Below are 144,179 nucleotides of genomic sequence, written 5' to 3' on the forward strand. Positions count from 1 at the left end.
GGAATGGAAGGAGAGAAATGTTTTGTCTTCAACATATCCACAGTAGGTCCAACATCCATTGTGGACCTTGTGAACTAAATGAGACAAGGTATGGACGGCAATATTCAATGCACGTGGATTCAATTCAATCACACCATACGCGTTAACGATTGGGTCACCATGGCTTGTCATGTCTATGATCCAAGGTATGTGGGTAGCCTTGGCAACAATTTAGGTCACACATGACACATCATCTAACTATTTGTTTGTAGCATGTAGGACCTTCTCACTATTGCAACTTGTGAAATGAAGGAGGAAGATGTGGAGTCTCAAAGTTTGTTTTTGGAGTGCCTCAATGAGGTAATGATATCACATGGGTGTGAAAGAGCTAACTTCTTTGGATTCATGGCAGACAAATCTCAAGAAAATTGGAATGCAATCTGAATTGTCTTCAATGGGGGTGATAAGAATAATGTGATGACCAAACGAGAGTGTTCTTGCCTTTTCCATTGGAAGCAAAGCTTGAATCAACATACAAGAAAGTATGTGGTGCAAGTCTCTCAACACGTACACAAAGAAATGTGTGAAAAGTGGAGATAGGCGCGTGCTATAGTAAAGGCTTGTATATGCCAATGGTGGCAGAATGGTCACTATGTAGACTGCAACATACATGGATTCTGTTGGAATTAGGGTTGCAGAGAAACACACACAGCTTGGAGAAGACGAAGGAAGCTCAAGGCACACAATAGAGAGTGTATTCCTTAGTGTGCAATGGAAAGATAGATAGCCCTAGAGTGATGGGCGTATATACAATGCACGGGGGAAAAAACCTCCTAAAGAGGGAAAAATGCCCCGGCGGTCCTAGTGTGTTCACACACATCACTACCACATGTATATGGTAACAAATCCCCCCTGGAGTGATGCGGTGAACGAGAGCTGGCACATGAGTAAAGGGAAGTGCCATGCCCTGAGGACAGGATCAGTCCACAAAGGGAAGTAAGCCCAAAGCTTTGCGGAAAGCTTCAAGCTTCTCACGAGACAATGCCTTTGTGAAAAGATCTGCAAGGTTGTCCTGTGTTGGCACATAAGCCAAGCTGATCTCTCCTGCTGAGAGCCTCTCCCTGACATAGTGGTAATGCACCTCAATGTGCTTTGTGCGAGCATGAAAAACTGGGTTCCTCGCAACTGCCAATGCGCTCTGACTGTCAGTGTAGATAGTGTTGGCAGTGTCTGTCCAACACCCAAGTCAGCCATAAGGCGTCTGAATCCATACACACTCAACCGTAGCTGTGAAGACTGCCCTGTACTCAGCCTCACAACTCAGTGGCCACAGTAGGTTGCTTCTTGCTCAACCATGATATACATGAACTGCCAAGCATGAAACAAAAACCACTTGTGGACACTCGCGTGTCAAAACAACCAGCCCAATCTGAGTCCGAAAAAGCATGTAAGTCTGGCGGCAATGATCCCCCCTTGGGATAAAACAAGCCAAGATGTAAAGTGCCACTAAGGTAGCAGCAGAAAATCCTCTTGACAGCCTGCCAATGCTTAGACCCTGGGCTATGCATAAATCTGTGACCTGCGAGACTGCAAACTGAATATCTGGCCTCGTGTTGCATACATAAATGAGGCAGCCAACAGCAGTTTGGTAAAGAGTGACATCAGCAGGATCGCCAGCATCATGTAGACTCAACTTCAAACTGTTTCCATGGGAGTGGCAATAGGTTTGCAATCCTCAAGTCCAAACTTACATAGCAATGTCTCTATGTAACTTTTCTGACACAAGGCAATACCACCATCACACTGCTTATTAAACTGTATACCCAAGTAATGATGCAACAGCCCCAAATCTTTCATCTTGAAAGTAGCATTCAAATCAGCCTTAAATTCAGCAATATGTCTCTCATTTGGTCCAGTGATCAGCAAATCATCAACATAAAGAACCACAATGAGAAATACATCATCCTCACGCTTTACATACAATGTGCTTTCTGTTGGACTGTTACGAAAGCCTCGTTTAACCAAATGAGTGTCAGCTTTCTCATACCAAGCACGAGGAGATTGCTTCAACCCATACAAAGCCTTCTTACATTTGCACACTTTGTCCTCTTGTCCTTTTATGACAAAACCGCGAGGCTGCGTTACATAAACTTCCTCAAATATGTCACCATTCAAGAAAGCAGTAACAATGTCTGATTGATGTACATCCCAACCAAAATGAGCTGCCAATGCACATAGAAAAACGCACAGTAGTCATACGACAAGTGGGAGCAAAAGTCTCTTCATAATCTATGCCTTTTTGTTGTGCATAACCCTTTGCAACAAGTCGAGCCTTATGGCGATCGATCTCACCATCCGGCTTGCGTTTCAACTTGTAAACCCACTTCGTACCAATGGCCTTTTTGCCAGGAGGCAAATCACATAAAGTCCATGTGTCATTCTCTATAAGTGCATCATATTCTGATTTCATGGCAGCAATCCAATTTTCTGAATTCTGTGCTTCATCAAAAGACAGAGGCTCTCAACATCATGTAAACTAGACACAGCCAAAGCATAACAATCTGATGCATAAGATGCATGGCGAGAGCCTGAACGAGTACGACTAGATAAAGGTGCATCCAATTTACTGTCACGCAAAGTGTGCACCAGCCATTTTGGCATACCTCTAGCCTGCTCATTTTCAGCCCTTTCCTCATCAAGTACATCATGTACATCTGCATCAGTAATAGGCTGTTCTAAAACATTTTCAGAAACCCCCATAGGCTGTACATTTGCCTCATTGGAACTTACATTCGTATTTCCACCACTGAAAAGAGGCAACAAAGTGTCATAAATGTCCTGTGAGCTTACATTACTGTCTCTAGTACATGACAGCAAGGGTTGAACAGAATCTTCCACAAACACTACATCCCGTGAAACCAAAATACGTTTTGTTTGCGGATGATACAACCTGTAACCTTTGCTTTCAACACTATAACCAACAAAAATACATTTGACAGCCTTATCATCCAATTTTCTGCGCTGCACTTGTGGCACCAAAGCATATGCCAAACAGCCAAAAACACGCATGTGCTCAATAGAAGGTTTTCTATCATGCCATGCTTCATATGGAGTAATAGACTGCAAAGCTTTCGTAGGACACCTGTTAAGTACATAAGTGGCACACATGATGGCCTCAAGCCAAAAAGAATGCGGCAAAGCTTGACTTTTGACCATACATCGTGCCATTTCCGTTAGTGACCTGTTTTTCCTCTCAGCAACACCATTTTGCTGAGGTGTATAAGGCACTGTACATTGGTGTTTTATCCCACGACTAGCCAGAAATGCATTAAATTCATGAGACATATACTCCCCCCCTCGATCGGAACGGAGGGTGCCCATAGTACATTTTGAGACATTGCCAGCAAAAAATTCTAAAAAAACTTACAAACTTTTGACTTCTCTTATAAAACCCACTACCTCTAACTTCAATCTCACGAAATCACAGTAATTGCCAGTAATCATCATTTGCATCCCACAAACGTCACTATGCACAACCCACAACCATGTGGCACTATGAACCATCAATATGAAACCTGCAACCTTACCTCCTTTACCCAGAAACCAGCTTTTCACAGCCTTGATAACTTGTTTGATAGGTGGAGGCGGCAAAGAAGCAACCATATCAGATTTCTGCAAACGCAGCAAACTGGCAAAATTCAGATGACCAAAACGTGCATGCCAAAGTTTTGCATCTGAAATAGCCCTTGAATCTGCAACAGCATTTGCAAAATTTTGTCCACACTTGTCATACAAAGTGAGCTTATACAGCCCACGGCACAAAAGCCCAGATGCAACAATTTCATCACCAAAACTGAGATCATGAACTGTACATCTGTCATCCACAAATTTGACTACAAGTCCAAGTCTAGCAAGTGCGGATACAGACAAGAGATTCTTCTTGATCCCAGGTACATAAAGTGCATCAACAAGTGTGAAGGAACTGCCATTAGCAGCAGTGAGCACAATCTTTCCAACTCCCTGAACTGGATAAGAGGCGTTGTTGGCACAAGTGACTGAATTCCCATGAGGGACAGACTCGAGAGAGGTAAACAATTCACGATGTGAGGTAATGTGCTTTGTAGCACCACTGTCGAAATACCACACATGTGAATCTGCAGCAACTGACAAGCATGCATCATGGACAGCAGGATTGTAAGTGCACTCTGCGCTAAAAGCCCATTCTGCATCAACATCAGCATCACAATCTCCTTTCACAGAAGACTCAACAATGGCTGCATTTGTAGTGGAACCAGCATTTGCAGTGGAACCACCCTCTTTCTTCTTAGCCTCTTTGGCCTTCAACTTAGGACACGACTTGATCAAGTGATCATTGGCTTTACAATAATGGCAACGCATCTTCTTTTTGCCCTTATCACCAGAATTGCCAGACGAAGTGCTGCCAGCAGAAGCATTAGGAACAGAATTTTTGCCACTTGCAGCAGAACCATAAGAAGTGGCTGCATTACTGTTACCACCCTTTCTTTGAGAAGCAATAAAAGCCTGTTCAACTGCACGCTGCCTAGTCCTGTTTTTTCTAGAAAGTGACTCTTGCAACAGCAATGTGCATAATGCATCAAACTTGACAACTTCAGGATTTCCTTGGGTCATCAGTCTCCAAGTACTAGCAAAAGTCTGGTAGGAATCTGGTAAGGCATCAAGAACAGTCTGCACAAGGGAACTGTCAGAAATGACTTCACCTGCAGAAATGAGTTGCTCATTGATATCCTTGACACTAGCAAGGAAAGTGTCCATATCATCTTCCTCATGCATAATCTTCGACTCTAGCTCTTTACGCAGCAAAGCAATTTTAGCCTCATTGCGGCTTGCATAAAGACCTGCTAGAATATCCCAAGCCTGTTTTGCAGATTTTGCTGAACGGATGTGAGGAATAATGGTGCGCTTCACAGACAACGCAATCAATGCATGAGCCTGCGCATCCTTAACATCCCAACGAGCTTGTTCTGCTGTAGGCAAAACAACTCTAACAGCTGCAATCCTTGCAGCAAGACCTGCAACATCCTCAATATCGCCTACATCTTCAGAACCAGGACGTACATCAATGCCCTGCACAATGTTCCAGACACCTTTTGACACAAGAACGTGTTGCATCATATAAGCCCACATAGGGTAGTTGTCCCCATCCAACCTGTCCTCAGCAGCAAACATCTTGAACACATCTGTGTTGTTGTTGTCAGCCATGGTAAATGCTGCACCTGATGTGAAAACTGCCCGAAAATAGGAGAAATGGAGCGGGAACAACTTGTGCTATATAGCACAAACCGTAGAAGACTATAAGGCACCTGTTATGCAGAAAACGGCACTGACAAAAAATCTGCACAAAATGACGAAATAACCTGTGCAGTACTGCCCGTAGTGGAAACGGAGGCCGAAATGAGCCCAAATCAAAATTCTGAGCAGACCAAGCTCTTCGAGCTCACCAAAATATTTGTCGACCTGTGAACGCTTGCCAAAGCTCACTGAAATCGGAGAAAGTGAGCAGGCGTGTGCTGGAGCAGCTGGCGACTAAGCCCGGGAGGACGTGACCTGCTCTGATACCAATTGTTGGAATTAGGGTTGCAGAGAAACACACACAGCTTGGAGAAGACGAAGGAAGCTCAAGGCACACAATAGAGAGTGTATTCCTTAGTGTGCAATGGAAAGATAGATAGCCCTAGAGTGATGGGCGTATATACAATGCACGGGGGAAAAAACCTCCTAAAGAGGGAAAAAATGCCCCGGCGGTCCTAGTGTGTTCACACACATCACTACCACATGTATATGGTAACAGATTCATGGCTCAGCTGGTGGAAAATTCTTATTGCAAATTGGGGTGGCATTATGACAAGTGTAGAGAGAAGCTCTGATGGACCAAACACTCCATGCACAAACCTCGTGGTGGAGAGCAAGCATGGTAGCTGGCTTGCAGAGGAGGATTTTTAAAGACCCATCTCCTTGTGTAATGCATGTACAACCAACTAGAAAATTCTATTCTATAGAGCACGAAGGCCATTTTGTACAGCCATGGAAAAACATTGGGAAGGGTCCATCGATACAAAAGCTCACCAAACTCCATGGAAGTCATCCCAATCAAGTAAGAAGGATAGTGAACAAAGCTACTTCAGGCACTCCAATGTACAAAGCAAGCACTCCACTGACAAGGGATAAGGAGATATCACGGCGAAAGCGAAGACCCAATAAAGTTATTAATGTGGAGGATGAATCATCACACAAGCCAGAGTACAATTTTGTTAGCAAAGATAGTAAGAAGTGTGGGAGGGCGTGTAAGATTGACTTTGTGTAGGAAAGCATGTCACAAACCCCAAAATGTATGACAGATTTAGGTGGAAAGTCTATAATGGAACACAAGGTAAATGAGGCTATTGGGAAAAGTCTGAGGTCTCTTTTTGGCCTTCTAACGTTTAGAGAGAGAGTGCTGTAAGCCAATGAGGGGAGGGCTTCTGTTACGGAATCTTCTTTTTGAATTGCATTTGCTTTCTTAAAATGAATTTTCTTTGAGGCTAAATATGAGGTAACTTTTAAATACATGTTCCTTTTACCTCAAAAAGGTCTCTTTCACGGGCCCAAAAGATTTTAAATCTTCTTGAAGTCTTCTTTTCCCTCCTTTTCCCACCCCTCTTTGTCTCACTTACCTCTCCCTCCTCTTCTTCCTGTCCTCAATTCACCTTCATCTGCTCTCCATCTTATTCTCCTCTAGCAATGGATTCCACCCAATCCAAACACCCTAGCACATCCATTGAATCCATCACAACTTATGCCACATTAGATGAGCACAATCATTGGATTCCAATATCTATATCCAAAGGTAGTTGGATTATGATGCAGCAGAGGAGAAGAAAAGTCTCATCCAAAAACCCATTTTAGCCATGCTAGAAAGGGAGAGTGAAGGACTTTCGACTAGTTGGAGCCAAGAAAACAGTGAAAGAGATTTTGGTGCAGCACGTTTACATGCACAAGGAGCTTCCTCTACAACCCGAAAGCTCAAATCTTCCTCTACAAAGAGCTAACTCTAAGTATTTCACACTTCACTTCTTGTTTGTTGTTCTCTACATGATTGTGGTTTGTGGCTCTACACTATGCTTGTCTTATGTACTTACTTTGTGGTTTGTGTTTCTCTACTATGCTGTTACAGACCTATATCCCTCAAGCTTAGAGGAATGGCAACCAGTGGAGTGTGTCATAGATATTTTAGATTTCTAGCATGCGTCCATTAGTGAAGAGCTTTACAGAGGTTGAACACATGATGGCTCTCTGACAGAAAGAGGGATATCCTTTTATGATCATTTTTATGTCCCCTCAAAATCTATGAGGGGGATTGGGGCACTGTTACCAAGGTTTCACTACCTAGTTTCAGAAGTGGAGAATGGCCATTGCAAAGCTCTATAACAAGTGAAAGCTATAGGTGCAAGATCTGAGATCCAAAAATGTCTGAAGGCCAACATTGCAAGCAAGCTAATCAGAGTTTCAATGTTTATGCCCATCATTGTCTTTGCAAAGCTTGATGTGAAAGTCTCTAGAACAATGACATGAGTCAAGTGCTTAGAAAAAGTGAAGATATGTTAGAATTTGTGGATGAGGGTTGGAGTCAAAAAACAGTGGATGGGGTTCTTTTCAAAGTGCAATCTGGATCCATTACCTGTAAATACATGATCCATACCCAAAACTTTATTATTTCTCCCTTTTATAGTTGATGGCATCATGTGGGGGGGGCTTGGTTCCTTTAGATCAAAACATGATTGATTTCAATGAGAATCCCATTCAGGACATTGATGTGTGGATGCACAATGAACACTTGGCAACATTGAAGATTAGGACCAAGTGCTCATTGCACCAAGTGAGGTAGGACTTACACAATGAGGAGATAGATTTACCCTCAACTTTTTCTTTTCAGACAGCAGGAAGGAAGGTATGTAAATAATAGTGTCCTTTTTTATGGAGAAATTTTTGTGTGACTTATTCTTACTTTTTCTATGTGATTGCAGGTCTTGAGGAGAATTGAGAAGAATATTTTATGCCAGGATGTGCTAGAAGGGATAGTACATCTTCTTCCAAGCTAAAGCCTATGCAAATTGTATCAAACTTGCATTTTTCACAGATGCTAGTTGTCACTTCTTGTAGCAGACTGACATTTTGTACATTTCCATATCAAAATGACAAATGACATTTTGGTTCAAAAGCCTTGTTTAATGTTAATGTCTTGTTTAATTTATTTATTTTTATTGTTCAGATGTCTAGTTTGATGTAATCAGTATTGTTTTTAGTTCTTCAATAAAGAGGAGAGCCCGGTTTAGATTTATCACCTTTTCTTTCTGTGAGCAATAGGTGAAGAGATATGGGTAGGGATTCTTCCTCCTCCTCCTCCTCATTTCCTGTGGGCAAGAAGAAGAGAAAAGTCCATGGACAGAAGGAATAGAGGGAATAGGTGGAAGAAATGGAAGACCCTAAGCCACTCTTCATTATCTTCACATACTTGAAAGGGATCCCACCATAATTGGCAGATTTCTTAGGCCCCTCTGGGGTAGGGTTGGAGGATGGCATGGATTATGGATTGAGCCTTGACATGTTGTTGTCAGCACAGTTGGACTATGAAAAACATGCACAGACAAATGCAAGGGCTGCCACAGTTGCAACAAAAACGGAAAGACTGTATTGGGAGCTTCATGAGAAATGGAGCAAGTGAAAATTGAAAACTCTCAAGGAGAGAATTTGTATACTTTTCTCATTGCAAGAAAATGTGAGTATGTAATATGTCTCTTTACAAAGGTTCTCTCAAGTAGAGAGTATGTAATTTTCTCAAGTAGATGTTCTCAATTATGTAATCTATGTATTTACAAAATTTGCTTTGTAGAACACTTTTGGGGGTTCTAGGACTCTTTCTTGCGCTAGCTTCCTCTATTTTTCTCTATTTTGGGGGTGTTTTGGGCTCTACCTCTTCAAATGTCTACTTCTTTTGCTCCTCTTTGGCATGTGTTTGTCTTAATATGGTGGTCTTTCTGGGTGCACCATGCTTCTTTGGAACCTCCTTCTTTGGCCTCTCTTCCTTTGGAACCTCCTTGGGCTTCTCTGCCTTGGGCCTCTCTTCCTTTGTCTTCTCTTCCTTTAAAACCTCCTTTGGATTCTTTGTCGTGGGCTTCTTTTCCTTTGCTTCTCCTACTTGGGCCTCGTCTCCTTTGGCTTATCTTCCTTTGCTCTTTTTTGTGTATCCTACTTTCCTTGTGTGGTGCTTGGCCTCTTCCTTTGGCTTCTCTGGCCCATTGGAGGTTTGGGTGCTTCTTTGACTAGTGGTATCTGGACACTAACTATATATTTAATTAGATTTTCCCTTACCCACCAAACATGGTTGTCAATGTAGCAATTCCTATTGATCTAGCAAAGAAAAATTAGTGTGTTATCTTACCCTAATAGCAATAGCTATTTATATGGTCAAATTCTTACCCTAATAGTCGGTTGTGGATTGCAATAGGTGTAGTCAATCACTATCACTCTCCATCCACATGAGAAAGACTCCTCCTGCAAAAGTGGCTACACAAACAAAATAGGAAAAATAAATACACAATCTAAAGCTCAATCTACTTACAATTTGAAGATCAATCTACCTTCAGATTTAAGATTTGCATGTCATCCAATAGCTTTGTAATAGGAGGACATTGCTCAATTGCCTCTACCAACCTTGAGGCATCCCTATTTAGAAATATCCAAATCATTGTTACAAAATAACTAAAAATGGGAGCACTGGCTAAAGTATTGGATAGTTACACTTACAGCCTAACCATTCCATGATGGCCCAGATGAGAGTTCAATATGAAACATGTTTTATCACTAATATCAGTTGCTATAAGACTTCAGTGGGAGCTGTGGCAAGACAACTCCAGTGATGACTGTGTTAAGGTCTCAAAGGAGAAAATGAGACAATAACATAGGATTACAATAGAACATACCTCTCATGGTAGGAGCAGAGAAGCAATTCACAAGTCTCAAAATCTATGTTGGTGAGCCATATCCTTATGTCAGAATCAAATCTCAAATAGTGAGAGATGGTTGGGTCAACCATGTCCACTTTTTTATGGGCATTTAGCTTGAATTCATGCATCATTACTCTACAAAGAAATTCAAAGAACACTTATTAGTTATAACCAATCTTAAAAAGCCATATAGAATGTTGATGATTAGGTTAACCTCAAGGATGCAATAATAATACAATCATTGATCTCTCTCTACCAGTCTTTAAGGATATTAACAGACGCAGCATCTAGGGTAATATAATTTGTTCTTTGAAGAAGTCACCCTCTAAGAAAGCGGCCACCAAGAAGCCTGTGGGATTGACAGCTCTCAGCATTCAAGGAAGTTGAGCTTCAATCTCCCTAAGGTCCTTTGTTTCTATCTCCTCTTTGTCAACTTTGGGATCCTGAACATCCTCCTCTGTGATCTCCTCAATCACCATTTTAGGCTCTTTTTCTTTTCTTGATGGAGGTATGTTGAGAATATTGAAGGTCTTTTCATCTTGTAGAGGTATTGGGTCAAGAATTTTGTTGAATTTGTATCTTAATCTCCTGAAGATAATCATATCTTTGTCCATAAGTGTTACCTTGTGAGAGTGGGTTGCACATATGTATGCATCTTGGAAGAGCTCAATTAAAAAGTCTTCAACAGCTTCCTCTATGCATGCCAAAGCATCCCTTGTCCATCTCATTTCAATCTTAAATTTATCTGTTACTTGCCTACAGAGCCTTTGAAAAGGAAGCCTTGGCACTGCAAGTTTAAGATCCTTCTGTGCTTTCCTTATCTCTCTTAAGCATCTAACTTTCTAAGAGAATCTCCTTGTCTTTTCAGGTGGGAGTTTCATATCAATGGCATGTTGCTTGGGAGATGCAGCTCCCTTATCTCCTTGTGAGCTTTCACATGTGTCTGCTAGTTTACTATCAGCTAGTGTTCTATTCACATCTCTTGGCTTGACTTTTCTCTGGGAACTTTCCTTGTAGTTTTCTTCATCCTTGCCATATCTATAGACCTTGAAGGAGAATATAAAAACACATTCAAAAAAAGTTATCAAAGTGTTCCTAACAAAAAATACAAAGAAATACCTCTATTTCATCCAACAATATATCACTTATCTTTATTACTCAAAAGCAGACACTCTCCATACACATTAATGACTGTGTTGTCCCTGTGCAAAAACAGTGTAGCCAGACATCTGTCCGGCTACATTGTTTTTGCACAGCGACGACACCATCAAAAGACACTAACTAAAACTTCTTTGTTGGTTCAATAAATTAAGGTAGGTCTACTAAATTAAATAGAGTAACCTTGTTTCATTCCACTATATCACATCCTTCGCTATATAAAGCTTAAAGGAGTCACTCTATATTAAGCTCAAAGGAGTCACTCTAAGAGTTGTGTCATCCCTGTGCAAAAACAATGTAGCCGAATAGATGTCCGGCTACACTATTTTTGCACAAGGACGACATCATCAAAAAAGGCAAACTAAAACTAGTTGTGTCATTCCTGTGCAAAAATAGGTAGCCAGATAGGAGTCCGACTACACTGTTTTCACACAAGGATGACACATTTAAGAAAAATTTACCGAAAGTAATTTGTTGGTTCAAATAATTAAGGTACACACTCAAATATTACGGTTCTGTCGTCTCTATGCGAAAACTGTGTAGCCGGACCTCTATCCAGGTATACTGTTTCTGCAAAGGGACAACACACCATGGTAGACCAATAAGTAGCACAAGGTAGACAACACAACACATAGAAAACCATTTGACAAAATAAGGAAAAACCAATGACATTACGCAAGGTGACCTCAGTATTAGGAGAGTTAAGAGTTTTGGATAAAAAGAAGGGGTTTGGTTGAAATTCACTTCCTTTAGAGTCCCAATACCTTGAATCGCCTTCGTGAATGAATGGGTGGAGCTAATGAAAAAAAATTTGCAAAAAAACTAGTTTGAGTGTAAGTGCCTCTATGTATAGTGGTGCACAAATATCTAGGTTTAATTTGAATTTACACGCTTTTTGGTGCTTAGATATGATCGTTTTGCATGCAATTACACGTTTTTCGATGCTTAGATATGACTGTTGGACACATGTATTGAGAGTTGGGCATGTATGTGACCATTGGGCACGTGTCTCGAGATTGGCATACTATTTATAGCTCTTTGATCGTATATAAATGCTTTTGATCAACCCTTGGCATTTTAAGAGTTATTTTGACTTCATATTAAAGCCAAAGAGTTGGATTTTTACGCTTAAGATCTCAATATGCTCCTAAGGAAGCACAATGGTATGTATCTTAGATAGGAATTTTATAAAAAAATATTTTTTCATCTTCATGTCATTCCTATGCAAAAATAGAGTAGTCGACTATCCGAGTACTCTGTTTTCACATAGTGGCAACACGACAAGATATATCAATGTCTTCATGTCGTTCCTATGCAAAATTCGAGCACTCAAACGTTTTTACAAGTGCTTTTTTTCATAGAAGTGACACTACAAGATATAAGAAATGTGTTTAATTGAAGACATTATATATGAAATGTCCAGGTGTTGTGTCGCCTCTATGCAAAAATAGAGCACATGGGCATACATCCGAGTGCTCTATTTTTCCATAGAGAGGACAAGATATGTTGTATATAAATAATATATCGATGAAGCATGTTGTGTCGCCTCTATGCAAAAACAGTGCAAGCAGATAGATTTTCAAATACTCTATTTTCTCATAGATGATACATATCATCATATTAATATAAAGCGACTCAATATTATCAACCTGTTTTCCAAGTATGCTATGTTTTATTTTATTTTATTTTGTCCCTATTGCAAAAAAGGCTTCAAGGAAAAGTTTGGAGGGTCTTGATATTGAAGAAGTTGAAGAAACATATGACGATAGGTTGATGGACTTTCTATACTAGGTGAAGCAATTGTCCAAGTTTTCCTATGTGAAAGAAATGTTCAATGTGCCTTTTGATCTGGAAGGTTTTTTGCAAGGCTTCAACAATGACATTATTGACTATCAATAGATTTTTGTTGACCTTACCAGTGAGCACAAGATTGACAATTTTGTGCACTTCAAATGATATTTTTAAAGCAGGCAACTTAACACCAAGCACATGCTCAAAAAATCTGGCATTACTCGATTGGAAGAAGGTCCTAAACCCCTGTCAGTGGCATGGAATTATGGATGCAAGCTTGTGGTTGAACATAGTTCCTTTTTGCTCTTTTTACTCTTATTCCATCATAGGAAGGAGAGTCTAAATCTCTGCAAAATACAACAACTGTGAATGTTCAAGATGTAGAGGAGACACCTAAAGATTTTAGAGAGGAAATGGAGAGGCTTGAAAGCAAAGAGATGGATGTTTTCAGGTTCAAGGCAAGGAACCTCCCTGGGGAGTCCACTATGTAAAAATTGAATATAGCACAGACGTGCTTCATATCATCAAGTTGCATGAATACGTGCGAACAAGAGGTATTTAAATAATCTCTTACCTGTATATTTTCAAGTATTATATGTACCCCTTGTGTATGTTCTTTGTTAAAAAAACTAGCCCTTAAGTATGAAATTTTTCACTTTCTCAATTAAAAGACCCTTTATGTAAGTATATTTTTTTGAAAATGTACCTAAATATATATCCCTTATTTTGTTCGCACGTACTATCTTACATAATTTCTAGTGGACACCCCGGGGGAACCTCTCCAAGGTGGAGGAACCCATCCACATTCCAGAGGAAGAGCTTGATCCCTTGCTCTGCACAGCAACCATGCCCACCTACAAGATAAACAATAAGGAGTATTTGCTATTATAGGATATACAAAACCTCTTTGATCTAAGAGAGGACTATTGCCTTGCTATTTTGGCAGAGTGGGCATAGCATGATAAAGGCTTTGTGACCATAGTACACCATGCCCATTATCATTACTTGATACAGAATCTGAGAATTTTATTGATCAATCCCATGCTAGGGAGCATGCACTAGGTAATGTTCAAAGCTGTGAAGAGCAAGGGCTTCCCACACATGAGGAGTTCCAACAAATTCAGAAAAGATTGAGGATTGAACACATGGGCAAAGAAGTTGCAAGGGAGAACACAAAAAATAAATCAAGCTTTTCCATTGACCTTTGGAAAGAGAACATTTTTGAAGATGATGAAAACCCTAAGGTAAAATGGTACATTAGTTAGGATATTGATACTTCATTGAAACTTCATTTCTACTAACTGATTTGATATGTTTTTTTTGCACAAATTGATATTGTAGATCGTGACAAGTTTATGGGGAGAGGGAAGAGCTCCAGGCTGTTGGATCTAAAGAGGGATCAGAGTTTGGGCCATTACATTGGGAAGCTCAACAAGGAGACAATACCTATCTACCACAAGAAGCTTTCCCAATTTCCCACTCTCCCCATACTTGCACTAGTGGCTCTATCAAGGGTGGTAGGTTCACATCCAATAAGAGTTGGAGTGGAAAAGATCATACTTCTTGAGAATCAATAAGCCATTAGAGTTTTTGGACTTGCTCCAGGATTTATGGGCTCAAGAAGTGCATACTTTGGCACAATGGCTAGTTATATCCTTGCCTCTTCTGGTGACTTGAAGCAGTTGTAGGGTTAAAAGAAGGAGGAGTACTTGAAGTGGAGGGGAAAAATGAAAAGCTTGATGTTGGATCAAACAACAAAAACTGATCCTTGTATTATTCCCCATTTGCTTCCTTGCCTCTCTCTAGTAGAAAGCCATTGTAAAAACCTTTCACTTGTAGATGATCTACTGTATGCATCCTTCTTTATTTGTATACTCCTATGTATAGCTGCAACAATATCAAAATTGTCTAATAACTTTTTGGTATCTTGTAATCTTATTCCATGCCACACTTGTCTGGAAAAACAATCGAATACTTCAAGCAAGTTATTAGCCTCTTCCACCATGTCTAGTGTGCTTGAAAAACTTGGTTCTTGCCTGATAGTAGAACTTCGCCATACTTGAGTAGAGCAAATTGACAGGCTTTCATATTTCTTTACAAACCATGGAGTTGATTGTAGATAATGTGCTGCACACAAAAAAGAACCTATTTAGCAATTTATACAAGTATTGCAGCAAATTAGAAGAATCAAAATTCATAATTATTACCATGTAGTGTGTGAAGTGTTATGAGCTTCAAACACTTGTCATAGCTTTTTTGAATATGTTCAACTCTTTCTTAAAGTTGGAGAGTTCATTCTTTCCCCAATGCCTTTTATCACAGTAAGAAAAGATTGCATCCAGGGCTTCCCACACTTCTGCCTTCTCATTTCTTGCTCTGCCATCAACTCCAAGGTCCTTCACAGCATTGTAATGAGCCTTCCATTGGTTGAACTGGACTTTAGATGCACCCCTACCAAACTTTTCATGAAATCCCAAGAATGTTCTAGCCTTCATCCCACCAATAGAAGCTTTTCTAGGGACATTATTTCCACCAGATGACCTTTTGGGGTCTGATTGAATCACAACATTCTCCCCATGAACAATATTAGACAATACCCTCTCAATGCTTTTTATGGCAGTTTCTCTGGCTGATAAATGTTGTAGTTTCCTATGTACAGGTGCACAATCTTCTCAATGATTCTACAAAGTGCATGCAGTGTGCAGAGGTGGACATTTGAAAGGGGAATATCTAAAACAGCTTGAAAGTTTGGATCTTTAGAGTGCCTATCTGTTGCTTTGTTCCACTTAGCAGGATTCAGCTCCTTTGTTGCACCCATGCAATAGATACAGGGGATTTTGGCATTGGCACCCCTTGACACATTGTACATACACTTTAGTGTCTTTAGTGCCCCCCCCCCCCCCCCCCCCCCCCCCCCAAATGTGCCATTACACCTTCTACCTACCAAAGCCCTCAACATCCAACTCTTCCCCACCCTGTTGAGCTTTGTTTATAGCAGGGATACTAGTGTGCTAGAGTACCCAATTCAACACATTGAAATCTTCACTATCAACCTCAAAAGCACCCAACCACCAAATGTTCTTCTCTGACTACACACTAAAATTTTTAGGGTATTTTTTCACCTATGTGGTATGAAGAGATAAAAATGGCTTACCCATTCACCCCAGTATGTTGAAGATCATAGAATTTTATCATAGCCCTTTGCAAAGTTCTCAAGTCAAAGAAAAGATTGTTGAAAAAGTTAAACTTGAGGTCTTTCCTCTTACCAGGATATATGTCATTGATGTGGAATGGATCCCCAAGCATCTCCATGACCTTGGAATTAACTCTCAGCATGACCTCTTGAATAATTGATGCCTTTGGAAGCAAGGACCCCCTTACTCTTGATTGCTTCAGGTTTTTATTGATGAGTTTGAATAGATTTGGATAACCTACCCTACTGATTCCGACTTTGTCCAACGTAGAGCTTTGCAAAAAACCATTGATGCATTTCTTCCTAGAAACCCTAAATCTTCTTTATGTGGGATACAATCTACCATCTGTCCATAGATCAATGTGCTTGTTTTGTTCTAAACTTGAACTTCATCTTTGTCCAAAAGTAGAGCTTTGCACAAAAACCATTGATGCATTTCTTCCTAGAAACCCTAAATCTTCTTTCTATGGGATACAAACTACCATATGTCCATAGATCAATGTGCCTCTTTTATTCTAAACTCAATGCTTCTGTGGAAGAAGAAGGAGTTTCACAAAGCCTATTTCTTTTTTGCAGAGAGCAATATTCATCTTCCAACTCGACATGGAGATGATAGATACCTCTTTTAGCAGGATTCATGGAAATGTGGGAAAGATGATGATTTGGATATGGTGCAAGGAAAGATGCAAAGAAAAGTGTAGAGAAAGGACAGAATGAATAGATGGAAATTTGAAATTTGGACCAAAAGAGAAAAATGATGCATTGGGAGGGAGAATTTTGGGGAAGGCACACATTCCCAAGAGATTTGAAAATGACACTACATTGGGGCCCCAAAAAGTACATCACGTGCATCCACTAAAATTATAAAAGTTTCCCCCAAATTTTGAGATTTAAAATTCCTTGCTCAATTTTTCAAAAATGAAAAGTATTCTCTCTCTACCATTTCTTACAAGGCAAATTCAAGCCCTCAAACTTTCCCTAATGAATGTGCCCTATACGTCAAACGCCACAAGGTAGCAGTCACATGTAATGGCACACCAAGAGGAGGACGTAGGTGTGGGCAGAATATTGTAGGTTCAAATCTTGCTATACCGGCCCCATCTTTTGAGGGATACCAAAAGCATCCCCAAGGTGTGGTGCACCAGTGGTTTTGGTTTTGTCCAGATCATGTGTTACATTGCTACATAGTGGATCAAAACACAGAGCCACAATCTCAACGGCCACCACAAATTTGGCACGTGCATGTTGGAACCAACCTAATCAATGCAGAGGTTCAAGAGAGGTTCAACTATTGTTTGAAGGGGGGTGTCAAGTGGAGTTTAGCAATGAAGGAAACTATACCCATACGCCAGTTGCTGCTGCTCAAAACCAGAGGAACACACCTATCAGGTCACATGTTACAGCCACTCCTCAAGGTAGTGCATGAGACACAATGTGGGATGGTGTGCACGTATGGTATTGGTCAAACATTTCTAGAGATGATGCTTGCAAGATCAGTCGTGCGCTAGCGATGAAGGCAAAGGTGGTAGAGGAGATGTGTGGGGTAGATGGTTTTCATGAGGTCTTCAAAGTAGAGTCCCACGACGAAGATGGTCATGTTGGATTGTACAGTGTTTGCAAGGAGCCATCGTGCACATGCCCGGACTCATGGATCGGGTGAGAAACCACAAATCATATCTTGCATGCAAACACGTCTTTTTTTTGTACTAGGGCTTAGTCAAAATGAGAACATGTTTATCCATCAGCTTTTTCTATCTGATGCTAATATATTTAATGCACTTAGCCGGGGCAGAACCTATCCAGCCATAGATATGTAGCATTTTTCGTTTCTAATTTTTGGCAAGCAAGATTAGGAAGGCGACCCTACTACTAGTTTTAGATATGCCCATTCAATTAACACATCATGGTGCACACTTTTGCAATTGTTTTGTTGATGTGACAAAGGGTAACTTGTTGTTTAGGTGTCACTTCAATAATAATTTATTGAATATTAAATTAATGGTCTCCCAAATGCTATAAAATTGGTATTCGCTTCAGGTTTTTTGTGCAATCTCCCAAAAGCTATCATAGAGCTTGTCTACTAGTCCCACAATGTCTGACGATCTTGAGAACAACATCAAGTCATCTTGGGATGCAAAGGAGTCCATTCCCAATGGAGGGGCCACATATGGAAAAGAATGGTTTCTAGCGACTCTCAAGGCAACGACATATCTATATTGCCTTTATCGATGCCACAATAAAATCAACATGCGCTTGTTGCTAAACTTGAACAAGAGGGGGCAATTTGCTATCAACTGTTGGAAGAAAGTTGGAATTATCATAGAAGAAGATGAGGGGAGACTCAAGGAGAAGCTAGGATGCCTGGTGAACTCTCTCTTGCCTATAGAGGGCAGTATACTACAAACACTGGGCCTTGCAGAAGATGAATGCGGCTGCACCATATAAAGTGTTTCCTTATGTACTTCAAGTAATAGCCTATGCAATGTTGTATCTTCACCATATAAAGTAATGCCTTATGTACTGCAAGTACTATGGAATGAAATGTAGCAGCGCACCATATAAAGTGATGCTTTATGTAGTGCAAGTAATATGGAATGTAATGGTTTCTATTATAAATGGATGTTCATCTTGTAAGTAGCCTAGTTGTTGCTGTCTTTGAAACATTTTGTGCTTAAAAATTTCCCCCAATTGGCATGGTAAAGTAATCCTAAAAGAGTTAAAACTTAAGTTTAACATACTTACCATTTTTTTGTAATCTCTATCGTTGGCACCATTGGAGTTCGTATTCCCCATGGTATGGTTGGCTTATGGTTGCCATACGTGGCTTCTTGAAGTACAAAGAGACGGCCATGCCAAACACCTTTGTACCTAGCAAAAGGTCTAGTAACATGCCTTGCCATATTGACAATTGCCTTGTCATATTGAATCGGGAGGGGTCATTATGTATAAATTCTGTATATGATGTGCGTTCGAGGACTATTTATAAAACTCCTAATCTGTGAATTTTTTGACAAATAAAATACACCCTTTTCCTATTCAATTTGTAATTTTTTTCCCCAATTCCATTTTATAGCACCCTTTTGTATGTGAAAATGTGAGAAAAAATGAAAAAAGAACTCATGCAAGGCTACTCCCTATTAAATTTCCCCCTCCTCCATAGCTCCCCTTTCCCCGGAGCTCTGATACCAGTGTGAGAACCCAGGGAACTACCATCAAGATTCTCCACCCTATCACCCTTTTTTATAGGCCCTTGGCCATCAGATTTAGAATCCCCTTCACACCTAGCAGTCGCCCCTTGGTCTGGGTCCGTGACCCCCTGTGTTTTCCCTTGGCATTACAAACAAAGAATCACATGATCTGGATAACACCAGATTATTTGTCATTGGACACCATTAAGATTCTTATGGTTACTCTTCAAAACTTTGTGCATGAACTCCTAGGAGCACCCAACTATGATTTTCATGTCAACAAGCTGAATTTTTGAAGCGTCCTATAGATTTTTAGGTCCTTAGAGCGAGAGGATACAAGCTATGAGTATTCAAGCTCAATTCAAGGAGCTTCCCAAAGGAGGGGTCAACATCCCAAGTGCTTTTTCGTAGAGAGGAGTAGAGGTGGTGAATAGGTCTTTTGGGGAGCATCACAAGACCATTGGATTGTAATCATGTTTTGCATGCACAAGCATATAGTCTTTTTGATTGTACTCTCTCTCTCTCTCTCTCTCTCTCTCTCTCTCTCTCTCTCTCTCTCTCTCTCTCTCTCTCTCTCTCCGTGAAGCATGTAGGTAGTTTTTTTTTTTTAAAGCTCGCCTCAAAGCAATACTCCAAAAAATGTCATTCATCTCTGGAGAAGTATTGCTTAAATCACACCTCAAAATCTACAAGTTTTTGGTTGGATGTAGCTAGAAGTTAAAATTTGATGCTATTAAGTTTCAACAAAAATTCATTGCAAGTATAGCTGCACGTGAACATGGGCAACATTGAATAGAGGTTAGAGACTATTGAGAAAATTGTTGGTTTGTAGATTTTTCCACCAATAGGAAGGAGAAAATTGAAAGCTAGGAGAGGAATAGCTGGAACACCAAAGAAGAATTGGATTTCATTTCTGGTCCAAGGAGAACATCAAGGCCTAAACTAATTGCAAACCAAGTTAAACACAAACATCAAGTTAGGAATAAATCCATTCTATTTTGTTACATTGATGAACCTTAGATTTAGTAAGTATTGGGTCATTGAGCTTCAAATAAGGATTTGGAAAGTACCGCATCCAAGGAAGAGTATATCACCCGAGAAGTCAGACTTTACCCTATTCCTAAAGAGGTATCTCGACTCTATTTTGGAGATGGCCTCTACATCTTCTCAATCCCAGCACCACGGGAGCATTAGTATGAGCTTTATACTCGCCCACTATATGAAAAATGAGCATGGAGCTCAAATCTATCTAGATCTAATTGGAGAATATTGTGCTAGAATCGATGATCATGACATAGTGTTTGTTGGTGGTCATGGATAATAAGGCAGTTTCCTTGGAGAAAATACTAGAGAAGACATCTTAGTTGGAGCTTGAAAGTTGAGAGTTGGTCTTAACCAAATCTAGAATCATGGTAAGGCTTAAGACTAATAACCAAAACATTTAGTTTTATTATTGGGATTGGGAGCAGGCTAAAACAATTGATATTTATGGACCACACATCCCAAATTAGGGTCACTTCAAGATATCAAGTGTTTATGTCTTTAAACAAAAGGAGATACATATGTTATTGTAGTTCCTGATAAGTTTTACAACAACTTCATCAAGATGGTAGAGGATGAGGTTAAACATACTAAATATAAGGTCTACTCTATTAAGCACTAGATGTCAAACAAGAAAAAGGAAGTGGATTCAAAACAAACTCATCGTTTGGGAGCATGAACAATGAAAGGGGATCACCCAAAATTTTATGAAAATAGATGAAAGTGGGGATTTTATCCCAAAATACTAAATTGATGGAGGAAAAAATAACTTCAATAAGAAAAAACAAGGTGACAATCAAACCAACCAAGGGTCACACAAATCTCACAACTCAATACCACCTTATTCAAAGATATGGGGATGTGAACTTTAAACCATTAGAGAATCAAACTAGACCATGCAAGAAGAGTTAAACTTGCAAATATTTAAAATGGTGAAAGCCTAGGGGATTCACCATGGAAAACTTACCACACCACGTAAGTGCAGGGGAGGTTTTTTTTTTTAATACAAGTTACATAAGCGTATAAGTTAGGGGCAGGTCCCAATACTTTATCTCCCAAGCTTAAAAATAAGGGAGGGGGGACCTGACCCGGGTTAATGACTAGTAACGATTGGTCACCGTTGTGCACTAGAACTCAGATGAATTTAAGGGAAGTTTTTTTTTCAAGTCACACATCAATTTTGCATCAAGCCGGTCTAGATAAGGGCTAATTTGTAGTAGGTCAAGGGTTGATCTTCACCAGCTTTGGATGGGTCATAATTGGAGGAGTAGCCAGAATGCATGCTGATCGGGCACATAGATTGAAAGTCAAACTAAGACATGTTGAGGGTACATCTAGTTATCAACAGAAGTGGTTTCTTAGTACGTTGCCAGTCACTATGCTACACACTCTTTGACTAATTTTACTTAGTTAGATCATGCGAGACCTAAATTTTATATGTAAGATAGAGGTATGATAATGTATTCATTGATTGTCGTATAAGCATAAAAAGGGGGGTCATATTCCCTAATATGAGTCATATATAGGGGTTTTATCAAAGTTGTCCGCTCGCAGGTGGCACCCGTTTTTGTATATAGAGTGAATCCCCTGAGGGTTAAAGAAATACAATGGGACTTGGGATCTTTACGATCATCTAAATGGTTTTAACCAAGTATTAATAGCAAAAAGAGTGTATGACTTTTATGCACACAAAAAAAAATGCCGTCTAAACAAGAAGCTTTACACAAGTTTTTGTATCATGAAACACAGTGCATTAGAAGCATGTATGCTTGACGTGGTGGATTTGGGAGACAATTGTGAGATTTATGGAGAGGATGACCAAGAAATAGAGATGAGAATGAATAGAATGATAATTTCCATACCTACCCAAAAGGGGCCGACAATAACCCCTCCCATGGCTAACTACAAGGAGATGATCAAGAAGAGAAATCAGATGATAGAAAGTCTTTAGAGACAATAAGGGGAAAATGGACTAGTCATGATATGCATGAGAGCTAATATAGGCCTAAATATGATAGGAATGTGCAATATTTTCCATGAGACCACAAGGACAATTGGCATATAGGTATCCACCTACTATTTTATCAAATGCCAAAGCCTATTGCAGGGATAAAGAGACCTCAAGCTATTTTAGGACATCAACCTCCTTCTTTGAGTGGAAATTTTATGCCTATAAAGTTGACGCAACCCAAAGAGCAAGGAGAGGAGCAAGAAATAGTTCCAATTACTCCCTACAATGATGGTAGCTCTTCAATGCCTATGGAGGAAGGATGGTACATACTAGTACCTACTAAGGACCAACCTTGCTATGTAAGGCTAAGTGGTAAGTCCAATCCATTTCATAGCAAATGGTGGAGCGAGAGCTCTAGTTGCAAAACCACAGCCTAAATAGAAGGCTAGTGGGTTTTCATACCTATCAAGCTCACAACCATTGAAAGAACAAATGCTCCTATGATTTACTATCAAGATTGTGGTAGAAGGCATGTCATTTTCAAAGTATTACCCCCAAAAACCTATAAAAACTTGAAAGAAAAAGGCTTTAAGCTTGGTAGAAATGGTTCCATCTAGTTCAATAAAAACCCTAAGGGAAGGGTTGTTGGGGGTGTGGGGTTTGTCCTATACACTGACATCTACATGAAAACACTACCTTCGTGTGCTCTATATTGTATCTTGGTGTGTGTACCATCCCTTAGTCAATCATAGTAATATGCATGAACACACTTAGGATCAACAAGGCATTTTTTTCCCTCATTAGGAGGTCTCATTCCCATCTTCTATTATATGCCCATCATTCTAGGGTAAGCTTTATCTTTGTATTAGCACACTCAATAATACTACTTATTGTGACGTGTGCTCTTGAACTTCTACTTCATCTTGTCCATCTTTGCATGCATTTGTGCAACCATATTAACAAAGATTGGTATCAAAATGGGCTTCAACATTCAAGGGAGGATTTTCAACACCCTTTCCATTGATGTTCTCCAATTGGTGATTTTGAGTGAGTGTTTACAGGGTGACATAATCTTTGGGACAATTCTTTGATCTTGTCACAATTTTGATTTGAGGTCATTTCGGCCTTCATTTCCACTATTGAAAATATTGTGCATGCAATTTCATTCTTTTGTGAAGGTTTTAACAATTCACATTCCTCCAAAACTAGAACTTTATAGTCTTCAGCGGGTTGTGCTATATAGCACATTCTTTTGTGAAGGTTTTAACAATTCACATTCCTCCAAAAATAGAAATTTATAGTCTTCGGTGGGTTGTGCTATATAGCACATGTTATTTTTGTGTAGTTTTTCCTCTACACGCAACACACTAGCCATGTTTAACAAGGGGGCTAACAACAATGATGTTTTTCGCATGCTTTTTGCTGAGGAAAAATCAAATGGAGACAACTACCCACTTTTGGCATGCATGATGAAACGTGTTCTTATTGCAAAGGGTGTTTGGAACATTGTGCAAGGTTATGATGTAAGACCAGGTTCTATGGATACACATTCTACAAATGATCGTGCGGGTTCTAGAAGTTCTTTTACTTAGTTGTGTTGTTTAATGCTAAAAAGGAACATTGAGATGATAAGGATGTGCAAATTCTTGTGCATTTATTGCATGTTCTCTTCAACATTCCATTACTCTATACATTTTTTCATCATAAACAACAAAGCAAGCATGGGATAGACTAGCTTTTCTATATGCAGGGTCAAATTTGACCAAAATGGCTTACCTACATAAAGACATGTAGTCCAAGGTTATGTATGAGGAGGATGACATGGATGTATTTCTTGTAGAGACTAAAGCTCCCAATGAAACTTAATTTCCATTGGTGACATGTTCCTGATAGTTCTCTTGTGCATACAATTCTTGATGCTTTGTCAGATTCTTATCAGACTTTTGCCTTCACCTTTAGGCTTGTGATAGAGAGGAAACTTGATGATGTGAATTTCGATGTCCTTGTCTCTATGTTGATGCAAGGGGCCCAATTAAATTAAAATATGACTAAGCAACGTATTATTTAATAGTCATTTGTGTCTGCACACCATAAGAAAATGTTGTTGTTTCCACTTCCAAAGCTTCTACTGGTAATAGCCTGCCCCCACATATGTTGTTTCTTCAAACAGAAATAGGTATGAGAAGTTTGGCAATAGAGGCAAGAAGAAGTTGAAACATTACCGTAGGATAAATGATCATTTCATCAAGCAATGTTTTAAAGCATAAGGCTACAAAGGTTTGAAAGAAAAAGGCAAGCGCTTCTTCCAATGCAGATTTAGAAAATCTTTTACAAGATGTAAAACGGGCTTTTTTGTGTGCAATGTTAATATGACCTATGTGTTTATGATGCATGTATCGCAAAATTATGGATTATATACTCTACTCTGCAATGGTGTAAGTAAGCACATTAAACCTCATTGTGATTTGTTCACTTCTCTTGAGACAGTTTTCGGTGAAAAATATTGTCATGTGTGCAATAATGCCTCTTATCCCATCAAGGGAGTTGGGAATATTGTGCTTACTAATGCAGGTGGTAGCTCTTGGATGCTTTGTATGCATCTGGGATAAAAAAGACCCTTTTGTCTGAATCTACACTTGGAAAACTTGGTCTTGTTGTCAATTTTGTGAATGACCAATGTAATGTGCATGATCCCAATTTTGGTGATACTATTGTGTATCTAGTACTTTATTTTCTATGTTCTACAAGCTCAATGCTTACATCTGAAAGTTGGAAGTTTACCGCGTTTGCAAAAATCTGAGATGGTTGCTTTGCTGCCCCCTCTTGAGCCACCATTGAAACATGTATGAGCAATCCTTCCTAAGGATAGTTTTGTACTGGCTACTCACAAATTTTAGCTTGCCCATAATGACATTTTTGGCCCGATGCATAGTTCGTCTTTTACAAATCATTTTTATTTCATGAGTTTTATTGATGATTACTCCATACATGCATGGATGTATTTGCTTAAGGAAAAGGCAAAAGTGTTTGCATGCTTAAATAAATTTTTGTTTATGGCTGTAAATGTATTTTATTGTAGTGTGGGCATCCTTCGTCTTGATCGAGGGGAGAATATATGCTAAATAATTCAATGCATTTCTTGCAAGTCATGGGATAAACGCCTATGTACAAAGCATTATGCTCCTCAACAAAATGGTGTTGATAAGAGGGAAAACATTTCATTTATAGAGATGACATGATGCATAATCAAGAGCCAAGCTTTGCCACATCTATTTTGGCTTGAGGCTATCATGTGCACTATTTATGTACTACACAAGAGTCCCACTAAAGCATTGCCATCGATCACTCCATGCCTGGCATGGCAAGAAATCATCTATTGGACACTTGTGTGTCTTTGTTTACTTGGCTTATGCTTTGGTGACTCAGGAACAATGCTAAAAATTGGATGATAAGGCTTCGAAATGTATTTTTGTTGGTTATAGTTCAGAAAGCAAAAGTTACAGGTTATATCATTCACAAACAAAGCATAACGTGATTAGTTGAAATCTATTTTTTGTGGACAATGCAGTTCAATCGTTGTTAGCATGTACCAAGGAGACATATATGAGCTCACAAAATGCATACCATACGTTGTTGCATCTATTCAATGGTGGGAGTATGAATATAAGTCCTAATGAAGCACTTGTAGAGCCTATGTAGGTTTTAAATGATGTTACAAATCAGCTAGTTTTCAATGTAGATTTACAAGATGTAATTGATGATGATAGGGATAAAAATGAGTAGGCTAGAGGGAGGAAGAACCTGTCATTTGACGAAGCACAAAAAATGGAAAATTGGTTGGATGCAATGCAATTTGAGTATGATGCTATTGTGAAGAATGGCACATGGTCTTTGTGTGACTTACCCCTAGCAAAAAAGCCATTGCTATAAGTGGATCTTTAAGTAAAAAAGTAAGCATGATGGTAGTGTTGATCACTATAAGGCTAAATCATGACAAAAGGGTGTGCTCAAGGGAGCATTGATTTTGATGAGACTTTTGCTCCCACTTGTCGTATGACAACCATTAGTAGCATTTGAGCATTGGCGGCTCATAATGGTTGGAATGTACATCAAATAGACATAAAGACTACATTTTTGAATGATGATTTGCATGAGGAAGTGCAAGTAGCATAGCCTCGAGGTTTTGTTCAAAAGGAACAAAACAAGGTGTGCATGCTTAAGAAGATTTTGTATGGCTCAAAGCAAGCTCCACATGCTTGGTATAAAAAGAGTCATTCTTACTTGGCTATACATGGTTTTTAGAATAGTCCAACTCAAAAAACTTTGGGTCTCAAGTGTTCCGCGGTGATGCATTTCTAATCATTGTGCTGCTCTCACTAATCCATCCTAAATCTATCAATAATAACTTGTAAGTTTACTCAATTTTTTATAACTTGTCTTTGCAATAAGTTTACTCAATTTTCATAACTATGATTTTCAAGAAACACATCAATACCTTGATTTTGAAATTAAATTGCTCATTTACACACCATCACTTTGGTTGTCTATTCTAAAAATTAGATTCACTTTTCCAAAAGCTTAGTGAGCATTATTATGTGCATGTTGAATTCTTCTCCGCTATAAATTGTTTTGCGGTGCTCCAAAGTCGATGAGACGTTAGCTTGGCCTAGGGACCAAAGTCAAAAAAGTATATTTTTCTTGGTTCTGGCGAATCATCAACCAAGATTGTCCACAGACGAGAGTGCCAATCAAAGCTTATGATTAGAGGCTATTCTAGAAGATGCCTTTGACACTCAAGCTCTACTAGACTACTGGGGCTTTTGAAAAGACTCAGACTCAATGTTGGGTAATTTCAAAGCTAAACTTTAATATTTTTAGCTTAATTTTTCACTGAGCACTCCGAGCACGGAGCTCAATTTTTTGTCCACCATACTGACATAAGATCCACTCTGCAAAGTTTTCTTGCTAAAGAATATGAACCAATTACACTCTGCCTTTCCTTGTACAACGTTTTGGTGATCCAGATACTTTTGAAGCTTGCATGGAGGCAATGGCGTCCTCGTTAAAGCCGCCTGCCTGCTCGTTTGTGAAGGTTACTCGAAGATTAGAAAGCAGACAGAGCAAGCTCTATGCAAAATCATTATGGCATCAGCCTTTTGGTCTTCAGTCAAGGCCAAGCAGGATATGTTTACAGGTCGATTGCTCCGCAAGGGGCCTCGAAGAGGTGAAGCCACTTCAAGCTCCAAAGTTGCAGGACAAATTTGGCTCAGAGAATCTGCAATTTTTCGGATGTTGCTGGTAGGACTGTGGCAGAGCTCAAACTGGCATCAGGTACCTCAGTACGCCTACTATTGGCAGAGGCACGGATCACATCTTACAGCTGCCGCCTTTGGCATGGTAGCTGCGAAGAAATGTTGTATACTGATGTGTCAGAAAGCTCCGTCAACGGCATTGATAGAAGTGTACATGGGGCTACTCCTCAGCAGTTTTTTGTAACTGGTGGCATGGCTCCCTCTTTAGCTCACTCTCTTGATCCTCACATTAGCCTTTGCAATAACAATTGGTCAGTACAGTCGGTGGCAGTCGATCCAAAGGAGCACGTTCAGGTGTACATTGTGTATGAGAGAGAGAGAGAGAGAGAGAGAGAGAGAGAGAGAGAGAGAGAGAGAGATTTTTATCGTCTATATGAGGCCAAAGTCGGCCTATTAGTCAAATCAAGTATATATGTGTGTGTCCTCCATCTATCGGGAAAGACAAAACAGTCCAAACTGGTCCCTGGTGTATGATGGGATCTATGTGGAGGGGGATGGAGCTCTAGTACTAGGGATATGTGCATGTCTATATGCTGAGGGTAGTGCATTCATGTAGATGCATCAAGCTGGCTAGCTCCATCCTGTGCTAATAGGGGATATAAAATGTGGTAGATGTCAGCCATCATCTGGGCTCGTCTCTCCGTAGCAGCTGGACGAGAGAGAGAGAGAGAGAGAGAGAGAGAGAGAGAGAGAGAGAGAGAGAGAGAGAGAGAGAATGAATATTCTATTGATATACCAAAAGGCCAATGGCACCAAAACTTACTACCATCATTTGAATGGTACAACCGTGTATAGTAAATAACCGATAAATACATTCTGTATTATACTTGAACTATTTGCCTGTCCCCGAAAATACATATTAAACACTTTTTATTGTTCCTGTCACAAAGTGATGATGTGGCATATCCAACTAGAAAGGAATGGCCAAGGGGACAAGAGAAATTGAACCTAGAAGATGGCCGATGGAGCCTAAGGGGTTAGAGTTTTAAAAGAAAAAAACCTCTTGCAACTTAAATGTCAGGTGCAGCGGAATTGAAATGATGAAGATCTAGGTTTTACACTTCCACCTATCTTTTACTTCTTTTGCTTGCGTTAGTGATTGCTTTTAGCTAGAATGATGTTTCCTTCCTCTTTCCCTGAAGAGAGGGAATGAGAGAGAGAGAGAGAGAGAGAGAGAGAGAGAGAGAGAGAGAGAGAGAGAGAGAGAGAGAGAGAGACCCACTTGGGTCCCAACCAACCCTCTTAAGGGCCCCCCACACGGCTGTCAATGTGGTATTTGCTTTAGATTGCGTAAATGGAATGTACACACATGCATACCTCAAGTGCAAACTCTACTGACTCGAATGGAGAATGTCGCCTCAGTAACTCTTCAAGATGAAGCACCTCCGGGGTTGATTTGGTGCACCTTTCGATCCGTCTCGATGTAGAATTGCTGATGGCCACCAAGGGGTAGATCTGGGGCTGATTTGTGCTCCCGATGTGAGAGAAATGAAGGGCTGAAAACGCAGATCTTGACGATGCCGATGATGGACAGCAATGGAAGCACTCAATGCCGGCGAGGAAATGGCCGAGGAGAGGCTCGATGGGTTGCCGAAGTACCGGACTGCAACGAAGAGGCTAGCGAATGTAGATCCGAGCCGGTTCCGGCGAGGGAAAGGGTTGAAATCTGAAAACGCTGAGGCTGATCTGTTGTAGACTATCACAAATTGTTGGCGTGTCAAGCCACTGAAGAACAGAGCCAACCTACGGACCCCGGCCGAGGGGCTTAAACCCTAAGAAGAAGCAACAGAGGAAGTTTTCACCAACTTACAGGCCCTCGCTAAGTGGGGGCCAAATTAATGAAAGTCTTACCAAATTTGGGACCCCCGTCCGATGGGGCCCAAGTGACCCAAAGACAATCATAATAAAGTCGGACCCACCCACACACGCACAAATAGTCAATTGCATATGAAGCTGATGACGTGGCATGCCTGTACGGATGACTGCAATTTGCGCTGACGTGCTGACGTGGTACTGTATGATTGCCGCAATTCACGTTGACATATTGATGTGGTTCTGCACGGATTGCCGCAATTTATACTGATAGGCTGCCGACGTGGCAGTACGGATTTCTGTGAAACACGCTGATAGCTTTTTGGACTCCATACTTTTGGGACCAGATGCTTTTAGAACTTAAATTCTTTTCATGTAAACTGCTTTTGGGCCTAGTGTCTTTAAATAAGACCCATGGGCTCTCACCCTAACAGTCTACTCGCAGGAGATGTAGAGCAGAGCAAAGCAATGGGAGTTGTACCATGTTGAAGAAATATAAAGAAATACTGAAAGGGGCGCCAGGGTTTGGGACCAGTGCTCTTTTGGGGTGGAACTCCGCTACTCCTCATTGTGCATCTCTTTCAGTTTAGTGTAGTTTGAAGTGCTTAAAGTTGTTTAGTTTGTTCTTTTCCGTTGGCACGTGCTGCCCGTCCAGTTACAGTGGTATCAGAGCTTCAGGCGTGTGCTTTTTTCAAAGCATATCGGTCGTACCAAAGAGCAGACAGAGCAAGATGGCACTTTCTTTTTTTTTGAGAATTTTTTATGAAAAATCTTCGTTGTTGCCCCAGAGTTACTAGCCACCCCCACCCTTAGTCCATCGTGCATCAGGCGCAGTTCCGTCTTCATGGCTCTGGCTTATGGGGCATAAGCCATGAAGAACCCAAGATCACTTGCAAGAGAAGGATCAAAGATTTTTGTTTTGAGCCACTGTTTTTCTTAGAGGCAGTGCCATGAAGTGGTGGATATCTATAGCTACCAAGCCGCACACTTCAAGGACTTGGCAAGCTTCAAGAAAACTTTTGGCCGAAGTTACATGCCTTCAAACATTTTCCTTCGGAGTGCAGCTTCTAGCAGAGTGGGGTAGCCTGAAATGCTTGCCACGAAAACCCTAGCAGATTACAACTTGAAATTTCTTGACATCTCTCAGCAGGTGCTCTTCTCAAGCCGATAACCTTGGAGGCCCAGTGTGATTGCTATATCTTGGGACTATCATCACCGCTACAAGAACACTGTCTGATCAAGCTAGTTTCGATCATTCAAGAGCTTTTGGACCATGCTGCGGTTGGTGTCACAAGACGGGCACCACGTGCCAATAGAAAAGAGCAGACTGAACAAACTTTTAGCACTTCAATAACAACTGAACTGAAAGAGAGAGTCGACACGCGACACGGAGTGGCGAAATTCCACCCCAGAGAGTATTGGCCCCAAACCTTGGCGCCCCTTTCGGTATTTCTTTATATTGCATCATCAAAGTACAAGCCGGTACTCCAGACTCTGCACCTTCTCCAGGAAGCATGCAAGAGAATGAGCCCTAACCTCATATTTAAAGGCCCTAGGCCCAAAAGCAGTTTATAGTAAAAAGCCTTCAAACTCAAAAGCATCTGGTCCAAAAGCAAAGCCAAAAAGAGCGTAAATCACGGAAATCCGTACAGCCTGGCACGTCATCAGCTAGCGCAAAACGCGGAAATCCGTACAGCTTGCCACGTCATCATGCCAACGCAATCTTCAAAAATATGCCACGTCATCAATTTTTGCGTGTATGTGTGCAGGTCCTGCTTTATTTTAATCCTGTCACTTGGGGCTCCATCGAATGGCGTCCCCATAAGTCGGTAGGACTTCTTCTGTTACTTGTTCTTCTTAGGGTTTAGGCCCCTCGGCCGGTAGCTCCGTTCTTCAGTAGGTCGACACCTCAGCAGTTTGTTACAGTTGGCTATAAATTTAGGAAGAAACCTTGTCACGTGACACATCCAACCCTATGTGTCCGTGGACAAGCTACAACATAGCAAGGTTCAGTTCAGTCCAGTCAGAAGTGATCTGGCACTTTTGTGTCTTTGACTTTTGTTCGCAGACCGTGCATGTCAGTCACTTAGTGTAGATGCATATCCTCTGGTTGCACACAGCATGATCATAAGCATTCCCATCAGAATCTGTTAGAATCCTTCAGGGGAATTTTCCAGTGATTTTAGCCTACTTTACCTATTTTTGATATTTTTCACTTATTATTTTTAAGTGACTTTTGTTGGAAAGTAGGTAGGGCAAATCGAGTAAGTTTGTATATAAGCAAACCTAGACTAGCACTTTCTGGCAAAAGAGGCAGCAGGAGCACACGCTCAACAGGCAACTTCTCAGCAGAACCCCAAGCCTAGCGTTTTTGCTCCACAACAACCACCTAGTGTTTTGGACCAGATCAGCCAGCGTTTTTGCACTTCCAGATCCCTGGCGATAGAAGACTCAACAAGAGACCTAGCGTTTTGCAGTTGCAGGCCATCCGGTGACAGCAGAGCCATTTTCAGCCCTAGCGTTTTTTATTTGTAGATCAGCCCCAGCGTTTTGCAGATTTACTACGACGGAACATCAAGAACCATAAGCGTTTTCAGTTTTTAGCCCTTAGACACCGCAGATCAAGTCCCGAACCTCGCTGATCTTGTTAGGAAATAAGACGTAGCTAAATAGATAATTGAGTAGATTACTTAATGGAGAGAGACAGATTTACATACACGAGATTATAGAGTAGAGAGAGAGAGAGAGAGAGAGAGAGAGAGAGAGAGAGTACACACGATATACGTGGTTCACCCAATGTGGGCTACGTCCACGGGAAAGCAGCCACTCAATGGCTTTAGTACTTCAAAACAAGAAGTAATTTACAAAGGGATTATACCCCTAATGGAGCTCTCGCCTTGCTTCACTCTCACCACCTCACACTCACCTTGTTGCATCAACTTCACACTATGAAATGTGTGTAGAAATGGCCTTCTTTTATAGGCCAAAAGGGCTGCTCTCTCTTATGAGAGACAGCCATGTGTAGCCGCCCTTGTGCGAATAAGTCCAAATCGGACCCTCCAATCCGCCCATGTGTGGCCGTCCTTGAGAAGACAAGTCCGCTTTTGAATTCGGCCACTGGCCATTGAATTCGGCCATCGGCCACCGGCCATCGGCCATTGACTACCGGCCACCGGCCAACCGACCGGTTGTTTTCCGACCACTTTCCGGCCGCCGTCCGGCCATAATATTCCGGCGAAGAATATTCCTTTAAAGTTGCCCCCGATTCTTGTTCGTGAAAATTTTGGTTTCCGGTGAGTGATTTTCCTTCACGCACGATGGCTTCTCCTCATAATGGGGGCCTTACAAATGTGCACTTTTACCACAGAAAATTACAAAGGGTAAATCAGGCTCCATACTTAACAATCTCCCACTTGGAGACTGATCTCCAAACCAAACCTGTGACTGCTTTCCATTTTGGCTTCTTATCCTTGAATGCCGATTGAAGATGAGCAAAAGCTCAACTTCTCCTTGTTGACCACCTTTGTAAACATGTCTGCAGGATTTTCACTTGTATGCACCTTTCCTAGCTTTAGTTGTCCCTCTTCCAAAAGAGTGCGTATGGAGTGATATCTCACCTCAATGTGCTTTGTCCTTGAATGAAAGGCTGAGTTCTTCGCAAGATGGATAGCGCTTTGGCTATCACTGTACAAGACACAATTGTCTTGTTTGAATCCAAGCTCTTCTAAGAATCTGTGAAGCCACAGAATTTCTTTGCTTGCCTCCGTCATTGCTACATACTCTGCTTCCGTGGTAGAAAGTGAAACCACTTTCTGCAGCTTTGAAGCCCAGCTTACTGCTGTGCCTCCAACCGTGAACACATAGCCAGTAGTGCTCCTTCGAGTATCTTTGTCACCTGCCATATCTGCATCAGCATACCCTTCTAGAAAAATATCAGTTCCTCCAAAATACAAAGCATTTGTTGTTGTCCCTTTAGATACCTAAGTATCCACTTCACAGCTTGCCAATGCTCTTTACCTGGGTTGTCCATGAACCTACTCACAACTCCCACTGCATGTGCAATGTCTGGCCTTGTCCAGACCATAGCATACATTAGAGAACCTACCGCTGCAGCATATGGAACTTTAGACATATAGGCTATCTCCTCTTGTGTCTTTGGACACATATCCTTCGTTAGTTTAAAATGACCAGCCAAAGGTGTAGAAACTGGTTTTGCATTTTGCATTGCAAACCTTTCTAGTACCTTCTTGATGTAATCTTCTTGAGATAGCTTTATTGTTTTCTTCGTCCTGTCCCTTGATATTTTCATACCAAGTATCCTCTTTGCAGCACCTAAATCTTTCATTGAAAAAGATTTGGACAGCTCCTCTTTTAGGTCTTTGATGTCCTGCATGTTAGCACTTGCAATCAACATGTCATCAACATACAACATTAGGATGATGAATTTCCCATCTCCCAAATTCTTCGTGTAGACGCAGTGATCCGAGTTGCATCTTGTGAATCCATGATCCAAATCAAACGTCAAGTACCATTGTCTTGATGCTTGCTTTAAACCATACAAGCTCTTCTTTAATCTGCAAACTATTTTCTCCTTACCTTTTACTTCATACCCCTTTGGTTGAAGCATGTAGATTTCCTCCTCTAAGTCACCGTGAGGGAATGCCGTATTTACATCCATTTGCTCGAGATTTAGATCATGAGCAGCCACAAGGCTTAAGACAAGCCTAATTGAGTTCATTTTTACAACAGGAGAAAATATTTCATTGAAGTCAATACCTTTCTTTTGAGAAAAACCTTTTACCACAAGCCTAGACTTGTACCTTTTCTTCCCACCTTCTTCTTCCTTTATCTTGTACACCCATTTGTTTTGAAGTGCCCGCTTACCTTTAGGCAACTCAACTAACTCTCATGTTTGGTTGTGATGTAGTGAGTCCATCTCCACTTGCATGCTCTTCGTCCATTCTTCTTTGGATTCATGTTGCATAGCTTCTTCATATGATTCCGGCTCTCCAGAATCTGAGATCAAGAGATGGTTGAAGGAAGGAACAAACCTTTCTGGAGGTCTACTTGCTTTTGTAGATCTTCGGGGAATAGGTTGAGGCTCCTCATTTGGTTGACGTTGTTGCACATTATCACCGTTTGCAGTCCTTGAGTCTTCACCGTCCTCAAGCTCCATGTACTCATCACCTGTTTCTTTTGTTTGTTTTCTTTCCAAGTAATCTTTGTACATATTTTGTTCGTTAAAAATTACATCCCTACTCCTTAAGATTTTACCATCTTCAGGATTCCATAGGCGATACCCAAAGTCTCCTTCTCCATAGCCAATGAAGAAACACTTTTTGGACTTTGCATCTAACTTTGATCTTAGGCTTCTATTTATGTGCATGAAAGCCTCACACCCAAACACTTTGAGAAATGCATAATTCACCGATTTACCTGTCCATGCCTCTTCTGGAACTCCCCCATCCAATGCCGTTGAGGGTGACCGATTGATTAAGTACACAGACGTACTTACAGCTTCTACCCAAAGCTCAAGCGGTAGGCCTGCATGTAGCCGCATGCTTCGTGCTCGTTCCATGATTGTCCTGTTCATCCTTTCCGAAATCCCATTTTGTTGAGGTGTCCTTGGGGTTGTCCTTTGCCTCCGAATGCCATTGCTAGCACAAAAGCTTTCAAAAGCTTGGCTGCAATATTCGCCTCCATTGTCGGATCTGAGGCATTTAACCTTGGTACTTGTTTCATTCTCCACAAAGGCTTTCCACCTTTGAAATATGGAAAATACATCGGATTTATTCTTCATGACATAAACCCATGTTTTTCTAGTCGCATCGTCTATGAATGTTACATAGTACAATGAGCCACCAAGTGATGGTGTACTTGCAGGACCCCAAACATCAGAATGAACCAACTCAAGTTTTTTATTTTTTCTTTCATTTCCTGATTTTTGAAATTTTACCCTCTTTTGTTTACCATAAACACAATCTTCACAGAACTCTAAGTCCACTTCTTTCAAACCTGGTAGAAGCTTCTTTGTTTGAAGGATTTGCATTCCTTTGGCACTCATATGCCCAAGTCGGTAGTGCCACACCGCACTGTCAACTTCTGTAGTTGCTACACAAGCTGAAGGTTGCGTGCTAACAGTACACAAGTAAAGTGTACCGACTTTTTCACCCTTGGCAACCACCAAAGATCCCTTTGAGATCTTCCACCGTTTGTTTCCGAATGCAATGTTGTGACCTTCATCGTCCAATTGTCCTGTAGAGATCAAATTTTTGCGAAGAGAAGGAACATGCCTAACATCTTTAAGCTTCCATTCATTTCCATTAGCAGTTTTGACAGAAACTGTACCTTTGCCGACAATCTCACAAGCTTCATCATCTCCCAAGTATACATACCCAAAATTACCTTTAGTGTAGTCTTGGAAATGTTGCTTGTGTGGTGTCGCATGGAATGAAGCCCCGGAATCTACTATCCAGGAATTAGACACATTGTCTAATGAGAGAATTAGAGCATCTTGCTCTACTTTACCTGCCACATTGGCCTCCGATGTTGGCTTGTTGTCTTGAGACTCTGTCTCCTTCTTCTTCTTGGACCAGCAATCCTTCTTGACGTGGCCTTTCTTGCCGCAGTTCCAACATTCAAGAATTGACTTTGTGCGTGACTTGCTCCGCCTTGAGCGATCACGACCCTTTTGGTTTTTGAACCTCTCCTTAAGCCTTCCTCTTGTTTCCACTGATAGTGCAGCACTTGATGATTCTCCTGTGCTTCTCCTTCGCATTTCCTCGCTTAGGAGAACACCCACAACATCATCAAACTTAAGAGTACTTGTGCCAGAGATAGAATTACTTACAGCCATCACAAGGCTGTCCCAACTATCTGGTAGAGATGATAGTATAAGGAGAGCTCGCACTTCGTCATCGAAATTGATTTTCACTGATCGAAGTTGACTTATGTTTGTGTTAAAGTCATTTAGGTGTTCTGCAACTGAACCATTCTTTGCCATCTTTAGATTGAACAAGCGCTTCATAAGAAATACCTTATTGGATGCCGATGGTTTCTCGTAGAAGTCGTCAAGTGACTTCATCAAGTCCTCCGTGGTCTTCATCTCCGAAACATTGAAGGCCACCGTTGACGCCAAGCTTAACCGGATTGTTCCTAGTGCCTTTCGATCAAGGACAATCCATGCTTCATCTGTCATTGTTGCGGGCTTCTTCGCAAGACCACTTAGTGGCAAATAGAGGTCCTTCTGGTAGAGATAGTCTTCAATCTGCATCTTCCAATGTTGGTAGTTTTTGTCGTTGAACTTCTCAATCTTGAGCTTCCCTTTCTCCGCCATAACTCCCACTCAATTCAAGGAAATCTTTCCTTGAGATAATTTAGCTACGAGCAAACCTTGCTCTGATACCAGTTGTTAGGAAATAAGACGTAGCTAAATAGATAATTGAGTAGATTACTTAATGGAGAGAGACAGATTTACATACACGAGATTATAGAGTAGAGAGAGAGAGAGAGAGAGAGAGAGAGAGAGAGAGTACACACGATATACGTGGTTCACCCAATGTGGGCTACGTCCACGGGAAAGCAGCCACTCAATGGCTTTAGTACTTCAAAACAAGAAGTAATTTACAAAGGGATTATACCCTTAATGGAGCTCCCGCCTTGCTTCACTCTCACCACCTCACACTCACCTTGTTGCATCAACTTCACACTATGAAATGTGTGTAGAAATGGCCTCCTTTTATAGACCAAAAGGGTTGCCCTCTCTTATGAGAGACAGCCATGTGTAGCTGCCCTTGTGCGAATAAGTCCAAATCGGACCCTCCAATCCGCCCATGTGTGGCCGCCCTTGAGAAGACAAGTCCGCTCTTGAATTCGGCCACCGGCCACCGGCCATTGACTTCCGACCACCGGCCATCGGCCATTGACTACCGGCCACTGGCCAACCGACCGATTGTTTTCCGACCACTTTCCGGCCGCCGTCCGGCCATAATATTCCGGCGAAGAATATTCCTTTAAAGTTGCCCCTGATTCTTGTTCGTGAAAATTTTGGTTTCCGGTGAGTGATTTTCCTTCACTCACGATGGCTTCTCCTCATAATGGGGGCCTTACAAATGTGCACTTTTACCACAGAAAATTACAAAGGGTAAATCAGGCTCCATACTTAACAGATCTCACCTTCCCGCATCAATTCCTTGCCGCACGGTCAGTTTCCGCAAGGTTTACAGTGTCAGCCCGGAAAATGCAGATTTCAGCATCTGCGTTTTCACAACGTCGTTGTTGCATCGTCGCCATCGACATCATCACCAACATAGAGTCAGAATTCAACAGATAGAAGATTTGTAGATTTCAGCCCTTAGCGTTTTCAGATTTCAGCCCGTCTCGTCGTCGTCCTCATCGTCGGCAAGTCCAAGCATTGTAGAGATTTGTGCAATCATAAGTAGACCGCTCTCGCCATAGAGAGTGGAGCCTTCGGAGGAGGGTTTTACAACGTCCCTAGTGTCGTATTTCTCTTCGCTCTCTATCTCTGAGTCTCATACACTTTCACGCACAGTGTCCATTCACTTTGTTTGTGATCATTGCACTCTCTCACTAAAGGAACGGAAGGCTCTCCCTTCCGTAAGTAAAAGGAATCTATAAGCACAGTTCGGAGCACTCATATTGAGCAAAGTTCAAACATTCATTCCGCTATACCTAACATTGGTATCAGAGCTTTGACAGTGTTATGTATCACTCAAGGAAAGAACCACAAGAATCACAAGAATTTTTTTTTTGCTTGTTGCGGTCGCATGAACCCAAGTTTGCTTGGGCGTGTCGATTCCTAATCGTGTTTTTGAAGAGTGACAAGAATCCCAAGAAAGAAGGGCTTGTCCAGCCTCCCCTTGTGCCTCTTTTCACTCATCGAGAGCGGACCGTGCACTTAGCGGCCGGCCAATCGATATAAGGTTGGAAAAAGCAACCTTGGTGTGAGCGCAAGGCCGCCAAGGGGTGCGCCCGCGGAAAAGAGCAGAACTCGGGTGAAGAGAAGATCCTTCTCTAACACAGATTGCATGCGAAAGAAGCACCCAAGAACCTCAAGAACCGCAAGAACCTCAAGACACTCAAGCACCCAAGCACCCAAGACTCCCAAGAACCCAAGTTCCCCGTGAACTTAAGAACCCAAGACCACAAGAACCCACAAGAACCCAAGACTTCAGTGGATGGTCATCACTCGAAGCGGAATGGATACTTCGCTGGGAGGTGATGAGCATGAGAGAGGCGAAGAAGAATTTTTTCCCTCTAGGAGGTTTTTCCGACCCTCCCTCTTCCCCATCCACACCAAGGATTGCACTAACTCCTATGGAGGAGTTGGAGCAGATGTTTATGGACAGGAAGTTAGAACGCGAAGCAAGAAGAGCAGAAAGAAAAGCAGAAATGAAGCGTGAACACGAAGAAAGAATGGCAGCCATAGCGCGTGAGCGCGAGCAAGCACGCTTGGAAGCCAAAGTAAGCAAACCAAATTGGATCGTGAGTGCGACGGAAGACAAGCAGAAAACAAAGAAAGACAAGCCGAATTTGATCGCGAGAAGAAAGCAAGAAAGGCAATGAACGACCGACACATGGAAGAGATGTTGCGACTATTTTCTCAAGTGCAGGCGCACTTTGCACAGAATCAGGAGAAGGAGACTCTCTCAGTCTCTTCTTCTCCAAACCATGACACACATGATTTGCATGATGATGATTTGAATGACAATGATAAGCATGATGATTTGGATGACAATGACAAGCATGATGATTTGCATGAAGATGATGTGATTGTTCACAAGGATGATGTGTTAGTTGATACTGTTTCTAGCGAAGCTAACCTCGTTGCAGATTCAATCAGTCACGAAGAACCGATCGTGGCTCTCGAGCCTAGGTCCCAAGAACCTCTTCAAGAAGAACCGATCTTGGCTCTCGAGCCTAGGTCCAAAGAACCCTCACAGGAAGTACTATGTGTTCGCATGATTGGTCAACATGCATTGTTCGAGTGTTTCATTCGCGATCGTTTCCTGTATTTTCGTCAGCATCTTTATGTGATCCCTTTTCCTAGGCATGACATATTGTATGTTGAGCACGTTTCACTCATGGATGAGCAAGGATGTATGCAGATTTTTCATGAAAAGCTGAAACGTATGTATGTAAGGAAGTCACATTCCATGTCTCTTCCTTGGCATGACACATTCATAGAAAGAGCACATGAAAGTATGAGCACCAAGCATGGGCATTTCCGTTGTGAATTGCCACAGTTGATTTCTTTAGATCAAAAGAGACAGATTCGATCTCATTGTTTGCGTGTGTGTGGTGAACGGTTTGGCACTCCGTCTATTTGTTCATCTACATTGCATGCACAGTCTTTGAGGAAGACAAGATTTTTTCCACTCACTGTACATGGAATAGGTATGTTCATGGTTTTGTGTTGGAAATGGGTTCAAGAATTTTCAGCCATGGAGATTCTTGAAGAAGAAAGAAGCATGACACTCGACGAAGTTGAAGCATCGAAGGAGCCACAAAAGACTGTCGCTTTCGGCGCGGCCCAAAGAAGCAAGCGTTGCAGACCTTTATGAAGTTCAAGTACCGCATGACCCACACATCAGAGTGGGCCTGCGAAGAGTCTCTTCCAGGATTCCGGATACTATTGGCAATCTCCCTCGACGCCATACAGTTCGGTACCAGTACCTCACTTTGAAAAGGAGGGGATGTCACGTGACACATCCAACCCTATGTGTCCGTGGACAAGCTACAACATAGCAAGAGTTCAGTTCAGTCCAGTCAGTCGAGATTAGCAAGTGATCTGACACTTTTGTGAGTTTGTTCGCAGACCGTGCATGTCCAGTCACTTAGTGTAGATGCATATCCTCTGGTTGCACACAGCATGATCACAAGCATTCCCATCAGAATCCATCAGGGGAAGTGATTTTAGCCTATTTTACCTATTTTTGACATTTTTCACTTATTATTTTTAAGTGACTTTTGTTGGAAAGTAGGTAGGGAAAATCGAGTAAGTTTGTATATAAGCAAACCTAGACTAGCACTTTTTGGCAGAAGAGGCAGCATGAGCACACGCTCAATAGGCAGCTTCTCAGCAGAACCCCAAGCCTAGCGTTTTTGCTCCACAGCAACCACCTAGCGTTTTGGACCAGATCAGCCAGCGTTTTTGCACTTGCAGATCCCTGGCGACAGAAGACTCAACAAAAGACCTAGCGTTTTGCAGTTGCAGGCCATCCGGCGACAACAGAGCCATTTTCAGCCCTAGCGTTTTTTATTTGCAGATCAGTCCTAGCGTTTTGCAGATTTACCGCGACGGAACATCAAGAACCATAAGCATTTTCAGTTTTTAGCCCTTAGACACCGCCGATCAAGTCCCGAACCTCGTAGACCTCACCTTCCCGCAGTAGTTCCTCGCTGTAAGGTGCAGCGGAATGAATGTTGTATTTTCTCAAGATTAGTGATCTTTATTGCTCAAGGTTCCTTTTAGTTCTTAGGGAAAGAGAGAGCTTTCTGGCTTATGGAGAGTGCTATGATCACGAACAAAGTGAGTGGATATTGTGCGTGCAAGTGAATGAGACTGAGAGAAGGAGAGAGAAGAGATACGACACAGAGAGGTTGTAAAACCCTCCTCCGAAGGCCCCACTCTCGTCGGCGAGAGTGGTCTACTTGATTGCACAAAAATGTACAATGCGAATGCAATGGACTGATGCAATGGGACTATGCCGATGACGACGACGGTGATGACGACGGCGACTTAGGCTGAAATGTGTGACTTTCTTGGTGGCTAAAAATGACTGTTTCTCGCTGTTTTAATGGCTGAAAAAATGACTGTTTTGTCGGGGTCGAAAAGATGATGAAAAACGTTGCTGTCATCTGCTCTTTGGCTGCGTTTTTGGGGAAAAATTCCTTGCTGAAAAACGCTGGGACAGCAGAGTTTTTCTTGCTGAAATTTGCAGGTTTTCAAGTGCTTAATAACTCCTTACCCGGCTATGGTGATCTGCTGCAAATTGCTTGATGAAAACGCTGAATTGGCTGAGGTTTGTATGGCGTTAGTAGTTGCTAAAAACGTTGATTTGACCAAGGCGAAAACGCTAGCTCTCACTGCTTGCTGGCGATCTCTGCATGGGAGGAAAAACGCTAAGGCAACCAGAGAAATGGGCAATCGATGATGCGGGGGAAATGGGCCTCACCAAGATGCTTGGAGAGGGTCTTGCTGAGAGAGGGAGGGAACACATGTTGCTTGGTAGCCTGCTGTGCTCCTTGGCTCATCTGCCAATTTGTGCTAACTTGGGTTTGCTTATAAATTAACTTACCCAATTTGCCCTACTGAGTACCCAACAAAAGTCACTTAATAAATAAGTGAAAAATGTTAAATATAGGGAAAAAAAAGGCTAAAGTCATCTGAAAAATCCCCAAACCGACTCTGATGGAAATGCTTATGCTTATGCTTATGCAACGAGAGGATATGCATCTACTCTAAGTGACTGGGCATGCACGGTCTACGAATAGACTCACAAAAGTGCCAGATCACTTCTATCTAACTTGACTGGACTTTGACGGAAACCCTGTTATGGTGTAGCTTGTCCACGGACACATAGGGTTGGGATGTGTCACGTGAAATCCCCTCCTTTTTAAAGTGAGGTACTGGTACCGAGCTGCATGGCTTCCTTGTAGTCTGCCAACAACTCTGGATAATCCTTGAAGAACTCTTCGTCTACCCACACCGCTTCATGGGTTCCTCGATCTTTGAACTTCAAAAAATATTGTCGTACTTGTTTCTTCGAACCATGAAGAAACCGATGCAACAAGACTTGCTCCGGCTCCATGACTTCTACTTCATCGATGATCTCCGGTTCTTCTTCTTCCGAAACGTCCTTTGGAGGTGTTCCGTGAAACACTTTCAACCAAGAAACATGAAAAACGTTGTGCATTGACCATGAGTTAGGCAACTTCAATTTCATTGAACCTCATTAATCTTTTTGATGACTGGAAATGGACTATACATACGAAAAGATAACTTAGGACATTTCTTTCCAACTTGCTTGAGACGCTGTTTCATAATTCGTAGATACATCCAATCTCCTTCCTTGATCGAGACCTCCTGAGGATGCTTGTTAGCCTATCGAGAATAAGATTCTTGAGCCTTGCTTAGCCGAAGCTTCACTCTCTCAGAAATCTCATCCAATGACTGACTCTCAGCATTGGCATCAGGCATTTGACTGACCGATCGAGTCAACAATGACTGGAATCGGCGGCCAAAAGCTGCCTCATACGGAGTTCGACCAATAGCAGAAGAGAATGAATCATTGAGAATAGCCTGTACCAATGGGAGAAAGAGCTCCCATTGAGACTGCTGATCATGAACATAAGACTTCAACACATCAAAAGCCAAATGATTATAAATTTTCGTTTGACCATCTGACTGTGGATGAAAAGCGGATGAAAAATTTAACTCTGTGCCAAAATTTTCAAAGAGTGCACGCCAAAAGTTGGACGTAAACTTAACATCCCTATCTGAAACAATGGACTTTGGCAAACCCCAGAGGGGGTACCAATGCTTTATGAACAATCGTGCAACATCTTGTGCAGTAACTGTGGCCTTACAAGGAATCAACATGCAGAATTTGCTGAAACGATCAACAATAGTTAAACATTGAGTGTTCCTTGAATGCTGACTTGGTGGTAAGTTAGTCACAAAATCCATAGAGATATCTTGAAAAGGTCACTTGGGAATAAGCAGCGGAAGCAAGAGGCCTTGCTGCTTACCCCGAGGAGCTTTTACTTTTTGACATATAGTGCAATGTGTGACATAACTAAACACATCTTTTCGCATTTTAGGCCAATAGAAAAATCGTTCAATCTTTTCCAATGTGTTCATACCCCTGTGCCCACCCGTGAGAGAGTCATGTGCATCATGCAATATGACTGGCCTGAGAGAGGGCAACACAGATAGATGCTGACGAAAAAATAACAATCCATCACGAATGAGATTGTTGCTGGGCCCTTAGGAAGCAAGAGCTTGCAACCAATACTTATCAAACTCCGAATCTGCATACTGATTCTTCATGCTGTCAAAAGACTCACCCTGTATACAAAATATGGTTCTTGACTCAAGAGACAAAATCTGTCCTTTGCGACTCAACGCATCTGCAACAGGGTTAGCTTTTCCAGGCACATACTAAATCAAACCGCCAAATTGCTCAAAAAATTGTGTGACCACCACGCTTGGCGATCACTCCAATGTGCACTAGGCATAGACTGTAGCCACTTGAGGGCTTGATGATCTGTGCGCACTGTAAACTCTCTACCATACAAAAAATGCTTCCAATGCTTAAGAGAGTGAATGACAGACAAAAGTTCTTTATCATAAACTGAATAATTCTTTTCCGCACTATTGAGCTTCCCGCTAAGGAAAGCTACAGGACGACCATGCTGCTGGAGCACAGCGCCTATGGCGACATTGCTCGCATCCGTCCATACCTCAAAGGGATCATCCCAAGAGGCTAAGATAAGACACGGTGCTTCTGTCACCATAACCTTGAGAGTTGCGAAAGCCTCAATGGCTGCCTCGGGCAAGTCGACGCGCTGACGACGAGTCTTTACCCCTTTCAAAACATCAGTCGTAGGTGCAGCAATGCGTGCAAAATTCTCTATGTGCGAACTATATGCTTGACATAAACCATGAAAAGAACGCACATCATATGCAGTTTTGGGCAAATCCCAATTACGAACCTGTTCCACCTTCGCGGGGTCTAGCTTGACGCCTTCTGTAGAAATGATATAACCCAGATAAGTGACTTCAGTAAGAAAAAATTCAGACTTCTTAGCTACAATGTACAACTGACACTCATCCAAACGAGTTAATACCCTTTCAACATCCATTTCATGTTGTTCCCACGATGCAGAAAAAATGAGAATATCATCTAAAAAGATGAACACACATACACCTACCATGTCGCCGAAACGACCTACCATGAGACGATTGAATGTACCCACGGCTCTTGTCAATCAAAAAGGCATAACAATATACTCCCATTGCCCTCGCTCGGTGCGAAAGGCAGTCTTGAAAATGTCGCCTTTGAATACCCGTACCTGATGGTACCCACTTTTGAGATCGACCTTGCTGAAAACCTTTGCCCCATTGAGCCTATCCAAGATATACTCAATGCGAGGCATCGGAAACTTGTTCTTGACGGTCATCTTGTTTAATGCGCTGTAATCAACACACAAACGAGACGAACCTTCCTTCTTGCGAACGAACAAAATAGGGGCAGCAAAAGGACTTACACTAGGACGTATGAATCCTCTAGCCACCAACTCTGTGAGTTGTCGCTCTAACTCTTCCTCCTGTGACTTGTTCAAACGGTAGGGAGTCTTACTGACCGGCTACGCTCCCTCCATAAGCTCGATGCGGTGGTCCTCCGGCCGCTTCGGTGGGAGACGAGGTGGAAGATCATCTTGCAAAAAGAGATGTTTAAATTTCGTAAACAACTCCGAATACTTACCTGGAGCTTGAATGCTCTGGGAAACTGGGGCGGCATATATGAATGCCGCTTGTGCTCCTCGTCGTAATTCACGCTTTACCTGCACATGCGAGATGAGAGGCAAAGAATGCAAGCCCTCCTCAGCACGAATGATGAGGGGGGAATCTGTTTTGGCATGCAAAGTGAGAGTTAGAGCCTCCCAATCAACGAGAGGGTTCAGTTCACGAAACCATTTCATGCCTAAAATCATATCACATCCTGAGAGAGGAGACACAAGAAATTTCCTACGAAAAGAAGCTTGTTGAACGGTAAACATCACATCAAGGCACTCCTTCGTGATGAGAGAGTCCATACCAGGAGCGAAGCCAGAAACCTCGATAGGAGATTTCTGACTAACCTCTAGGCGGGCTCTCTCAACAAGAGGGGGACATCATGCATACTGCCTGGATCAAACAATATGGTAAAACGCTGTCCTTTTACATGACCATAACACTTCATGAGAGATTCATCAATGTGTGTGTCAGAGTCATGAGAAGATGCAGGTTGTGTTGTGATAGAGTTTGTGGTAGTTGCGGGTGCCTTTGGTTCTTTAGGTGGGACTGTCTTAGGATAGTTTTTCTTAATGTGACCCTTAATGTGACATTGAAAACATCTACCTTCTTTAGCATAAATCACTTGTTCTTCAGCTGTGATGTATCCTCCTATAATTCCTTGTGAAGCTTTTTCATCATGGGTTAGCTTAGGTTTTGCAGGTGCTTTAGCTTTACCCTTAGATTCATTGTTAAAGTTCTTTTCCGAGGAATTAGAGGAAGAAGGGCTAGAAGAATTACCATTCTTACCGTTCTTTCCGTTCTTACCATTCTATGTGTTCTGAGACTTCTGCGGGGTTCCTTGAGAAGTCTTGTTTTCCTTAGGCTTTCCTTTGTTGTGCTTCATCTCGTGGGCGAGAGCAATTGCTACCGCTTTGTTGAGATCGATGGGATCGAGTACCTCGACATCATACTTGATACTTGTCCAATCCGTAAAGAAATGCCTCCTTGCGTTTCGCATCCGATTTGCATAATTGAGTGCCAAGCTGCAAAACACGATTAGAGAAAGACATAACCGGCATACCATTTTGCTTGAGAGCTCGCCAATCGTCCTTCAATCGTGCAAGATACTGAGGTGGCATAAACCGCGCTTTGAGCTTGTCTTGGAAATCAGCCCAACTAAAAGAGAGGGGCGTGAGATCGTCGGCTGCCTCTAGGTGCGCGGCTAGCTGTGCCTCTTGCCATGCCTGGTACCAATTTATGGCATCACCGGCAAGGTACATAGCTGCCGTCAAAACTTTGCTATTGCCTGTTTTCTTAGTTGTCGCAAAATAAGCATTAAATTGATGCAACCAAGAATGAATAACAGTAGCATCCATCTTACCGTCATACTTACTGAAAGTCAACTTCTCTGTGACTGGATTGTGTGAATCCGCATCGTGGCTTGCGCCACTTGACGAACTCCCACGATCTTTGGGTGGTTCGGTCTTCGAGGCGAGGAGTTGGGCAATAAATTCTTGATTGCGAAGCTCCCTTTGAGCTTTACGCTCGGCCTCCTTTTCTGCTTTTCGTTCATTTCGTTCAGCGCGCTCTCGTTTGAGAGCAAGCCGATTTTCTTCTTGTTGTGCGGAAAATCTTGCGTTTCTTTCGTCGCGCTCGCGGTCCTTGGCTGCTTGATCTGTGGTCATTCTTGCAATTTTGTCATCGCGCTCACGGTCCTGAGCAAGGCGCTCGCGTTCTAAGGCAAGGCGCTTGTCTTCCTGTCTATCCATCATGGCCAGCATCTGCTTGACCATTGCCTCCATAGGGTCTGGTGTAGATGGCGAAGGGGGAGGGTTGGAAAAATCTCCTGGTGGGGAGAATCCTTCGTCGCCTCTCTCGTACTCATCACCTGAATGCGAAGTATCCATGCCGCTTCGGGTGATGACCATGCACTATGATCTTGGGGTCTTAAGCTCTCGAGGAACTTGGTTCTTGAGGGTCTTGAGGTTCTTGAGGTCCTTGATTCGGGAGAATCTTGGGTTCTTGAGGATCTTGAGGTTCTTGAGCTTGCAAATCGTGTTGAGAAGGATCTTCTCTTCACCCAAGTTCTACCCTTTTCTGCGGGCGCACCCCTTGGCGGCCTTGCGCTCACGCCAAGGTTGATTTTTCCCACCTCACGTCGATTGGCCGGCCGCTAAGTGCACGGTCCGCTCTCAATGAGTGAAAAGAGACACAAGGGGAGGTTGGACAAGCCCTTCTTTCTTGGGATTCCTGTCACTCTTCAACAAAACACGATTAGGAATCGCCATGCCCAAGTAAACTTGGGTTCGTGCGATCGCAACAAGCAAAAAAATTATTGTGGTTCTTTTCCTTGAGTAATGCAGAACACTTCCAAAGCTCTCATACCAATGTAAGGTGCAGCGGAATGAATGTTGTATTTTCTCAAGATTAGTGATCTTTATTGCTCAAGGTTCCTTTTAGTTCTTAGGGAAAGAGAGAGCTTTCTGTCTTATGGAGAGTGCTATGATCACGAACAAAGTGAGTGGATATTGTGCATGCAAGTGAATGAGACTGAGAGAAGGAGAGAGAAGAGATACGACACGGAGAGGTTGTAAAACCCTCCTCCGAAGGCCCCACTCTCGTCGGCGAGAGTGGTCTACTTGATTGCACAAAAACGTACAATGCGAATGCAATGGATTGATGCAATGGGACTATGTCGATGACGACGACGGCGACTTAGGCTGAAATCTGTGACTTTCTTGGTGGCTGAAAATGACTGTTTCTCGCTGTTTTAATGGCTGAAAAAATGACTGTTTTGTCGGGGTTGAAAAGATGATGAAAAACGCTGCTGTCATCTGCTCTTTAGCTGCGTTTTTGGGGGAAAGTTCCTTGCTGAAAAACGCTGGGACAGCAGAGTTTTTCTTGCTGAAATTTGCAGGTTTTCAAGTGCTTAATAACTCCTTACCCGGCTATGGTGATCTGCTGCAAATTGCTTGATGAAAACGCTGAATTGGCTGAGGTTTGTATGGCGTTAGTAGTTGCTAAAAACGCTGATCTGACCAAGGCGAAAACGCTAGCTCTCACTGCTTGCTGGCGATCTCTGCATGGGAGGAAAAACGCTAAGGCAACCAGAGAAATGGGCGATCCCAAGTTGAGGATGATGCGGGGGAAATGGGCCTCACCAAGATGCTTGGAGAGGGTCTTGCTGAGAGAGGGAGTGAACACGTGTTGCTTGGTAGCATGCTGTGCTCCTTGGCTCATCTGTCGATTTGTGCTAACTTGGGTTTGCTTATAAATTAACTTACCCAATTTGCCCTACTGAGTACCCAACAAAAGTCACTTAATAAATAAGTGAAAAATGTTAAATATAGGGAAAAAATAAGCTAAAGTCATCTGAAAAATCCCCAAACTGACTTTGATGGAATCTGATGGAAATGCTTATGCTTATGCTTATGCAACCAGAGGATATGTATCTACTCTAAGTGACTCGGCATGCACCGTCTACGAATAGACTCACAAAAGTGCCAGATCACTTCTAATCTAACTTGACTGGACTTTGACGGAAACCCTGTTATGGTGTAGCTTGTCCACGGACACATAGGGTTGGGATGTGTCACGTGACACTCGCTGCACGGTCAGTTTCAGCCCGGAAATGCAGATTTTAGCATCTTCGTTTTCAGGGCTTGGTCGTTGCATCGTCGCCCATCGACATCGTCACCAACACAGAGTCAGAATTCAGCAGATAGAAGATTTGCAGATTTCAGCCCTTAGCGTTTTCAGATTTCAGCCTGTCTCGTCGTCGTCGTCATCGTCGTCGACATCATCAGCAAGTCAAAGCATTGTAGAGATTTGTGCAATCATAAGTAGACCGCTCTCGCCATAGAGAGTGGGGCCTTTGGAGGAGGGTTTTACAACGTCCCTGGTGTCGTATTTCTCTTCTCTCTCTATCTCTCAGTCTCATACACTTTCATGCACAGTGTCCATTCACTTTGTTTGTGATCATTGCACTCTCTCACTAAAGGAACGGAAGGCTCTCCCTTCCGTAAGTAAAAGGAATCCTTGAGCACAGTTCGGAGCACTCATCTTGAGCAAAGTTCAAACATTCATTCTGCTGCACCTAACAAACCTAGCTCTAATTTTTGGTGCAAGTCTCAAAATGGAAAGCCAGTCGTCTTTTCGAGTTCGACTGGCATTGAGAATGCGTTTTCATTTTGATTTAGTAGTTTTTTGAATTTTGTTTGAGAACTTATTTGGTGATTTTGTTTGGAATTTGTTTGAAATAAATGGTATCTATTTTAAACGTGTCTTGGTGATGATTTCAATTGTTCAGTGCTTGGTGATTTACTCCCAATTGGAGTAGTGAAAAATGTTGTTTTGGTATTGTCTAAACCTTGGAACGACGCAAAGGGGATGTTTGGGGAGCGTTTCGTTGTATGCTTGATAACCTCGAAATGACGAAGACGGGATGTCTGGGGAGCTTTTGGTTGTATGCTGAAACCTCCAAGCGACACAGGCTGTCAACAGGAGGTGTATTTTTCCTATTTCCTTCTTTAAATATGTGCTACTTATTTTTTATTTATTTATATTTTTACCTGTTTTTCCCGAAACCCTTGAAAAGGTGCAAGTGGACATTGCATGGCCAGTGTGAAACGATTGCGGCCGAACAGGTTTCTCACATCGGGAGTCTAGGTCGGTTAGTCTGGGACTGGTCGGATCTGTTAGCACTGAATTCTGATGAGTATGGAACTCTGTGTGCCCCAAATGAAATCTGGGCCACTCGGAAAGTCACCTACAACTTTATAAGTGAGTGGGAACTAAGGAATTAACTCAAAGGGGCAAATTGGACACTTGGCAGTTGTAGAGCAACCTGCAGGGCACCTCAGCTGGAGGGGGCGCCCAAGAGAGAGAGGGGGCTGATTTTTGTTCATTCAGTGACCTAAAGTGTGTGTGTGAGTAGTGGGTGCAGGTTGACAGCTTTAATGGAAAGCTTGCCTTCTCCTCTGTCTCATGTAGCGCGATGATTTGCTCTCGTGCATCTCTCTCCCCCCTTTGGCACATATGGTAATGCCTCACTAGTTGGGCTACTCAGATGAATATGTGTAGTTCTGGGGGTTTATGCGCGTTTGCCAAGGCAAGAGCCTTTTGAACAGGAACCGGATTAGCTAACTAGTAATCCCCCACAGGTATGCACAGTTCCATCGCGAAGATTGCGAGTTTGGAGAGTTCTCTCGCGTGAAAACTCGTCCAATTCACAGGGGAATTGTCCCATTGTGTGCGGGAGCCCTTGGGATACGTGTAGGCCGCTCCGCTAAAAATGATCCAAAATAGAGAATTACAGCCTGCTTGTTTTTCTGCAGGTTTAGGGTTTCGCACCTACATTGCAAGGGAACACCAGGGGAGCTTTGTGAGAGCCTTGGGATGCGTATACAGGGTTTTGGGCACCCGACAGCAGAAAAGGAGAGAATTACAGCACACTGAATTTTTGTGAGCTCACAAAAAAGCTCCTAAATTGCGAGGGAATCCGTCCTAGACAGGTGTTTTTTGACCTACAAGGGTTTTTGGGCCGTTGTGTTGCGAAAATCAAGTCAAAAACCTATGTTTTCAGCCCTTGCCAGGTTTGGACAGCTTTGTGAGAGTTTGGCCTAAGTGTACGGATTGTCAACTGTTGATTAATAAAGAAGGGGCACCAATTTTGGGGCCTAAAAGGTGTTGGTCTCGTGTGCACAGTGACATTCTAGTTGCTGGACGCAATTGTGTTCTATGTTAACAGGTATTTGAAATAGTACCGTCCTCTACGTTGTACAGGTCGATTATACAAGCTACGTTCTGGGGAGCGTTTGGTTGTATCAATCCTTTGAGCTCATGGCCCGGACCTTTTTATGTTATTTGGGGGGGGATTGATGAGGTAGTCATTGAGTAGCTTCATATCGTAGACCGTTTGTCTCGGGGGGTGTTATTCAAAATCTTGTAACATGCATATGTGAGCATTTGTGTTGCATTGTGATTTACCAACCATTGAATATTCCTAATTGGGTGAGATTGCCTAGCTATGTAATTTTAGTGCATCGACACACCTGTTTGAGATTGGGTGTGATGGCTAATTTTGCTATGCGAGAATATCAAGAGCTCCAATCTGGAATGAGAACATACTCCTTATTGGATGAGATTTTTCAGGGAAGCCAATGACCCAGGATATCAAGTGCTCTGTTCTGGAATGAGAAAATTGATCGTCTCTCGGAAATTTTTGAGCTAACTTGAGTTGTTTTGCAGATATATTGTAACTGCGAACGATGACTCTTCTTTCAAGAAGGGGGGATGTTACAAACTGTTGATGTGTCAAGCCACTGAAGAACGGAGCCAACTTGCAGATCTAAGTGGAGGGGCCTAAACCCTAAGAAGAAGCAGAAGAAGTTTTCACCAACTGAAACCGGCCCGTAGGGCGGTAGACTTTGGCTTTCACCCGTAACTTTACTTTAGACTTTACGACACAAAGGAACTTCACGAATAAGCTTCTCACTGGAATTCAACACTTCAAGACAAACCACGGCTTGGTAGCTAGAGCTCTACCAAGTAGACAACGACACCCTGTTTGCCCCAAATATTGGTGCCCCTTTCGGTATTTCTTTATTCTTATTATACTTGAGAAAAACCTGTAAACTTCTACAAGCTGTCCCACTTTTATCGGGCTGAAATTGCTCTACTCTAACCCGATTTCGGCAGCATAACCACAATAGAAGTCTCCACGGACAAAATCCCAAGTCCACTGTGACTTTCCACACACTTTAGAGCACTTTACAAAACCTGTCGAGAAATTACAGCTCTCTGAATTCTCTGTTTTGCGCTCCGATCTGCATGCCGATCACTTCTGTGGATAGCCCTCGAGCTCTCGCACTTGTAGGGTCACTTGCCCCTTGAATTAAACGAATTCCTTGCGCGAAATCTCTCTAAATTTTCTTGTACAGGCACCCAATGCTTTCCAGAGGCTCTCCTGGCAAATAAACGATCCAAACGCATTTATCTAACCCTCACCAAGCTGTCCAAACCTGTCCATGGTTATAATTGCAGGTTTTTGATCCGATTTCGCCAGCATAACGGCGCAAAAATCCGTGTAGGTCAAAAGTACACGTCAAGGACACTTTCCCCTATGGGAAGCTTTCTAGTGAGCTGCAGGTCAATTTCAGCATCTTGTGATTTTCTGTTTTGCCATTGTTAGGTGCCTACTGCCTTATACACGCATCCCAAGGCCTTTCCGAGGCTCCCCAGGCGATTCCCTGCAGTTTAGGTGTGAAACCCTACACCTGTAGAAAAACATAGCAGGCTGTAATTCTCTGTTTTGGACCGTTTCGAGCGGAGTGAGCACGCTTACACGTGTCTCAGTTGCTCGCGCACGCAATGGGACAGTTCCCCTGTAAATCGGACAAGTTTTCACGTGAGAAAATTCTCTGTTTTCTCATTCCTTGGCAATGGAAATGTGCGTACCTGAAGGGGATTAGCAATTAGCTCATCCGGTTCTTGTACAGAAGGCTCTTGCCTTGGCAAACACGCACAAAACCCCCATAATTGTACATGTTCATCTGAGAAGCCCAACTAGAGGGGCATTACCATATGTGCAAAGTGGAGAGAGAGAGATGCGCAAGAGCAAATTGTCGCGCTACATAGAGAAAGGGAGAAGCCAAGCTTTTCATTAAAGCTGTGAGCACCTGCACCCACTACTCACGCACACTGTAGCACAAAAATCAAGTCAAATAAGCCCCCTCTCTTGAAATGGGCACCCCCTCTTGTTGATACTTTTGGCAGATGCATCTGGAGCCCCATGTGTCCCTTATGCTTCTTTTGAGTTAGTTTCCTAGTACCCATTGACAAGTGTAGCGGGGGCCTAAATAACTTTGAACTGAGCCTGGACACCCTTTTACTGCTTGGATTTTCAGCGTCAAAGACCCACAGAAAACAGCCCCAAAAACAACGTTTTTGGCTCAGTCGCAGATTTCAGCCCATAGCGTTTTTGGATAGTAGTAAGAAGATTGCAGATTTCAGCCATTAGGTCGACTTTGTCATCCCCGTTGTCATCGTCGATATAGCCTAAACTTGCATCGGTTCCATGCATTCCATTTGTTCCAGGTTGTGCAATCATAAGTAGACCACTCTCGCCGACGAGAGTGGGGCCTTCGGAGGAGGGTTTTACGTCTCTGGTGTCGTATCTCTCAATCTCATACACTTGCACGCACAGTGTCCATTGACTTTGTTTGTGATCATAGCATTCTCTCATTAAGAACGGAAGGCTCTCTCTTCCATAAGAACAAAAGGAACCTTGAGCACAGTTCGGAGTACTCATCTTGAGCAAAGCGCAAACATTCATTCCGCTGCACCTAACATTGGTATCAGAGCTTTGGTAGTGTTCTGAATAACTCAAGGAAAGAACCACAAGAATCACAAGAATTTTTTTTGCTTGTTGCGATCGCACGAACCCAAGTTCGCTTGGACGTGTCGATTCCTAATCGTGTTTTTTAAGGGTGACAGGAATCCAGGAAAGAAGGGCTTGTCCAGCCTCCCCTTGTGCCTCTTTTCACTCATTGAGAGCGGACCGTGCACTTAGCGGCCGGCCAATCGACGTGAGGTGGGAAAAAGCAACCTTGGTGTGAGCGCAAGGCCGCAAAGGGGTGCGCCCACAGAAAGGAGTAGAACTCGGGTGAAGAGAAGATCCTTCTCAAACGCGGTTTGCAAGCGAAAGAAAACCTCAAGAACCCAAGACCCTCAAGAACCCAAGAACCCAAGTTCCTCGTGAACTTAAGAACCCAAGATCCCCAAGAACCCAAGTTCCTCGTGAACTTAAGAACCCAAGACCACAAGAACCCACAAGAACCGACGACTTCAGAATGGTCATCACTCGAAGCGGAATAGATACTTTGCTTGAAGGTGATGAGCATGAGAGAGGCAAAGAAGAATTTTCCCCACCAGGAGGTTTTTCTGACCTTCCCCATCTATGTCAAGGATTGCACTAACTCCTATGGAGGCTTTCCACAAGATGTTTATGGAAAGGAAGTTAGAACGTGAAGCAAGAAATGCAGAAAGAATGGCAGAAATGGAACGCAGACATGCAGAAAGAAGAGCAGAAATAGAGCGCAGACACCAAGAAAGAATTGCAGCCGCCGTCAAAGGAAAGAGCAACCAATACAGGGAAGAGTTCTTGCGACTCGTTTCTCAAGCTCAGGCACAGATGCAAGAGATTCAAGAAAAGGAGACTCTCTCAGTCTCTTCTTCTCCAAAGCATGACACACAGGATTTGCATGATTGTGAGAAGCATGATGATTTGAATGACAATGATTTGCATGATGATGATTTGATTGACAATGATAAGCATGATGATTTGCATGATCAAGTTGTGATTTCTCACAAGCATGATGATTTGCATGATCAAGATGTGATTTCTCACAAGCATGATGAGTTGCATGAAGCTGATGTGATTGTTCACAAGGATGATGTGTTAGTGGATGCTTTTTCTAGCGAAGCTAACCTCGTTGTAGATTCGATCAATCACGAAGAACCGATCTTGGCTTTCGAGTCGAGGTCCAAAGAACCCCCACAGGACTATTCAATCATTCAGGAAGAACCGATCTTGGCTCTCGAGCTTAGGTCCAAAGAACCCTCACAGGAAGTATTATGTATTCGCATGATTGATACGCACGCATTGTTCGAGTGTTTCATTCGTGATCGTTTCCTATATTTTAGTCAGCGTCTTTATGTGATCCCTTTTCCTAGGCATGACATATTGTACGTTGAGCACGTTGACTCATGAATGAGCACGAATGTATGCGGATTGTTCATGAAAAGCTGAAAAGTATGCATTCAAGGAAGTCACATTCCATGTCTCTTCCTTGGCATGACACATTCGTAGAACGAGCACATGAAAGTATGAGCACGAAGCATGGGCATTTCCGTTGTGAATTGGCACCGTTGATTGCTCTAGATCAAAAGAGAAAGATTCGATCTCATTGTTTGCATGTGTTTGATGAACGGTTTGTCACTCCATCTATTTGTTTATCTACATTGCATGCACAGTCTTTGAGGAAGACACGATTTTTTCCACTCACTTTACATGGAATAGATATGTTCATGGTTGTGTGTTGGAAATGGTTTCAGGGATTTTCAGCCACGGAGATTCTTGAAGAAGAAAGAAGCATGACTCTCGACGAAGTTGAAGCATCGAAGGAAACTCAAAAAACTTTGTGTCGCTTTCGGCGCGGCCCAAAGAAGCAAGCGTTGCAGACCTTTATGAAGTTCAAGTACCGCACGACCCACACATCAGAGTGGGCCGGTGAAGAGTCCCTTCCAGGATTCCGGATGTTGTTGGCGATCTCCCTCGACGACATACAGTTCGGTACCAGTACCTCACTTTGAAAAGGAGGGGATGTCATGTGACACATCCAGCCCTATGTGTCCGTGGACAAGCTACAGCATGATCAGGGTTCAATCAGTCTAGATTAGAAGTGATCTGGTACTTTTGTGAGTCTATTCGTAGACCGTGCATGCCCCGTCACTTAGTATAGATGCATATCCGTTGGTTGCACACAGCATGATCATCAGTATTCCCATTAGAATCCATCAGATTCCATCAGGGAAATTTTCCAGTGCATTTACCCTATTTTATCTATTTTTTGCATTTTTCGCTTATTAATTTAAGTGACTTTCCAACAAAAGTAGGTAGGGCAAATTGGGTAAGAAAATATATAAGCAAACCAAAGTTGACACTAAATGGTAGAAGAGGTAGCAGGAGCTCCACCGCTCAACAGGCAACTTCTCAAGCAAGAACCCTTGGGGGCGACTCCCTCAAGCAAGATCCCCCGGGCTCCATTGTCCTAGCGTTTTTCAACAAGGAACATCGCCATCCTCAGTCACTAGTGCTTGCATCAGCATCGTCTTTCATTGCCGGAGGTCACAGAGAAGCTAGTGTTTTTGGAAAAACCAGCATCACTAGCGTTTTTGGTTTACAACAGCCCAACGTTTTTGGTTTCAGCCTCAGCCTTGCAGATCCGGCACATGCAGTGATTGCAGCCCTAAAAGACCATCAAGATCAGCCCCGAAAGGTAGCAGATTCAGCCCATGAAGAAGTAGCAGATTCAGCCCAAGAAAGACCTCAATTTTCAGCCTTGAAGATCATCAGTTTTCAACCCTAAACCTGCAGATTTTCAGCGTCAAAGACCCACAGAAAACAGCCCCAAAAACAGCGTTTTTGCCTCAGTCGCAGATTTCAGCCCATAGCGTTTTTGGACAGCAGACAGTAGGAAGATTACAGAATTCAGCCATTAGGTTGACTTCGTCATCCCCATCGTCATCGTCGACATAGCCTAAACTTGCATCAGTCCCATGCATTCCATTTGTACCAGATTGTGGAATCATAAGTAGACCACTCTCGCCGACGAGAGTGGAGCCTTCGGAGGAGGGTTTTACAAGGTCTCTGGTGTTGTATCTCTCTTCTCTCTCTATCTCTCAGTCTCATACACTTGCACGCACAGTGCCCATTCACTTTGTTTATGATCATAGCATTTTCTCATTAAGAATGGAAGGCTCTCCCTTCCATAAGAACAAAAGGAACCTTGAGCACAGTTCGGAGCACTCATCTTGAGCAAAGCGCAAACATTCATTCCGCTGCACCTAACAACGGGTCAAATAAATAAAAGTCAACCAACTTATGGGAACCCCGTCTGATGGGGCCCAATCGACCCAAAGACAGTTAAAATTAAGCCAGACCCACCCACACACACACAAAGTCAATTGCGTATGAAGCCAATGATGTGGCAGACTTGTACGGATAGCCCGCAATTTGCGTTGACATGCTGACTAACACTGTACGGATTGTTGCAATTCGTGCTAACATGGTGACGCAGCACTGTATGGACTGCCACAATTCTCGCTGACAGGCTACTGACGTGGCGGTATGGATTTATGTGAAACGTGCTGACAGTTTTTTGGACTCCACCCTTTTGAGACCAGATGCATTTAGAATTTGAATGCTTTTCGCTTTTGGGCTAGGGCCTTTAAATAAGACCCATGGGTTCTCACTCTAGCAGTCTACCCGCGGGAGATGCAGAGCAGAGCCATGGGAGTTGTACCATGTTGAAGAAATATAAAGAAACACTTGTAATGTGCAGTGGAAATGTTAAGGATATAGCTCGGATCTAGTACTCCACACAAACACAAGGTTACTTTACTTCACTTGGAAAGAGAAACTGAACCGAACACAATGAAGGAGAGAGAGAGAGAGAGAGAGAGAGAGAGAGAGAGAGAGAGAGAGAGAGAGAGAGAGAGAGAGAGAGGGACGGCACCGGATGTCGGGTCCCAACCATCCTCAAGGGCCCCCTTGCTCTGTTGCCAGAGTGTGAGGATTAGTGGTGCTAATCCTATATTTAAGACTAAAACTTCATACTTAAGATCGAACTGAGACTCAAGAGACTGAATGTGTATTGATTGATTGATTGAATGCTTGAATGAATGAATAAAAACTGAGCACAATAGGCTCCTTATATAGGAGACGAAGAGACACAAATGAAAAGACAGGTCTCATGGTGAAGAGACATGACTTTAGACGTAAAGACACATCCTTTCGGCAAAGAGCTGCAATCATTGGACGAAGAGTCGCAACAGTAGAGCGAAGGGTTGTGACAAGTCGTCGAAGGAGTGTGGCTTTTGGCGAAGGAGTGTGGCTTTTGGCGAAGAGGCATGTCTCTTGAGCGAAGGGTCGTGACCATCCAAGCGTAGGGGTTCTCCTTGGCATAGCACTTTGTGTATCTGCAACTAGGAGTAGATGTAATACTGTAACATAGTCACAATCATGACATTCCCTCTCATTTAAAATGAGAGCCTCGGTTAAAGGAATGACTTTTGATGTTGATAGAACTCTGGAAAAGCATTGAATCTTCGAAAATCTTCAGTCTTTGACTGCTAGTGCAATTCAAACCCGCATGCAGTTTTAGGAGTTGGGGGGCTCAATGGCCGCTATAGTTCTTAAACGAAGCGTTTTCTGAGCCCTTGATGGGCTAGCCCACCCAATGATGGAGCATCAATAGAGCTAGTCGGCTGCAATTCCAAATTCCTCTTCGGGGTGACCTGTGGTCTTGTATGATAGAGCTGATCCAAGCCTGTGTTATCATTGTCTGCTTCACAAATGACCTCCTCCATCGTTGAGGATCACAAGCCAAAGACTTCTGATACCATGTCAGAATAGCGTGCGGAAGCATAGATGTGACACACATTCGGCACCGGACATGCACGAGAGAGAGAGAGAGAGAGAGAGAGAGAGAGAGAGAGAGAGAGAGAGAGAGAGAGAGAGAGAGAGAGAGAGAGAGCTCCAATCAACTCTGATCAGTTAGATACAAAGTAAGAGGCCCAAGGCCCTTATATATTTCCCACAGAAAGTTGCCCTATGCAACTCAAATAAATTATGTCAAATACATTGAGGCTCCCTTTAACAAGATTCTCCCCTTTTTTTCTTTTGTACTGTTTACCTTCTTGCTAGGGGAGATGTAGCACATTAGACAATTTCAAAACTCATAGAAGGATCTTTTCAACACAAAAAAATAAAAATAAAATAATATGAATTATTGCTGATGACTTTATATTGTTATTAAGTGGCAAAGACTATCATGTGAATCTCAAAGCTGCTCATAGGATGCAAATACTAGAGTTGTTCTATGTCTCAACTTAAAATTGTTTCATTGCGTGTGTGTTGCCATTATTCTTGCAGTCTGAGGGTTTCTACTGTGTTCTCTTCCTCTCTGGGTTAGTGATTTACAAAAGGTACATGGTTGAACCCATGCAGGTGACTCTAAGGTGTGCCAATGAAAATCGAGATGACTGTCACTTCAAGCTACATAACATTATTACCCTTACTAATCAAGGACTTGCATCTGCTCTTACGCTCACTAATAAGGACAGAAGACCTTTGAGGTTTACTGCTTCTGTCTCAACAGCATTCGCAATCAGGTCTTCGCAAGCAGTTTGTTGTGTCGGATTGGATGGTTGCGAGTATTTTAGTCCAAGTGAAGCTGCTCTAAAGGCTGCTCAAGGCAATCAAAATGGGTCTTTCTTTGAGAAGCTGAAAAGGTTTGTGGTCCCATTTCAGCAGGATAAATCTAAACAGTCCGAGACACCGAACGGCATAAGTGAGGTGCAAAAACACAGTGAAGGCAACTCAAATGAAGATCAGATGCACTGGTTTACGGAGAAACCTGGGGAAATTATTTCTGTCACCAATGGAGTACATAAAGTCTACTCCAATCCTCCAAATAAGATGCGAATAAGAGATGAGGTAAGAGTTTGATGTTTGTGGTACTGTCAAGGCTTCAGTACGGATTGACTCATGTACCTTTTGTTGGATGTATTGCAAATTCTTATGCTTTGTCTTTAGATTGGGCAAAGCAAAAGAGTTGCTTATTAGATAGTGTATCCATGTTACATATGAAAATCCTGAACAGATATATTATTGCATTGTTTTATTGAATCAAAGCATTGAAAAATTTGTTTTCACTCAACGTAGATAACTCTCGTCAATATCAGTGATCTCCATTTGCTTGAAGTGTATGTTTAATTATCAAAGCTTGTGTGTTTCTGTTTATGATGGTCAGAAATAGAGCTCAAGCTTTCATAAGCTATGATATGTACAAAGTTTAGGCTTTTTAGACCAGTGTGAGTTTGTGCAAGGTACACAATGCAGATCAGGCAGCTATTATACCGATATCTGTTTAGTGTATCAGTTATGCCATTTGGGGCATACCATTGGATGTAAGAACACCTTGAAGAGACAGAATTGTTGTATAAGTGATTTTACTCATGGCAATGTGGTGTGCTAGTGTTCTAGGGTCCTGTTTCTTGTGGGTGTATCGCCCATCCCCTAGAAATGGAGTTAGAATAGTAGTGTAATTCATTGCTAGCCACCTTATCTGTGTTTCCATCACCCCTATTGGGGCATTTTCTCTTGGACTTCATTGCTCTTTGACATCTTGGCTCGGCTTTATAGGCAAAATAGTATTTTAAAGATGCTTAGTCTGCCTTTTGCTGAATTGTGGGGCACAAGTAAGGCTCTAGGGATGGAACTCCGATGTTCCATGTGGACTCTCCTCTTCTGTCTCTCTCTATCCAAGTTCTGTTATTTGCAATTTTTATTTGTGTGTTGCGATTGATTTCTCGCTTGGAGTGTCCAAGCCTGTAACAGTGATATCAAAGCTCAGACGATTCTTCTTCTCTGAAGGATCCGATCCTTTTCTGCAGCACATGGGTTCTTGCAATGAATCCGATAGAGACAACACTCCTCTAACTCTTAGTCTACAGGGAGATGAAGAAAAGCAAAGTCCCAGCACGGGATTTCACGAGATTGTGACAAACACTAACCTTATATGTTGGTTTCCTTCCTTTGATTTTTATTTAATTTTTGGGACTCTTTTTGAAATCACTATACCCGAACATTGCATGGCCAGTGTGAAACGATTGATGGCCGAGAGTTTCACCCGCAAGAGTCAAGGCTAGGCAGCCACGAGACGACTGAGCCGATCAACACTGAAATCTGACTAGTAAAAGGGAGGCTAGGCTCAGTTAGTCATTTGGGGCCCTTGGCGAGACTTCGTAAGTTGGTGGGTACTAGGAATTTAAACCAAATGGACAAAATGGACACTTGGCAGTCTGTGAGCCATTTTCACGGACACCTCAGCAAGGGGAGCGGCCAAAATCGATTTCAACAAGAGAAGAGGTTGATTTAAGTTCATTGTGAGCTATTGTGTATGTGTGAGTAGAGTGTGCAGGTGATCACAACTTTAATGGAAAGCTTGGCTTCTCCTCTGTCTTATGTAGCACAACGATTCCGCTCTCGTGCACCTCTCTCCCGTTTTGAATACAGAATCGTGATGCCGAGCTCAAGGGCTATTCATCTGGCGAAATTTATGCTTGATTACCGAGGCAAGAGCCTCTTGCACAGGTATCGGATTAGCTAACTGCTAATCTAGAGCAAGTACAGGTTGATTTAGAGAGATTTCTCGCAAGAAATCTCATTTAAATCAAAGAGCAAGTATCCCTACACCTGCAGGATCTCAATGGCTACCTACAGGTGCGTTCGGCACGCAAAACGTAGCTCAAAACAGAGAATTATAGGTTGCTGTAATTTTTGCAGGCTTAGGGTTTTGACCCTTTTTTATGCCTAAAAGTCCAAGGAGCTTCGGGGAAGCTAGGGAACTGCTAAATAGGTGTTCTAGTGCATTTCAAAGGCTAAAAACAGAGAATTTAGCGTGCTGTATTTTCTCGCCAGGTTTGTAAAAGCGCTCTAATGTGCGTAGAAAGGCATTTGCTACATGGCGATTTTGTCTCTGAAGCCTTCTATTGTCGTTATGCTGCCGAAATTTGACTAGAGTAGGAAATTTGCAGCCCAATAAAAGTGGGACAGCTTGTAGAAGATTACAGGTTTTCCTCCAAGTTCAATTGGAATAAAGAAATACCAAAAGGGGCGCCAAGCTTTGGGGCCAACAAGGTGTCATTGTCTACTTAGGAGCACTATAGCTACCAAGTTGTGGATTCCAGTCACGCTATTCGTGAAATTACTTTGTGTCATAAAGTACAGGTAAAGTTAAACACGTATAGATTGGGTGAAAGCCTAATTTTACCGCCCTTTAGTAAGGTTACAGGCCGGTTTCATGGTTCCCATCACGTTCCCCAGGCACCAACCTGCGTGGTTCGAAGGTTTTCTAGCATACAACGGAACGCTGCCCCAGACAACGGCCTACGTTGTTCCGAGGTTTTCAAACATAGAACGAAACGCTCCCCAAGCATCGGCCTACGTCGTTCCGAGGTTCAAACAATACCAAAACAGTATTTTCACTTCTCCACCCGGGAGTAAAATCATGAATCAATGGTAGTAAAACCAAAGTCAAACATTTCAAATTGGTACCAAAACATGTTCAAAACCGATACCATCCATTTCAAACAAATTCCAACAAGATCACCAAACAAGTTCTCAAACATTTTTCAAACTTAAAAAGCATTCTCAACATCAATCGAGCTCAAAAAGTCGAATGACTTTCCATCCTAAAACCTGCACCAAAAATTAGGGTTAGGTTCATTCCATAAGGTCGTAGCCGAGCACAGCATGGTCCATCAGCTCTTGGACAGACAGTGTTTTCTTTGGCGGCGATGGTAGTCCCAAGATAGCAATCACACTGGACCTCCAAGGTCATCTGCTCGTGAAGAGACATCTACAAAGAGATGTGGAGGAATTTTAAGTTATAATCTGCTAGGGTTTCCATGGCAAGCATTTCAGGATATCCCACTCTGCCAGAAGTTGCACTCCAAAGGAAGATGTCAGAAACCATATAACTTTGGGCAAAGTTTTTCTTGAAAGCTTGCCAAGTCCTTGGAAGTGTGCATCTTGGTAGCCATAGACATCAACATCTGCTTGGCACTGCTTTTGAGAAAAATAGTGACTCGAAACAAATCTTAAGTCCTCTTGCAAGTGATGTTTTTGGCTTATGCCCTGTAAGACATGAGCGGTGAAGACGGAAGCGCGCCTGATGTGCGATTTATGAAGGGTGGGAGTGGCGAATAAGTGCGGGGTCGAGGGCCGAAGATACTTCAAATAAATATAAGCCCGGGGTCGGGGGCCGAAGATACTTAAAATAAAATTCCATCAGTCTTTGGTTTTCTTTGTCTCCTCTTTGGTAGGACCGGGATGCTTTCAGAGAAGCACATGACTGATGCTCTAATACCGTTGTCACAAGACGGGCACCGTGTGCCAATAGAAAAGAACAGATTGAACAACTTTAAGCACTACAAATAACAACTGAACTGAAAAAGAGAGACGACACGCGACATGGAGTGGCGGAATTCCACCCCAGAGAGTATTGGCCCCAAACCTTGGCGCCCCTTTCAGTATTTCTTTATATCGCATCAACTCAGTACAAGCCGGTACTCCAGACTTTGCACCTTCTCTAGGAGGCATGCCAAAGAATGAGCCCTTAGCACATATTTAAAGGCCTTTGGCCTATGAAAAGCAGTTTACATGAAAAGCCTTCAAACTCAAAAAGCTTCTGGTTCAAAAGCAATGCCAAAAGGCTGCCATCGTAAATCACGGAAATCCGTACATTTGCCACGTCAAGAGTCAGCGCAAAACGTGGAGATCCGTACAGTCTGCCACGTCATCAACCATCAAAAAATCTGCAGTGTTCGTACAACTGCCACGTCATCAGCTCATGCGCAAGCCTTTGTGTTAGGTCCTGCTTTATTTTAATCCGTTATGTCACTTGGGGCCCCCTCGGACGGGGTCCCCATAAGTTGGTAGGACTTCTTCTTCTGTTACTTGTTTTTCTTAGGGTATAGGCCCCTTGGCCGGCATCTGCAAGTTGGCTCCATTCTTCAAGGCTTTGACACGTCAGCAGTTCGGGACAGCTTCTTGATCTTTCACTTTGCCCCAAGCTCGGCAAAGTTCTTTACTTTCATCAATCGTGCTTGGGTGAGTATCCATGCAATTTGGAACCAGTCCTGCTTTCATCTTGCCTTTTCTACCATGTTCCTCAGTTGCTCTTGAACTCTCTGACCTGTCTTCATTCTGTTCTTGCTGTGCCTTTTTAGGGCACTTCGTGGAGACGTGCCCATGTTCCCCGCATCCAAAACACTTCCCCTCTTTGATGTAGTTGGCCCTCTCTCAAAGAGTGAGTCGGGGTCGTGAATCCTTGTCTTTCTTTTCTTGGGAACTCTTCCTCTTTCTACTTACATTATTAGAAGTCTGTTGGGTTCTCCGATCTCATCAGTGGGGTAAGTCAGATTGCTCGAATGTGTGGCAAAACCCCGTTTCGGATGACCCATCAATTCTTGAATAGAATTTGACTTTTGTTCCAAGCAGTAGTCTCGGATCTGTGTAGGAAGTTCGCAGCAAAACCGCTCAATCTGTTCTTTGAACGAGACCTTCTTAAATGAAGAGGCTGGTAGAAAAGAGCTCCGAAATCTATCGCAATAAGCGTCCAAAGAATCTCCCTTGGTCATTCGAAGATGATTTCAAGCAGTTCGTATATCTCGTTCATACTCCCGAGTCAGCCAAGAAGAAATTAAAAGCCTCTTAAACTTCAACCATTTAACTGGAGCTTCCTTTCTCAATAGAAGGGTGGACCACCATGTTCGAGCATTTCCCTTGAAGAAAGATGTAGCCCTCCGAATCTTGGAGTGCTTTGAGTAATGCCCTCTAGAGAAAGCTATATCAAACTGCTGTATGAAGGCCAAAGCCCTTGGGAGCATCTCGAAATCCAGAAAAAGAGTCAAACTTAATTGATTGTCCACCTTCTTTGAATTCTCTTACTTTCTTGCTTTTATCTTCGAGGAAGTCATATTGGTTGGCTTTATGGAAATGCTTCTTCTTTGCATAAAACATGTGATCGTCGGAGTCCAAACTGTCTGAGGAGGAGTCCCCTATAGGACTGTCAAAAACTGGGCGAAATTTACGCTTCTTCGCCTTTTTCTTGCCCTTTTCAAAGCTTTGCTTTTTGCTTCGCTTTTTGCCTTTTCTGTCTTCTTCGCTCAAGTCAGGAGAGCTAGGACTGTCAGAAGAAGAAGAACCTGGGTAGTCCTTCAAATCGTACATGCTTCTTCTGCTTTCTCGCCGATGCAAAAGAAGATTGATGACCCAAACAACCCGGAAGTCCATTCCTTTCTTATGCTTTTTATCGTGCTTTTTGGATTTTTTGTTTGCGTCCAAAAGTCGGTAATCTGTGTGTGAACCACCTCTTCTAATTCTTGCTTTGTAAACATCCTTGGAGAAGGAGGTTTCTTGAGTGCCTGTTTGATGGGTGGCTTTGTGGCCTTCTGCCACCACTGGGTGTGTACTTCTGCGAGGGATTGTTGGGGCAAAATTTTGCAAATTTTGGATCCTTCGCAATTTTAATCATCTGCTTTGTTGCCTCGTCAACCAATTGTCGATGTCCCATCTTTTCAATCTCGAACTGAGTAGGCCGTACTCTTCCTCTGATTGCTCATAGAATCTTCTCCGTGATCTTCTCCCGCATTCGCAGATGCAGAAGAAGTCGATTGATTTCTGTTGGAATCCACAAGTGCCGCAAGTAAAGGATCGGATTTTCCGGTAGAAGAGAAATTGGCCGCGCTTTGATACCACTGTAACAAACTTGGACACATCAAGTCAAGATTCTACCGCGACATAACAGAGATCACTTCGAGACAATTTACAATCCACAATTAGGTCGACACGGCCAGGCGTAGTTCCGTGCCAAGAGGTATTGGTCCCAAAGACCCCCTTTCCATATTTCTTTTTGTATTAATCTGTGTTCAAAGTACAAGAGAGTGGGTAGGTGCTCACTCTCAGACTCTGCGTCCAAATGCTCTGAGAAGTGAGGCCTTGCCCACTTATTTGAAGGTAAGGGATGCCCAAAAGCAAAGCCCCAAAAGCACTAACTCAAAAGGAGTTAGTGTTCAAAAGCAACTTGGCGTCAAAGTCTGCAAAAAGCTGTCAGTGCAATTTCCGGCAGGCCGTACGAACAGTCAGCGCGAATTGCGGAGATCCATACAGTCAGCGCTATATGTGGGATTCTGTACGCCAGCCATTTGCTTTAAGTTCCTTGTGTCCTTAGGGGTCCCCTCGTCACTTAGCCATAAGTTAGGACAACTTAGGGAGGTACCACGTCACCAGTTTGTGACAACTCGCCTGCTTGATCACTTAGAATACCTTTCCTAGTGATATGACTTCAAATTTGGCCATGACTTGATCGCTTCAACTTTTGCAAGATCCATTCTGACACCATCCTTTGAGACAATGTGTCCCAGAAAGTGAATCTCTTCCAGAAAAAACTCACTTTTCTTTGCATTGATGAACAACCTATGACTACGTAGCTCTTTGAACACAATGGCCAAGTGATGCCTATGCTCCTCTTCATTCTTTGAGTAGACTATCATGTCATCAAAGAATGTACCAACAAACTGCTGGTGTGGACGGAAAATTCTGTCCATCATCCTATTGAACGTAGCAGGAGCATTTGTGAGACCAAAGGGCATCACTAAAAATTTGTAAAGGCCAAACGTTGTTCTAAAAGCAGTCTTGTGCACATCCTCTGATCTAATGCGGATCTGATGGTACCCACTCTTTAGATCTATCCTGCTAAACATAGCTGCTCCTTCTAATTTGTCCATAATATCATCAATTCTAGGTATAGGGAACCTATTCTTGATGGTATTCTTGTTCAGTGCACGGTAGTCGATGCACATACGCCATGAGCCATCCTTTTTCTGCACCAACAACACTGGAGAACAGAATGGAGATGAACTGGGCTGAATCAGCCCCTTTTCTAACAACTCCTGTACTTGGCCCATTATCTCTTTCTGCTGAGCTGCACTAACCCTGTACGGAGGCTTATTTGGTGGGCTACTGCCTGGCACCAAATCTATCGCATGGTCCTCGGGTCTCTCTGGCGGTAATTGAGACGGTAATGAATCGGAAAAAACAGTCACTATACTGTTGTAAAAACATTGACCTTTCTTTATCTAGCACAGATAAATTTGATTCATCACAATCTGACACTTCACGTGCAAAAACCAAGTACGCAGAAAGATGCTTTTTCATTACAGAAGTAATAGCAGAAGCTGATACAGTAGGAATAGACTCCCCTTTAAGCTTTATATCCAGAATGTGAGTCTTTCCCCTGCTCTGTACAGTGATCTTTTTGTTGTAGGCATCCATGATTCTCTGTACACGAAACAACCAAGGAATACCTAACAACACATCACATCCGTCCAGTGGCATGATGTAAAATTCTTCAGCATCTACATAGGACTGGATATGTAGACGCAACTTTCCAATGATGGGTGTCACACAGCCTCTGTATGGCCAGGACATGCCAAACTTGCCTCTGCTGTATACCCCATCTCTTCAGGTCTGATTCCCAACTTTGAAGCCAATTCTGGGAAATAAAGTTGGCTTTGGCACCTGGATCAAAGAAGATAAGCACTGTTTGATCCCTGACCTTTCCCCATGCTCTGCAAAGCTCACTTGCATCTGAATTTGGCTTGTCGCCCACCATATCTGGCACTAGACCGGCCATGGGCTTCTTTCCTTTCCTGTCTTCCTTGTCATCAGAATCAGCTGGCCTTTTCTTTGTAGGACAATAGTAAGCAATGTGGCCAGGCTGCTCACATATAAAGCATTTGTTCTCTGTCCTCAGGACCTTCTTTTGCTCTTCAGACTTGCGAGGAAAACGTCTTTTCCATTTCTTCGCTGGTCCCTTTTCTGATTCAGCCGAAGCTTTATCTTTCCCTGCGTTGGCTGACTCCTGAGTCCCTTTAGGAGCCTCATTGGGAACGTGCTTCTTGGCTGAAATTTTTCTTGCCTGATCCTGCCTTGACGCCAGTGTTAAATTCACAATCTTCTCCCTTGAGCAAACCATTGCCAGTGTTTGCTTTCATGACATCTGCTTCGAAATCATCAGATAACCATGCTGCTGCAAAAATCTGCTTGAAGTAAATCCATGTGGACGGAGCTTGCCCTTGAAGCAATAAAGTTGTCCACCATTGTCCCGCATTCCCTGTCAAGAAAGTGGCTGCCTTGCGGACCTTTGAAGCCTCTGTAAAGTTTCCCCCTGCATAGGCCTTGTCAAACTGCTGGAGGAATGAAAGAGCCTTCTTCCTGTCATCAAACCCTGTAAAGGTCGTGAATGTCACACCTTTGCCACCTTCTTTGTACGGAGTTGGCCTCTCCAGCGGCGTTAAATTGTCATATGGAAGTGACTGAAACATGGGAACACTATTAGGGTTCATCTGTGTTCCTTGGCCGCTATTAACTTGACCTGGAAATGCCATATTTGGCTGCTGATTTGTAATTCCAGCCATACCAAAATTTGCTTGTGGCATCCCAAATTGGCCTTGAGTGCTCTCAAAACCCTGGTTGCATACCCATGACACTGTACATGGGGTTAGGCATCATCATTTGAGCACCCCCAAACACTGTTCCTGGCGTGTAAAATTGATTTCCAGGTGCATGACCAGCCATGCTCTGGAATACCGATCCACCTCCAAAATAGCCAGGGTGTACTGAAGGTGGTGGGAAGACCTGTTGCATAGCCTGTAGGTTGCTTCCCTGCCCATTAGAACCAGCTATAGGCTGCTGAAAAGTGGCGGGCTGAACTGGTACAGCTTGAAAGACTGGCATCTCAGCCACCTGTTCTTGCACCTTAGGCATAGGTTGTGGAGACTGCATGTTCTCAGTCAAGTGTACAGGTGTTTCCATTGACTCTGCGGTATGAATCACCTGTGCTCGAGCCTTAACAGGCTTTTGAATATGATCCAGTGACCCAACTTGCTGAGACGGAACAGGAGGTTGTAGAAAGGCTAAAAACCTCGGATTCTGCATTACTTGTGTGAACATAGCCACAGCAGTAGCCAACTGGGTCCTGAATATATCGTCATCTGTCTGTGGTGGTCTTGAGGACTCACCCACTTCATGTGTCTGTTGACCCTGTGAAGAGGAAACCTCTTCACTCACATCATCTGGTCTGTCAGCCATAATTGCAATTCCCTGTGTCTGGTCTATGATCCCCTGTGTCTTGAGGCCCAAAACTGACCAAGGCTCACTTCTATGGGAAAAAGTGATTGCTTCACCTTTACATGCTCTTCAAAAGAAGGCAGTCACCTTTAGATGGACACAAAAAGAGATTTCAGCTTTTAATCTCTTAAAGGAAAAGATGCCTTCGGATCTAGTCATTGTGTTGCCAGATCTTAGGAAGTCATTTGTGGTCCAGTGTGATGCCTGCGGTAGTAGCATTGGTGCAGTGCTAATGCAAGATGGCAGGGTAGATGGCAGGGTAGTAGCCTAGGAGAGCAGTCATTTTGCATGGGCCAGAGTGACCATGCAGGTTCTATGAGAAAGAGTTACTGGCTGTGATTCATGCGCTCTTAAGTTGGAAACACTACCTGCTAGGTGCAGATTTCGTTGTCCAAACGGATCATCAGACCTTGCGATACTTCTTGACACAGACAAAGTTATCTGAGAAGCATATGTGATGGGCAAATATTTTGTCCATGTTCCATTTTCAGATTGTGCATGTGGAAGGCAAGAAGAACGTTGTGGCTGATGCCTTGTCAAGGAAGCCACAAATTTCAGCTGTGTCGATTCCTTATCATCATGAACTTGATGATATGAGAGAACAGTATGCAAATGATGAAGATTTTGCAAGGGTCTTCGAGCAACTAATGGATGGACAACGTCATGAACACTATCTTCTCAAAGATGGGTTCATGATGATGCATGGCAGATTGTGTGTCACAAAGCCATTGCGACGCAAAGTTATGGAAGAGAGTCATGTCCCACCGTATGCAGGGCATCGTGGTATTGATGCTACAGTTAAAGCGGTTGAGACATTCTTCTACTGGCCTACATTGAGAAGAGATGTGGATGCCTTTGTGCGAGAATGCCTAATATGCCAAAAGGTCAAGTTTGACAGGCAAAAGGCACCAGGGTTATTGCAACCACTACCTATTCCAGATAAACCATGGGAAAGTATTGCTATGGATTTTATCTTTGATCTTCCGAGAACGCAGACAGGAAACGATGGTATTTGGACCATTATTTGCAGATTCAGCAAACAGGCTCATTTTATTCCTGTCAGGAAGAAGATAAAGCCAGATCAGATGGCACGCTTGTTTATGAGCAATATTTTCAAGTATCATGGCATGCCACAGTCGATTGTTAGCGACCGTGATCCACGCATGACAAGTTTGTTCTGGAGAGGCTTGTTTGAGAATATGGGCACCACGCTCAAATTCTCTTCGTCATTTCATCCTCAAACAGATGGGCAGTCAAAAGAGGCAAATTCTACTGTCCTAGATCTGCTGAAGTGTTATGTGTCAGAGCATAAAGGAAAGTGGGAGCAGTATTTGCCATTGGTGGAGTATGCATACAATAATACAGTGCATTCATCAACTGGCAAGGCACCCTTTGAGATAGTTGAAGGTGGCAAGAAAGTTCCTCCCATACTGCATACAAAGGACAAGATATTTGAAGCAGATAAGTATGTTCAAGACATGGATGAAATGTACAAGAAGGTCAAAGTGGCCTTAGAAAGGACTCAGGCAAAGCAAAAGAAAGCAGCTGATCGTCACCGTCGTGAAGTGGTATATTCACTTGGTGATTGGGTGCTTTTACGCTTTGAAAAGGCAAGGTTAAAGAAGATGAAGGGCAAGGAAAGACTGTTTCCAAAGCTCAGCATGCGTTACTATGGGCCTTTTCAAGTGTGCGACATAATCAGTGATGTTGCATATAGGCTGAAATTGCCTGACAGTTGGAAGATTCACAATGCGTTTCATGTGAGTCTTCTCAGACCCTATGTGGGTGATGTGCCAGAAGATATACCAGCTGAAGATCAGCCGGAAGTCAAGGAACTTGACGAGATCTTGGTCCCTGAACAGATTTTGGCACACAAAGAAAGGAAAGTGAAAGGCAAGGTTGCTAGGCGTTACTTGGTAAAGTTCAGAAACTATCCACCAATGGATGCTAAGTGGATGGAAGAAGGTGAACTTGCAGAGTCACCAACTGTGTTATCACTTTACCTTGAAGCCTTCGATTTGCAACCTACCTTGATCCCATGAGTTTCAAGGCTAAATGGATTGTCAGTGTGACAATGGCTTCTGAAACAAATGATGTACATGGTATTTAAAGTGAGCTCAAATGAAATACCTGTTACATGAATGTTAGAGCTGTACAGATTGTCAGTTTGGCAATTGCTCTTATGGAATGTCCAAAAGTTTGGTTAGTGCTATAGAAGTGAGTATTTCTTGTCAGTTTGTCAAGGATACAGTGATTGCTTCTATTGAAGAGTACATGTGTAACTGCATTCTTAAACTGTCGGTTTGGGTATGCTCAAAAGTGTTACGGGATCCAACGTGTACTATAAGACAGTGGCAAAATGTGCAGCTACCATTTTGTCATTGGAAAGTTAGTGACTCAAAGCAATGGCAGAGTGCGAAGCTACCACTATGTCATTGGGACAGGGTTCACACGCAGGCAATACATGAGTCGACAAGGTGTTGAATACACTAGGGTTGACAGTAAGCATGTATGTGTCGTATATGTGTCGATAGGTGTTGAATACATCAGTGTTGACAATAAGCATGTACGACATAGATGCAAACGAGGACGTTTGAGATTTCAAGAGGGGTATGTCACCAGCGTGTGACTACTATCTATCCTTTTTGTTGATTTCTTTCTTATTATCTATTTACTTTCACTTTTTGGAAACACCCCTCGAGAAATCTAACTGCCCTGCATTGCATAGCTAGTGTGGAACTGTCCAGAGGGAGTCCAGGCCTAAGGGCAAGAGAGCACTAAGGTTGGACAAGGACTATGGTTAGCCAAAGTGGGGTCATTGACTAGCCAAAGTGGAATCCTTTGCTACAGAGGCTACATTTCAGTTCTGGATGTGGCCGCAGTGTACAAAGAGGGTCGGATGACCGAGAAAGATACAATGGAAGCATCTCCTAAAATTTAGGGAACTGCTATTTTGGGACATGAAAATGTGTTGACGTCATTACCTCCGGAATGACAAGGGGAACATTTTCTTACTCTGCCGTGAAGTCAACTGGGCAACCGGTTGGGATATTTTTAGACGGCAACCCCGAAACGGGAAAATGCTTATAAATGTGCCAAGTGGCACCTTCTGGTGCACTTTCCTCATGCAAGAGAAGGGGGCGCTGAATTTGAAGAGAAAAGAGCCTCATTTTCAGTTTTGTCACAGGTTAAGAGCTATGGAGTGCTTGCTTTCCCTCTTATGCACAGTGCGGTGCCAGGAGTGATGCCCTGCACGCCACGCACTGCCCTCTCTCTCCCTTTGGCAGTATGTTATGCCCCTCTAGTGGGCTCTTCATTTGACCAATGTACAGTTGTGTGGGTTCATGCGCGATTGCCGAGGCAAGAGCCTCTTGCACAGGTACTGGATTAGCTAGCGGCTAATCCCCCCGCAGGTACAGGTGAATTCGGAGAGGTTTCATGCCAGAAATCTCGTCCGATTCAAAGGGCAAGTAGCCCTACAGGTGCGGGAGCTCGAGGACTTGCTATGGATGCGACCGGCACGCGAAACGGAGCCCAAAACAGTAAATTACAGCCTGCTGTGTATTTTTGCAGGTTTAGGGTTTTGGCCCTAAACGGACCCTAATACCCCCAGGAGGTTCGGGGATGCAAGGGGACCGTTGTACAGGTGATCTGGCGCATTTTCAGGGCTGAAAACAGAGAATTCAGCGTGCTGCAGATTCTCGCCAGGTTTTGCAAAGTGCCCGTATGCGTCGGGAAAGTCAGTCAATGCGTGGGAATACTGACTGTGAAGGGTTCTAGTACAGTTATGCTGCCGAAATCAGGCTGGAACAGTGGAAATTCAGCCGAGTTTGTGCGGGGCAGCTTGTAGGGAACCACAACGTTTATTCCCTCTTTTGAACAATAAAGAAATATCGAAAGGGGCACCTAAGTTAGGGGCCAATCTGGTGTCCGTCTACTCATACAGGTGCAATCTAGCAGCCTGTATCCCTCTCCCCTTTGTTGTGTCTTGAAAAAGTACAGGTAAAATAGACGACTAATAATGGGTGAAAGCTAAATCAAGGTTTAAAGTAAAGTCTACCGCCCTTTTTGTCACCAGCGTGTGACTACTATCTATCTTTTTTGTTGATTTCTTTCTTATTATCTATTTACTTTCACTTTTTGGAAACACCCCTCGGGAAATCTAACTGCCCTGCATTGCATAGCTAGTGTGGAACTGTCCAGAGGGAGTCCAGGCCTAAGGGCAAGAGAGCACTAAGGTTGGACAAGGACTATGGTTAGCCAAAGTGGGGTCATTGACTAGCCAAAGTGGAATCCTTTGCTACAGAGGCTACATTTCAGTTCTGGATGTGGCCGCAGTGTACAAAGAGGGTCGGATGACCTAGAAACATACAATGGCAGCATCTCCTAAAATTTAGGGAACTGCTATTTTGGGACCTGAAAATGTGTTGACGTCATTACCTCCGGAATGACAAGGGGAACATTTTCTTACTCTGCCGAGAAGTCAATTGGGCAACCGGTTGGGATATTTTTAGACGGCAACCCCGAAACGGGAAAATGCTTATAAATGTGCCAAGTGGCACCTTCTGGTGCACTTTCCTCATGCAAGAGAAGGGGGCGCTGAATTTGAAGAGAAAAGAGCCTCATTTTCAGTTTTGTCACAGGTTAAGAGCTATGGAGTGCTTGCTTTCCCTCTTATGCACAGTGCGGTGCTAGGAGTGATGCCCTGCACGCTACGCACTGCCCTCTCTCTCCCCTTTGGCAGTATGTTATGCCCCTCTAGTGGGCTCTTCATTTGACCAATGTACAGTTGTGTGGGTTCATGCGCGATTGCCGAGGCAAGAGCCTCTTGCACAGGTACTGTATTAGCTAGCGGCTAATCCCCCCAGGAGGTTCGGGGATGCAAGGGGACAGCTGTACAGGTGATCTGGCGCATTTTCAGGGCTGAAACCAGAGAATTCAGCATGCTGCAGATTCTCGCCAGGTTTTGCAAAGTGTCCGTATGCGTCGGGAAAGTCAGTCAATGCGTGGGAATACTGACTGTGAAGGGTTCTAGTACAGTTATGCTGCCGAAATCAGGCTGGAACAGTGGAAATTCAGCCGAGTTTGTGCGGGGCAGCTTGTAGGGAACCACAACGTTTATTCCCTCTTTTGAACAATAAAGAAATACCGAAAGGGGCGCCTAAGTTAGGGGCCAATCTGGTGTCCGTCTACTCATACAGGTGCAATCTAGCAGCCTGTATCCCTCTCCCCTTTGTTTTGTCTTGAAAAAGTACAGGTAAAATAGACGACTAATAATGGGTGAAAGCTAAATCAAGGTTTAGAGTAAAGTCTACCGCCCTTTTTGGATTGAATAGGCCGGTTTCATGGTTCCATCGACGGGATTAAATCATTTTTTCCCATAGAAGTGAGCCTTGGTCAGTTTTGGGCTTCAAGACACAGGGGATCATAGACCAGACACAGGGAATTGCAATTATGGCTGACAGACCAGATGATGTGAGTGAAGAGGTTTCCTCTTCACATGGTCAACAGACACATGAAGTGGGTGAGTCCTCAAGACCACCACAGACAGATGACGATATATTCAGGACCCAGTTGGCTACTGCTGTGGCTATGTTCACACAAGTAATGCAGAATCCGAGGTTTTTAGCCTTTCTGCAACCTCCTGTTCCGTCTCAGCAAGTTGGGTCACTGGATCATATTCAAAAGCCTGTTAAGGCTCGAGCACAGGTGATTCATACCGCAGAGTCAATGGAAACACCTGTACACTTGACGGAGAACATGCAGTCTCCACAACCTATGCCTAAGGTGCAAGAATAGGTGGCTGAGATGCCAATCTTTCAAGCTGTACCAATTCAGCCCGCCACTTTTCAGCAGCCTATAGCTGGTTCTAATGGGCAGGGAAGCAACCTACAGGCTATGCAACAGGTCTTCCCACCACCTTCAGTACACCCTGGCTATTTTGGAGGTGGATCGGTATTCCAGAGCATGGCTGGTCATGCACCTGGAAATCAATTTTACACGCCAGGAACAGTGTTTGGGGGTGCTCAAACGATGATGCCTAACCCCATGTACAGTGTCATGGGTATGCAACCAGGGTTTTGAGAGCACTCAAGGCCAATTTGGGATGCCACAAGCAAATTTTGGTATGGCTGGAATTACAAATCAGCAGCCAAATATGGCATTTCCAGGTCAAGTTAATAGCGGCCAAGGAACACAGATGAACCCTAATAGTGTTCCCATGTTTCAGTCACTTCCATATGACAATTTAACGCCGCTGGAGAGGCCAACTCCGTACAAAGAAGGTGGCAAAGGTGTGACATTCACGACCTTTACAGGGTTTGATGACAGGAAGAAGGCTCTTTCATTCCTCCAGCAATTTGACAAGGCCTATGCAGGGGGAAACTTTACAGAGGCTTCAAAGGTCCACAAGGCAGCCACTTTCTTGACAGGGAATGCGGGACAATGGTGGACAACTTTATTGCTTCAAGGGCAAGCTCCGTCCACATGGATTTACTTCAAGCAGATTTTTGCAGCAGCATGGTTATCTGATGATTTCGAAGCAGATGTCATGACAGAATGGCACCAGCTAAATGCTGCCACTTGCAGAAATCTGGATGATTACAATCGGAAGTTTTGGAAAGCTCTACTTCCAGTAACTTCCTATAGGTTTGTGCCATTGACAGAACAGATTGAAAAATACTGTTGTGGCCTACCCAAAGGATGAGAAAATACTGCACGAAGACAAAAGTCACTACTTTGACGCAGCTCATCGAGGTAGCAAACACTGGCAATGGTTTGCTCAAGGGAGAAGATTGTGAATTTAACACTGGCGTCAAGGCAGGATCAGGCAAGAAAAATTCAGCCAAGAAGCACGTTCCCAATGAGGCTCCTAAAGGGACTCAGGAGTCAGCCAACGCAGGGAAAGATAAAGCTTCGGCTGAATCAGAAAAGGGACCATCGAAGAAATGGAAAAGACGTTTTCCTCGCAAGTCTGAAGAGCAAAAGAAGGTCCTGAGGACAGAGAACAAATGCTTTATATGTGAGCAGCCTGGCCACATTGCTTACTATTGTCCTACAAAGAAAAGGCCAGCTGATTCTGATGACAAGGAAGACAGGAAAGGAAAGAAGCCCATGGCCGGTCTAGTGCCAGATATGGTGGGCGACAAGCCAAATTCAGATGCAAGTGAGCTTTGCAGAGCATGGGGAAAGGTCAGGGATCAAACAGTGCTTATCTTCTTTGATCCAGGTGCCAAAGCCAACTTTATTTCCCCAGAATTGGCTTCAAAGTTGGGAATCAGACCTGAAGAGATGGGGTATACAGCAGAGGCAGGTTTGGCATGTCCTGGCCATACAGAGGCTGTGACACCCATCATTGGAAAGTTGCGTCTACATATGTAAAATTCTTCAGCATCTACATAGGACTGGATATGTAGACGCAACTTTCCAATGATGGGTGTCACAGCCTCTGTATGGCCAAGACATGCCAAACCTGCCTCTGCTGTATACCCCATCTCTTCAGGTCTGATTCCCAACTTTGAAGCCAATTCTGGGGAAATAAAGTTGGCTTTGGCACCTGGATCAAAGAAGATAAGCACTGTTTGATCCCTGACCTTTCCCCATGCTCTGCAAAGCTCACTTGCATCTGAATTTGGCTTGTCGCCCACCATATCTGGCACTAGACCGGCCATGGGCTTCTTTCCTTTCCTGTCTTCCTTGTCATCAGAATCAGCTGGCCTTTTCTTTGTAGGACAATTGTAAGCAATGTGGCCAGGCTGCTCACATATAAAGCATCTGTTCTCTGTTCTCAGGACCTTCTTTTGCTCTTCAGACTTGCGAGGAAAACGTCTTTTCCATTTCTTTGCTGGTCCCCCTGCGTTGGCTGACTCCTGAGTCCCTTTAGGAGCCTCATTGGGAACGTGCTTCTTGGCTGAATTTTTCTTGTCTGATCCTGCCTTGACGCCAGTGTTAAATTCACAATCTTCTCCCTTGAGCAAACCATTGCCAGTGTTTGCTACCTCGATGAGCTGCGTCAAAGTAGTGACTTTTGTCTGCGTGCAGTATTTTCTAAATCCTTTGGGTAGGCCACAACAGTATTTTTCAATCTGTTCTGTCAATGGCACAAACCTATAGGAAGTTACTGGAAGTAGAGCTTTCCAAAACTTCCGATTGTAATCATCTAGATTTCTGCAAGTGGCAGCATTTAGCTGGTGCCATTCTGTCATGACATCTGCTTCGAAATCATCAGATAACCATGCTGCTGCAAAAATCTGCTTGAAGTAAATCCATGTGGACGGAGCTTGCCCTTGAAGCAATAAAGTTGTCCACCATTGTCCCGCATTCCCTGTCAAGAAAGTGGCTGCCTTGCGGACCTTTGAAGCCTCTGTAAAGTTTCCCCCTGCATAGGCCTTGTCAAATTGCTGGAGGAATGAAAGAGCCTTCTTCCTGTCATCAAACCCTGTAAAGGTCGTGAATGTCACACCTTTGCCACCTTCTTTGTACGGAGTTGGCCTCTCCAGCGGGGTTAAATTGTCATATGGAAGTGACTGAAACATGGGAACACTATTAGGGTTCATCTGTGTTCCTTGGCCGCTATTAACTTGACCTGGAAATGCCATATTTGGCTGCTGATTTGTAATTCCAGCCATACCAAAATTTGCTTGTGGCATCCCAAATTGGCCTTGAGTGCTCTCAAAACCCTGGTTGCATACCCATGACACTGTACATGGGGTTAGGCATCATCGTTTGAGCACCCCCAAACACTGTTCCTGGCGTGTAAAATTGATTTCCAGGTGCATGACCAGCCATGCTCTGGAATACCGATCCACCTCCAAAATAGCCAGGGTGTACTGAAGGTGGTGGGAAGACCTGTTGCATAGCCTGTAGGTTGCTTCCCTGCCCATTAGAACCAGCTATAGGCTGCTGAAAAGTGGCGGGCTGAACTGGTACAGCTTGAAAGATTGGCATCTCAGCCACCTATTCTTGCACCTTAGGCATAGGTTGTGGAGACTGCATGTTCTCCGTCAAGTGTACAGGTGTTTCCATTGACTCTGCGGTATGAATCACCTGTGCTCGAGCCTTAACAGGCTTTTGAATATGATCCAGTGACCCAACTTGCTGAGACGGAACAGGAGGTTGCAGAAAGGCTAAAAACCTCGGATTCTGCATTACTTGTGTGAACATAGCCACAGCAGTAGCCAACTGGGTCCTGAATATATCGTCATCTGTCTGTGGTGGTCTTGAGGACTCACCCACTTCATGTGTCTGTTGACCCTGTGAAGAGGAAACCTCTTCACTCACATCATCTGGTCTGTCAGCCATAATTGCAATTCCCTGTGTCTGGTCTATGATCCCCTGTGTCTTGAAGCCCAAAACTGACCAAGGCTCACTTCTATGGGAAAAAGTGATTTAATCCCGTCGATGGAACCATGAAACTGGCCTATTCAATCCAAAAAGGGCGGTAGACTTTACTCTAAACCTTGATTTAGCTTTCACCCATTATTAGTCGTCTATTTTACCTGTATTTTTTCAAGACACAACAAAGGGGAGAGGGATACAGGCTGCTAGATTGCACCTGTATGAGTAGACGGACACCAGATTGGCCCCTAACTTAGGCGCCCCTTTCGGTATTTCTTTATTGTTCAAAAGAGGGAATAAACGTTGTGGTTCCCTACAAGCTGCCCCGCACAAACTCGGCTGAATTTCCACTGTTCCAGCCTGATTTCGGCAGCATAACTGTACTAGAACCCTTCACAGTCAGTATTCCCACGCATTGACTGACTTTCCCGAAGCATACGGGCACTTTGCAAAACCTGGCGAGAATCTGCAGCCGCTGAATTCTCTGGTTTCAGCCCTGAAAATGCGCCAGATCACCTGTACAGCGGTCCCCTTGCATCCCCGAACCTCCTGGGGGTATTAGGGTCAGTTTAGGGCCAAAACCCTAAACCTGCAAAAATACACAGCAGGCTGTAATTTACTGTTTCGGGCTCCGTTTCGCGTGCCGGTCGCATCCGTAGCAAGTCCTCGAGCTCCCGCACCTGTAGGGCTACTTGCCCTTTGAATCGGACGAGATTTCTGGCGTGAAACCTCTCCGAATTCACCTGTACCTGCGGGGGGATTAGCCGCTAGCTAATCCAGTACCTGTGCAAGAGGCTCTTGCCTCGGCAATCGCGCATGAACCCACACAACTGTACATTGGTCAAATGAAGAGCCCACTAGAGGGGCATAACATACTGCCAAAGGGGAGAGAGAGGGCAGTGCGTAGCGTGCAGGGCATCACTCCTGGCACCGCACTGTGCATAATAGGGAAAGCAAGCACTCCATAGCTCTTAACCTGTGACAAAACTGAAAATGAGGCTCTTTTCTCTTCAAATTCAGCGCCCCCTTCTCTTGCATGAGGAAAGTGCACCAGAAGGTGCCACTTGGCACATTTATAAGCATTTTCCCGTTTCGGGGTTGCCGTCTAAAAATATCCCAACCGGTTGCCCAGTTGACTTCACGGCAGAGTAAGAAAATGTTCCCCTTGTCATTCCGGAGGTAATGACGTCAACACATTTTCAGGTCCCAAAATAGCAGTTCCCTAAATTTTAGGAGATGCTTCCATTGTATCTTTCTCGGTCATCCGACCCTCTTTGTACACTGCGGCCACATCCAGAACTGAAATGTAGCCTCTGTAGCAAAGGATTCCACTTTGGCTAGTCAATGACCCCACTTTGGCTAACCATAGTCCTTGTCCAACCTTAGTGCTCTCTTGCCCTTAGGCCTGGACTCCCTCTGGACAGTTCCACACTAGCTATGCAATGCAGGGCAGTTAGATTTCCCGAGGGGTGTTTCCAAAAAGTGAAAGTAAATAGATAATAAGAAAGAAATCAACAAAAAGGATAGATAGTAGTCACACGCTGGTGACATATGCCTTGTATCCCTCCTCTCTAGCTGCTCTGATCTTTGCTCATTCTCTGGGTGAAAGAAGATTGAGATCTGTCTGTGGATGTGTCTCCTGGTGTGTAGGCCCTCTCTCTCTCTCTAGTAACCGTGCTCGATGCCACTAAATCTCTAGTACATAGAGTCATATACATCTCTGATCAGCTACTTTTTCGTGTTGCACGAGAGAGAGAGAGAGAGAGAGAGAGAGAGAGAGAGAGAGAGAGAGAGAGAGAGAGAGAGAGAGAGAGTGTGAAGTCGGCAACTCGATAACTCAAGAGACAGATTGATACAATATGTCCAAATAGTGGAACCTCTTTAGATTACCTAACAGAGAAAATCCACAAAACAGTGAAAAAGGTATTAAATGGGCAAAATGCTTGATGCAGACCCTAAATGTGCATAGAATCCCTACCAAGAGAGTGAAAGGGTGGCCAAGCCACAACCTAGCGATCATTGCATGACTCGAGGTAAAGACCCATGAACCAACTATAGTTGAGCTTCAGTGCCGTATCCCCTTGAGGAGCTTTGCCTAGTAGAAAAACTTTGTAATGTGCCGCTACATGGAACAAGAACGTAAATGAACCAAGGGATTGAGGGCACATAAGAAAAGCCCCAAGCAAGAGTGAGAGCATCTGGAAGGTGAACATAAAATTCTAACACCCCTCTTCAACAACATGCTGAGAGAAGTTACTGAAAAAGGTATTAGAGTCCTAACAAAAAAAATACCCCGGTATTTGGGTGCTCTGCATAGGTGGATGGGGAGATAATGCTCCCCTTTCTATGCTGTTATTTTGAATCCGATCCCTTTCGGGGGAAATGACGTAATTCTCCCCAAGCGAAGCCAAATGAGTTACAAGAGCGCCGAAGTGCCATTCCCCCCCGGGGGGGTCAACTTCACCTAAAAAGGGTTGGGAGGTGCAAAAGAAAGACACCACCAACCTCAGCGGACGCCACCTGTGAGCCGACGCCCTTCCAAGCGGGTGTCACGTGACACATCCAACCCTATGTGTCCGTGGACAAGCTATAGCATGATCAGGGTTCAGTCAGTCCAGTCAGTCTAGATTAGAAGTGATCTGGTATTTTTGTGAGTCTATTCGTAGACCGTGCATGCCCAGTCACTTAGTATAGATGTATATCCTCTGGTTGCACACAGCATGATCATCATTATTCCCTTCAGAATCCATCAGATTCAATCAGGGGAATTTTCCAGTGCATTTAGCCTATTTTCCCTATTTTTGGTATTTTTCACTTTTTATTTTTAAGTGACTTTCCAACAAAAGTAGGTAGGGCAATTTTGCTAAGTTAATATATAAGCAAACCCAAGTTAGCACTAAATGGCAGAAGAGGCAGCAGGAGCACCGCTCAACAGGCACGTTCTCAGCAGGACCCCAAAGGCTTCTAGCATTTTTGCTCCACAGCATCTTGGCTAGCGTTTTTGGACAAGACACCGCAGATCAGCCAGCGTTTTGCATTTGCAGAGCCACGGCGACAAGACCACAGCAGATCATCCTAGCGTTTTTGCATCTGCAGAATCCCTGCGACAGAAACTCCATTTTCAGCCCTAGCGTTTTTGCATCTACCAGCAACCTTAGCGTTTTGCAGATCTATCGCGACATAGAGTCAGAATTCAGCAGATAGAAGATTTGCAGATTTCAGCCCATAGCGTTTTTGGACAGCAGTAGAAAGATTGCAGATTTCAGCCCTTAGGTCGACTTTGTCATCACCGTCGTCATCGTCGACATAGCCTAGACTTGCATCAGTCACATGCATACCATTTGTACCAGATTGTGCAATCAATAAGTAGACCAGACCACTCTCGCCGATGAGAGTGGGGCCTTCGGAGGAGGGTTTTACAACGTCTCTTGTGTCGTATCTCTTTTCTCTCTCTATCTCTCAGTCTCATACACTTGCACGCACAGTGTCCATTCACTTTGTTGTGATCATAGCATTCTCTCACTAAGAACGGAAAGCTCTACCTTCCATAAGAACAAAAGGAATCTTGAGCACAGTTCGGAGCACTCATCTTGAGCAAAGCGCAAACAATCATTCCGCTGCACCTAACATTGGTATCAGAGCTTTGGCAGTGTTCTGTATCACTCAAGGAAAGAACCACAAGAACCACATAATTTATTTTTATTTTTTTGCTTGTTGAGGTCGCACGAACCCAGGTTCGCTTGGGCGTGTCGATTCCTAATCGTGTTTTGTTGAAGAGTGACAGGAATCCCAAGAAAGAAGGGCTTGTCCAGCCTCCCCTTGTGTTTCTTTTCACTCATTGAGAGCGGACCGTGCACTTAGCGGCCGGCCAATCGACGTGAGGTGGGAAAAAGCAACCTTGGTGTGAGCGCAAGGCCGCCAAGGGGTGCGCCCGCAGAAAGGAGTAGAACTCGGGTGAAGAGAAGATCCTTCTCAAACGTGATTTTCAAGCGAAAGAAAACCTCAAGAATCCCAAGAACCCAAGTTCCTCGTGAACTTAAGAACCTCAAGACCCCAAGAACCCACGACTTCAGAATGATTGTCACTCGAAGCGGAATGGATACTTCGCTTGGAGGTGATGAGCATGAGAGAGGCGAAGAAGAATTTTCCCCACCAAGAGGTTTTTTTGACCCTTCCCCATCTACGACACCGATTGCACTAACTCCAATGGAGGAGTTGGAGCTGTTGTTTATGGAACGGAATTTACAATGCAAAGCAAGAAATGCCGCAAGAATGGCAGCCATAGAGCGTGAGCGCGAGCAAGCACGCTTGGAAGCCAAAGAACGACAAGCCAAATTTGATCATGAAGGCAAAGAAAGAAAAGCAGAAATGGAACGCAGACACGCAGAAAGAAAAGCAGAAATGGAACGTAGACACGCAGAAGACGAAGCAGAAAGACAAGCAGCGAACAAAGCAAAACAAGCAGAATTTGATCGCGTGATCAAAGCAAGGAGGGAAGAGTTCTTGCGACTCTTTTCTCAAGTTTAGGCACAGATGCAAGAGAATCAGGAAAAGGAGACTCTCTCAGTCTCTTCTTCTCCAAAGCATGATAGACATGATTTGCATGATGATTTGAATGCCCATGATTTGCATGATGATTTGAATGATAAAGATGTGATTTCTCACAAGCATGATGAGTTGCATGAAGATGATGTGATTGTTCACAAGGATGATGTGTTTGTGGATGCTTTTTCTAGCGAAGCTAACCTCGTTGTAGATTTGATCAATCACGAAGAACCGATCTTGGCTTTCGAGTCGAGGTGCAAAGAACCCCCACAGGAGGATTCGATCATTCAGGAAGAACTGATCTTGGCTCCCGAGCCTAGGTCCAAAGAACCATCATAGGAAGTATTTTGTGTTCGCATGATTGATACGCACGCATTGTTCGAATGTTTCATTCATGATCGTTTCCTGTATTTTAGTCAACGTCCTTATGTGATCCCTTTTCCTAGGCATGACATATTGTATGTTGAGCACGTTTCGCTCATGAATGAGCACGAATGTATGCGGATTTTTCATGAAAAGCTGACTTCATTTTAAGCCCTAGCGTTTTTGCATCTGCCAGCAACCTCAGCGTTTTGCAGATCTATCGCGACAGAATCAGCCCTAGGATCAGCGTTTTCATTTTTCAGCGCGTCGTCGTCGCATCGTCGCCATCAACATTGTCACCGACATAGAGTCAGAATTCAGCAAATAGAAGATTTGCAGATTTCAGCCCATAGCGTTTTTGGACAGTAGTAGAAAGATTGCAGATTTCAGCCCTTAGGTCGATTTTGTCATCACCGTCGTCATCGTCGACATAGCCTAGACTTGCATCAGTCACATGCATACCATTTGTACCAGATTGTGCAATCAATAAGTAGACCACTCGCCGACGAGAGTGGGGCCTTTGGAGGAGGGTTTTATGTCTTTGGTGTCATATCTCTCTTCTCTCTCTATCTCTCAGTCTCATACATTTGTATGCACAGTGTCCATTCACTTTGTTGTGATCATAGCATTCTCTCACTAAGAACGGAAGGCTCTACCTTCCATAAGAACAAAAGGAACCTTGAGCACAATTCGGAGCACTCATCTTGAGCAAAGCGCAAACAATCATTCCGCTGCACCTAACAACGGGTATGGCATTTCCTAGGGGAAAACCGTCGGGTTTCAAAAGCAGTTTAGTGAGGTGAGCGATAAGTTACCTGGAGGAGGCAACTCCAAAGGGAAGACCAAAGCAAGTCTCGCAGTACCTGGGCCTCTGAACAGAGGTACTTGGTTGTTGTCACGCCCAAATCAAGTTGGCGAAATGGGTCTCTCAAGGGATTAGTCATGGCCCTAAGAGTGTAGATAATTCTGGCCTCTCGTAGTCCAGAGGAAACTAGTGACAAAAGTGTCTACCTTTGGTTTCCGGGTGCATAGTCCTGGTCGTTCTTCTTCTATATTTTTTTGGTGTATGAGGGGAGCGGTCGGGCATGCCCTACCCGACTCCGAAAACAAAACAAAAAAGTCCTAACAAATCTAGAGAACCAAAATGAGCGCCAAGCTAGAAAGGACCCGGTGCTCAAAAACGACCGACCGTCCAACACCAAGTGAAGATGACCGTAGTGGAGGTTGAAGCTGAAAATAACGGCCAAATAGCAAAATAAATTGCGGAAGTAGATAATGGAAGTGCAAAAGATGAGCGTATCATACCCATTGGCTACTTATGAAGCCGGCGGAGAGAGGTGGAGAAGAGCTACCACCCTTTGAAGCATAACACTCCAACCAAATGAGAAAGGTTGCCTAGGTTGAGAAGAAACCGGCAACACTCCAAGTCAAAAGGAACTGACATAGGAGGTGCTAAAGGGGCAAATGAAGAGGCTAAAGGGCAGTGCTAGCGCTAAGATCTCGGCCTAGGCATTGGGAGCGGCAAGGTTAGAAGTTATCCTAGTTCGAGGTGAGCCATCACAATCTGCTTCTTTTGACGACCATGCCATCTCCAATAACATCTACCACTTTATGTCCATGTCTTCTACAATAGCTAAATGTACCATTAGGTCGATTTTCATGGGTAGTAGTTTGGGGTGTCGTTTTTATTGGCAATGGAGAGGATTCGTAAACCCCAAGTCATAGACCAAGATGAAGGTAAAAGCATCCAAGTATTCCAGCAATAAGAAGGGATCCAACTCAATTGTTAGTTAGAGGAAGATACATGAGGAGATTCAGCAACAAATGCAACAGCAGATGATGCATATGTGCACATGCAAACATGCAGGCTTTGTGGACAGGAATACAACGTTTTTTGATATGGCGATCAAGAGTTACCTTGCGACATCTCCCTGTGCTTCTGGGCCTTACGGTGCAGGTAGAGGTGCATATGGACCATATGACACTGGTGTTGGTGCTCTTTGGACCATATGGCATGGGTAGAGTGGTTCTGGGCCTTACAACACAGGGATGTTTGGTGCCGATGGAGCAGGGATGCCAAGACCCATGGGAGGGATGTATGGAGGTATGTCAAGATGCATGGATACCCTTATGGATATCCCACATGAGGGATTAGGGAGTACTAGGATGCATAAGGAGTTATGTCTCCAACCTTTGGGGCTACTTTTGCCACTGAACCTTGAAGTCGACCTTCTTTTGAGACCGAACATGTACAATTAGTTGACGGTTTGGGGGACAGAAAGATTTCAAGGAAGGAGGCCAGAACGTAAAGTTGGATACTTTTTTAGGACTTTTGAGATGAAACGAAAGCTTTGGCACAGCTTTCTCAGGAGGCAACTTCAGGGAAGCTTCCAAAATCAGAAACGCTACCTCTTTCCGAAGGGGAATGGGCGGCAGTGGTGGCTGACTTTATTGCTTCATGGACATGCACCAGGTACTTGGGTGGGATTCAAACAGTTGTTTGCGTCAGCCTGCCCTATGGTTGGCACCTGCTTATGAGGCACATACTCTCACAGTTTGGAAGCGCCCAGGGATGAAGAAGACCGACGCTCTTTTATTGTACAACCAGAGGTTTTGGAGTTCTTTTCTTCCCCTCGCTTCATTTTAGATGGTCTCTCTCGAGATGGAGCTATACTGTTGCGGTCTGCTTCTGGAGTCGGAAAGGTATTGCTTGAAGTAGAAGGTCGCGAGCATACAAGGGATGATGGCCCATGCACAGGACGGCTATGCTTTGCTCATGGGATCATTGGCTTTTGTAGATGAGGAGTAAGGAGAAGCCGTTGGATAGAGTTGAGGAAGTGTAGGAAGAAGGTGAAGAAGTTCCTTGTTTGACATCAGAAGAGAAGGCAGAGTGGGATCAGTAAGTGGTGAAAGTGCTACACTTGTAGAGAGACCAATCATATTGCAGCGAAGTGCTTGATAAAGGAAGAAAGTCCAGTGGACAAGGTGGAGACAGCGAAGGCAGTAGAGGAGAGACAAGAAGAGAAGGGTTAGACTAAAGGAGGATTGATCTCAGATTTTAAGGGGATACCACAGGATAAAGAGGACGAGAGTACTGAGCTCTTCCAAGCGTAGGGCAAAGTACGAGATCAAGAGGCTCTGATTTTCTTTGACAACAGGGCCAAGGCTTCATCAGAAACGGGACAGAGGCTAACTTCATTTCATCAGTGATAATAATGTATGTGTTTGTGGGCGTTTGCATGCTCCTTTATATAATATATACATCTGAGGCTTACATGGCAGAAACCTTAGTAAAAGTCTGTGTCATGATGATGGCATATAAAAACCCCTTTTATGCTGTGGTTCTAAAGTTGTGTCTAGCTGATAAGGAAAGAGACAACAGCTTGCAATGCAAAGCAAGGCAATCATTGGTTGCTGCAGCTTGTGAAGGGGTAGCAAAAATTTTCTCTCTTAACAAAAGCCTCAGGCAGGCCAGCAAGTAGTGTCTCTGGAGAATTGAAAGATATCAATATGGAGAGCTGTCTCTGAGCTGCTTTGCTTTAAGGTTTCTTTCCTTTGTTTGGTTCTGCGTTTCTAAAGAAATGCCTGTTATGAATGAATAAGGCCCATGTCCCAGCTGTTTACAATTTTGCAGGGTTTGCGAAGGTCCTTACTCTTTGAAAATCGTGGGTTTGAGAACCTGGTGGTGTCCAGTCCAGTCACGGATGGAGACAAGCCCTTCATATCAGTCGCTTACAGCACAGTTCTTTCTCCAATAACATTAGATAAGGGAGAGTCTTGGAGAGGTGCGCAGATTCTGCTTCCAGATGTGAATTAAGGAAGCTGTGAGCTTCGATACAATGCTGTAGAATGAGTTTGATGATCGGCTGGTTATCCAAACTAGCCTGACTTCAGGGGCCCTCACCAAGCCGAGTTTCACTTTACAAGGTGGCTTCACTGGTTTTGGTCGACTTTTTCTTTGCTTTTTGATATAGTTTCTAACATTGTCATGTTGATGCAGGTTTCTTCACATGTATAGTGTCGTATCGATCCAGATTTAAGGCTGTGATACCATGACGACGCCCCATTATCATGCACCTGCCGCATTTTCATAAAAAAAGCAGCCCTTTCTCTCAGCAGTCCTATGAGCACTTAATATCAGTCTACTCTTGTAAGTAATCAAAGTGAGAGTATGCGGGAAAAGAGCTGATTGTAGAGAAACCGATGAGAATTTCTCTTATCTCAACAATGCACCTTGTTGTTTGTGCAATCAATCAATCTCTCTCTCTCTCTCTCTCTCTCCCCCCCATCGCCTACAGTACTTGTGCAAGCCCTGCATCTTATAGGTTTACAATAGATGGCTTCTAAGTTTCATATCTGCTACATTGAAGGACAAAATACGTTAATGTCTTCCAAAGTTCTCGGCCTAATAGCGCTACTGGCACATGCCAATAAACCATTCAGCTCAGCTATGGAAAATGTAGCTTGCAGTGCCAATTCGTTTCAAAGAATTACAGCTTTGTGTCACAACTATGCTTACTTTTGTGAGAGCAATCAGCTAAGGGAGCGTGCTTGCTTCGAGTGGTGAATGCAAGGCTCAAGCGCTCTGATAAATTTGTGTGTGTGTGTGTGTGTGTGTACATTTCTCCTCTTGGCCCTTAAAGAAATTGTACCTAAAGGAGTGCGGATGGTGAAAAACTGGCTTGAATGTGTGTGTGTGTGTGAGAGAGAGAGAGAGACTTTCCTTGTACATCTTTTTGGTGGGTTTTCCTCTCTTTGTGGTTTCCCACAGAAAGTTAAATCAAATTGATTTACAAAAAAGTGTGTGTGTGTGTGTGTGTGTGTGTGTGAGAGAGAGAGAGAGAGAGAGAGAGAGAGAGAGAGAGACTGACACATGTATTGCCATGAGCACTTACTAAAGATTACCATAGTTTGATTCGCCATAGGTGTCCAGTTTGGATGCAAATAATGGGATCTTCACGCACATGGAAACACTTCCTACCTCTTTGGTTGTTCATTTAGGATAAGTGATATGTCCCCCCAACTTGGGCACTAATTCCAATAGATTTTGTGTGCTTTGGGATGCAAATAAGTCCACATCTACAAGAATCACGGTCAATTCTAGTGATCCAGTGGTAGGAAGAGACTCACGGTCAATTCTAGTGATCCAGTGGTAGGAAGAGACTCCTTGAATCATTAAATTATCCTCCAATTACTAAACAAGGAAACTCTTTTGAGCAAGATTGGCACTCTCTCTTGTAGATGACAAGGATAGTTCCATGACATCCAAGGTAAAGCTCAGACGGTGATTCATACATATGTAAATTGTCTTTCAAAGAAAGTGTAGAGGGCATCGTCATTCTTACATTGCTTGGAAGAGAGCTCGTCATCTAAAGAATTTCAAGGATGGAGGAAGGCAAATACCCTTTTTCTCCCATGATAGGACCTTTGGTGACATTGGCAAGGTCCTCAATTTTATGCCACTTTAATTATGCTTTTGAAGATGAAGACTTTTGAGAGACCATAAAGCTTCAATGTGTCTCTGCGTGCCTCCAAAAGTTGTATCATCAATGGCTAGCCTTCGGTCTAAAGAAGCTTCAAAAACATGGAAAACGAGAACCCAGCATGCAAAGTTCCCGCATTAGTGTGGTAATGTCCTCATCCACCTTGAGAGAGATGCTTCCCAATTGAGTCATCAAACTCTAAATATAATTAGTATGAGATGCTAGAGGAATTTGATGCTCTTTCAAGCTTGGAGAACTCAATTCTAGTCTTATATAGAAGAGTCATAAATATAGTTTCTTTTGGAGGGGTAGCCCTCAATTGGTGTTAGGTCCTCTCTCTCTCTCTCTCTCTCTCACACACACACACACACACACACACACACACACACACACACAAATTTTGACTCATGAACCATCAAATAAATAAATGATAAGTTATTGAATACTAAAGAAAATGTGAATGAAGTAAACACGCTAGAAACAAAAATTGAATCTAGGAAAATTAAATTTTTGAATGACATGTGGCTCTATCAAAATGGTTTCACTGTTGCTCTTAAACAAAGTTAAAGCATAAATAAACTTGACATTTGATTCTCTTTTTCTCCCACAATTGAGATCGTCAAGTTGACTTGCTTGTAGTATTTTAAAGTAATTAATTTCTTGGATTTTAAGCACTGTACATTTCAAAATTTGTTACCTTTTCTATTTTCAAGTTAATGATAAGAAAATTTTATTTTAGTAAGAGTTTATTTTTTTCTAAGTTTCCATGCTACGTTATTTTGCATTTTTTGAGATATGTTTCTTTTTTTGGTTTGATAAACTACCATTCCAAGCTAATTCAACCACATGATTCCTATGACTATGAATGTAAATTGTAGTTATCTTCGATACTATGAATTGTGGCTTTTTTAGTCATCTTAGTGCTTCTAATTGTTCATTGTACACCATGCAATTTATAAGTTACTATTCTAGAATCAAAGCATCCATGAAAGATTCAATCTGATCTCCCCTTTATATCAGATAAGAATCAAAATTGAAAATTGGTATTTTTATACGATACTTTTTAGGACTTGTAATTATTTAAAATGGGTGAATAGATATATTTATTAATTAAATTTTGAAGATAGAATATACCTTAAAATTTATCTTTGGGTAAGCCTTAAATTATCAAGCTATGACTTCATTGTAATCTTTCTGAAAGAGGAAGACTCTATAAGATATAGTTGTTTTTCATCATGTAGAGCTTTAATATCAGGGTATCATTTCCACAAATTTGTACTAGATCAAGTGGGTTAATGGGAAAGGATTGTATCTATTTTATTTGTGTATGTATCAAATTGGGTAAGGTTTCTTGAAAGAGTGCACCCATCGTGTAAATTAAGCATGATTCAAAGGTATTAATAATCTCTTGAACATATGTGATATAGGCTAATTTAAGGAGTGATTTTTATGTTGAGAGAATTTACAAGGTAGCCTTCATACCTAATGCTTAATTAAACTAGGCCATCTCCATTGTCTCCTTTGTCTCAACCCTTTCCTAGATCCCTTGGTGAATCAAAGTCACCTTAAAAGCATACTTACATTTGGTATGTCTACACCTAGCTCTAATGTGGCTATGGCGTTATCTCCGGAGGTTCATCATTCAATACCCCTTATATAATGTGCGTTCATGGGGTATTAAAATAATCTCTCTTTTAATATGTTTGAATGAATAAAATGATTTTTTTATTTTAGATTTTTTTAAAATTAAAATAAAATCCCATTATTTTAATGTATCTCTGTTAAATTACCTGAATTTTTTACATTTCAAAGCCCCTCCTTTCAAACTCCATTATACATTAACATAGACTTACATAAAACCCTCCCCTCCAGGACGTTATTTTCTTTGTTGAAAAAAATATTTATGGATAACTATCAAGTACTTTCTTGGATGAACTTGGATAGAAGCTTTGTATGGTCTTGCGGTTTCACTTAACAATAGGTTCTCTATAGACATTATGTTTATATGCAATCTTGGTAACACAACATATACTTTGACACATGTAAAAAAAGAGAGTGCGTTTGTGAATTCTACCAAAAACTTTCAAGCCAACATTATGATATTCTACTCCCATATAATACAATTCATTCACATGACTATTTGGGTTAATGTCCAAAGTTATTATTATTAAAATAGTTTGTATGGAACATCACCAAATTATCTTCTCTAATACTATAGGAGTATGACCATATCTAAGAGAAAATTTTGGTCTCTTCATGGTCTTGAATGTCTTTGATGCACAAGAGTATTTCGTATCATTGGATACTAAATTTTTGTATGATAATGCCCACATATGCTTTAGTCCCGTATGATCATATCCAAGAGAAATTTTGGTCTTGTCTTGAATGTCTTTGATGCACAAGAGTATTCGTATCATTCGATACTAAATTTTTGTATGATAATGTCCACATATGCTTTAGTCCTTAGGGATTGGCGATACTATTGGTGCGAAGGAGGTTGCTCACTCTCTCTTGTAACGTCATGACTCCACATTGATGATTGTTGAGTTGAGTGCAAGCATGGTGACAGCAGGGCATCATCTTCTTCTTTAACTTGAAGCAAATGTCATGTCTATGCAATTTGCCTTCAAGTAAGATAAGGAAGCGAGCACCATGGACACCCTTTCCAAGTTCACGTGTATGGGTGTGCATGCGAGAGGGAAGCCATGGGATCAGCTTCCCTCTATTGGGATGTAAAAGAAGCTCCCTTTTTGGACCTATTGTTAGAGTGCATGGACCTTACCAAGTTTTTATAGAATTTGAAAAACCTAACTAAATTTTGCAGATACTAGGGTGAGAAAGTCTTAAGAGTAGGTTGATAATTAGGATTCTATCTGGGACGGGAACAAGAGTGGCACTAGCGAAGCAGGAGAGGTCGTGCATGGGAACCGACGCAAATTCGGAGGCAGAAACTGTGGCTTTAGTTTGAGAAGAGTGGGAGTAGGGATTGAGCGTATAATTAATTAATGAACGCTCGGGTAGACCCAGTATGTTCTTGCAATACATGATACATCATTGTAGTTTCCTCACCTAGTATACTGAATTGGCTCAAGACTCAAGTGGACAACCTTGACACTAAGTGGGACCGTGCATTTATTAGGGGGGGTTAAGGGATCGACAAGCGGAAAGTGAAGGACGACCTCGAGGCACACTAAACCTGGCGAGCGCAAAAATCAAGGCGGCATGGAAACTCCACTACCCTCTCACGACCCAAATTTGAACCATGACTCGCGCATCGGGTTTTGTGTCACAAGGCTGACCAACTCACCCACGTGCACGTTGTGTAACCCCTCACGTTTTTTATGAGGTTATATTGTGAGTTAACGCAGGCTACCAAGGTTTTTGAGGTTTAATTCGTGTCCGAGTTTAGATTTTAAATAGTTTGTGTGGTTGCAATCACCTTGGCTTTCGTGCGTGAACTTCCCCATTGTGGATCCCTTTACCGCTCCTTAATAAATGTGGGTGTTACTTAGTGCTGACGGCATGACAATAAACATGCTAGCTTGAATGTACTCTTTGATTTTTGTGCAAATTAATCATTTATGCACAATAGCTTTCATAACTGCATTTAATGTAATGTAATTTGGAGAGTGTTTGAATATAACCACAAACCCACTTAGGGGTGAGGTTGTTTCCTAAAACTTGTAAAGATATCCTCACATAATTATTAATTTGTGTTATGTTCTATACCAAAATAAAAAACTTGCACTAATATATAATTAATTTGTGGATTTAAGTTTTCACAGATTTGAAATGTTGTAAACACACTAAAAATAGTAAATACATGTGAATGAATATAGTAAAAATAATAAATACATTAGAATAAAATTCCCAAGCAAAGATTTTCTCATGGCCAAGGTCTAATGTATGTGATTTGATAGATTTAGTGTTGGTAGGGTGCCTCATGTGCTCGGGCAATTAAACTCAGAGTATTAACCTATTTAATGCCGTTAAATTTAGAGTTGTCAAACTCAGAGTATTAACCTATTTAATGCCGTTAAATTTTTTTGCATGCTTTATGCTTGTGCATGGTTGAAAAACTAATTGTCCACCAACTAGCATAAAAAAGCATTGATCTTGACATCCTCATTGTATAATGCCTCGATGCAGTGTTCGGGAAAAATGTGTCTCAGCTTAATATCGTGCCATTTTCAATTTCAATAATGCCGGTTGATGGCAAGGGAAAAGGAAAAATTCTGGCCCAAAATAGAGAAAAATAGTGTAAAATAAAACCCCAAAAAATACACACTAATTTTCTAAAACTTCATCTTGGCAAACTCAAGGGAAGGAAATTTGTGTTTGAAATTTGATTTTTCCCGAATTCATTTTTCCCGAACACTGCTTCAATATGGATTGAATGCTACAACTTACACATTCAACATTGCACACGATGCTTCTGACTACAATCAAACATGAAAATGCCTCTGTACAAGGAGGCATCAAAATAGTAAAACATTGTAGTCTTGTCTCTAATGTAGATTGAACTCTGCAACTTGGCACCTCATTGTACACGTTGTACATGATGCCTTGACTCCAATAAACTCAGTTTAGCTTCACATAAGCCTTTTCTGTTGTTTGTGGACTAGAAGCTAAAAAAATGTTATGTCTTTGCTTCCTAATAAATTTGAGAACGTCCTAGTAGTATTTTGTGAGCGATCAATTAATAAGTTTCAACTACAACTAGATAAATTAGTGAGCTTCAATTACATCCATGATGGCCAGTAAATGTCTAGGCGATGGCAAATGGCACTAGAGATTTGGGGTGTGTGACCCTCATGAGAAGTTTTGGACAAATTCTCGCAATAATTCCTACAATGTGACTTACCTCAACATCATGAGCTTCGGTGAGGGATCGAGGGATCAGGCACTGCATACCTAGCTTAATACGATTGGGGACAGGGGACAGGGGACCGTTGGCCCTGTTTGGGGGGGGGGGGGGGGCCCCGACCTCCCGACCTCCTACCCCCAATCGTACCTAGCTAGGTATGCAGTGCCTCTCGAGCAGAAGCTCATGACGTTGTGCATTGTATGAAAAACATTGTAAAAGACTCCGTTTTCCTACATATGAAAATTTATGAATCTTCTTGATCTTCTTGTGCCTTGGTTTGGGAAGGTTGTCATACATCATTTAACTAATCATTGTCCCCTAATACCCTAATTGGTCATACCCACAGCTAGGAAACAACTGAAGTAGGAGAGTTGTTCTTCCGTAATTATATCACAAGAAGATTTAAATATTTTCTCATGTAGGAAAACGGTCTTTCTCACTGTTTTTCATACAATGCATAACATCATGAGCTTTTGCTCAAGAGGCACCGCATACATACCCTCGTCACTATATGGCACGGTTCTAGGCCAGAGGGGATCTAGGGCCCAAGTTTGAGGACGTGAGGTGGCTTTAATCTCGGCCGTCGGATCACGCAGTGAACTGGGGGTGAACTAGGGGTGAACTCGGGGCAAAAATGGCGCCCCAAGTTCACTCCTAGTTCACCCCCGCCTAGTTCACCCCTAGTTCACCTACCTCGCGGGGCGTGGGTCGAACCTCGAACGTCTCGGTTGTCACACAAATGCTCTATCACCACGCTAGCGCGCGTCGATGTCCATGTTGGCATGACACATGATCACACCCTAGTTTAAGCACCCCTAGTTCACCCACCCCTAGCTTATCCGCCCCTAGTTCACCCTCAGTTCACCCCTAGTTCACCCCTAGTTCACTTTATGATCAGACGGCGGAGATTAAAGCTGCCTCGCGCCTTCAAATTTGAGCCCTAGATCATAAAGCTTCAATGTGTCTCTGCGTGCCTCCAAAAGTTGTATCATCAATGGCTAGCCTTCGGTCTAAAGAAGCTTCAAAAACATGGAAAACGAGAACCCAGCATGCAAAGTTCCCGCATTAGTGTGGTAATGTCCTCATCCACCTTGAGAGAGATACTTCCCAATTGAGTCATCAAACTCTAAATATAATTAGTATGAGATGCTAGAGGAATTTGATGCTCTTTCAAGCTTGGAGAACTCAATTCTAGTCTTATATAGAAGAGTCATAAATATAGTTTCTTTTGGAGGGGTAGCCCTCAATTGGTGTTAGGTTCTCTCTCTCTCTCTCTCTCTCTTATCAATACATGCATGCAGATGTGATTCATCTAGAAATTGTTATGTAAATCTTGCATGTCGCTAGATCGTGAATGGGTGCCACAAGAGTTCACCAAAGGTGCTTGGGTATACATGCAACCATTTATGATAGTCCCTACCATGTCAACTAGTGGAAATTTAAACCACCATTAGAGGGGAGGCTTCATGGTTCCAAGAATTTCAAGGACAAGGGGATTGTAGCTATTGTTTTCTCAATCTCAAAAGGATGCATTGCAACAACCTACTCGAAAGGCATTTCCACCACATTGAATACCTTCCTGGCAATGAGGGGTTTCTTTTGGTGTCACAAGGGTCTTTCATACCTACAATTGTGTTTCTACTTGCTTGTGTAGTCATTTTTTTCATCTAGATTGGTGAAAGAGCAACCACTTCATAGCCTTGAGAACATTCAAAGCACTACATACAGATTTTAGAGCGAAAGTTTTCTTTCACTCACCCGCATATGTCATCCCCACTACTACATATAATTATGGTAGACTTGAACCTATCCAAGTCTTGTCTTTGTTAAGTGTGGAGTGGCATGAGCCAGAATTGCAGTCGGTAGCATCTTTGAAGCAAAAGATGGTATGAGATGTCCAAAGCTCCTTGAAATATGATAAGAGCTTCTTGATTTGTAGCCTTGACTTGGTGCTTTCCTATTCATTGTTTTGTGCATGTGCTTAAAAAACTTGCTTCTTTTGAAACTACCACAACGTTTATGTGCAAGAATGTGCACTACAAGGACTCAAGGAGGCTATGAGACTACAAGGACTCAAGGAGGCTATGAGGAGAGAAGAGGCTAGCCCTTTTTTGGAAAGAGGGACGTTATAAAAGGTAGCCACCTACCTCTTTTTCATTTTTCACCTACACTTCTTTTGAGCTCATTTAGTGCTTGCTTTTACACTCTGAACATGGCCACATCCGTAGCCTTTGCAAGCGTCTCTCCACTCACACCCACCCCTCTATCACAATGCACCCTCTTCCTAAACACATTGAGAATGGTGTGTGTGTGTGTGTGTGGGGGGGGGGGGGGGGGGGGTTAGTGTATGGGTGGTAATGCTTTCTTCACTTGTGTCCCTGAACTTGGCTCTATCATTGACCTCAAGAGCAACAAATTTCTCAAAATTGTGGCATGCACGGAGGAGCACATCTTCAAGTATGTGGTAGCTATTCCACCACACACAAGGATTTGGGTGTCATAGAATTTTTAAGTTTTATTCACCAAGGATATTGCCCATATTCAAAGAGAATAACTTGCTTTCAAGAAATTTCTGGTGAGATGGGTACTTCTTTGATGAGCGGATTCAAGTGGTGGTAGCATTGAAGAAGCATGAAGACATATTGGGGCCATGAAGAACCTCTTACAACATGTCTGGCGACGAGAGATTTTGGTGTTAAGCCATGTCCCCCCCTCCCCCCCCCCAAAAAAAAAAAAAACCATCTCACACCAAGACTAACATGAATGCCTAACTGTGTGAGTTTTGGAAAATGAAATTGCACTATAAACGGGCACTAATCGTTTACATCATGTAAGGGTACAAAACATAGGGCGGTCAATCACAAAGAAGATGCAACTTATAATTGCTCAAACCCTTGCCTCGATCTACATGCCATATTTGTCCCCTCAGGCTGGATAGTCACTCTCTTGGCATGGATGGACAAAAATTTAGTATCCTCTAGTAGACCTATAGGTGTGCGTTAGTAGGTTACTATGCAGCATCTAAATTAATGGCTTGTATGCAATCTTCTATGTCATAGCTATGCAACAAATGGAGCTTGATGCCTCTCCATGATCCAATGTTCTTACTTCCTTCGCAATGTTAGACAATCACGCACTCTCCATGGCGAACTAACAAGCAAACCCCATGTGGTATCTAGTTGAATGCCTCCTTTAAAATATTTGGACTACACAACACCCCCATCATGATGGGTATTTTTAAAATGCACCCTGTAGCTCGGCAATGGGAGTTCTCCATGCCCTAGGTGCTGAAATTTTTGAGTGATCCATATTTTTCAATAAAAAATGCTCGATGCACAAATAAGATACAATGTGACCATAATCAAGAAATGAATAATACTTTTAAAGCATGTAATGTGTGTTGTTACTCACCATGTAAAGTGTGATGTTGCTCTCCTCCCAAGATAGAGTGAATGCCTTTCTGAACTCCATGAGCACTGGAAATATTGTTTATAATGCTCCTTTGTGGTGCTAATAAGAAAGCCATCTTTTTGTCAAGGGTTGGCCATAATTGCTTGTGTTGGTTTGCAAGCTTGGCATTTGCAAAGCTTCCTAAGCACTTCATTAAAAGTTTGCTCACTAGCATTTATGTTGTTCTTCCTCCTAAAAGCTAAAAGTAAGCATTCAGATTCAGCCTTCTTTGGGCTTTCTGACCCTCGTGACAGAGGGAGGATCAAACATTTGTAAAACGAGCTTGGAGCATGAGGCTAAGATGAAAGAAGAGGAACAACACAGAAGTAGTGGTGATGGTAGACATGATAGCAAAAGTGAATGTGATAGTCAACACGATGGCAAAAATCACAGAAGAGATAATGATGAAGATTACAGTAGACATGATCAACATGAAAATGGAGATCGCGATGGACATGATCTAGATGAGATAAGGTACGAAAGACAAAGAGACCATGATAGAGAGGATGAATAAAGAAGGGATCATAGCCACCAGGATGGTGATCGAAGGACTCAAGAGATCATGATGATCGCAAGGATAGATACAAGCAATGACAATGATGATAAACGCAGCGACCGGATCATGAGGGATCAAGATGATAGAAACCCTAGCTCTTCAAAAGGGCATCAACCACAAGAACTTAAGCTATGCAATGTTTACTGAGGTAGGGTTTCAAATGTCATGGAATACGGCTACTTTATGTAGCTTCTAGGCTTTTGTGATCAAAAGGAATGGATTGTGCATGTGTTGCAAATTACCACAAATATGATCAAGAGGTATGGGTTAAGGTTGTTTCCATGATGGGAATAAAATTAGCCCTTCCATGAGGGAGGTGCACCAAAAGATAGGGCAAGATATTCTAATGATGAAAAGAAGCTCTTTGGATGAGGAATCTAATCCCTCTTGTATGATTCAGCCTTCAACATGATCAAAGGGCTTTTTGGGATTATCATCACAGATTAGAATGAAAATGGCCCTTCTAGGCAACCACTAAAGAGAACGAGTTTTGCTTGAGAGATGAGAAGCTAAGCAACTACTAGTGTCAGGGGTCTTGGATGTGAGGTATTACCCCAGTTGGAGCAGTCCATGAGAACCAGGTTTAAGTTGTGATTGGAGAAACCAATTCAAAGAAAACAATAGAGACTACACAATATCTAGCAAAAGCAGGGGTGCACAACAAAACGAAAGATTGGCTGCACACAATCTCAAAGAGTGGCCACAATGTCTGTGGTCAAGAGGGTTTCAAAAGAATTTGGGTGCATCCTTGTTCAAGAACGGGCCCCGAGACAGTAATCAAGTATATGACAGATGGAATACTTCTCAGAATATTGCTCGTGGATAGCCAACTCTTCGCGCATTTTGTCATCATGCTTGATGAAGCACATGAAAGGACAATACACACTGATGGACTCTATGGGCTGCCGAAGGACCTAGTAACATGGCATAAAGGTTTGCGTCCTTTAGTCACCTCAGCTACACTTGGATGCTGAGAAGATTTCTGGGCACTTTTCTAGATGTTGCACCTATTACTATTACGCGGATACATTTAATTGAGCCAGAAGGTGATATCCTTCTCTTTTCAACTGAAGAGGACAAGAAGAAGTATAGTGTACCAGATTTTGTATGAGAGAATAAAGGGGTTGGGTCCCAATGTTCCAGAGTTGCTTATACTCCCAGTTTATAGTGCCTTTCCTAGTGAAATATAGACGAGAACTTTTTGATCGAGCACCAACAAGGAAAGTGTGGCTCCAACCAACATTGGAAAGGCATTTTTAATCATCAATGGAATCTAATGTCCCTTTTAGATCCAGGTTTTGCTAAGCCAAATGTCTATAATCCCAAGCTTGGGTTAGATTCACTTCTCATTATACCCATTTCTCAAGCCTCTACAAAGCAAAGCCCCAAGCAGGCAGAACAAGTCCAGGAAAGTGTTGTCTCTTGTACGCTGAGAGCATGCACAAGAATGAAATAAGATGTTACAACGAACTGTGCCTGAAATTCAAAGAATAAATCTGGCAATACAACTTTGCATCTGAAGGCTGTGTATTACTGATTCATTGACTTTCAATTTTTTTGGATCTACGGCCTCCACAGTCTACATGCTCTAATATCGGCTATGGAACAACTCTATACTTTAGGTGCCTATGTGTCATCGCAGATTGGTCCACAACAGATGTGCCGACCTCTTGCCCTTTGTGCTACAACATGCTTCAACTCTATTCATGATAAAATTTGTAAATCGACAATGGGAGCTTCTACAAATTGACAGACAAAACCCTATGTCAACAAGTTGTAAAGGTTCGTTATTTGGATTCATATGCATTTGCTTGGATCACACAACCAAACTACGGGGCAAAGGCACAACTTGTGTTTCTTGTAATTTCCAAGGAGACACAGTGCCGACCCTCCACCATAGTTATGTATGGCCACTTCTGTTTTGCATGACTTCACTATATGGTCTTTAGTTTGCGTCATTTCCTCATTGCATGAAGAGACGTTTAACTAGTCACAAGGTTTTTTGTAGTTTGAAAAACAATGTTCTTTGCCTTGCACTGTCGTACAGGATGCCTACTCAATTACCAAGTCAATATTTCAATTAAGTTTTCTCCATTTCTCTAAGCAAGACTAGTTTTTCCTAATGTATTGCTATAATGGATTTGGAGAAGATATTGTCAAAGTGGATGCTACTATTGTGGAAGTGTAAATTGAGAGAAGTCTTTTCCAAGTTGTGGAGCTTCTTCGAAAAGGAGGGGAAGGCTATCGTTTTGATATGATCATAGGTGTAGGCGCTTTTATGTTGAGCTTTTGGGCTATGTTTATGAGTGAAGTGGGCTTGTCAAATTGCTTTTGAAGCGACGACTGCCCTCCAATCTTTGAGGGACTCTATATTAGTGTTTGGTTTTCATGAAGTTTCTTGATGCTATTGTTAAATGCTCTACTTCTTAGTTGTGTGCAAGACATGAAGAAGATTGCATTCAAGCTGTTGTTGAGGTGGAGCCTCGAGAGGATCTCATGAAACTGTCAAATAGGAATTTCAGCATTTGTCTCCTAAATGTATCAGCATGGGAATAATCCTGAATCACCCAAATCATTAGGGCTCACAATAGTTGATATCCTAAGAATAAAAAAGTAATCTGGGCAAGACTTCACTAGCTTGATCCCGAGATATGAATATAAATCAACACATGACCACTAGCTTGATCCGCAGATATGACAAACGTTACATGAATAATCTTAACCTTCTTGCTCAGATGAGAGGCATGGGGAGGACTTCTGACTTCTTACAAACTTACACTTCGGTGGTAATGTAGGCTCTCCTCTTCCCTCCTTGAAGGTGTCTCTTGGTTATTGCAAGTCCTCTTCTCCACCCTCTTCTTCTTGACACATTTTTGAAAGATTGCACAAACTCGTACTATGGCTGCTCATAATTTCACAAGCCCAATTATGATTTATGTTCACCACTATCATTAGTTCAAAAAACAGAAGTTGGCTTACCCTACTTCGGCTCTATGCGAAGGAATTACAGCAAAACAAGCTTCTGTTCACCTTCTTCTTGAGCTCAACTTCGCAATTCCTTCTTCAGTATGTGTCCTTTCTTGCTCTATAAAGCAAACAAAGGATATGCACACAAAGCAAGTCCAACTACTTGGCACACACCTTCTCTTGACTATTCAATTTATTATGAGCAGAGACTAAGAGAGTTGGGTGCTTAAGAGACTAGAGAAGCGAAGCGAGCTTCTACATGTGAACTAGTAGTAGTAGTAGGAAAGCACACAGATGCCTTGAGCAGTAGATAACATTGTTCGTCTGTGCTGGGTGATTCCCTTTTCTCCTATCAATGGTAATGCCTTACTGCTTCAGGAAAAACGTGGTTCTCAATGGTGGCACTCGCACTATGTTCCGTTGTTACTCGGACGCTTATGTTTCAGGCATAGTAGTCCTTCAGCGCATGTTCGCTCTGGTATGATTTCAATAAAGTGTTGATATTGAGAGAGAGAGAGAGAGAGAGAGAGAGAGAGAGAGAGAGAGAGAGAGAGAGAGAGAGAGAGAGAGAGAGAGAGAGAGAGAGAGAGAGAGAGAGAGAGAGAGAGAGAGAGAGAGAGAGAGAGAGAGAGAGAGAGAGAGAGAGAGAGAGAGAGAGAGAGAATGAAATGAAATGTAATATTAACGTCTTCAAAAGGCCAAAATGACCTATGAGACCAAAAGGTTACATATGGTGAATCTAATCACAAAAAGTACAAAGAATTGAAAAGAAAATAGTGGGTAGGGGTGGGGTGAAAGCTTGATACAAAGGGAATAGAAAGGGTGAGCTGATACAATGGAGTTCTCTGACAGTCGAAGCATCATATAAATATACATCAGTATCCAAAAGGCTATAGAGATTCAATGTCCTCCAACGTAGGCACTCTGTCTTCAAATGAAATAAAATGAAATGAAATGATATATTAACGTCTTCAAAAGGCCAAAATGACCTATGAGACAAGATCGTTTCAATGTAATGTGGATCTGATACAAAGTCAGAATAACAAAATGAAATGACAAAATGATGAAATATAAATACTATGAAAAAGAGAGTCTTAACGTCGTAGGAAACTATTCCGAGAGACCTTGAAGATCTAAGGGGACAAGTCTGACAGCATTCCAACAAAATACAAAAATCACGATCTATCATTAACCAAATCATTAAGATTGCAACAGAACTATCTAAACTGGTCTAATAACACTTTTCTCTAGTCAAAATGACATAAAGTGAAGCTTTAAGCACTCAAAATTGAAGATATAGCTCGTAGACACTTAGTCATGAATCATCAAAGAACTTGCAATGCTTACACACACAGAGAGAGAGCGCAATACATAGTTTTGTCTGGCTAGCAGAGAAATGATCTACAGAGGAACATGGTCAGAAGGTTTCACAGTAAGGATTACATGATACTAAATCAAATTGTAAAGCTTCAAAACTTGACATTGCGCACCCTAAGTTCATTCCAAAAAAGGCTGAAGATACTGACTTTACACTCAATGAGTACAGGCAAGATATTACGAGCAAAAATTGACTGACGGTTGAGAGAATCGACCACTGGTCCTTCCTAGTCATACAAATGATACTGGAAGAGGCCAGCAACGGGAAGTCTGTGTTTGCACTAATATATGCAACAGCCCACTCCAGGCACTAATATATACAACAGCCCACTCCAGGTTAAATTAGCTGGCTCGATCATAATATTCCTCAGCCCCTTCACAACTATCAGCCATGCTATTAAGGCCATAATCATACGCCTCATGTTCTGGAGGTCTGAAAGGCCTCTATGACAGCTTGTGCTCTTTCTTCTATCTCCTTCAGATACTCTAACACAACCCGTTGTTGGTATGATCCACTCTCCTGCATAACAAACATAAAATGCACAAGAAATGGGTTTACTGCCAAGTGATGAATGTATTCAACTGAGTAAACATTTTACGCATCATCACAATAGGATGGAATCATGTTCAAGTCTCTGGGATGCACAACCCGTGCTGTGTGAATCCATTCAAAAATATGTCTTGATTTCTTATGAAACGTAGAGAAAACTCACCGTGCGCATGTCAACTCGCTCCACCCTCTTTTTCATGACCTTGAACAGCTCTTCTAGCTCAATCTGGCCACCTCCATAGACAAGGCCACTCCTTATCAAACCTTCCCAGCTCTCCTCATCAGCTGAAAAAGAGACAGTTTATTACTCTTTGAACATCAATATGAAATTCTAGAACGTCTTCTATTTTGGTTCACTGATACTACTAATCCTTGACCAGAAACAATACTAAAATGAACCCCTGCAGAGGGGAGAGTTCAAGAGACAGGGTGCCTTCAAACTAGAGCACTAGGCAAGTCGAGTTAAAAGGGCCCGAGGTTATGCCAAGGCGACAACCTCTGGCCTCTCTACTTTGTGTTTGGTAAAAATCCCTGCGATGTGTAACAGAGGGCCATAAGCTATACGGAGAGAAAATAGGAACCCACCCACACCCCATTCCATGACAGCCAGCCTTAGAGAGAGGACTGTTGTTAGAGGCTTGGACACTCCAAGCGAGAAATCAATAGCAGCACATGATTAGAAATTGCAAAATCGTTGAACTTTGAAGAGAGAGAGAGAGAGAGAGAGAGAGAGAGAGAGAGAGAGAGAGAGAGAGAGAGAGAGAGAGAGAGAGAGAGAGAGAGAGAGAGAGAGAGAGAGAGAGAGAGAGAGAGAGAGAGAGAGAGAGAGAGTCGAGACAACACGGCGGAGTTCTGCACCCAAATGCACTAGCCCCAAAGGTTGGCACCCAGAGATATTTCTTTATTATTATGCATGCAAAGTACAACTCTCTGAGGGTTCTTTGCTCTCAGACTCTACGTCAAAAAGCTTTGCAGAGTGAGGCCCCAAGGTCTATTATAAGTAGTAAAAGGGTTGCCCAAAAGCATCAGATCCAAAAGCACTTTCCCCCAAAAGCGTCTGCTACCAAAAGCTCATGCAAAATTGCCATCCATACAGATGTGCCATGTGGCAGCCAGTGCGATTTACAGAAATCAGCCTAGAGTGCAAGCTTTTGATACTTTTGGGTTTAGGCCTCACGGCCGGTGCTCCATAAGTTCTTGTTGTCGAAGGTGGCAGCGAAAGATGCAATGAAGAACAGAACAGGCTCATGAACCGGTGGGTACCTCGACTTCGATCTAGAACGCCTGCACTGCCAAACACATGAACAAGGCACACCTGTGGAGAAGAGAGATCACTGAGGTAGAGAGAGACAAGAAAATTGAGAATGAGAGAGAAATGAAATGAAATGTTATATTAACGTCTTCAAAAGGCCAAAATGATCTATGAGACCAAACTGTTACAAAATTGTGAATCTGATACCATGTCTGGGTACAGAGAGAGAGAGAGAGAGAGAGAGAGAGAGAGAGAGAGAGAGAGAGAGAGAGAGAGAGAGAGAGAGAGAGAGAGAGAGAGAGAGAGAGAGAGAGAGAGAGAGAGAGAGAGAGAGAGAGAGAGAGAGAGAGAGAGAGATCTGGGAAAGGCTCTCCATGTTGATAACAATCTGCTCATACAAGTGACCAAGGGGGGTAGAACTGACATGCAGAATGGATAGACCCGAGAGGACACACAACTGCGACTGCGACTACGACTGCTACTGCACACAAGACCACTGCCACGGTCTCAACATGTGCATCACCTCTGACATGCTCTAAGATCATAGATTTGGTGCATCTCCTCCTGGCTAGATCAAGATAAGGATCTAGATCTTGGACGAAATCCCTTCACTGCATGATCACAAGGCCTGCGGAAGGCCGCGGTGAGAAACCACTACACCGTAGAGGTGATAGCCAAGCAATGCATCTGCTGCACATCATCATGGTAGCTGCCCTTTGCATAGGCCAAAAACACTGACCTGCTGCATGCCAAAAAATACTAGGCTGCACCTGCTGAAAACGCAAGCAAATGAACCTCCTCCAGGCTGGTTGCACAAGGGAAGGGGCTGCCCTCAGGGGCGCCCGCCTAGGATGGACCCTCTGCCAAAAACGCTGGGCTGCCCCTCTGGGACACCCAAATGGAGGGTCTGTACTGCATGACCAAAGGGTGTCCCCCCCTGCCCACATATATAGGACCAGCCCAAGGGCTGCCGACCCAGGGATCAGCCCTCCACGACCTGCCATAAAAAGTCCTCATGCTGGGTTAAATAGCAAAGGAGGGACTGAATGCCTCTAGGGTCCTGGGAAGTCAATGGACTGCAAAGGGGGTGAATACTCTCCGGCAGAAGGAGCCTACTTGGCTATGGAACTGAGCCAAAACCCGAACTAAACATGGCTAGACACGACCCGACATCAGAGACCTACCTCACACTGGCGGGCACAGCCACAAAGCAGCCCCCACTCCCTAATCTTCTCCTGGGAGATACCAGAGCTACCACGAGACAGGAAAATGAACTCTAACAACCCCTCTCAGATCCTGGACAGGAACGAGTCCAAGGGGCTAGAGTGAGCAATCTCCAATTGTAAAGAGAGGGTTTTGTGGACGAGGATATCTGCTATAAGAACTCTAAGGTCGAACCAATACACGACCGTTGTATCATCCAACCACTACCCCCAAAAGACATCCAAGAAAAATAATGTTGTCCGCTAAAAGTAAATCTAGCTCTATCAAGAATCTCCTCAAGCCAACCGACTCACAAGTCGCACAACCAGCATTTGCAGAAGGTACTGCTCTTGACCGCTCCAAGAGTATGCATCCGAACTGAGGGTAAAAGGTATAAAAAGACTAGTTCTTCACCCTTTTGCGCCCCAATGCTCCTAGTGGAGAAAAGGATGGCTCATGGCGCATGTGTATTGATTACCGTGGGTTGAATAAGAATACCATCAAGAATAGGTTTCCTATTCCTCGAATTGATGATATTCTCGATTGTTTAGAGGGTGCTGCAATTTTCAGCAGGATAGACCTTAAGAGTGGGTACCATCAGATTCCTATAAGGCCAGAGGATATGCACAAGACTGCGTTTAGAACGACATTTGGTCTTTATGAGTTCCTAGTGATGCTGTTTGGGCTAAGAAATGCGCCTGTCACGTTCAACAGAATGATGGACCGGATTTTCCGCTCGCATCAACAGTTTGTTGGGACGTTCTTCGATGACATGATAGTCTATTTGAAGAATGAAGAGGAGCATAGGCATCACTTGACCATTGTGTTCAAAGAGCTGTGCAGTTACAGGCTACTTGTCAATCCTAAGAAAAGTGAATTCTTCTTAGAAGAGATCCACTATCTTGGCCACATAGTCTCAAAGGATGGTGTCAGAATGGATCCCGCAAAGGTTGAAGCTATTAAGACATGGCGAGACTTGAAGACTGTGCACGACGTTAGAAGCTTCTTGGGATTGTGTTCCTACTATAGAAGGTTTATCAGGAATTTTGCAAAGAAAGCATCAGCTCTTCACGCTTTGCAAAAGAAAGAGGTCACTTTCAGATGGACCGAAAAAGAGATTTCAGCTTTTAGTCTCTTAAGGGAGAAGTTAACTTCATATCCAGTAATTGTTTTGCCAGATCTCAGGAAGTCATTTGTGGCCCAGTGTGACGCGTGTGGCAGTAGCATTGGTGCAATGCTAATGCAAGATGGATGAGTAGTAGCTTATGAAAGCCGAATTTAGCAAGGTCCAGAGAAGACTATGCAAGTCTATGAGAAAGAGCTCTTGGCGGTAGTTCATGCTCTCTCTAGCTGCAAGCACTATCTCTTAGGTGGTGATTTTGTTGTCCAAAGAGACCATTAGACCTTGCGATAGTTCTTGACGCAGTCAAAGTTATCTGAAAAGCATATGAGTTGGGCAAACATTCTTTCTATGTTTCACTTCCAGATTATGCACGTGGAAGGCAAGAAGAATGTTGTGGCTGATGCATTATCAAGGAAGCCACAAATTTCAGCTGTGTCAATTTCTTATCATCATGAGCTTGATGACATAAAGGAACAGTATGCTACAGATTAAGATTTTGCAAGGATTTTTGAACAGTTGCAAGGAGGGCAACATCTTGAGCACTACCTCCTCAGAGATGATTTTATGATGATGCATGGCAAACTTTGTGTCACTAGGCCATTTCGACATAAAGTCATGGAAGAGAGTCATGTCCCACCATATGTAGGGCTCGTGGTATTGATGTGACAGTTAAAGAGGTAGACATTCTTCTATTGGCCTACCTTGAGGAGAGATGTGGATGCCTTCTCGAGAGGATTGTTTGAGAACATGGGCACTACGTTCACGTTCTTGTCTTCGTTTCATCCACAAACTGATGGACAATCAGAAGAGGTTGATTCTACTAAGCAAAAGGTTACCTATAAAGTTGTGCAATTTGCTGGATCAATTTTCCCCCTCAGATGGATTCAAATTCTGGTGGAATTTGGTATGGAGATAGGGAAAGCTGTGATTTACAAGCACAAATCATCTAGAATCGAGGCAATAACAGATATCAGTCAAAGGATGTGCCCAAAAGTGGTTCAAAAAAACCAATATGGTCAAGACGGAAAAAACATGGCTATAAACTAGGAAATTGAGTAAACTAAGGAAAAACATGTACAAATCTGAAAATATTTCACCAGTGTGCTAGGAAGACCTATAGGAGCATGTGTGCACAAGGCTATATCAAAATCCTTCCCAACATGGACCGCAATCCATATACCTTTTTGCCCAACCAAAGGAAAATTTATACCATTTGGCCCAGTATGTTCAAAAAAGTCAAGCCATGAAGTTTCAAGCCATTTGGATTCCAAAATCCATATCAAAATGCCAAATTTCTCTAAGTCTGAAGAATATTTCCAAAAATTAGCCTACTTAACAAATCAATGATCCAAATCCCAAAATTCTTGGACTAAGGCACCATCTTGATGAACCCTACTAGATGGTATCATCAGATCTTCAATATGTTGCGATCCATGTTCCTCAAACCCTAAAACCAAAGGAATTTGCACAGTAGCACTTCATATGCCCAGGAATAACCTCCCCTAGTTGGATTTTGGAAATGCTTCCCAACATGGATTGCGATCCATGTACCTTTTTGCCAAAATTTATATTTTACCCTACGCCCTTGTGCCTATAGTAATCCTAGATGCACTGGTGAAATTTAGTCAAATTTGGGGTAGTTTTGACCAAGTTATGCTCATTTTTAATTTATGGCCAAAGTTTGCATTTTCTTCAACTTTTCAACAGTTTTGATCAACTGCTAAACCCTGTTTCCAAATTAAAACTGACCACAAGATGCCTCAAAAGAAAGCATAAAGGGAGTGGGAAACAACACCATATGAGATAGCCGATATATCCTCGAATGAGAAGACCCATATCACAGAATAGGTGCTCAAAGCAATACCGGCTAACATATTCGTCGGAAGATTTCAAGCCGCGGACGGAGAGATAGTGAAGACCACCATCTTCCCAAGGGAAATGTGGACACTACACCAAAAGCCACAAGTGCAAGCAGGGGGAAGGTGCCTATAGTTGGGGAACGGACTTCAGAAGAACTCATGAACTCATAAGCTCGATTCAGTACAATGGGGAAACCACCCTGATTGACAAACATCGAGCAACAGTCAAGGTTAAGATCACAATAGAAACAATCAATGAAGCCCTCCATCTGCAGCAAGGGATGCAAAATCTATTGCAAAAAACAAAAGCAATAGACAACAACAAAGACTTCCTGAAGCAAAGAGGACACAAGCTAGCATATCAAGGATCTACTCAAAAACCAAATTGATGTTGCCCCTCATATCGCAACACTTCAAAGTACAGAAGCCACCAAGATACTTGGAACCACTATTGTACATGGCAGTGGTAATGGCAATGGGCTTCACAGAAGGAAGAGTGGTCAGCTGCGACTTTGGAAATTACCTCCTCAACAACATCGTTGAAGCAAATCTTAAGGGGAGCCAAAAGAGAAAAACCTACATGAACGCTGGACCAGTGCTGACACAAATAGCCTACCAGGCATTGGGGATAATTAATGATTTACCACTTGAAGAAGAGTATATAGATTGGATACACAATGTAAAAGAGCAATAAAAACGGTGGCCGGATCATCCACAAGGCCAAAACCAGAAGTTAAACAAACAAGGCAAAGCGCCACAAGAACGGACACTGAGAGTGAAAAGACAAAGTCGCATGCTCCAAGTAGCGGGGAAGCTGGGTCTCAACAAAGAGTTACCCCTTCGGAATACCAGTCTTCAGAAGAGGAGCATGGGAGTGAGTTCTCCCTCAGTTATACAAGATTGAAGAAGAGAACAGGCCATATGGCGGAGGCCATCCCAATTACCCAAGCCAAGAGAAAAATGGAGGAAGCGCATGCGTTGAGAAAAAGAATCTGTCAGCAGAAGCACGAAGAGAAACTAAGTAAAGGAACAGAAGCGGACGATAAAAAGGAGGAAGAAGAAAAAGAAGAAGATGTTCCATTACTACGTAGGCAAAGATCAGCTTTGGAAAGGATGAAACAACAAAATAGATAGGAAGCGGAAAAGAATCTAAATATTGCCAATACCATGTGGCAACGGATTCAGAATGAGCTCAAACGAAAGATGGAGCAAAGAGAAAGAGAAGAGGCAAATCGGACATGCATCGATGATCTTGAACCATCTGACGAATCGAGTAAGACCAAGGAAAAATATGATAACCAATAAGAGAAGAGAGAGCAGGACACGCTCGACCAGTAGGGTCAGAGATTTGAATCTCCAAAGGACAAAGATATACCTTTGAAGGATGGAGCAACAAAAGGAGAAGAAGCTATAGACCTCCCTGAATAAGGACCAGAGAAGGTGTTATTGAAAGAAAAGACAGATCAAGCAACAAAGACAGCACAACCAAAGACTACTACAATTTCATTGCTATTGAAGTACTGAAAATGAAAGAAAAAATGACTGAAGAGGCTGGGACATAAAAAAAGGGCCAAGGAAGCCAACAAAAACCAAGATCACCTCGTTCACAAGTGGTAGTAGAGAAGGGAACAGAAATGATCAAATCATTCGACATTGATGCTTATTTAGAGCAAATCAAGCTCCAGTTCCAATGCCAAAGAGCTCTCTACAACTTGCGCAAGCTAGAGCTAGAAGATACCAAAAAGGAGGCTTCTAAAGTAGCTAAAAACACTCTGCAGTTAAAAGACAAAATAGAGGAGCTGCAAAAAGTTCAGCTACAACTCCAAGCAGAGTTGCAAAGAGAACAGGAAAATGCTACCTATTACTACAAAGAAGTCCAATAATTTAATGAGGCCAACTCTACTCAGCAAATTGAGCAGCAACGACTAGAGGAGGAGCTATCCAGAGAAAGAGAGCAGAGTGAAAAGCTACAAGAGTCTTATGTGGTGGTGAGCAAGACGCTGAGCCAGCTTTTAGCCCTACAAGAAACTCCAACCTACTCAACCATGATTGCTAAATCAACCTCGCTAAACAAAGAGGTTCAAGATCTAAAAGAGGTCCTTGCCCAAGAAAAGTATGACAGACAAATCATGGCAGCAGGACATAAAGCACTCCAAAAAGCCAAATACCAGGAAATTGAGGAAGCAGTTGGCAGAGGCACGGGGGGACTTGGAGACTCCAAGAGAAACACAAGCAAAATTGAGCAAACAGGAGGATTTGAGCGATCCACTCTTGAAGCTCACCACATAGATGTGCCAACGACAAGCACATGCAAAACAACGTAGGAATGTGAAGATCCAGACAACATCCATCTCGGATTCGGCCAAGGAAGAAATTCAACGCTGGATCTCAGAAGTCAAAGACCCCTCGCACAAAGAATATCTGCAGTATGGATTGAAAGTACTTGAATTGGCTGCCCTGCTCATGATCACTCCAGATGAGGTGATAAAAAACCTTGGGCATGAGATAATTGGCCTGTCACTGATGCAGTAGGAGGCTAGATTATGGAAACAAAGAATGCTACCTAACCTTGAACCAAACAGTAGAGGGGATTATAGAGATGTTCTTCTCACAACAATAGCAATACAAATTCAGACTATCATTGACAATCCACTCCTCTGGCAAAAGAAATGGTTTGAGCAGCGACCAATAGACGAAACATACTACAAGAATGCTTCGCAACACCTCAGGATTGACCCAACTTATTGTCCCATCAACAGACAACGATCTTGGGACAGTTTTTACTCTTGGCAAAGCGGTATTGAACTACCCAGCTATAACAAAGACAATCAATAACAACTCCCCCATCAGAGAAGTATATGGTTCAGACGCTCAGAGGGGTCATAAACATGATGAAGGAGATCCCCAATCTCGCATGCCAAATGCTCATGAAAATTTCCAAGATGCTAATCACCTGCATAATAGCTTTCAATGATATAGAGGCAGTAGAGCATCCCTGGCAGATTTTTGTGGAAGGCACAAGAGGGCTCTGTTGGAATATGGAGATGAAAATCCCAAGCAAAAACATCATCATGGGATTCTATACAAGAGTCACGTTCTGGCCCTCCCACTACATGTAGACTTTTGAGGAGGTGTTCACGATCGGGTTCTTTGAGGTAGACTCCTCCATATTCAATCCCATGACCAAAGATCTGCCAGCCCGACATGTAGCATATCAGAGCACTCTCAGCAATTATCCTTTCAAAGAGCTGGCAGCAAAAGTGGAGATCAAGGCAAGAGCGCAAAAGTTCAGACACTCACTGCAATGCTAGAGAAAAGACGGTAGAGGACACTCAGAGACAGATTGCATGAGGACGTGCAATAAATAGGAAGGGGGGAATGTTTGGTGGACACAGTGGACTAACACATAAAAAGCGGATGTACACCAAACCTTGTAGTACTCACTCATTTTTTCAAAACAAGTGATGTAATTCAGCTAATGAGGATTCGTAATTGTAATATATTTTGTCATGCCCTCTTAGCCTCTTTGAGTCTACACCCCTTGTAAGTGGACGAATGGCCGCGGAAAATTCCCCTTAGCTCTTAAGTCAAAACCCTTAGTTTTGAGAAAACACAGGACCATTAGGTGGGAAGAGTTTGAACGTTCACTGTGAGAAGCCTCTTGCTACTACAAATTATAATCCATTTTTCTCCTGGACTCGTAATCAGAATTCATTTCCAAATACCACATTGTGTTCCTTGTCTCTTGCTCTACAATTTGAGTGAACCATTCTCAATTCTGATGGGGCTCACGATGCATTGTTTGTGAGCTAAATGCATTGATTTGAGGTCTTAAATGGTTGTTTTTTGATGTTTTGACCACGGATAAGTGTTTCTATGCTTAGGGGGGACCTTTTCGTATATTTTGTTTTAGTTTTTTGCACATTTTTTGTGATGGACCGTGATTTATGTGCCTTCCCAGATGGTTGTAGAACTTGGTAAGATTGTGTCCCTAGGCGTTGTAATACCTCTCCTTAAGTTTCGTTGCATTTCGAATTCGTTTGGATGTCGAAAAGGCGTGATGACCTAGAGCGGTGAGATTGGACGCAGAATGATTCTCTGACTATGAAGAGGTTGATTTTCTTTTGTCGTAGTATGAGTAGCCCTCTGAGTTCACTTTGGTGAGATTAACACTCTCATCAAGTCTCCGTCCCCATCCCTAGTCACTTCCTTGCATATTGACATTATGTTAGTACAAAAAAGCTATGTTGCCGTCGACGTTCATCGCGGTGACCCGCTAACAAATGCTCATCTTTGTTGACAAGATCCTCCACAATCAACATAGAGACCTCACAAAAAGGCAACTCCAAAGGAACATAACTAATCAAAGGCCTTACCCTAGCAAACTCCACACTTTGCACACTTGGCACCATCCTTACTGGTCTACAGAACACCCTACTGCTACAACATGCATACAATCTATAGGCTTGAACAAGCCTAACTCCAGCTTTATTTTCACTTTCTTGCTCTTCACCCTGACAACTTTGATAGCCTTGGCATAGCTTCTTAGTTCTTCTCATAACCAACCTTCTCTTGAACACAAGGATGCATGCAAACTAGGAATTTTCTAGCTTGAAACAATCTGCATTGACCACTTGGGTAACATACACCATATCCTTCTAGCTTGTTTCAAACTTACCCACAAAAGCATCAAAATTTTCACTTACTTCTTGTCATAGCCCTTTGATCTTTGCATCCACTTCAGCAGTCAATACCACTTTGCAAAAGTTGTGTAGAAATTGATCTCAAAAAGCAATCCAATATTGCTTATCTGTACCTTCTAGACCATCAAAACATGCCTTTGCTTTACCTTGCAATACCAATGGCACCGTTTTCACCTTCTCTTCATCAATTCTTCATCACTCCACATTTGCAGTGACATCATGAACAACTTGAAATCTATCGCCATTGTCCACATCTTCAACACCGTTGAAAATTGGACCAACACTTTGCCACATCTTTGATCACAAACTCAACACCGGGGATCAATCAACGTGCTCCTCCATGGGGGACACTAGAAGATGGAAAGGAAGAAAGGGGCACACATACAACACACAACATATTGTCTCTCTATAGCCCATGATACACACAAACCCCCAAATCCACTGGGATTCACCTTCAAAATCCTCACAATCTCAGCTACACACACCCTTCTCGGTGTACCAATGCATACAGAAGACTTTTTAAAAAGATGAAGCACATTCCACACCCACACAACCCTTGTTCCACACCACCTAGCACACATAATCCTCTTTTCTCTCTCAGTTTGCATACACGGACCTCAGTTTGGGGTTGCACCCAACCACGTCGCAACTGGCAACAAAAGAAAAGAAACAACAAAAACGGGAAAGGGGAACCAACGCAAGAAATGGGGCAATGACAAGCTTTACATTTCACAAAACCTCTATACAATAGCACCATCATGCTGAGAAGGGCACAATCCTCCTGTGCCACTTCTTCTTCACCTTCAAAAGGCTCCCCAAGCCTTGGATTTGAAATGGCAGCTTCCCAAAAGACCCGACTTCAAAAAGCCTCCTTTAATTTTACAAAAAAATCTCTTATATGGAGTCCTCTCTTCAAAAAAAAAAAGAAAAGGGTTTTGATTGGCTCCTGTAGCTCGTTTTTGACATTTGACCCACATTACATGCACTCGTCCTTGCATTTTCAGTATGCTTGATAGGATGGTGACACCTCATCAAGTCTCTAGCTCCCACTCGCATGTGAAGCACCTCAAAGGACCCACTTTGGTTGTAACGGTGCCATGAAAACCCTAAGGGAGCCTCTTATATCTCAATAAAAGGACTGGGCTGTGTGTGAGCGCCCCCCCTGCATTCTCGCAAGAACACCACCTATTAGCATGCCACATCATCATCACCCTCATGCGAGCAGCATTGCCAACCATTGGCCACGACCTCCCATCACCGTAGGTTCTCAATCATCACCAAAATCCCTTTTTTTAATCAAGTTACTAAATTGGGGAATTAACTGGGGTTTGCCAGGCTTTAATTAAGTCATGTATGAACTAGAAGTAGTATAATGATTTACAAAATGCACAAAAGATAACAGTGGCAAGTTGCAACTTTGATCACCTTGATACAGGAAAGAGTCACCAACAAAGAAGAGCACACACAAGTGGTAGACAAACCAACCTCCACAAGGTTACATATATTGTCCTTGATAAAGCAAATCGAATGTTGGACATGGGTCTTGAACCTCAAATCAAAACAATTATCTCCTAGATTCGGCTTGACAGACAAACTTTGCATTGGAGTGCAACTTGGCCTAAAGAAGTTGAAGGTTTATCCATACAATTTCTATAGAATCCTTACAAAGTTGTCATTGGTTCACAAGATCTAAAAGCTAATCATTCAATTCTACAAATTGTAAAGGTTGTTTCTGATAATGAGAAAGACACAAAATTGACATACATTTGTCATAACTTATGATTTTCTTGAATCATGTGAAGAATATGTACGTCGGATTGGACAAACAAGACGAGCTCATGCAAAGGCTATAGCCTATACTTTCTTTACATCAGCAAAACAACAACAAAGACCGCACTGACATCGACAACTAGGTCATGTCAGGGATGACATGAAATTGGAGGGGGGGAGTGTTGACCATTGGGTCAACAACACAACATAGCTCAACAAGGCCTTATTTTCTGAGAGTTATGGAATGCTGAGGATTATGGTTATAAACATCATTTGTAATAAGTAGCTAGTCTAGTTGTAGAAGCCGGGGTGGAAGGGCACTCCCAGATTGTAAATACAAAGCCATTTTACCCCTTGAACTCTATTTTAGGTTTAACCTATGGTAGCCTTAGTATATAAGGTATCTTGGTCATTTTGTATAGAGAACTTTTATCATAATCTAAGTTTTAAGCTGCTGTTGACAATGTGTGAGAGGGGAAGAGAGAGAGCGTGAGCTTCATCTTGGAGCTACTCCCTGCTCATTCATCACATTAGAGAATCGACAATACCATCATGCTAGGCTCCACGAGAGCTACACGACAATGCCAAGCATTCCTCACAGAATGGAGCGAACTTGCTCGCACATCTACGAGCTATTTGTGTTCGTAAGTATATCTAATGATGTTAGTTTTTTGCATGCAAGTAGTCATTAGAATCATGGAAACATAAGCTATGCATAGGTACTCATAAATTTTAGTTTTGGGCATTTCAGAATTCTGCTCTATCTTTATACGTATTTTTCACAGATGGGTTTAGAGTGAGGGGTTGAGTGTAGAGGCTTTGGGACAGGTGTATCCTAGTGAGGGGATGGTGTTCCTTAAGTTTTGTATGATTTTGGCATGGTTTGATGGGTTTCCTTCCGTTGTGTGTATATGGGTACGTGGTGTAGTTGGGAGCAGTGAGATTCTAGATTGTGGTTTAGTTGGCCTTTCATAGTGTTGTATGTGTAGGATGGTCTCAGCCTGATAAGATAAAGAGATTGCCTCCGTGCGCCTATCATGTCATCTGTGTCCTCAATTGACATTATGTTGATCTAGGTTGTGTTGCATGCACTTTATAGGTGGTGTGATTTGCTCCCGCAACATTGGCGCCATTGCTGGGGACATAAGGACTTAGGTAAGTATTCCTACTAGCACTCGTGTGATGGTTGCTTGATTTAGTTTTGGCTAAAGAAAGAATCTTTCTTAAGTAGATCCGGAAGAGGTTATTCCAAAATCAAGTGGATAGCTAGGAAGCATGTGTCTTGCCGAGGGTATGCAACTAGGCAGATTTAGTTAGGATTTTTAGTATTAGTTGTAGATTAGAGTAGTTGTTGGTGGCTGAGTGACTTGTGAGGTGCTAAAAGTGTTTGCTAGTATGTGTGTGGCAGTGAAGCGTTTTTCTACCATAGATGCAAAATCCCATATAATGTGTAGGAGTAGCTTTAGGTAAATGATTAGATTCTAGAGTTATTCATCACTAATTTATTTGTTGAAGTGCTTGTTTGCATTTGGAATCACAAAAAAGTCTACTTTTGAAGGTAAAAATGCAATAAACAAGCTTTCGTGGATAATATTTCATGACTGATTGATGTTGAGCATATAAGAGGGCATGTGCAAGGGTTATGTGAGGAAAATATGAAATTCTGTAAACTTGGACATCATACACGTATGATGTCTCAAGGGGCATCTTGAGACCAAATTTGAAAAATTTGACTGCACTAGAGTGTGGGGTTTTACCCTAGGTACACATTGAGAGTAAAGTTTTGAGCAACTCTTGACACCCAAAAGACAAAAGACGGAGTGTCAAAAACAGGAAAAAGAGAAACTTGTGATTCTGTGAGGTCCCCACCCCGATACCATAACCTTTTGGCAACAAGAGGGCACCTGACAGGTCGCTAGGCCCTATTCGATCGAGAAAACATAGTCAATATAGACAAGATTCTAATGGACAGACTCTCGTCACTGAGTAACTTGAGTCCGAATCATTAAAAAGGATTCCTAGCCCTGTCTCGTAGGAAAAGCGTGAACTGTTACAATACTATGACGTTCCTAATTCTCACCTTCCGAGAGAGAGAAACCCCAATTTCCTTTTTCCCCATACTTTTAGATGCACGTACAGTTGGAATTCTCAACTCTTGGCACAATGAGTCTCTAATTCACTCTTTTACAAGAGGAAAAGGAGAGTTTCTCGACTAATCGAGACCACCCATCCTTGACTGGCAACCTGAGGGAGTCCCCACTTTCCACCCCTACACTCACACTTTGTTCTAATTGTTTTCTAATTACTACCACATGATTGTTCATACACAAAGTTCCTTTTTTGGGTTTCCATCACAAGTTCATTAAGACAGCCCTTCAACCAATTTCAAATCGGCACCAAGACAATCCTTCTAGAAGAAAAACAACATACGATCCTTCTTCATTAAAATATCCCAACCCCAAGAGTTCACTCCTCTTGGCGAGAGTTTATTGCTCTCGGTGTCTTTAGTTGCCCATACAACTAAATTGTCCTGCAATCTGGGCACCAACCCGCAGTGACTAACTTGCAATCTGGGCAACAACCCGCAAGTACCATCTTGCATTCTTGGCACTAACCCGCAAGATGTGTGCAACCATATGAACTGCTTTAGCGTTCACTCCGCTAAGCTCTCTTCCTTGGATATCAAAAGGGAGTTTTGACTATATCAGTATAGGATTTTGAATGAAGAAGGTTCGAGAGTTCTTCTACTAGGCAAAAATTTCTTTCCTACGAGCATACAGATTAATTTCCAAATAATCTTTCACTCTTCAAACAAAATTATACAAAACATATGCCGTAGTTTGTGATGGTTTTATGATCCATAGAGATTGTTTTCCCTTTTTCTACTCTATCGTCTATGCAATGAATGCAAATACTTAAAAATTAATTCCAACCTTCTCTAATGTAGGACCATTGCCTGGAGAGTTTGGTGGCACATCCTCCAAGGAAACTATTTTTCCTTTATTAGCTTCTCGGCTAGTGCCATCCTCATCATTGTGAGTCTCACTAACACAGATCCTTTTTGGGTCCATCTTGTCTCTAACTAACTTGAAAATGTGTAAGAACTAATTGTGCAAAAACCAATTTGATAATAAGGTTGATGGGATGTTAATTTCCTCTATTCTTACACTTCTATTCCAATGATTTATGCTTATGGTAGGCAATAAATTTTATGTAAGGTCTAATAGAAAATACTCATTCACACTATCCATTTATGCACTAATCTCATGATTAATCACTTATATATACTTGCAAGAACAATCCATCATTTTAGTTGGACAATTCTTGAATATGCTTAGCTAGTTCATGAAAATATTTAGGTTACATTGATGAAGAATTTTGCATGCAGTCAACACAATCAATTAAGTGATCGAGCGGTGAGACCTGCATTACTTTGTAGAGAATTACCATAAAATAGATGTAATGATTGTTGATTTCCAATTGAGGATAGGTAAATAAGAGTATAGCATTTGATATTAGAGTAGCAATTGGAAAGGATTCCAATTGAGAGAAGATATTGATAATAGCTTGATTAAACAATAGATTTACATTACCCAATGTGATTTGGAGGTATTGATCTCTCAAAGCTTTGATGTAGAAACCACCAGGTTAATTGCCATAGCAGCAGAGCTCCCTTCTCCAAGTGTGTTCAAGTGTTTAAAATTGAGTGTGAATGGAATTTATATAGGGGTTTGGAGGTTGCTTGAGGTCCAAGGCATGCCCATAAATCCCTTGCTCGCCCCCTCTTGCCAAATGAAGGATTAGAGGTGTCACAAGCCTCTCACTTACCACTAGAGGCGTCCCCTTTTCCCAATTGAGTGATACACCTCATGTACTTACCCATGCTTAGGGTCAACATACCATAAGAGATGGGCTATGGCCATGGGTCATTTATGGTCATACATACACATACCCATACATACATGCTGATGCACATGCATACATATGCATACCTTAGGCTTAAGATTTAATTTATTAACATTAGGATGAAATTTAATTGTCTAAGTGAGCTTGGCTTGTCAGAATTCAATTTTGAAACTTGCTATTAAAAGACGAGCTTGAGGATGACAGACTAAGGGTCAGATGCACACCTGCTATATTCAATAGTTTTCGAGATAGACAACTACTTTTATGGAAATTCAAGGCGGGATAGATTTAGACGAGACGGTCGTGTCTAGGTGGGTGTAAGCACCTCAAAACTTTCTATTTTTGGATAAACTGATAAACAAGTAAAAATTTTGTTTTTGAAAATCTTACAATAATATATTTAACATTGGCTCATCAAAGCTGGAAAAACTGTTGGAATTAGGGTTGCAGAGAAACACACACAGCTTGGAGAAGACGAAGGAAGCTCAAGGCACACAATAGAGAGTGTGTTACTTAGTGTGCAATGGAAAGATTGATAGCCCTAGAGGGATGGGCGTATATACAATGCTCGGGGGAAAAAACCTCCTAAAGAGGGAAAAAATGCCCCGGCGGTCCTAGTGTGTTCACACACATCACTACCACATGTATATGGTAACAAATCCCCCCTGGAGTGATGCGGTGAACGAGAGCTGGCACATGAGTAAAGGGAAGTGCCATGCCCTGAGGACAGGATCATTCCACAAAGGGGAGTAAGCCCAAAGCTTTGCGGAAAGCTTCAAGCTTCTCATGAGACAATGCCTTTGTGAAAAGATCTGCAAGGTTGTCCTGTTTTGGAACATAAGCCAAGCTGATCTCTCTTGCTGAGAGCCTCTCCCTGACATAGTGGTAATGCACCTCAATGTGCTTTGTGCGAGCATGAAAAACTAGGTTCCTCGCAACTGCCAATGCGATCTGACTGTCAATGTAGATAGTGTTGGCAATGTCCTGTCCAACACCCAAATTAGCCATAAGGCGTCTGAGCCATACACACTCAACCGTAGCTGTGAAGACTGCCCTGTACTCAGCCTCACAACTCGAAGTGGCCACAGTAGGTTGCTTCTTGCTCAACCATGATATACATGAACTGCCAAGCATGAAACAAAAACCACTTGTGGACACTCGCATGTCAAAACAACCAGCCCAATCTGAGTCCGAAAAAGCATGTAAGTCTGGCGGCAATGATCCCCCCTTGGGATAAAACAAGCCAAGATGTAAAGTGCCACTAAGGTAGCGGAAAATCCTGTTGACAGCCTGCCAATGCTTAGACCCTGGGCTATGCATAAATCTGCTGACCTGTGAGACTGCAAACTGAATATCTGGCCTCGTGCTGCATACATAAATGAGGTAGCCAACAGCAGTTTGGTAAAGAGTGACATCAGCAGGATCACAAGCATCATGTAGACTCAACTTCAAACTTGTTTTCATGGGAGTGGCAATAGGTTTGCAATCCTCAAGTCCAAACTTACATAGCAATGTCTCTATGTAACTTTTCTGACACAAGGCAATACCACCATCACACTGCTTAAACTGTATACCCAAATAATGATGCAACAGCCCCAAATCTTTCATCTTGAAAGTAGCATTCAAATCAGCCTTAAATTCATAAATATGTCTCTCATTTGGTCCAGTGATCAGCAAATCATCAACATAAAGAACCACAATGAGAAGTACATCACCCTCTCGCTTACATACAATGTGCTTTCTGTTGGACTGTTACGAAAGCGTTGTTTGACCAAATGAGTGTCAGATTTCTCATACCAAGCACGAGGAGATTGCTTCAACCCATACAAAGCCTTGTTACGTTTGCACACTTTGTCCTATTGTCCTTTTATGACAAAACCGCGAGGCCGTGTTACATAAACTTCCTCAAATATGTCACCATTCAAGAAAGCAGTAACAATGTCTGATTGATGTACATCCCAACCAAAATGAGCTACCGATGCACATAGAAAACGCACAGTAGTCATACGACAAGTGGGAGCAAAAGTCTCTTCATAATCTATGCCTTTTTGCTGTGCATAACCCTTTGCAACAAGTTGAGCCTTATGGCGATCGATCTCACCATCCGGCTTGCGTTTCAACTTGTAAACCCACTTCGTACCAATGGCCTTTTTGCCAGGAGGCAAATCACAGAAAGTCCATGTGTCATTTTCTATAAGTGCATCATATTCTGATTGCATGGCAGCCATCCAATTTTCTGAATTCTGTGCTTCATCAAAAGACAGAGGCTCCTCAACATCATGTAAGCTAGACACAGCCAAAGCATAACAATCTGATGCATAAGATGCATGGCGAGAGCCTGAACGAGTACGACTAGACAAAGGTGCATCCAATTTACTGTCACGCAAAGTGTGCACCAACCATTTTGGCATACCTCTAGCCTGCTCATTTTCAGCCCTTTCCTCATCAAGTACATCATGTACATCTGCATTAGTAATAGGCTGATCTAAAACATTTTCAGAAACCCCCATAGGTTGTACATTTGCCTCATTGGAACTTACATTCGTATTTCCACGATTGAAAAGAGGCAACAAAGTGTCATAAATGTCCTGTGAGCTTACATTATTGTCTCTAGTACAAGATAGCAAGGGCTGAACAGAATCTTCCACAAACACTACATCCCGTGAAACCAGAATACGTTTTGTTTGTGGATGATACAACCTGTAACCTTTGATTTGAGCACTATAACCAACAAAAATACATTTGACAGCCTTATCATCCAATTTTTTGCGCTGCACTTGTGGCACCAAAGCATATGCAAAACAACCAAAAACACGCATGTGCTCAATAGAAGGTTTTCTATCATGCCATGCTTCATATGGAGTAATAGACTGCAAAGCTTTCGTAGTACACCTGTTAAGTACATAAGTGGCACACATAATGGCCTCAAGCCAAAAAGAATGCGGCAAAGCTTGACTTTTGACCATACATCGTGCCATTTCCGTCAGTGACCTGTTTTTCCTCTCAGCAACACCATTTTGCTGAGGTGTATAAGGCACTGTACATTGGCGTTTTATCCCACGACTAGCCAGAAATGCATTAAATTCATGAGACATATACTCCCCCCCTCGATCAGAACGGAGGGTGCCCATAGTACATTTCGAGACATTTTCAGCCATAGCCAGAAAAGGTTTGAAGCACATAAAAACTTCGGACTTCGCTTTAAGCGGAAATACCCATGCATGCCTGGAGTAATCATCAATGAAAGTCACGAAGTAGAGGTAATTGCCCAAGGACGGAGTTTGCATGGTCCCACAAACATCACTATGCACAAGCTGCAACCTTCTTGTGCCCACAAACATCACTATGCACAAGTTGCAACCAGCATTATGCATATTGCTGTTGCCAGACGAAGTGCTGCCAGCAGAAGCATTAGGAACAGAATTTTTGCCACTCGTAGTAGAACCATAAGAAGTGGCTGCATTGCTGTTACCACCCTTTCTTTGAGAAGCAATAAAATCTTGTTCAACTGCACTGCCTAGTCCTGTTTTTTCTAGAAAGTGACTCTTGCAACAGCAATGTGCATAATGCATCAAACTTGACAACTTCAGGATTTCCTTGGGTCATCAGTCTCCAATTACTAGCAAAATTCTGGTAGGAATTTGGTAAGGCATCAAGAACAGTCTGCACAAGGGAACTGTCTGAAATGACTTCACCTGCAGAAATAAGCTGCTCATTGATATCCTTGACACTAGCAAGGAAAGTGTCCATATCATCTTCCTCATGCATAATATTTGACTCCAGCTCTTTACGAAGCAAAGCAATTTTAGCCTCATTGCGGCTTGTATAAAGACCTGCTAGAATATCCCAAGCCTGTTTTGAAGATTTTGCTGAACGGATGTGAGGAACAATGGTGCGCTTCACAGACAACGCAATCAATGCATGAGCCTGCGCATCCTTAACATCCCAACGAGCTTGTTCTGCCATAGGCAAAACAACTCTAACAGCTGCAATCCTTGCAGCAAGACCTGCAACATCCTCAACATCGCCTACATCCTCAGAACCAGGACGTACATCAATGCCCTGCACAATGTTCTAAACACCTTTTGACACAAGAACATGTTGCATCATATAAGCCCACATAGGGTAGTTGTCTCCATCCAACCTGTCCTCAACAACAAACATCTTGAACACATCTGTGTTGTTGTTGTCAGTCATGGTAAATGCTGCACCTGATGTGAAAACTGCCCAAAAATAGGAGAAACGGAGCGGGAACAACCTGTGCTATATAGCAAAAACCGTAGAAGACTATAAGGCACCTGTTATGTAGAAAACGACACTGATAGAAATTCTGCACAAAATAACGAAATAGCCTGTGCAGTACTGCCTGTAGTGGAAACGGAGGCCGAAATGAGCCCAAATCAAAATTCTGAGCAGACCAAGCTCTTTGAGTTTTCCCAAAATTTTTGTCGACCTGCGAACGCTCGCCAAAGCTCACTGAAATCGGAGAAAGTGAACAGGTGTGTGCTGGAGTAGCTGGCGACTAAGCCGGGGAGGACATGACCTGATCTGATACCAATTGTTGGAATTAGGGTTGCATAGAAACACACACAGGTTGGAGAAGACGAAGGAAGCTCAAGGCACACAATAGAGAGTGTGTTACTTAGTGTGCAATGGAAAGATTGATAGCCCTAGAGGGATGGGCGTATATACAATGCTCGGGGGAAAAAACCTCCTAAAGAGGGAAAAAATGCCCGGGCGGTCCTAGTGTGTTCACACACATCACTACAACATGTATATGGTAACAAAAACTGCCAAAAATAGTAACTTTTTGTTCATGACCAAAATGGCCTGATATGTATTCCATTACATGGGAATCCCCTTTCCAAGGGTGGTAGAGACCTTACAGATTCTGAGCACTTTTTTTGCATGAAAATTGGTAGAAGTGCTTGAAAACTAGTGCTAGAGACTTGGGGATGCCTGTGAATGAATTTTGTCCAAAAATTCATCAGCAGTCATACACGTATGATAAACTTTTGACATTATACCCATCTTTTTCATGTTGTGTTGAGCACATACACCACTTTATTTAAGCAGTGAAAGACCAAGAGCAAACAACTCACAATGCAAAGGGTGATGTGTGGCGTTCCATTGACACATTATTTCAAATGTGTGAGAATGATGACTGGTCGCAAGATAATCTCAGCAAAAGTTTAAACAGAACCTTCAACTACTGAAAAAATCCGTCAAGACAGCATGGACTGACACTCAATACATGGTAAATTCAAAGCATCTCAGATAGTCAAAGTACTAAGTTTGTGTTTAAATTTCTAAATAAATTTCTTGTTTTGTAGCACATTATTTTTAATCATTTGCCATAGTTCATCCAAAAGTATGGGAATCCAGGTATGTGGAACACCCAGGGCTTGGGAAGTCTCATTATATGGCTAGAATTGGCTACTTTAGACCACATCATGGAGGCTCTCAAAATAAGGCAAACAATTTGAAGGAGTTGACGGGAGCAAAGCGAACCCCGAACCCCGACGGCCTCTAAAACACCGGGGACCGAATGGCGCGCCCCGAGCCTGTCATGGTAAAGCAAACAGAGGGCACCACCTAGCTTCAGCAGGTAGGACGCAAACAACACACCACCATAACAAATTTTTCATCCAAGAGAGATGGATGCTTGGGAGTAATGATGAAGAGGAAAGGGAATGAGATCAAGAGAGAGAGAGAGAGAGAGAGAGAGAGAGAGAGAGAGAGAGAGAGAGAGAGAGAGAGAGTGAGGGAGGGGGTATAGCGGCTTAGTACTTAGGCACCACAAAAGGATGGCAAATCCGCACACCCTTCACACATACACAAGCTCACTCCAAACACAAGACTAGGTGGCGATTCCGCACACCTCACATGGGCAAAACATTGCAAGAAAACATACTCACAAAACCTCAAGCTTTATTTAGAGAATAAGGCGATGAAATGGGGAGCATAGGGTAGGGGAATGAGAAGGGAGAGCGTGGTAGAGCACATGGCGGATAGGTGGGAGTTGATGGCGAAGACTCGCACGAGGGTTATGGCCATCATCCTTCATTTAGTTTCCCTTCATCTTCCATAGCCCAAGGGTGTACAGGTCATGCTCAAGACGAGCATGGTGATTGCGGTGATGGTGATGGTGTGGGTGTGTGTGTGTGTGCACTAGGCACACACAGTGCATAGTGTACTCTGTGGTGATGGTGTGTGTGTCTTTAGTGTGATGGTGACCCCTCTTTATATAGGCGAGGAGGGGGGAGGAATTCAGGAATTTAGAAATAAAGAAATCATTATCTACATAGGCCATGTGACTGTGGGCCCCACTTGTCTGGCTGTGTGTATATGTGCCATAACAGCAGTCTCATGAGAGAGAGATGGGTTGAAAAAAAAGTGAGAGGTGACATGGAGAATAAAGTAATTACAAGAGGGGAGAGAGGGGAGTGTGTTCAGAGGTGAATTTGTGTGCAGATGTGTGTGGACACAAGAAAAATCAGGTAACCATCGGGTGGGGATGGGTGTGTGGGCACCTTTTTCAATGAAATTGAGTGTGTGTGAGTGTGGGGGAGGTTATTTAGCTACAAGACAAGAGACATGGCGCCCTTTAGAGAGAGAGGGGGGTATTTGGGTCATGGGATATGATAGGAGAGAAAGGGGGGGTGGGATATACTATTTTGGAAGATAGCATAAGTTGCATGTGAGTTAGGGTGCATTATTGGTGAGTTAGAATGCATTATTGGTGAGAGGTGGGGTAGCTTGAGGGGAGAGAGAAAGGAGAAAGGACAAGGGGAAGAGAGAGGGGGTTGACCTTTTGAGTGGAGGAGAGGAAAAGGGACACACGGCGGGGCAACAATGAAGAAAAAGGAGGCAAGGTGGGGATGGGCTGCCCCGTAGGCGTGAGGTGGCCAATTTGACCTTTCTCATATATTTACTTTATTTTTTCTTACTTTTTCCAATGCCTTTTATCACTCCCTCCCTAAGAGGGGGTTTTCATGGGGTGGAGACGAGAGAAGAGGGGTATGGGAGCTTGGCTTGTGAAAAGCCCCCATCATTAGCCCTCCCCTTTTGGCTAGAGGGATTCATGTCTCTAGCTGATCTTCTTCTTCCGCTTAGCTGTAGGATCCGATATCGAGTTGCCTTTTGAACTAGCCATTCCATTTGTCCATTGGTGAGATTTTTGGGATATTCATGAATCTGTAACAAGTCCGGGTGATAGCTTGTTCCTTGGAATAGTGTCGGTTGATTAAAGGGGAAGCCCATGGCTTCCAGAACTTTGTGCCAGTGTCCTCCTGGATCCCAAGTGAAAACCAAAAATTATGATTTCCAAGAGTGTACCAAGAATCCACCATATATGGCCGCCTTGTTGGTGTGGTGAGCTCAAGTTGTCTTCAGAGTCCTGCTTACTGCCATGACTAGAAAAAACTGCAAGCATATCATGCTTCTTTTGGGTGTGCTCAAACATGTCAGCTTCCTTTACTGATGCTAATAGCAAGCCACCTACCTTGAGGCTTAAATACAAGCGTAATCCACTTACCTTTCTCCAAAGAGAGGATGCACTATTTGTAAAAAATTGTACCAAATTGCGAAGGAGGTCTTCATTCTTACATTCTATCAGGCTTTTGTCTATCCCATGGCTCCTTTGCTCTTATCTCCATGCTGATCTTCTCTCTATATGTTAGAGAAGCTAGCCATAGCCATAGGTCTGATGCATCCCATGCAAACACAATGCTATGTTGTGGAGGTGTTTGGAACATCCTTAAAAGGTTGGCAACATGTTGAACATCAAACTTACTCTGAACACCCTCACATAAACTGGAGGCATTACCCATCTCCAAGTTTATAACACCCTTCAGTAGACTAGAGGCATTACCCATCTCTAAGTCTATAACACTACACAATAAAGTCTTGCTCGACTGCCAAGCCTCTGGAGCAATATCCAACTCCAAACCTTCAGTCATACTTACCTCTTCGTTATGGTCCTCTAGTGAAACTGCCTTGATGCAAGATTCCTTTAGCTTGCTACACTGTCCTGGGTCCATGGTGGTGCACAGGCTTCCGTTCTCAAAGCCCTCCCCTTTGCTTGATATGTTGCCCACCTTCTGCAAAGCCTTGCTAGCAGGCTGGTCTTCCTCTTCTCTTGTATCTTTCATGCCCTTTGCATTCCTCTTACTCTGACGAGGCCTAATCAACACTTTACACCTTCTTACGCTTACTGCCCAATGCTCTCGATTGATCGCTTTGGTGCCTATTTCATTCAAGGTTAAAGATGTACTCACATTTGTAACACAATTTTCTTGACTTACCTCCCCCACCTGGGTAGCATCTTTTGATTCTTTAACCTCTTGTTCCACTGCTTCAGTTCTTTGAATAAACTTCTCGCTTGATCCTTCTTCGGTTACCTTCATCTTGACCTCTTCTGCAAGACCAATGATACTTGGTGTGCGGGTACCAATTGACGGTGGGCGTAGGATGATTTTAAGTGGTGATTGTGGCGGTGGTTGCATTGGTGACTGGCGTTGAACTGGTGTGGCTAGCTGTGGTTGCACCGCTGGTGGTGGGATTTGAACAGGTGGGATTGGTTGCCTGAGTGGCGGTGGTGTTCTTGGTGGAGAGATCTGATTTTGTCTCCCCCCTCTATTGAAATTCTGCCTCCTTGGGTGTGGGCAGTAGTACGTTCCATGGCCATCTTCCCCGTAGTTGTAACAATGGTACTCTAGGTTGTGCCTTCGTTGTCCTCTTCCTTGTTTTGGGTTCCTTCCAGGTGTATGCCCTTGCTGCACCAGATGCACAGATAAACTCTCTAGTTGGGTGGTGATGCGACTCAGCAGGTCTTGCTCTTCTGATGCCTCCTGTGGTTGGACTCTATGATTGGCTGTTGCAGTCACTGGGGTTGGTTGGGCCGAGCTTGTTTCCTCTGACTCGTTTACTCTTGCTTGCATGCGTAGCTTCTTGTCTTTAAGGCGGGCTACTTCGACTGCCAACTCATATGTTGCAGGAAACCTTCCCTTCACCTTCTCTCTAAGCGGCGACCATAGACTGGCAATGAAACGGTCCTTCTTTAGGAAACTAGGCGCTTCTTCACCTTCCTCCAGCGAGGCAACCCATCTCTCCCATAAGTCCACAAATTTAGACTCGTAGGTGGCATACTCCAGCAGGCCTCCTTGCTTTAATTCTGTTAGTAACTGCCATAGCCTCTCCGAGGTTGTGCCTCCACCAAACCTCTTTACAAAAGTAGCCATTAACACATCCCATGCATTCTTGGTGGCCTGGGGCAATGCATTATACCAGGACTTGGCCTCTACTTTCATCAGTAGAGGAAAAATTCTAAGTCGTGAAGCGTCGTCATCTTTGTTGGAGACGATACAAGCAACGTCGAAATCATCCAAAAAGTCGGTGGTGAGATCCTCTCCCTTCTTTCCACTGAACGTGGGGAAAGAAACACTTGCCATGGTAGTGACTCAGGAAATTACAAACCTCTTTTTTTTTTCTTTTTTTTAAACATTACATTAACAGTAGTGGCTCATAACAGCTTTTTACAGGGGTGGGTGGATAGGTTAAAACAAGATAAAGATAGAAACATTAAAGGATTGATGGTAATCTAATATGGGGAGAATGATAGGGTTCGGGTAATTGAGGATTTCTCCTAGTACCGTCGCACCGAATAGGTGTACGATCTTCTGTTGGTAGAAGACTTTCCTATCTACATAGATATTCACATGCATATGCTGCAAGAATCTGAACGGGAATGCCGTTGGCCCGTTTTCCATCATGCACAGAGGATGAAATACTTACTTATACTCTTATCGTGCCAGTGTTGATGAGTCGGCACATCCACAAGAGGTCGTCGCCTTTCATGGGCTCTACCTTTCCTTTGTTGCTCAGCACGTACACGGTGATGGTGACGCGTCTGACCACTCCCAGCCTCTTGGCTAACAACAATTGCAGGTAATTTCCGTAGTCGGCGTGTTGCATGAATTCTACTCCATTCAGTTGCAACTCGTTCCCAGCCCACTGGGTTTCTCCCGTGGTAGAGAGCTTCTTCAGGATAAGTTGTACAGGGAGAGGAGGAAGATCCTCCACTCTCTTTCCAAAACAGCGAGAGCAGTAGCCGAACCACTCTTCTCTAGGACATGGGAATCTTCTTACCACTTCTTCTTCTGGATTGTCGAAGTGGATTGGTAGCACTCGCATGCATTGTGCAAATCCGTAGGCGACCTTTCGCCGCTTAGCTTCGGATGACTTCCTCTTTGGCAAACTGGGTACAACCCGGCTTTCTGAGCTTGAAGTACTTGCTTGGCTAGATGCTTCTCCCTTCGGGGTCATGTGTGTCCAGACTGGATTATCTTCTCCTTGCCTTTGGCTCGAGCAGCCCCTTTAGGCCACTTTGGAGTTATAACTTTGACTGTAGTTTCTTTAGGGAAAAGAGGTCTCACCGTTTGCTTCCCTTCCTTGATGTGAATGACTTCTTTGCGATGAATGTCAATGTAGATGACTTCAGCCCTTTCCCTGCCTTCGTTGCTGGCACTCATTGACATTGTGCCTTGGTTGACAACAGTGATGGCACTTCACCGACCTCCCACCTGATGCTCTCAATTTATAGTTAGAACGAGCGACCCGAGATGGAGAATTTACCTCTTGAATGCTGATGACACTGCAGCCTGGCAGTAGCACCTCAATGAAGGCGGCTAGTGCCTCCTTTGTCTCCTCTTCTTCCGTCCTCCAGTTAAAAAATTCCTTCAGCCATTCGTCCATGATTGATAGTGGGCGTCACTTTCAGCATTGTAAATTGAAGGGTCTTAGAAAGCCCTCCTCCGTGGGGGCACCAAATGACGGGAGCAAAGCGAACCCTGAACCCCGACGGCCTCTAAAACACCAGAGACCGAATGGCGCGCCCCGAGCCTGTCATGGTAAAGCAAACAGAGGGCACCACCTAGCTTCAGCAGCTAGGACGCAAACAACACACCACCATAACAAAGTTTTCATCCAAGAGAGATGGATGCTTGGGAGTAATGATGAAGAGGAAAGGGAATGAGATCAAGTGAGAGAGAGACAGAGAGAGAGAGAGAGAGAGAGAGAGAGAGAGAGAGAGAGAGAGAGAGAGAGAGAGAGAGAGAGGGAGGGGGTATAGCGGCTTAGTACTTAGGCACCACAAAAGGATGGCGAATCCGCACACCCTTCACACATACACAAGCTCACTCCAAACACAAGACTAGGTGGCGATTCTGCACACCTCACATCGGAAAAAAATTGCAAGAAAACATACTCACAAAACCTCAAGCTTTATTTAGAGAATAAGGCGATGAAATGGGGAGCATAGGGTAGGGGAATGAGAAGGGAGAGCGTGGTAGAGCACATGGCGGATAGGTGGGAGTTGATGGCAAAGACTCGCACGAGGGTTATGGCCATCATCCTTCATTTAGTTTCCCTTCATCTTCCATAGCCCAAGGGTGTACAGTTCATGCTCAAGACGAGCATTGTGATTGCGGTGATGGTGATGGTGTGGGTGTGTGTGTGTGCACTAGGCACACACAGTGCATAGTGTACTCTTTGGTGATGGTGTGTGTGTCTTTAGTGTGATGGTGACCCCTCTTTATATAGGGGAGGACGGGGGAGGAATTCAAGAATTTAGAAATAAAGAAATCATTATCTACATAGGCCATGTGACTATGGGCCCCACTTGTCTGGCTGTGTGTATATGTGCCATAACAGCAGTCTCATGAGAGAGAGACTAAGAGAGAGAGATGGGTTGAAAAAAAAGTGAGAGGTGACATGGAGAATAAAGTAATTACAAGAGGGGAGAGAGGGGAGTGTGTTCAGAGGTGAATCTGTGTGCAGATGTGTGTGGACACAAGAAAAATCAGGTAACCATCGGGTGGGGATGGGTCTGTGGGCACCTTTTTCAGTGAAACTGAGTGTGTGTGAGTGTGGGGGAGGTTATTTAGCTACAAGACAAGAGACATGGCGCCCTTTAGAGAGAGAGGGGGGTATTTGGGTCATGGGATATGATAGGAGAGAGAAAGGGGGGGTGGGGTATACTATTTTGGAAGATAGCATAAGTTGCATGTGAGTTAGGGTGCATTATTGGTGAGTTAGAATGCATTATTGGTGAGAGGTGGGGTAGCTTGAGGGGAGAGAGAAAGGAGAAAGGACAAGGGGAAGAGAGAGGGGGTTGACCTTTTGAGTGGAGGAGAGGAAAAGGGACACACGGCGGGGCAACAATGAAGAAAAAGGAGGCAAGGTGGGGATGGGCTGCCCCGTAGGCGTGAGGTGGCCAATTTGACCTTTCTCATATATTTACTTTATTTTTTCTTACTTTTTCCAATGCCTTTTATCACTCCCTCCCTAAGAGGGGGTTTTCATGGGGTGGGGACGAGAGAAGAGGGGTATGGGAGCTTGGCTTGTGAAAAGCCCCCATCAGAGTTATTTCCGTGGTTTTATTGCAGAATCATTCACCGCATGAAACAAAAGCAAGTATTGGCCTCTTCAGCAACCGTACAGGCAATCGGACATTTGCAAATTCAAAAAAGAAAGCAAGCAGACGCATTCAACAACTCAAGTGCTCTTGAAAGTCCAACGAGGTGGAGGGAGACAATGCAATATGCCAATCATCGGTGGAACAAGAGAATTACAGTTTAGATGATCGGATGTACCACAAATGCGTGTAGAATTAAATTCAATATGTACCACAATTATTTGAAACTTTTGATGGTTTGCAAATATCATCTGGAACCTCACCCTTGTATCTGATCATTAAATGTTGACCATACTCTAAGAGCTCAATAGGGTTTTCTTTCCCTAAAGATAATGCCATTGCTATGTATGTGTAGTTATATGCTGCACAACCTCCAATATATCTTGGCAAGTAACCAAAGAGGAATCCCAAAATCTGAGCAAGCCATTCCGAGCGAACACAAAATTGAGAAATATCTGGAAAATCACCTTAATAATATCCATGTTGTAGAATTGATGTAGGTCATGATTAAGTAAGACAGCATCCTCTCCATCATCTATTTATATGCCTCCAACTTCACCTGTGCATTCTCTCCATTATCTATGTTTTTAGCCTCCAAACTTCACGTGTGCTTCCAAAACGTCAATGGATGCAAAGATGTATGGTCTGCAATGGGATCAAAATGTTTTTTGTAAGAATAACCTTGATCTCAAACATTCTACAATGTCTAACATCAATGCACAACTATAGCCAAGAAGAGGACCAAGGATAGAGATATGTCTATCCATGGGACGCTATTCTCTAGCAAAAGTTGGAAAGGGAAGGGTAGTACTTGCAATTGTTACATAGTAGCTAAGGGAGTGAGGTATTCAACATTGAAAGTGAGACTTTTTTAGGGAGAAGTAGATAACTCTTAGAGTGGTAGTTCTAACGACATTCGATAGTAGCACATTGTGATGCAATTGGAGAATTTCTTCCCACAAATGAGGATGAAACCTTACCAAGGTTGTAAACATGACCTTCATTTTCTTTAGATTTCTAGTAGTCTTGTATAATGCTTTTTGCTTACAATAGCCTGCTACTAATAGCATGCCTTCATAATGGTTCAGGAAAAACCTGTGTCCCAAACATACACAGATCCCTTCAAGGGAGTATATAAGTGGAAATGTTTGCAAAGTGAGCTGTATTTCTAGCTATATTTACTTCTTCTTTTTGGCAAAATCTAATCAAATTTTCTTTTGTTTCACTACCCCTAGCTGGTTGTACTAAATTTCTAAATAGCTCAAGGCTAAGTTGACACACTTTTTTGAAACACTGATTTGTGATCAAGAGGATGTGTAAATTAATTGAAGAAATAACATTTCTCCCAAATTGAATCTACTCAAAACTAATTGATAATAAAGGTTAATACAAGAGTTTCAAGGCATTGTGATTGAAGCCTTTGTCATATAAGTACAGTTGCACGATCCTCAGTATGAGTTGGCCCTATAAAAGAGGTTGCCATGGACTTTGTCTATCACACATGGTGGTGGTCACAACTTTATACTCGAGCATGGTTGTTGTCTCATGTTCAAGAGCCCCCTTGCTATTGACAACCATCCCTTCCCCTTGTCCAACACTCACCTAGGGTAAAGGGGCCAATAACAAAATGGGCCCCTATACAAGGACCCGTCTACCCCCAATGCTAAGATAGATTTTCCACCATGTGGTTAGAGGTTGGGGAGATAAGATATATATTGTGCAATCAATTGGGTAGAAGCCTGCTCTTCCAACTGCCCCCCTCAATCATCTTGCTACTAGATCCTGTTTTTGATACATAGGATTTTGTAGATCACGTTGGTCTCTTCCTCTGTCTAACTATTTGTGGTGCCAATGTTGCTGCATATAGGTGCTACACTCACCCTTCCTTTGCACCCTTTTGAGCTCAAAATAGTGCAGAAGGCTCTCAAGAATTTGTCACGTCACTTAGATGTTCCGGTATTGGGGGTTTTACCCTAGTGTACCTCATTGGTTAATGAGAATTATTTTAGACTTTTTTAAAGTCTTGGTGAGGATTGTCTGGATTGTCTTTCTGCCTATTATAAGTTGGAAACCATACAACTCTTATATAGGGCATCTGTGCAAGTGACACCATGCAAAACATGGGTCTAAAAAGCAGTGGAAAAGCTTGGGCGCGCTCTCGCACTCTCTCTCTCTCTCTCTCTCTCTCTCTCTCTCTCTCTCTCTCTCTCTCTTTCTCTCTCTCTCTACTCTCTCTCTCTCTCTCTCTCTCTCTCTCTCTCTCTCTCTCTCTCTCTCTCTCTCTCTCTCTCTCTCTCAAAAAGACTTGTGAGAAAATCTGCCTCTGCTGCTCTCTCTCTCTCTCACTCTAAAACGTAGTGAAAAAGCTTGCTCTGAATAATAGTTCTTGAGTACAATTCTCCTCATCGACTAGAACTCTGGGATAGTTTCCTACAACGTTAAAACTCTCTCTTCTTCTTCTTCTTCTTCTTCTCTCTCTCTCTCTCTCTCTCTCTCTCTCTCTCTCTCTCTCTCTCAAGATTTTGCATACAAACATTAATAAGGTGAAAGATCTACATCCTCTGGACATGCACAACCTTAACCTGCTTTGTTGCATAGTACCTATAATATATCTAATGTAGTCGTGACTGCCATGTAAAAGCCGAGGCATAAGTGACATGCATGCTGCTGCAATATTGAAGGGAACTTATTGGGTGATGCTCCAACACCTGCAAGAGCGAGTGGGTGATGCTCCATGGGCTTGGGAGTGGACGACCGTGCCTGTGGGTGCAATTTCAAAGTTGTAGCCTAGGTAATTCTCCAAAAAAGAAAAAGCAAAAAGAGGACACCATTGACACGTTGCCTAGCACCTTAGACACACGTAGTCTCTGAGATTTCAGGCGCAGGTGCTTCCCAAAGAATGGTGGTTGAGCAGGGTGACGAAGAAGAGAAGCAGCAGTAGGAAAAGGAGCTGACTGCATCAGTCCCCCCTTTCTTCTTCTTCAACAGAGATGGCTCTGTGCAGCGATGCCCACTAGGACCCTTGCCTCCGCCATCTCGCGAGCCCGGCCCCGACCGTGTTGCCTCCAAGGACCTAACCCTCGACCCCAGCCTTGGCCTTTGGGCTAATCAGGACACCTCCTAATCAGGAGTGGCATGACGTTGCAGGAAGGTCCGAGGGAAACGGACAATTGGCGGCTCAAAGTTGCAGCTTGGCAGCTTTGTAAGAGTTGTTGCTGGGGAACTTGGTCCGATCTACCTGCCGTGGTGTGCAAGATCGCTTTTGGCTAGGGGCTATAGTCTGTTGGCTATTGTACCTGTGCGATTAGCTCTGATCTAATTCTAAAACTCGCTCTTAAAGAAATCTGAAGTCCGCTAGACCTTGTGAACTCGCATAATGCAGTCAGTGAGAGAGATGCTTATACAACAAGAAACATGCCTGTAGCCATCCACACCGGCGTGATGGCTAGAGGCAATTGATACTCTAAACAATAAATTTCCAATAGAAACGTACCTGTAGCCATCCACGCCGGCACATATGGCTACATGTAGTTGCATTTTATATCAAATAAGTGTCACAGTTTGAGGCCGTGTCACACACGTACCAAGATGTGTGTGAGTTTGAGTTGAGAGTCGTTCATTGGCTCAATAACCTATCCAACGAGAGGCAAGAAGTAGCCAGGGTGAGTAGCCCTTTGTCCACATTTGAACTTCAAGTAGCTCAAAAATTCTTGTGGATTTGAACATTAAGCATGGGTGACAAGATGGAGAGCCTTATTACTCCGCTAGTCTAGTTGGTTACTCAACTCGCACAAAATATGATTACAATACAGATAGTCGCCGCTCTTGTGACACAAAGGGCATTGGCCTTGTCTGGGTAACCGTGTTGTGTGATGAGGACTAAGTCTTACCCTTTAATTTGCATCGTTCAATGATAACATACTTATTGAACTTTTAAGTGCATGAATACTTCTCTGTCCTTGACCCTTTTAGTTGATATTCTAATATAATTTTCTTACTAAGAGAACTTTTGCATGCAACAAGAGTGGAAATTTTGTTTACATGAGTAGTCTTGGTTGGCTTTCATGAGGTGCCCTAAAAAAAATTCTATCTTCATTGCATCACAAAAGGATGAGAGATCATATATATATATATATATATAATATATATATATATATATATATATATATTATATATATACATATATATATATATAGAGAGAGAGAGAGAGAGAGAGAAAGAGAGAGAGAGGAGATAGTTTTTCCAAGTTTGCCAAACCTGATGGCTAAAGACATAACAGTTGGGGAAAATATTCATTAACACACACCAAAAATTATGAATCACATGACCTAAGTTGACCTATGATGGCACTCTTTTAACACAAATATTGCACATAGCCATCCAGGTTTCCTTGAATGGCTGCTAGTGCTCTTCACCCAAAAATCAAAGCTAGTGCTCACAATCTCCTTTCTTTGTTACCTTCCATTACCTATACCCATCCCGTGTAAGCATACATGATGGTTACAAGCAATAGAAAGAGATGGAGACAGGATTATTAAATTTTGTTTTTAAGAGATACTAGGCATTGTTTCTCTCAAATTTCAAGATATAAAAATGTGACATGCTCTCATTTTTTCATTGAAAACACACTAGAGAAGGGAAAGAAAATAATTGGAGATATGACTCTTCATGGGCATCTGCCATTGTAACATGGTGGCTATTCATTCCAATTTTTCAACTAAATATCTATTGATGTCTTGTTTGGAAAAGACATAGCTTGGTTACAATGAAAGCAATGTCCTTGCTTTGTTTCAAAGATGATGAAGTAGGGTGGGTGGCAAAGTTTACTCACTCATTAGACTTGATAATTAGTCATTCCATTATGGTCTTTCACCATATTGTTGTTGTCTATCTTGATTGTATCACACACGGGTACTACAATCCACACTGGATTTTTTAAATGGATTGCATTGTCATTTACATTCTCTGTGTGTGTGTGTGTGTGTGTGTGTGTGTGTGCGCGCGCGCGCGTGCTAGATTCCTCGCTCAGTTATTTCCTTGCTCGAAAATATTTGCTCAACATATGGTAGGACTCGTAACCAAAACATTCTCTCCCAAAAGCCTTGTCGATGAGGATAGCTTTGTCTGCATTTTGTGGTAGAATTGAGCCACCTAAGAAGCGAGATAATGTCTTGAAAGCATAGGTAGCAGTATTCCCCTCTTGCGACATTCTGTTGTGGAAGACTAGGATGGGTGCCTCACATAGAGTAGGAAGATATTCTCCTAGAGCTGCATCCCTGCCACAAAACTGTCTTCTTTGATGATGAAGAAAGTCATCCTTTTCAGCAATCCATGACTGTGAGCAAAAGAAGTGTGTGTGTAAGAGAGAGAGAGAGAGAGAGAGAGAGAGAGAGAGAGAGAGAGAGAGAGGGGGGGGGGGGGGGGGGGGGGAGGATGTTATACCATGAAACTCTCTTCTTGCAAAAAAAACTCATTGTTCTATAGGTTGACTGATCGGGTTGACTCCTGTGTTGGTCGCTTAAACCAATCCTCCATATCCTGATTACTAGTTGATGGCTTGAGAGTATTTCAAATAGTTTGAAATGTGGCTTCATCACGAAGGCTTTCTCTATACTTTTATGCCTCTTTAAAGAACAGTTTAAGGCAGTCCAGTGGGTTACTCGAGATCTCCATTGCCTCGTCATCACTACTGTCATCTGAAACAAATCCATTCCTCTCCTCCTGATACTTGGAGATAGTGGCTAGTGCAAAGTCCTCACGCAAACAAAAATACTTTGTATATCATAAAGGAAATGTATGACCTATCTCCAAATTTAAACTCTGGCACTCCTGGTAGCATTAAGGTGGCTTGCCACTCATTGAAACCTGACACATCTAGAGGTAGCTTGATATCTGAGGTTTTCACTGAGAGAAGTTTGCTTCGTTCCACCTCTTTTGCTTCTTCTTCAAGGTCAATGGACTCCTCTATCTCTGCCACTTCAATGTATTCCTCATCCTTTCCCTCTGTTTCATCTGCTGGTAAGTCATGTTCCTCCATGACCTCCTTAGGATCTTTCATAAGACTTGTAATTAATCCATTTAGAAATATTTGAAATCCAAAGGATTCTTGAACCAGTGAGGCAAGCTTTTCCATGCATGGGAACCCCCCCATATATCTTTGCCCTTTTACCAAAATATTTCCTATTATATAAGTTACTTTTGATTTTTTCTTCCTTTTTCACAAATGTTTTAGCCTTTATTAAATAAATAAGACTTATGCTAATCAATCACGATGTAGCATAAATAAGTAAGCTTTCTTTGTTGATCTCTCTTTTGACCTTAAATATTAAATATATATATTCTAAATTACATTATATATTTTAGTATTTTCTATTATATTTTTCATGTATGTATATTATTCCACCCTACCAAATATTTTATTCACTAATTTTCATTTTCAAACCTCAACCCCATTTTCAAATTTCAATAATACCTCCATCTAGATGATTGCCAATCTTTTCAAAACTCTAGGTCATGTTTTCATACACATGAAGGAGCTTACACTTGAAGGAAAGAGAGAAGTCCACTCAAAGGGGACCACCAAAAGACTTTTGCAGCCACAAATAATACATTATTTGGCTGAATTTTTTAAGTAAAGAAGAACCCCGAATCTGAATGAGCGTTCAACATGAAAGATGTAGCTCATGATCTCAAATTTTAGCTCAATTTTTTTCAGAACTTTTTAGAGTTATGAACACGGCGATATGATTTTTGTAGTGGACCCCAGTTTTCTCGTGTAATGGTGACACAAGCCATCCCCAATTTTCTTCCTGCTAGAATGGCTATGGTTCTACAAGTCTTCAAGCATGATTACAAGAGACAAGGCTCTTTTAATGAGGTCTTGGTAAGTCTAGAGTGATTCTATCACCATTTTTGGAGGATCCATCCTCATCAACAACTATCCACCTTCGACAACCTCTCTTGTAAATTTCTTACCTCTCTCTTTTCTACCTAATAAGCTTATGTCTAGCCAAAGCTAGACTATTGTAAATATCTCCTATCCTCTACATCCTACCCACATTCTCTCTTCTTCTCTCTCTATTGACTCTGGTATTTTAAATAATGAGGAGACAAGATGGGAGCCACAGTCACATGCACCCCATTTTCCTAGTCACCAGAGTGGGACACTCACCTCAATTAGAAATATTGCTAAAACCTTCCCTCCTTCCCTATATAAGGAGGCCATGAGAGCTCACACACACAGACACACACACTCACACACACCTATCCATACACACTCTTGTGCTACATGCTTGTAGCATGAACCCTAATCACATAATCACAACACCATCATCATCACCATCACCATGCAAAAAAGATGAGCACCACACCTCCACACCACTTGTAATTAAGGGTTGAAGGCACAATTTCAAGAAGAAGAAGGGTGGACACACTCATGATATTCCTCGCCATCAACTCCCATCTCTCCATTATGCCTCCTACGATCTTGTCCCCTTCTCATTTTCCTGCCATACGCTACCTATTGTATTCATCTTTTGCAAGCAATCAACACACTCCATCTTGGTGTCATACTTTGTGTCCCTTTGGATACATCTCATTGTGAGTATGGTATATGCTTGTTCCTTGCCTTTTTTTTTCTGCTTATGTAAAGGTGTGCGGATTAGACACCATACACACACACTCTCTCTCTCTCCCTCTCATATTCCTATCATCTTGCTACTTCTTCCATCTGAGGTGTGCTGATTCGCCACCTCTTGTATGATAAGTGAGCATAGTCGCAAGTTTTCCCTACCTCATTATCTTCCTTACTAACATGCACGAGTAGCAAGCCCATTCTCACTCATTCACCACTCCTCTCACCTTATTCTCCGACCACCCCATTCCACATTTGGGCGTGGATCTTGAAATTGTTTTCCATGGCATGCTTCATTGTGTATATGTATGCGTCCTAGCCGCATATCTTGCTAGGTGGTGCCCCTATTGTGTATCCCCCATGATGAGGCCATTGTGCATAGTCTTGGTGTAGAGGCCACCGGGTCTATTTTTCACTTCCGCCTCTCATTTGGTGTCCCCACGGAGGAGGGCTCTTGAAACCTTCAGCTTACAAGGCTGACATGTTTACTTCTCTTCATGGACGAGTGGCTTCTTGAATTCTCTAATTGGACCACCGAAGAGGAGGAGCTTCAAGCAGGTTTGACACAAGTCATCAAGACACTCTTGCCAGGGTGTTGTATTGTTAGCATAGAAGAAGTGGTAAGACCCTCTTTCCCTACTTAGATTGTTTACATTTCTCATCATCTCCGCAAGCGTAAAAGCAAGGCACAAGCTGCATCATGCTCACATTGTAGCCAAAAATCACACCTTCGACATGAGTGCAACCCAAAGTGAAGAAAAGGCCATCATTTTCTCCCTCGACATCCGCACAGGCGTTCTCACATCAGTAGGCTTTCAAGTAGCACCAGGCTTCTCTACATCTACGTCCACATCTTTGCCACCTATTCCACCTACGCCCACAACAAGCCTTCACAACTTGAGGAAGCTACTACGAATGCGTGGTCCCTCCCTCTCCCTTGCACCAAAAGATTCAAGGGTTTTCCAGCGCCGACAATCACCCCGCCTCCAAAACAAAAGGGTAAATCCTCCAAAGTATTTCTATACCTCACTCTCATCTCATGAGCCAGGAACTAGAAATAGTAGCATGGATTCTACGTCGTCTACCGAGTGAAGTGGCAGAGCTTGTCATCGACAAAGTCTTTGACACTGGTTTTGCTTGGCGGAAAGACAAGACCCTCCACCTTCAAGGGGTGTTGCTTGTGAATCAAGGCTATGATGACGACTTTACAGCTTGCTATGTATCCATCCAACTTGGATTAATACAAGTGGTAAGACTCACCACCTACCTCATCACACCTGTGTATACACTAGATGGCACTCTATCTTGCAGGAAAGTGAAGTTGCTCGAAGAGAGAGAGTTCAAGCTTTTCCAAGAGCTTGCTAGAGGGGCAGTCCTAGAGCTAGAAGACGAAGACAACCTTGTCCTGTGGTACTATAAATTTGACCTCGACTACCAAGAGCTCTACACCTCCGACTATAACCTTCCACCACAAAGGAGAGAGCCTTTCCGAATTATCATGTGATGGACCCAGCACATCAACCTTTTGCAAGGAACCAAACTTATGCACCACAACGAATTCAATCAATCAAAGTAATCTTGGACCGCAAGATGTTTTATCACAGATCATTACAACCATGTTTGGTAGAGAACGACTGCAAGAGATAAACACCTCTTCTCTACCCTTTATCCTCCCTATGATTAATCATGAAGTGTCTTTTGATGTAGTTATTTTCATCCTTGTATAGTATGTTTTCCATCTACCGAGCACCCATGTATTGAATCTCTATTTTTTTTTAAAAAAAATATTTCTAAGTCAAGTTAATTTTCTCACTCTCACAATGGCAAGTGTAGCATTTCCAACCTTTACTGGTAAGGTGGGTGAGGATGCTGCAGACTTTCTAGACAACTTGGAAATAGCATGTGTCATCTCTACGAGAGATGATGACGCTTCGCGCTTGCGCATCTTCCCACTTCTAACGAAGGTGGAGGCAAGATCATGGTACAATGCCTTGGCACAAGCAACCAAGGAACGGTGGGACTTATTAAGAGCAGCCTTTGTCAAGCGTTTTAGAGAGGGCAAAACATCAGAGAAGCTATGGCAATTGTTGACAGAGTTGAAGTAGGGCAGTATGCTAGAATATGCATCATATGAGTCAAAGTTTGTAGATTTATGGGGGCGATGGGTTGCATCGCTAAGAGAGGATGAGGGGGCACCTGATTTCCTAAAGAAGGAGCAGTTTGTGGCTGGGTTATGGCCAACTCTTAAAGAGAAGGTGAAGGGAAGGTGTCCTGCTACGTATGAGCTAGCAGTTGAAGTGGCCCGCCTTAAAGACAAGAAGTTGTGCCTACAAGCCAGGAATATCGATGAAGAGGAAGCCTTTAGGACCCGATCGCCTCTAGCACCACCTACAATAGCCACCCAGAGGATTCAACCACAAGAACCAATTGAAGATCAGCAAGACCTGCTCAATCGAATCACCAATCAACTTGAGAATCTCTCAGTCCATTTGATACAACAAGGGCATGCACACAATTGCAACCAAGAGCAAGGAAGAGGACAACAAAGGCAAAACCAAGAATACCACTGCTACAATTGTGGGGAGGATGGTCATGGCATGTACTACTGTCCACACCCAAGGAGGCAAAATTTCAATAGAGGAGCCAGGCAAAACCAGGTTTCACCATCGAGAGCAAGACCACCACCACCGAGGGCACCACAACAAGCACCACCCGTGCAAATCCTACAACCACCCATTCAACCACAACCACCACCACCACCACAACCTCTCATTCCACCCTTACCCCCACCACCAGTTGGCAATCAAACAATAAGCGTAATCAGTCTTGAAGGTAAAGGAAAGGAGAAAGTGGAGGAGGATATCAAGGGAGTGGCAAAAGGTAATACCAAGTTTAAAGGAGTAGATTCCATAGGGGTAAAATGCGCTAGGCATGGTGAATCTTCCCAAAAGGAAGAAAAGATGAAGACTAAAGGGGAATCTAGCAAAAATCCGTGATGTAAAATTGACATTGTAGATTTCTCTTTGGGTGAATGTTCTAAACCATATGATTTGGTTCAAGATGTTTCTGTGCAGGGCCCAAAAATCACCTGGCCCCAGTTACTCCACCTAGCACCTAGGGTGAGGAGACAATGGACAAAGATGGTTAGCACGAGACGATCAAAGCCAAAGATAGCTGGGGCTATCTCTGGGAGGAATCTAGATGACATACTACCAGTGATGGATGCTTACATCAAAGGTCAACACATCTCCAATATCTACATCAATGGTGGCACACAAATATGCGTCATGAGTGAAAAAATGATGCACCATTTGGGCTTAGAGGTGAGTCGGCCGGCACCATGCCGAGCCAAAATGGCAAATAATTTAAAATTTCAATGTGTTGGTGTCATAAATGCAGTAAGGATAAAGGCATTCAACACCGAGGTAGATGTGGACATCTTTGTCATGCCACACAAAGGGGAGGGCTATCCTATCATTCTAGGGAGGCCTTGGCTTATGGCTATGAGAGATAAGCAGGACTGGGACACCGGCATAATCCAGATGAAGGATGCAAAAAGGAAGCCAATACTTTATGACATGAAGACAGGTCGGCAATACGACATGGATCTAGAAACCTCTATGAATGAGTTTTCTAGTGGTGACTCTTCAACCACTTTAGAGGAGTCAACAGGGAGTGAAGGAAGTGATAGCTCCATTGAGGTAATGGGCCTCACATTCAACCACAACAAGGTGGACCCTTCAAATTTGCAACCACATGTGAAAGTGGTGAAGACACTTCAACTACCCCTATGGCACGAGATTGGTGAAAGACTCATGCAGAGAAATGCAATTGAGGTCTACTGGCACTTTAGGTTTTCCTTTCTAACTGTGAACATTGTGTGTAACATTAATTTGGGAAGCTCTTTAAGTTGGGTTGCGACAAGAGTGGAAGGATTGATATCAACAACCACTGGAATCAATCTAGGACACACCAATCAAGGAAGAATGGTTTTGCATACTGGTGGTAACATGGAGTCATTTTTCAAAATGTGGTTTGAAGTTTATCTTTTGTACATGGTGGGCTCTCTTGTGCAACAGGCATCAACCATGCAATCTATCCATGTGGGCAATAGGTCTCTATCAATTTGGCATGAAGAAGGAAAACAAGCAAGATATGAGGATTATGGTTTCTTACTCCCTTTTGGCTATGTGTCTGGACGAGGAAGCCATGCATGGTCCCGCTTTGGAATACCTTCAAGGACTGATCAAGTTCTTTCCATACCTTCTATCACTTATGCAAGAGTTCTTGTGCAGCTTGTGGACTCAAGAATCATTATAAGTGTGATCTTCTGAAGAGGACATTATTGCATACAATGGATTTACGCTTAGTGTGGGACCCAGGTGGACACCGAAAAGAACTTTGGGGAGCCTCATGCTTCAAAGGGATCCATTATTCCCTACAAGGATCTACCAGCCACCAAGGAGAAATCTTACTCTATTTCAACATGCTCAAGTATAGAGCTAGAGGCATGAATACCTCTAGCCTCCGGGGGAGGGCTAATGAGGCAAAAAGCTTTTCCATGCATGGGAAACCCCCCCCCATATATCTTTGCCCTTTTACCAAAATATTTCTATTATATAAGTTACTTTTGATTTTTTCTTCCTTTTTCACAAACGTTTTAGCCTTTATTGAATAAATAAGACTTATGATAATCAATCACGATGTAGCATAAATAAGTAAGCTTTCTTTGTTGATCTCTCTTTTGACCTTAAATATTAAATATATATATTCTAAATTACATTATATATTTTAGTATTTTCTAATATATTTTTCATGTATGTATATTATTCCACCCTACCAAATATTTTATTCACTAGTTTTCATTTTCAAACCTCAACCCCACTTTCAAATTTCAATAATACCTCCATCTAGATGATTGCCAATCTTTTCAAAACTCTAGGTCATGTTTTTCATACACATGAAGGAGCTTACACTTGAAGGAAAGAGAGAAGTCCACTCAAAGGGGACCACCAAAAGACTTTTGCAGCCACAAATAATACATTATTTGGCTGAATTTTTTAAGTAAAGAAGAACCCCGAATCTGAATGAGCGTTCAACATGAAAGATGTAGCTCATGATCTCAACTTTTAGCTCAATTTTTTTCAGAATTTTTAGAGTTATGAACACGGCGATATGATTTTTGTAGTGGACCCCAGTTTTCTCGTGTAATGGTGACACAAGCCATCCCCAATTTTCTTCCCTCTAGAATGGTTATGGTTCTACAAGTCTTCAAGCATGATTACAAGAGACAAGGCTCTTTTAATGAGGTCTTGGTAAGTCTAGAGTGATTCTATCACCATTTTTGGAGGATCCATCCTCATCAACAACTATCCACCTTCGACAACCTCTCTTGTAAATTTCTTACCCTCTCTTTTCTACCTAATAAGCTTATGTCTAGCCAAAGCTAGACTATTAAATATCTCCTATCCTCTACATCCTACCCACATTCTCTCTTCTTCTCTCTCTATTGACTCTGGTATTTTAAATAATGAGGAGACAAGATGGGAGCCACAGTCACATGCACCCCATTTTCCTAGTCACCAGAGTGGGACACTCACCTCAATTAGAAATATTGCTAAAACCTTCCCTCCTTCCCTATATAAGGAGGCCATGAGAGCTCTCTCTCTCTCTCTCACACACACACACACACACACACACACACCTATCCATACACACTCTTGTGCTACATGCTTGTAGCATGAACCCTAATCACATAATCACAACACCATCATCATCACCATCACCATGCAAAAAAGATGAGCACCACACCTCCACACCACTTGTAATTAAGGGTTGAAGGCACAATTTCAAGAAGAAGAGGGTGGACACACTCATGATATTCCTCGCCATCAACTCCCATCTCTCCATTATGCCTCCTACGATCTTGTCCCCTTCTCATTTTCCTGCAATACGCTACCTATTGTATTCATCTTTTGCAAGCAATCAACACACTCCATCTTTGTGTCATACTTTGTGTCGCTTTGGATACATCTCATTGTGAGTATGGTATATGCTTGTTCCTTGCCTTTTTTTTTCTGCTTATGTAAAGGTGTACGGATTCGCCACCATACACACACACTCTCTCTCTCCCCTCTCATATTCCTATCATCTTGCTACTTCCATCTTGAGGTGTGCGGATTCGCCACCTCTTGTATGATAAGTGAGCATAGTCGCAAGTTTCCCTACCTCATTATCTTCCTTACTAAC

General features: G+C 42.8%; 1 protein-coding gene and 3 pseudogenes across 2 annotated transcripts; 3 read left to right on the forward strand and 1 right to left on the reverse strand.

The window, feature by feature from the left end:
- Positions 1-27,225: 27,225 nt before the first annotated feature.
- On the forward strand, positions 27,226-87,005 carry LOC147464011 (protein NDH-DEPENDENT CYCLIC ELECTRON FLOW 5-like; annotated as a pseudogene). Its single transcript, XR_015185556.1, has 5 exons — positions 27,226-27,929; positions 58,763-59,251; positions 86,391-86,541; positions 86,651-86,683; positions 86,757-87,005. The product of XR_015185556.1 is annotated as a protein NDH-DEPENDENT CYCLIC ELECTRON FLOW 5-like (transcript).
- Positions 87,006-96,600: 9,595 nt separating this feature from the next.
- LOC147464012 (uncharacterized) lies at positions 96,601-97,671 on the forward strand (annotated as a pseudogene).
- Position 97,672: 1 nt separating this feature from the next.
- LOC147464013 (putative pre-mRNA-splicing factor ATP-dependent RNA helicase DEAH5 pseudogene) lies at positions 97,673-98,649 on the forward strand (annotated as a pseudogene).
- Positions 98,650-101,454: 2,805 nt separating this feature from the next.
- On the reverse strand, positions 101,455-102,602 carry LOC147464014 (uncharacterized). Its single transcript, XM_086529923.1, has 3 exons — positions 102,503-102,602; positions 102,170-102,291; positions 101,455-101,976 (listed from the first exon to the last, which is right to left on the reverse strand). The coding sequence occupies exons 1-3, from the start codon at positions 102,600-102,602 to the stop codon at positions 101,875-101,877; spliced, it is 324 nt and encodes a 107-aa protein (XP_086386049.1). The 3' UTR covers positions 101,455-101,874.
- Positions 102,603-144,179: the final 41,577 nt, after the last annotated feature.

Source organism: Adiantum capillus-veneris, chromosome 2 (assembly GCF_014529385.1).
Source record: "Adiantum capillus-veneris isolate H3 chromosome 2, ASM1452938v2, whole genome shotgun sequence".
Lineage (NCBI taxonomy): Eukaryota > Viridiplantae > Streptophyta > Polypodiopsida > Polypodiales > Pteridaceae > Adiantum > Adiantum capillus-veneris.

Excerpts from the sequence above, each read along its gene's own strand:
- LOC147464014 (XM_086529923.1), bottom strand. The coding sequence starts at position 102,602 with ATGGGGTGTGGGTGGGTTCCTATTTTCTCTCCGTATAGCTTATGGCCC. Across the intron at positions 102,292-102,502 it reads ACAAAGTAGAGAGGCCAGAG|CTGATGAGGAGAGCTGGGAA; the intron begins GTTGTCGCCTTG and ends TCTCTTTTTCAG. Across the intron at positions 101,977-102,169 it reads AGCGAGTTGACATGCGCACG|GAGAGTGGATCATACCAACA; the intron begins GTGAGTTTTCTC and ends TTTGTTATGCAG.